Source organism: Pinus tabuliformis, chromosome 6, assembly GCF_031772625.1.
Source record: "Pinus tabuliformis cultivar Carrire ecotype Pingquan chromosome 6, CPIR1, whole genome shotgun sequence".
NCBI classification, from domain to species: domain Eukaryota; kingdom Viridiplantae; phylum Streptophyta; class Pinopsida; order Pinales; family Pinaceae; genus Pinus; species Pinus tabuliformis.
Window position 1 is genome coordinate 387,012,331 of NC_142292.1, and position 133,499 is coordinate 387,145,829.

General features: G+C 40.0%; 1 pseudogene; it reads right to left on the minus strand.

The window, feature by feature from the left end:
- Positions 1–4,322: 4,322 nt before the first annotated feature.
- LOC149258946 (uncharacterized) lies at positions 4,323–114,829 on the minus strand (annotated as a pseudogene).
- Positions 114,830–133,499: the final 18,670 nt, after the last annotated feature.

Here is a 133,499-nt window from a genome sequence, read left to right on the forward strand (position 1 = left end):
GCCTTGGTTGAACTGGCATTGTTGGTTGCCATTGAAAAACTCAAATTCCAGGTTGACTTGAATACTGGGGGATACTACCATATGATGATCCTCCAGGATAGGGAGTGTTACACGGTAATTTGTCACTAACCCCGCATTCCTTGATCCTAGATATTTCCGGTCCATATTACTGACATCTGTTATGTGTCATGTTTCCAATTATATGTCAATACCTTCCTTGTAATCTCAGGAAGAATGTCTCAGTTCATTATCCCTGAAGCCGACTCCTTTTTACCTAAGTTTCTGGGTCGTCGTGGGTCATCATTTGTCTTACCCTTGAAGTTTGCACTAGCCCTAGCGAAGTCGTCGCTTTGTCCCTGTGTTTCACCCGTGAAGATCTACTTTTGGAGATTTTTTCAACAACTCGACGAATCTTCGAGATGAAAATGCTTCATGGGTGATCCTAGGGCTGGTTGTTGGGTCAGATGAGCTCGCCTCTCTCCTTTGGGATAATTGTTCCACCTTTTGTGAAACCTCCCGAAGAGATAAACTCTTCCTCCCATATCTTATGGAACCTCTCCCTCCTATAAATGTCTCCTCCATGAATGCGATCAGCTAGCTTGGATGTAACTTGATGATAGCTAGATGTAATTTGGCAGCTTCAAGTTTCTAAGAGAGGAGTAGAGGTAGAGAGTGTTATTGGAGTGTGGAAGTAGCCTCACATGTATTTTGTCTTAAGAGATGTTTAAGTAGAGTTGGTTTGAGAACTTTCTAGCATCAATCTTTTGAACTAAAGAGAGAGTCATTTGTTCCCTTAGGAGACGGTTCACAAGTGAATGCTTACGGAGACATGCCGATGGGACTCTTCAAGGAGACTTACGACATCAAGGCTCAGTTGTAAGTTTTACTTTCATTTATATTAATACAAATCAATGGCTTGTTTCCTGTATCGTATGTTGGATTGTATGTCGATATCTTGAGGTTCCTTGACTCTTCAAGTTGATTGTTTGGTTGTTTTATATTGCATTTGTGGTGTTTCTCTACGTGTTGTTTTCAGGTATAAGTGACTAGAAGAATGATCTAGAATTTATCGAGGACAAAGAATTAAAGGTATTACAGACTCATGTGCATGGATGTGCCTATGTTACTTATGCAACGGATCGATAAGATTGCTAGAACACATAGACACTGAGGTAATCAGAGAAAACATAATAGTCAAACATGTAAACAAAACAAGTTTAATAAGGAGTTCACCCAATGCTCCTGAGCTACGTGTCCTAGTCCATCCTTTCAGTGGTGGCCTCTCTATTATGTTTTCAAGCAGATATTTTACAACAGTGAGATCGATTTGAGACTCACTAAATAGAATGAAGTCAATAGGAATGGAGCGCACCTGTTTCCCAATTAACTGGGTGTCAGATTCCTTGAATCATTTTTGAATGGCCGTTAATTATGTTTGCTTCAAGATTTCCCATGAATCATGAATCGTTTGCCAAATCATCATCCATGTCGAACTTCAAATCCCCTGTCATCTTGCTTTTTGACTTGTCAAATCTGTTCAGTCATCAGGACGCATCTCCGCCATTGATCTGGGCCCCCCAGATCCTACGGTCTTCCTTTATCTCAGGTGGACAAGTCGCATGATGTTTACTCATCTGATGCGGGCAGCTTTCTCTCTCATCCATAGGACGTGTGTTGCTCGATGTGTGGCATCGGGAAAAACTCAGTCAAAACTACTTACCACCTCGAGGCCTTCCGATATCCTGTCGATTTGTGGAATCTCGTGCTACGGAACCGAATGCATTACTTTTCCAAAATTTATAACAATTTCGGGTCCGGGTGCTTCGGGAATTTTCTTCACTGAGGGGGACGCCCTGCGATACGCCAGAAACCACCCCCGTTTCTTGATTTGGCCTCCCGTTTTTCTAGTTTGTGCCAGTGCGCGTTACCATGGGCCAACGGTCTGCGTGCTCGACCGAGGGTCCTCGTTGCTCCACTCTGGCCACAACTGCAACTATTACGAGGATTCCTTCTAATAGCTTTGATATTTTCCTAGGACTTGAATCTTTTACCATAATTTGAAACAGTCATGAAAACTTAGAGAGTGTTTTAGGATCCAATTCGGATCACGGCCTTCCCACTGAAAAAGCTTTTGGACCACCAAAAGTTGGTTTTCTTTTAAGCATCAATCAAGTGAGGGTATTTCTTCCTCACTTGCTCAATTTCTATCCAGTTCGCACTGCTTGGTTTTGAACCCTTGAGTCCAATCCTGAGGTATTCAACATCCCCTCTGCGCATAGTTCCTACCTTCCTGTCCAGAACTGTATCTTCCTGCAATTCATTAAGATATTCAGGGAACAGATCATCAATAGAAGGCAATTGACTCCGCTCTTCGAGATCTTGGATTAATGAAGGTTCAAATAATCTCAAGCTATTTGCATTAACGACTAAGTAGATGTTCATGTAAGCTGGTAGATCAAGACGAAAAGCATTCTCACCAATTTTCTCGAGTATCTTGGAAGGTCCATACCTTATTGGCTTTAGCTTCTTACCTTCACCTTGCATTCTTTCTTTGCTGATATACAGCCAGACCAACCTGGAAACTATGCTCCATCCGATGCTTGTCATGCCTTGCCTTGTACTTGGCTTGGCTCTTTTCTAGTTGTTCCTGTACTGCCTAGTGAATCTCTTGGATTTGTTCAGTGAACTTGGTTGCCTTGTCCACATCACCCTGTCCATCAACTGCTATGTCTTTACCAAAGACAAAATCCAAGGGAGACCTTGGTGTGAAACCAAAACAGGTCTCAAAAGGATATCTTTGTGTAGAAGAATGTTTAGCTTGGTTGTAAGCATGTTGCACATAACATAAATGTTCATCCCAAAGTTTGGGATGCTTGCTGTAATAGCCTCTGAGAAACTGGATCACTATCCTGTTGACCACTTCGGTTTGGCCATCTATTTCCGGGTGAAAAGCTGTGCTTTTCTTCAGCCTGGTGTCCATCAATTCCCACAAACTTGACCAAAATTTCCCAACAAATCGGGTATCTCGATCAGATATTATGGAAGTGGGTAATCAAAAATGAACCCATACATGCTGAAAGAACAACTTTGCAGTTTGTTCAGCGGTAATCTGTTTGTTACAAGGTATTAAAATACACATTTTTCTTAACCTATCCACAACAACATATAAATAGTCATGACCTTTCCTAGATTTAAGCAGTCCTCCAACAAAGTCCATGGAAACGCTTTCCCATGGATGAGAAGGAACTGGTAGTGGAGTGTACAAGCCTAGTTTTCTATTGCTGGGCTTGCTTTTAGCACACATGGTACACCCTCTGTTAGAGCCTAGATTTGCCTCAGGCTAAAAAGGCAAGCTTCTAGGTTCAACATCAAACCACGCTCAGCCTCGTAGCTAGCCCTATGAGGACAGGAGAGGGCTCTCTCCGGGTCAATCTCAGTGAAAAGTGTTTCAATGGGGCTTGAGATGACTTAAAATGGGAAACTGATTTTAGGCTAGTAAATAGATATGAAAGAGGTAATTTATTGAATGACTGAATTTTCTAGGCTGTATGGGACAAAGGACAGCATGAGCTGGGAAATTAAATCAAAGACACAGAGTATTTCATGAGGCAAGATAGGCAGGAGGTTTAGCAATCAAATTTAAATAATATGGAGTGGAAATACGGTTGAGAGGTTGAAAAGGGCATAATAAATGAACCCTTTTCAAACAGAAGAAGAGACACAAAGCATGAATGCCTTCCCAAGCCAAAGCAGTAAACTGGATTCTACCTTTCTTACTTTAAAGCATTCAACTGGAAATGATCATGAATGGACAGTAAAACATAACAAAATACATGAAACAGAAAGAAGAAACATATGCTAAACTCATACCACATGAATCTCATGAATCAGAGCTGCGTCATTTTATTAATCTCCTGGCCAAACTGTACAATGAAGTGCTGAGTTCTTCTTCCACACCTTTCCCAGAACTCAGACCATTACAAAATGATTTTCCCTATATTAAATAAGCTTAGAGGTGGGAAAACAGATCGACACAAGATAGGGAGCTGTTTAACATCATTAACAAACAGGAGCCAATCATCTTTTCTGAAGATAAGCAGCGTTACATTTTCTACTCAAATTTGTTGATGACCAATGGAGAGGCGGAAGTTGTAGCTGTAAATCCCTTTGAGTCGCAACTGAAGATAGAAATAGACCATATGTTCCTATTTCTTTGCTATGATAGATATCTATGCTTTATATTTAGGCGTTCGGTCTTTGACTGTTCGCTTTCCTTTTTTCCGTTTGAATAAAAACTAATTCTTAATAAAAATGGTTTTGAACTAAGCTTTTGCCTTTAATAAAGGGGAAAACGTGTCAATGAATGATCCCAGCTGGCAAACTAAGGTGACACCAATGTTGTAAGGCAAGAGTTTCAAGTCTTGGAGTTTTAGCGAGTCCTCTCAGAGCATATTTAGTTGTAGTGTAGAGCCCACTGCCATACAAGGGATACAGAGAAGCAAGCGAGCCCATGAATACCAGAGCCAACCGACAATGGCAGTTGCTCCTCTGCCTCATCAATGGAAGAGCCGCGCGCAATGTATAGAGCATTCCAGTTATGTTGGTTTGGACTGTGGAAGCGATTCTGTCAATGGGGAGCTGATCCAGATAAGAAATACGAGTAACCCCAGCGTTGCATACAAGAATATCAAGTGGCCTCCACTCAGAGGATTCATGTATGGCTGCAGAAATTGCTTCGTAGTCACTTATATCTGCAACCTTGACATTGATCCTATCCTAATCATAGTGTCCCTCTTTAAGGATTTCTTCAGCTGCCTTTTGAAGATTAGAGAGATTTCTTGCTACCAAAGTGACGTAGGAGCCCTGTACAACAACTTCTTTTGCAATTTCAAAGCCAATGCCGCTTGATCCTCCTGTTATAACAACGTGCTTATTTTTCAAACTACAGATAATGCAGGGGCGCCTTTATTTTAAGATGATTACAGTGGTGAAAACAATGGCCGTTGTTAATACTATTGCTTGAACCGCAGGATGTTGGATATCCATGATTATGATTGCAGTAACATGAGTTAGGCCTGTTATCCCTGGAAAATCCATGCGACTTATTAGCAATTTAGAGGAATTTTGAGCAATTTCGGGCCTCTGGCTGTATGCGCTGCGTGGCAGGCCCAATGCGCTGCACCTCCCCAGTGCGCCGCGCCGGCCTTAAACACAACTTTGGCTTGGAAATTTACAGTTTCGCCCTCTCACCACTTTGAGTCAGCTTTCAATCGACCTTTGAATGCAAATGGTTGTTTCTAAATAAAGAGAATATCTTATAGTGACGGATTTGATTTTTGTTTCTCACAAACCCACTTTGTAATGTTTTGACTTGGCAATTTTTTCACAATTAATACAACTCTGTCTTTTTGTTTCCTTTTTTATTTTTTGGCTTGAATGATGTTTTATTTTGGCAATTTTTGCAGGGATAGTGGCATGTCTTGACAAAGGAAGACCAAGGTTGTGCCTGGAGAATTCAACAACTGAAAAACTCTTGAAAATTACATGGCAATTTATTACAAAACGAAATGACGAATTTTCTTCAAAACAGAGTTTTGAAGAAAAGTCATAGTCGAGCATATGATGATGAAAATACTGGAAATGAAAACTTATTAAGGACCTCCCTCGTGGGTCTACTGGCATTGTTGGACATTGTTGAAGACAAAATTAACTAACCCTAGACCTAATGATTGAAATGACTCTTGCTAATCAAGAAACTGAAACAGGACTGTAAGTGACTTTAAAACTTGATTTTGATGAACAGACCTGAGCCAACATGGATAAGGCATGAGGGGTAATGAATGACAAGACCCTTCCGTCAGATTATGGCATGCCCGTAGCAGAATGCAGCTGAGTGAATCGAGAGAGACACCTAAAAATGAAATAAAATAAGAGAAATGATCTCTGACGGAGGGATGTAAAGACCGACTCTAACACCCTCTTACATATCTAGAAACCATCTCATTCATTTTTGACCAATAACAAAATCTTTGTAGCTGTGCAACTGTTTTACTTACACCAAAGTGACTTGATATTAGAGAAGTGTGTGCTTCTCAAATTATCTTTACTCTTTCAGTTTTTGGAATGCATAGCTTCCCAAAATGATACAAGAGTTGGTCCTTAACATGATAATCCAATTCTTCTACTCATTTGCCTTGATTTAAAGTTGCATATACATCTTTAAAATCTATATCTTGAGCATATTGTTCAATGTAGCTCTCATGCAATACTGAATTATGCTTAAGTATAGTAGATGCATTTATAATTGGTCTGGATAACATATCTGCAACTTTATTTTGTATGCCCTTTTTATATCTGATGACTAAATGAAAATGTTGTAGAAAACCCATCCATCTATAGTGTCTTGATTGCTACAAATTAGTTTGGGAGCGTAGATATTGAAGTGGTTGATGATTAGCATGTATAACTGTCTCTTTTCCCATTAAGTAATGTTTCCACTTTTTCACACTTTGTACTAATACATACAACTCTTTATCATATGTGGGATAGTTAACTACTGTAGAATTAAATGTCTCAGAATGATAACATATGGGTTTACCGTGCTGCATCAACACTGCTCCCATGGCATAGTCACTGGCATCTATTTCAATCTCAAATGGTCTTTGAGGATCGAATAGTGCTAGTACTGGTGCTGTACTAATATTTTCTTTCAAGGTGTTGAAGGCTTTCTGCTATTTGCCTCCCCACGGAAACACCTTGTTCAATCATGTTAAAGCATGTAAGGGAGCTGCAATTAAGGAAAAGTTAGAAATAAACTTTCTCCAATATTGTGCTACTCCTAAGAAGCATCTCACCTCTGTAGCAGATTTGGGTTTAGGCCAGTTTACAGTGACTGCAACCTTAGAGGGATTTATCTTCAATTAACCACCCCCTACTATATGTCCCAAATAATTCAAAGATGTTTTGCCAAATTCACATTTTGAGAGTTTAACATAAATATTTTTTCTTTTCAAACATCTAGTGTCTACTTAACATGCTTTAAATGTTCTTCCCACGTTTTGCTGAATATAAGAATGTCATCCAAATATACAATAACAAAATCATCAAGAAAAGGTCTAAGTACATCATTCATTACTCTCATGAAAGTAGCAGGAGCAATAGTTAAGCCTAAAGGCATTGTAGAAATTTTTAATAATATGACACATATTCAATTAGAGATTATCCTGATCATACAATTATAAGCGAAACATGTATAATACATAATCTCCTCTACGTTGATCATCAATTTACAGAAGCAGAAACATTCACAGGCGCACATAGAAGCATCAATCAAACTCATTAACACAGTATGTATCCCGGGGAAAGCATCTCGCTAAAAACCCCAACTATCTGTATATTATATTGATTGAATCATGTAACATTACAAAGTACAATGATTATCACAAGCAATCCAGTACCAGCTCCACCTGTTACACACAATACAGCTAAGATCTGATCTCCAAATCTATTCCACTGCTTGCCTGCCACCACTGCTCAATACCTGCTCAAGAACTGATGAGAATGGCTTGCCAAACTCGTATTTCACCTCAAAATAATCACTCACACTTTGTTGGACGTGAGAAAAGGCTACAATACTGGGAAAATACGTGAGCAAACTCATTGGCATACTCAATCCCTTGATTGTGCAAGATCTGGTGCACAACTATAGTCACAACTGATAGCAATCTGATTCTCTACCACCTGTCCCTGTTGAACTGAACATGCATTGACATGCAACTGAGTTAACTGATGTATTCATTAGTTGCATCATGAGTTAATAATTATTTTAGCAACTCATCATTAGTATATCTGCAGTTATACTAACTACAACTAGTTTAACCAAGTCAAACTGAACACAACTCCATCAACTCCACAATCAACTCCACCAAACTCAACTGATTGAGTTCTAACTAAAGTCATGCATGCAACAACTCAATTGACTCATAAGAAAAGCATATTTCCTTCTCACAGCTGCAAGTGCCACCTCTGTAGCTCAAACTGAAGTGCTCCAAGAGAATAAGATCAAGTTTATAGTCCAAATATTATTATGAGACAATAATATTTGACTTTTCTATTTTTGACAGCCAGTCTAAAAATAGACTTTGATCACTCACACTGTGATCAAAAATAGAAGTCCATCTATTTTTCCCAACTTGACCAATCATCCATAAACAGCAACCTGCAATCCATAGACATGATCCATATGTCTAAAAATAGACATAGTCTAAAAATAGACTTGCGCCAAAAATAGCCTGCGGGCCCACTTAGTGAAGGCGACTCTTTTCACTAAGCTCCATCATCTTGTTGCACTCTCAACAAGCATTTCTTGTTGCACACTTTTCAACATGCATAACTAGCCACTCATACAATCCTTGCTTTGTTTTGAAAGCATTCTTCCATGCATCTTGCTCTGCAACTCTACTTGATGATAGCCACTATGCAAGTCTAACTTGGAAAAATAAACAGCTTCTTTCAACTGATCTAACAGATCATCTATGCGAGGAAGGGGATAACGATTTTTTATTGTTATCTTATTCAGTGCTCGGTAATCAATGCACATTCTCCATGAGCCATATTTCTTTCTCACCAAAACAATTGGAGACCCACATGGTGATGTGCTAGGTCTAATGAACCCCTTCTCGAGCAGCTCATGTACTTGCTTCTTGATTTCTACATTCTCTAAAGCGGACAACCTGTACATTTCGATGTTAGGCAATGGAGCATCTTGATGCAAATTAATATCATGCACTATTTCCTTTTTGGGCGGTAGACCTTTAGGTTCTTGAAACAATATATCATATTCTGAAACAACATTTTCTAAATCAGCTTGTTGTTTAGCATCATAGCCCTCAAATACATTGGTTTTATCAGATTTCTTTTCCTTTACAACCATCATTAAAAATTGTTTGCATGAATTTACAATTTGTTTCATCTGCCCTGAGTTTATCAGAGTATAATTATTCTTGATCTTATGAGCTCTTACAATATATTCGATTCCATGTTTAACGAGTAGATACTTGTTCTCAGCTCTATAGAAAATAGCTTTTCTATCATACAAGTAAGTACTTCCTAAAACAATTCCACATATATCCAAAGGGACTATATCAAACTCAACCTCATCTACAAATGTTGACCTAAAAGAAAACTTAAGTTTACATTGTCTAGTCACTTGTAGCTTTGCTTTATCACATAACTAACCTAATGAATATGGTTTCTTGTGAGGTGTGGTTAGTAATCCCAACTTCTTTACAATTTTTTTAGAAATTAAATTTACTTGTGAGCCACTATCAAACAAATTTTCAATCCTTTGATGATTGGAAATAACTCGAATATGAAAAAGCTCATGCCTTTTTCTCTCATTTTCTTCATTATCAGTAGATTGTGCAGAATTACTAGTAGATGCTTCAGAATTTTTACCTTTTATACATGTGGTTGTGATTGTTGCTTCATCTCCTGAGTCTGACCCCAAATCCTTTTAAATAGTTGCAGCAATCTTCTTCTTCTTACCCTCGAACTTCTTAGGTTTTAGCTCTGGGTGCAGAATCTAGCAGTGTTCATCATCATGCCCATCCTTCTTACAGTGAATGCATGAATACTTACTTTTCTGTACAGTGTTTGTCTTACTCTCTTTCCATTTCTGTTTTCTTTTCTCCTTATTTTTTCTTACAGTGGGTTTGGATGATCCCCCAACTTCTGGTATCCCATTCTTACCTCTAACTTCTAGATGCGTAGCTTGAACGGATACCTCATCTATGCTAGTGGGATTAAACATGAGGATAGTGTGCCTCATGTAGCTGTGTAGACCACCTATATACTTCAACAGAGTCTTAGGTGAGTCTAAAGAAATTCCTAGAATCAAAGATATTTTCCTAAATTATTGGGTGTAACCTTGTACACTTTGCCCTTTTAGTTGTTGAAGAGTTTGCCAGCTCATCATGGCTTGCTACATGTAGGCTAGTGGATAGAATTGATTTTTAATTACAGAAACAAATTCACTCCAAACAGAAAGAATCTTACCATGTTTCTTCATGTCAGCTTGTGTCCTGCCTTCCCACCATACCAAGGCAGTGCCTCCAGGGCTTAAGCTAGCCAGCTGAATCTTACTCTTATCTAAGTCAATGCTCTGCACTCTGTAATAAATGTCAATCTGTCTGATCCAATTATCCAACTTCTATGCATGCAACTCTCCATCATATATTGGTAAATCAAATTTAACATCTAATTTAATCAAAGATGTCTTCTTTTTATTTTCAGGGCTATTAGGAGGCATGAGGAATTTTTCTTCTTTCCCTTTGCCTTTAGAGTGGTCATGGAGGAGAGATTATTCTACTCCTTTGTTTTGTTTGGAGTTTGATGAATCTTCATCTCTATTTTTCTTAAAGTCCCTATACATTTCCTCCACCATGGATCTCAGGGTCATAAAACTATCCATGAACTGGGGGTCTGATTCCAAGGGATTTTCTTCTGACATTTTCCTCTTAGAATAAACTCTTCCAATTTTCAGGTTAGTTTCAGCCAACTCTCCTTCTCCTAATTTAAGCTTTGATCTAGCTAGCATTCAACAACAAAATCCAGCACAATCTTGTCTAACCTTAGTAACCTAGAGCTCTGATACCACTTGATCTGGAATTTATCCAAGGCAAAGAATTAAAGGTATTATAGACTAATGTGCATGGATGTGCCTATGTTACTTATGCAGGGGATAGATAAGATTGTTAGAATACATAGACACTGAGGCAATCAGAGAAAACATAACAGTCAAACATGTAAACAAAACAAGTTTAATAAGGAGTTCACCCAATGCTCTTGGGCTAGGTCTCCTAGTCCAGCCTTTCAGTGGTGGCCTCCCTATTATGTTTTCAAGAAAAGTTTTTACAATAGTGAGCTCGATTTGAGACTCACTAAATACAATGAAGTTAGTAGGAATGGAGCGCACAGACTCTCCTTACTGAAACTCAACCTCTAAGGGTCACAGTAGTATGACAGGCCTATGCCGAGGAGTTTACTTGAACCTCTCAAGCCTTCATTGGAGTACACAGACTCTCTGACTCTCTTTGGCTCTGTTGGGCTCGATGTTGCCTTCAGGTTAGCTTGGCTTCTATTCTCTGTTCTCTACTATTAGCTTCCTGCGTCTAGCTAACTCTTGTCTGCCTCTTTGTGTGTTTTTTTCTGCTTTTGTCAGGTCATGGCTTGAAAGCCAATCTGTTCTTTTGACTGTTCATTTCTGCTTCCCAACTTTCTGGTTTCCTTACCTCTGTCCATTCGAATTGCTCTGCTCTGCATCCTCATCACTGGGTATCGCCTCACAGGGAGGTGGCCACTTATTTCCCAACGAACTGGGTGTCAGATTCCTTGAATCATTTTTGAATGGCCGTTAATTTCGTTTGCTTCAAGATCACCCGCGAATCATGAATCATTTGCCAACTCATCATCCATGTCAGACTTCAAATCCCCTATCATCTTGCTTTTTGACTTGTCAAATCCGGTCAGTCATCGGGATGCATCTCTATCGTTGATCTAGGCCCCCCAGATCCTACGGTCGTCCTTTATATTGGGCGAACAAGTCGCACGATGTTTACTCATCCAATGCGGTCGGTTTTCTCTCTCATCCGCCAGACGCGTGTCGCTCGATTTGTGGCATCGAGTGGAACTCAGTCAAAACTTCTTACCACCTCGAGGCCTTCTGAGATCCTACCGGTTTGTGGAATCTCGTGCTACAGAACCAAATACGTTACTTTTCTGAAATTTATAGCAATTTTGGGTCTGGGCACTTCAGGGCTTTCGTTCACTGAGGGGGACGCCCTGCGATACACGATTAGCACTAATCTCATATTAGAAACCACCCTCGTTTCTTGATTTGGCCTCCCGTTTTGCCAGTTTGCGCCAGTGCGCGTTACCATGGGCCAACGGTCTGTGCGCTCGACCGAGGGTCCTCGTTGCTCTGCTCTGGCCACAACTGCAACTGTTACGAGGGTTCCTTCTCATAACTTTGATCTTTTCCTAGGACTTGAATCTTTTAGCATAATTTGAAACAATCAAGAAAACTTGGAGAGTGTTTTAGGATCCAATTCGGATCAAAGAACAAGAGCTGGAGAAACCGGACGAGGACTTCATTGAACAACGAACTGAAGGTAGGCCTTCATAACACCAACTTTCTAAGGAAATTTGCTTTGGTATTGTCCTTGCGGTGACTAGACCCACTCTAGGGCTAGAGGGGTTGCCTCTATCCACAGAGGGAACTTGCTTGTGTCACAAGTTGGAGACCATAATGGGGAATCTTGTCTTTTGTCTTTTGTGTTGATTGGTTTTGCTTGTTTATTGTTTCCTTTATTGTTCGGGTAGCATGCTCTATTCTGGAAGTTGTTGGACTACTACTATAGTCTTCCCACTCTCATGAGTGATAGATTTGGCCTTGCCTTAGCAAAACTTCCATTTGTTTTCCTTTAATCTGACGTCATCGATGTTTATATCCTGACAGTCATGAAGTAGTCGCGTTGCGCTGTCTTCTGGGTTGCGCATTTTACTATCTGGCGTGATTAAATTGTCTAACAGTCGCAACGAGTCCTGAAATCAGCTCGGCACAGATAACTGGTGTACTTTCACGATGACGTCTCAAAGTGCTTAGTTAGAGGGGTGCGACAATTTTTTGTCGGCGCATGCTGTTAATTTTATACTCGCGACGATTCCTGTAAGTTTCAAATATTGAAGTTTGTTGGTTGATTGGGCAATGTGTTCTATCCTCTGAGCTTATTTTTTGCCTCTTTATTGTATCAAAAGTGTTGGTTGTTAGGATTTTCGTCCGGGTTTCAAGTCTTTTGAAATCCTTCCTCTTGAACCGTGTGACCTAATTACCTTAGGGTTTCTTGAATGATTGGTTTGCTTAGGTCACTCATTCATTGGGATCTTTAGGCTGTGCTTAGCATAATCTCTGACTTTGTTTGAGGCTTCTTCCTATTCACTATTTTCCATCTTCCTGATTGGTGTGTGACATTTGGTTACCAAGCTTTCATGTCTTGTTCGTGTGGTTTCCTTCGTTCACTTGGCAGAGATTACATTTCTTCCCAGTCAGTGAGACAGCTTTCCAGTTTTGCAAAAAGAATTATCTCCTTAGTTTTGAGTTTTTGATTCATTTTTCATTTAGTTGCTTATCATTTATTTGAAAAAATAAAAAATTGCATTCATCTTGTATTAAGATTTGAAAGACGATTTTTTCATTAGTAGATTCTTGAGATTAAGACATTGAAAAGCAAAAAGTGTGTTTTCCATTTTCTTGTTTAGATTGCTTGCAAGTTTGAGTAAATGGTAGAAGTATTCCTTTTTTCCTTGATTGGTTTGCTTTCTTGCCATTCAATTGTTGTGCATTGAACCTCTCACTCTTCCTTAGCTAGTTGTTCATCCAACGAGAATGGTCTTTTTGCTCATTTAGTTGCATTCTAGGAGTTTTGAAGATACATTCGATAGGGCCTTAAAACCGAGACTTAATTCAAGATTAACTGTTAAAATTTATTGAATAAACTTAAAAATGCATTGGAACCTAATGCTCACATATCTAGAGGTCTAGGCTAGAGACATGTTCCGGCATCATTAAACCTAGTTGCTATTGTTTTCACTAAGGTTGGGTGATTCCTCCTTTTTTGATTCAATAGATACTAGTATGGATTTGTGCTCCCTGTACCGTCGCATATATGTTGGGAGACCCCACTAGGTTATCATCCTATTAGCCATAGGAATCCGAGTCTACTGCCTTACGAATCATAACACACCGAACACAGCATTCAGGAAGATTGACTGTCGTACGGGAAGTCCTCGGTGATTTCTCTTTCATTTTATTACTAAGGTGTATATGCAGTTTTATGATTTGTCTGGTAAACCCTTTGCCTAGAATTCTAGAGCAGTCACTTTTGATTCTTTTTGAATCTTTAAAAGTAAAAGGATCATCTGAGCACTTGTCCTTTCAAGCTAATTAAACTTTGAAGGAGACTAGAGTCATCTTTTGTCCTTTTCCTCGACTCTTTAAACATGAAAAGGCAAAGTTTCGTTCTGATGTCATAAAATTTATTTGTCTGTGATAACATCTTACATGTTAATCTTGGCCACATCGTGAGTTATATCTTGAAAGTTTTTTTGCAACCCTATTGATTATATCTTTTTTCCCTAACCTTTGAGTTTAGGCCATCCTGGCGGACTCACCGAATCTGTCGTCCTTACCAAGTGGCAGAGAGCCCCTTTCTCCTGTCTCTTCTGAGGTATCATCTGTTACTGGTACTCTTCCTATTGTTCCGAGTGTTCAGCCTCTTGCCTCTCAAGCTCCAGGTGAGGAACCTTTTGATATCAATTGGACTCCTCCTAACATTTGGGAATTCTTAGATGATGACCTCCCATCTACTCCTCTTGGTGCTTTGATTCCAATGGCCACTTTCGATATGGATGACTCAAGTCCCATTAGCAGTCAAGAGATCCTTGTGTCAACCGGGGAACATCAGTTTCCTCCGGAAGGTTTCCCTTTCCACACCACTCGAAATGTGTCATTACCACTTCGCTATTGCGCTCTGGCTGACATACTTGGTTCTACATCTCTACATCAGAGCTCTGTATGGTCTTGTACTACAATTCCAACTTCAGGACCTTTCATGTCTACTTAGTCAGTTTTGACTTCCATTCCTCATATGCAGGTTACATCAGTTACATTTGTTCCGTCAATACCACCGTGTGTGTGGCATCTACAGCTCCTTCTATTAGTGCAGTTACCACATCGTCAGTAGTTACTACTATTACTGGGATATCCTTTGGACCCGCTGGCAGCGGTCCTTCACCTCTGGTTTCCAGAGTTGGTCAACCTACGGGTAATTTATCGATATCTTTGAATTCCGTTTCGGCAGGATTGTCATATGAGCAGTGTCTGTTTTTTCTTCAAAATCCGACTCATAACCCTCTAGGTTCTCAACCGTTGTCTGTTCCACATAACCCTCCGCACTACTATGATCAACGTGTAGCTCATATTTATTACACTAGGTCTCTTCCTCAAGGGGTCCCAGTTTAGAATTACGTTCCGCTTTTGGTTTCCTGGAATCACACTACTTATCACGGCCCCCAAGGACAACCTTCCGGCTTGCAAGGGCAGCCTTTTCAAGGACAACCTTCAGGTTTGAAAGGACAACCCTTTCAGGGACAACCTTTGGCCCCCACAAGTTCCTCCTTTATTTAGTCAGGGCAACCTTCTGGTCAACTAGGTCAGCCTCAATTCCAGCAAGGTCCACCTGTTGCCCAGTAAGGACAACCGTCTGGTCAGGTAGGACAGCCTGAGTTTCAGCAAGGCCAACCCTCTGGTCAGATAGGTCAACCTCAATTCCAACAAGGCCAACCTTCTGGTTAGTTGGATCAGCCGCAATTCCAACAAGTACATCAATCTAGTCAAGTCAATCTAGCTCTTAGTCAACCTGGAACTCATACGCAAGCTGGTTCCCAAGCTCAACCCAGTCCCCAAACTCAGGCTGGACCCCAAACTCAACCAGGTCCCCAGACTCGGGTTGGATTCCAAGCCCAACCTATTTATCAGATGCAACCTGGGCCCCAAGCACAGTTTGGACCTCAGCCGCAATACAGTCTCCAAGTACCTCAGCAACCCCAAGGGCAACCTCAGGGTACTCCGTATCAGAACTATCAACAACCTCAAGTTAATCCTTATCAGAATTTTCAGCAGCCATATGCTGCCCCTGTTGGTCAAGTTGGTAACCAATGGTTTGCTGGCGGTCAAAATTTAGGTCAACAACCAGGTTATGGTGTTAATCCGCCCAACTATAACCCTTATGGACAAAATCCATGGGGACAACAAGGCTCTGGTTGGAACCCTAACGCTAGCCCTTATCAAAGGCCCATGATGTCTTTCAACCCTCAATTACCTTTTCTTGCGACTTTGGAACTACCCGATGTGTCGAAGTTGACAAATGACCCTATACTTCATAATCCATATTGGCCACCAGTTCCGACCAAGATTCCCGGTGATTGTCCTAAATTTGATGGCAAATCTAGAGAGGATCCCCAAGTGCATGTTATGACTTATCACCTTTGGTGTTCATCTAATTCCTGGCTTGACGATTCTATCTGTCTCCGTCTTTTTTAGAGGACTCTTACTGGTTCCACTGCGAAATGGTATATTGAACTCGCTCGTGGAACTTTCCAAGAGTTTAACTCTCTTGCGATGGCATTTATTACCCATTTTCAGTTACTGATTCGCTATCAAATGGGAACACACCTCCTAACTTCTCTGAAATAGGACATGGCTACCCATATCTCTGATCATATTCATGAATGGAGAAGGCGGCGCTATTTGATTAAGTTTTGGATCCCTGATCAGCCACTGACTAACTGGTTTACTACCTCTTTTTTCGGTCTGATAGCCCGAGATATTGCTATGGGGGCATGTGTTACTGAAGAGCAAGCCATCGTGCATGCTCAGTATCTTGATTTGGTATATTCCCAATTTGGAACACTTTATGATGTCTTACCTGATGCTACGTGACCTAGCACTTCCAAAGCCCTGTCAACGCCTTCAGTCGATGTTCTTATTGGTTCCGTGTCTTAATCTTCTCGAAAGTCTTCCACGACTCCTGCGAAGCAAAAATCTACTGCTCCTGTTGAAAATGCTTCTCAGTCTTCCTCTAATTCTAGGAAAACCTTCGAAGTTAACGTCGTTCAGTCCACCACGACAGAAAAAACTTCGAAAGGTAAGAAGAAAGGGAAAGGTAAAAATAAGGCTGACGCACCAAAGCAAGAACCTCCTAAGACTCCTATCGATGATGGTTCTAAATGCAAACCTAAGTATCCTTGTCTTATCTGTGATGAGGATCACTACACTAAAGACTGTCCTAGATGGTCTGAGGTTAGTCGTTTGCTTAAGGGGACTTTGGGGACTCCTGTTGTACTTAAAGAGCCTTTTCCCTCCCAGCAAACTCAAATGGTGGTAGACCAACACCACTCCTCTTCCTCATTTCGTTCCAAGGCCTTTATGGTTGGGACTATCCCTATTCATGTGAGTGCTCGATCGAAAGATTATGCTCCATCCACCTGGAAGGAACCTAAAGTTCCTTCTAACGTTCCTTCGTCTAGTTTTGGCCCTCTTCATATTGAACAACCCAACACCGAGTTTGTCATTAGACCACCTACTAAGGGAGTTCTTCGGAAATCTTCCTATAATCCCAATGCTCGTACTGTGCAGCACTATAGTATTGTCGAAAACCTAGCCCAAGCTCCTTCAGCTATGTCCGCATTGGAGGTTCTCCAGAGTTGTCCTCCCCAATGAAAGTCTCTACTATCCACCATTGGTGGTATTGATCCGACTAATTCCAAGTTAATTACATTCGATCTTGAAAATCATGTGCTATGTTTGCCTCATCAAATCACTTTTCTCATCCAAGTCATTATTAACTCAAAGAATATTCATCGCACTGTTATTGTTGAAGGAGCCTCAACTTGCATCATGTATGTTGCTTGTTGGAAGGCCGTCGGTTCCCCAACTTTGAGTCAATCTCCCAATACCTTGGAAGCATTTGATGGAAGAGATTCTCATCCATTTGGCATTCTCCCGTGCTTGCCTATCACCTTAGAAGGGAAAACGGTCGACGTCAAAGTTGAAGTTGTTGATGCTAATCTGACTTACAACCTTCTGTTGGGTCGAAGTTGGACCTACGCAATGCATGGCGTGGCTTCATAATTATTCTGTGTGCTCCGTTTCTTCTTCCTCGGATGAAAATGTTCCATTTGTGGAGCATACCAATATTCCCTATGAGAGTGTGGGTGTTGGACTCTTTAAAGATCCTACCCTTATGGGTATTTTTCCACTCCCACCTCCTACTGTCGCCTTTGTCAATATGATCTCCATCAATCCTAATCCATGGGTGATTCCCCCCTTCGATCAGGTGGATTCATGGGGTGATGTTATGCCATTGAGCCCTGCGGATTTCGACTATGTTGAAATCATTTCGGCTTCAGTTTCATCTTCTGACTCTACTCCTTCGAGTAGATCTCTCAAGACATATGTGCAATCCCCTTGGCTTGGAGATATTGCTTCTTTGGATCCGTTACGAGAGAAATTTCCTTCTAATGATGCTATTCTTGAGACTATGTCTTTTGAGGATCCTCCTTGGGTTGATAATCATCATCGTTCCTCATTTCTCCCAGGCTATGGGGCCATGACTTCCTGTCTAGACAATTTTTCTTCCCATGTTCCTTCTCAGTCGCTTCAGACACCCATCCTCGCTCATGAGGTCTTTTTTGAAGAGAATATGGGAAATATTACGCAAACAATGCCCATCGACATCTCTGTTAAACCAGGGATTTTTGAAAATATTCACATTGGAGTGACTTGTTCTCCTGAAGACATCTAGCTTTACACCAATCTCTTCCGAGAGTTTCATGGCGTGTTCTCCTGGTCGTATGAAGAAATGCTCGGTATTGATATGAGTATTGTGTTACATGAGATACCTACGTATCCTGATGCGAAACCAGTTCGTCAACATTTACATCCTGTGCACTCGAGAAAGGTAGCTTCCATTAAGGGAGAGGTTGAAAAACTTCTCAAAGCTGGGTTCATTTACCCTATTCCACTGACAGACTGGGTATCTAACATTGTACCTATGACCAAGAAGCAAGGAACTATTAGGGTTTATGTTGATTATCGTGACATCAATCGTGCATGTCGGAAAGATAACTATCCTACTCCCTTTATTGATCAGCTTATCGACGACTGTGCTAGGAGTGAGATATTCTCTTTCATGGACGCCTTTTCTGGCTACAACCAGATCAATATTTCGCCTGTCGATCAGCACAAAACTGCTTACATCTGTCCGTGGGGTACTTTTTCTTACAAAACCCTCCCTTTTGGTCTGAAGAATGTCGGTGCAACTTTCCAACGAGCAATGTACTATGCTTTTCATGAAATCAGACACATTGTTCAGCCTTATTTGGATGACCTTCTGGCTCATTTAGCTAAACGCACAGACCATCCGAACCACCTCCGCCAGATTTTTCTTCACTGTAGACATTACTATATCCATCTTAATCTGCATAAATGTGTCTTCTGCGTCGAATCTGGAAGACTCCTTGGGTTTTTCATTTCTAAGGAGGGTATTCGTCTCGATCCACTCAAGGTCGAAGCTATTCTGAATCTCCTGCCTCCTGCTTCTTTGCATCAGTTGCAGAGTTTGCAAGGGAAGGCTAATTTCCTATGTCGTTTTATCCCTAACTACGCCGAGATTGCTAAGGGTTACATGGGTCTCCTTAAGCGTGACAGTCCATTTATTTTGGATGACATCACCCAAAGGTCATTTGAGCAGCTCAAGACACTTCTTGTTTTTGCTCCCCTATTGTGTCCACCCAACTATCATCGTGATTATTCGCTTTATCTAACTGCCGCTGATAATATCGTTGGTATGGTTCTGGTCCAAGATGACGACGATGGTTCCGAGCATTTCATATATTATCTTAGCCACAACATTCTTGACACCGAGACTCACTACGCTTATGTCGAGAAGTTGGCCTTGGCAGTTGTTCAAACTATCCATAGTTTTTGTCATTACATTTTGTTGCGCACTATGACCGTGATTTCAAATTGCAACCAGATGACATACATTCTGCGGTGTCAATTGCTGGGGGGGAAATACTCAAAATGGATTGTTATCCTTCAAGAGTTTGATTTGGATTTTACCACTTCCAAGTCTAAGAAGTCATTGGTCTTCGCTGAGTTGATTTGCTCATTACCATCTGCTTCCACTCCCTCTCGGATAGAGGATCGCATTCCGGACGACATGCTTTTCTTGATCAGTACCCTCGATCCCTGGTATGGTGATAATATTGTTTACCTTCAGACGTCTTCATTCCACCCTGATTTGTCTAAGGATGCTCGGTGACACATTTGCCACCATTCTTAGCCATATCGTATGGTTGGAGACACTTTATACCATCTCGGTGTTGATTTAGTTCTCCATCGCTGTCTGACTTTCGAGGAAGCTGAAAAAGTCTTAAATGACTGTCGCTCTGGCGCTTGTGGTAGTCATATGTCTGGTTATGCTACTGCCGAAAATATTCTTCGTGCTGGTTACTTTTGTCCATCCGTCTTCAAGGATTTCATTCTGGTTGTCCGCTCCTGTCACGCATGTCAAATTTACCAGTAGAAGAGGCGTGCACCACCTTCCCTTTTGCATCCTGTCATTACCATCGGCCCTTTTCCTAAATGGGGCATTTATTTTATGACCTGTAACCCTCACTCGACTGGGGGGCATGGGTATATCATCGTTGTCGTCGATTATTTTATGAAATGGGCCAAAGCAATGCTTACATTGTATAACGATGGTAATACAACTGTGCAATTTCTATTCAATCATGTAATTACTCGGTACGGAGTCCCTCAGGCTATAGTCACTGATCATGGTTCCCATTTCCGTGGTTATATGATGATTGAGTTGACAACCTAGTTAGGCTTGCATCATGATCATTCAACACCATATTACCCTCAATCCAATGGCCAAGTCGAAGCAATAAACAAAGTGTTGGTTACGATGCTTCAGCGTACCATTGGAATGCACAAGTCCAACTGGCATTTGATGTTGTTTTCCACTCTATGGGCCTACCGTACCTCAATTAAGGATGCGACCAGATTCACACCATTTCAACTTGTTTATGGTCTGGAAGCTACCCTTCCGATTGAATGCTAAATCCCTTCCCTCAAATTAGCTATCGAATTGCTACCGAATATTACTCCAGTGGAAGAATACCTTCTTTATCTAGAACGGTTTGATGAGACTCGTCAACTTGCTTCTTTATTCATTGAAGCACAGAAGAAGAGAGTGAAAAATCACTTCAATTAGACAGTCAACCCATGTTCTTTCACAGACGGGGATTTAGTCATGCTATATGATCAAGCTAATGACAAGCTGGGGGCAGGCAAATTTGAACCCATGTGGCATGGGCCCTATATTGTCAAATATGTTTTGCAAAAAGGGGCCTATGAGCTAATTGACTACGAAGGAAACCCTTTAGATAAGCCCCGGAATGGGCTTTATCTCAAGAAATATTATACATGAGTATTTTGTGCGTTGTTGTGTACATAAGTGTTTTTTTTTTTCATTTTGTACATGTTTGGCTTGGTGTGTAAGTGTTTGTCACTTATTATGTCCTTTTTTCTTCTTATGTAGATGTATGTCGCACCTTATGTCAGTTTCTCTGATGGTGCTTGTTGCAATACTCGGAATCTTTCCTCCATAACATGGGTTATCAACGATCCTCACAGTGAGTTGGTAGATCTTCAAGGTGTTTTTCTAGGATGTACTACGAACAATGTTGTTGAATATAGTGCAGTCATTAAATTACTGAATGAGGCTGTTGCCCTCAATATTCGCACATTGATCGTGAATCTAGATTCACAGCTTGTTGTTCTTCAACTCATCGGGCATTATTCCATTAGAAACCCTCAAATTTTAAGGTTGTATTTACGTGTTCATTTACCGGAAAGGAATTTTGATTATATTACATATCAACATATTCCTAGAAGACTAAACACATTAACTGATGCATTGGAAAATCATGTGTTAGATAGACATTTGTGACATTTGTAAAAATAATCATCAAAGACATAATAAGTCAATATAGCAAAACATAGGTATATATATGTGTATCAAGTGTTTCGCATCGCAGTGTTCAAAAAAAATATGTTTGGGTTACATCGCAAGACATCATGTCTCTCAAAATTGCAGAAATTAAACCTAGGAGTCTAATCTGTGTGGTGCTCTCTATAACACACGACTACTTGGATGACACGTCTAAGTAGTCGGTGAATCCTACCTGATACCCCTGCTGTGTGTCATTGGTACCATCGAGGGATATCCTAAAATCTCGTGTAGTCTGGGATCCCCTCTGTCAACCCCTCCAAGTCATGGGAAATCTCGTCCTCTACATCTCCACTAGGGGGAGGGATCTCGAACTCCCGCTCAGCTCTTCGAGCAATCGGAGACAAACTGGCAAGCCTTTTCGACCCAAAATCTACAAAATTGAAGCATAATGATCATAACATATATGAAAAATGATAAAAATTACAAAATCTTTAAAAAATAAACAAATGAATTTGTTACCTCTATTATCCCAGTGTTCTCCAGGGGGAGTACTAAATCTGGATCACTCTTGAAGTCTATCTCGACATATGGCCAATCCTCGACAACAACTAGTTGGAAATCAGGTTATTCGAAAAACTCGGGTCTCCATGACATATGTTGACCCCCGCCTCCTCGGGGCATTAGCATCGCCCACAAAGTCATCTGTGGCTCCCGCGGAGTTAGCCATGCCACAACTGCTTCCTGTCTCTGGAAGATAGGAATACGCTCGAAGATGAATGATACGAGAATAGACCCATACCAAAATTGTTTGATGCCCCCTCACTGGCACTTTGTTAATTTTCATTTTAAGTTATCTGCTATGGCCTCGGCCCAGTTAAAGACGGTGGGATCCATACAGTTGGCTGCCAGCCAGAGTTGGGTTTTGGTGGCCTCGTGTGCGGCCTATGAGCCAGCTGCTCTAGTGATGGTAGAGAGGAGAACTCGAAAAGACAAGTCTCTAGCTGTTGCAATCTTCAGTTTTCTGCCCTTATTTGATTTCTCTACCTCCTGACACAATCTTCCCATAAGCATATGCATGCTTTCTCCAGTGATACGAGTCCCAGTCATGCGGGGCCTTCCCCCCTCCGTGACAACCCTATCAGGAAATAAATGTTTGTTGACTCAATCTCTAGCTCTTGCCCTCAGACGTTGAATTTCCTCTCATTCAGATCCCACGCCCCTACAAGATATTGGAGTAGGTCTGGTTGCGCCCTCAGACATGGAACCATGAATAATTTCAGAAGCTCGTAATTCCGGAGCATGTCCAGGCAGTTTTGATCCCCCATGGCTAATTCATCATCACCAGCGTGCTCCCGTTCCTTCCACTCAATCACCATGGCTTTATCTTGCATACACACATAGGTGATCAGAAGTGCTCCATTTGTGCTTAAAATTCCATAAAATTGCTTAGTTTTTGAGAAAAATTGAATATTGGTGCTCGTCGCGCATGTTTTCCTAATAGGTGTGCCGAGCCAAAATCCATCATTCAGAAAATTCGAGATCTTCGCAGATTTTCAGTGTACAGTCGCAAAGACCCTGTTTTCTCCCCATGGAAGATTTTGGGTCATCGCGGTCCCGAGCTGGCGACTCGCGACGACCGCCGCAAATATGCTTGCCCTAAAACCCTCCTAAGTGGCGGCTAATACCACCAAAAATGAATCATAATCTATTTAAAAATGCAGGAAATCATGTAGTGCCTACCTAGACCGGACGAATTTTCCAACAAGGTTCTGATCCTCCTCCAGTCGACCGTTGAAGTCATGAATGTGCAAGGGTAAAATTTTCACTCCAAGGTAAAACAATGAAAAGTAAATTGATTTTTACCTAATGACTCTTTTTATAAGCCTTTTGTAAAATTAGGGTTTTTTTATCTATTTTTGAATATTTCATGTATTTTTTATCGAAAACAGATCTTACACTTGTCTTTGTGCAATGACAAGTTTCCATGAACTGTAGTGATGAATCCATGAGTTATATTTTATACTTTTTCGGACTCGGTAAAAACACAAAAAAGTCCCTTTTGGAGTCACCTTTAAGCTCTTTTCTGACTCTCGAAACATGAAAAGATCATTGAGCTCTTGTTGCTTTGAACTCGTTAAAGGCTACGAAGCGTCATCTACCCAGTATAAGTTTACCCCTTTTACAGGCTGGATAGATTACTTACGAAAAATGTATGCGTTGATCTATCATCGTCAATAGGTTCCCTTGGATATTGTTTTCTACCTTTTCGTATTCGAGGGACAAATTTACGAAAAGGGACCTTTGGAGTTTTCTTTTCCATGTCTTTTTCAAACTCTCTAAACATGAAAAGGACTCCGAGTTTTACCTATGTTGGACTCGTTAAACCCTGACACATTGGACTTGTCACCATGATGAGACCGAGCTTCTCCTTCCTAGGGCTTGTTAAAAAATTACTAGGTCGGATTCGTCCGAAGGAAAAACTTATATTACAAGCATATGCTATCCCCTTCAAGCTTGTGTTTCAAAAATAATTGGGGTACTCGCCAAAAATGGTGGGGGAAATTTGGAAACATTATGTTGGTTGTGTTAGTGATTATGGCAGCTTGTCGCTCTTGAACATCGACACTCTTTCTGCTTCATGTCGGGTTGGGATATCCTCGTTCTATCGTTGGCCTTTCGGGTTTTGGGTTATTCATTTTGCCTCATTCCATCTGATCCTTGCTCCATCATCATGACCTTTGATCCCTTGGTACCAAAATGCTGCCAAACTCCAGAGTCGTGTCGCCGATATGTTCAAGAGCTTAATCCTTTTGCAGTTTGTAGCCTTACACACCTTTCTCAGGTTCTCTGTCTCATCCACATTCATCTTGTTCCTTTTTCTTGCGTCGATGATGTGGGAAACATCATGGCCCTCCTTCGACTGATCACTTCCTGTCGACCTTAGCTCATTATCTGGGAACTTGATCTAGAGACACTTTTCTGGTACCTTAGAGCTTACATGCCTCAATGGCAAGTTCTTCGCATTCGCCAACAGGCTTGCATCATTGGTCTTCAGTCGAGTTATTTCACAATTGTTTGACTTCAGATCATTCTTCACACTTTGTGGATTGTACTAGCAGTACCTTGAAAACCATTGAAATTACTGGTGGTCTCTCTCGCACTTGTTAACGGTTTACATCATTGGCCAATAATCAAGTGATTTTCTAGTATGCTCGACTTCAGCACATTTATTCGCATATTAGAATTTGTACCATGATCAGGTTGGGATTCAAGACCCTGGGCTCAGACACAAATCTAGGTTATGCGGATTGATTCATACATGAATCTTTTGATTGGATGCTACCACCATACCTGAGTCGTTTTTGAGGTCTTTCTGATTGGATGGCCATGTCCATACCACAAACCATTTATGATTATCTTCTGGATGGTTGCGCCCATGCCTTATAAACATGTATTTCCTTTCACTATGTACTCATGTATCAGAGATATCAGTTGTACTTGCGTTTGCAAGTTCTCCACGAGGATGTTCTGTTTCAGTTATGGATTCGTAAATCATTTCACCCCTCCCACTCTCTCGGCCTTCATGCTTTAGGGGGCATCTGTTACATAGTAATTTGTCACCGACCCCGCATTCCCTGATCCCGGATATTGCTGGTCCATATTATTGACATCTCTTCTGTGACATGTTGCTAATTATGTGTCAATACCTTCCTTATAATCTCAGGAAGAATGTCTCAGTTCATTATCCCTGAAGTTGACCCCTTTTTATGTAAGTTTCTGGGTCATCGTGGGTCATTAGTTGTCTTACCCGTGAAGATGGTCAATTTTGCACTAGCCCTAGCGAAGTCGTCACTCTATCCCTGTGTTTCACCCACGAAGATCTACTTTTGGCAAGTTTTTAAACAACTCGACAAAGCTTCGAGATGAAACTGCTTCATGGGCGGTCCAAGGGCTGGTTGTTGGGTCAAAGGAGCTCGCCTCTCTCCTTTGGGATAGTTGTTCCACCTTTTGAGCAACCTCCCTAAGAGATAAGCTCTTCCTCCCATCTCTTATGGAACCTCTACCTCCTATAAATGTCTCCTCCATGAATGAGATCATCTAGCTTAGATGTAACTTGATGATATCTAGATGTAATTTGGTAGCTTCAGGTTCCTAAGAGAGGAGTAGAGGTAGAGAGTTTTATTGGAGTGTGGAAGTAGCTTCACATGTATTTTGGCTTGAGATATGTTTGAGTAGAGTTGGTTTGAGAAATTTTTAGCATCAATCTTTTGAACTAAAGAGAGAGTCATTTGTTCCCTTGGGAGATGGTTCACAAGTGAAAGCTTACGGAGACATGCCGATGGGACCCTTCAAGGAGACTTATGACATCAAAGCTTGGTTGTAAGTTTTACTTTGATTTATATTAATACAAATCAATGGCTTGTTTACTATATCGTATGTTGGATTGTATGTCGAGAGCTTGAGGTTCCTTGACCTTTCAAGTAGATTGTTTGGTCATTTTATATTGTGTTTGTGGTGTTTCTCTACGTGTTGTTTTTAGGTATAAGTGACTAGAGGAACAAGAGCTAGAGCAACCCGATGAGGACTTCATTGAATGACGAACTGAGGGTAGGCCTTCATAACACCAACTTTCTAAGGAAATTGTCTTTGGTATTGTCTTTGTGGTGAACAGACCCACTCTAGGGCTAGAGGGGTTGCCTCTGTCCGTAGAGGGAACTTGCCTGTGTCACAGGGAGGATAAGGTGAATAAACATATTTCTCTCCATATGGCAGCAATCCAGTATGTAAAGGATACATAGGTCTTTGTTGACTAGATTGCCCAGTTTGATATTGATATGTAGGGTTCAACTGTTGAGTTCCCGTTAAAGAAGAACAAGGTAGAATTCAAGTTGAGGACATGGGTGATGACCATGGTGTAGAAGCAACCCATGAGTGGGTTCCTAATAAATATTGGTAACCAACTGAGACGGATGATTCACCATATAGGTGCGACTCAGGTGTAGTAGAAAACATCGAAGAGGTTGTGACAGAAGATTCTGCCATAACTGCATCAGATGATACAGTCTGGGATGTTGACAATTGTTTAGCCATAGTTAATTGACCCAAAAGTTGTCCTAAAGAATCGACAAGTACTTGAAAAGAAGCAGGATCAAAAGGAGTAGTAAAATGAGGAGTATAAGGATAAATATTAAGCTCGGTTCCAAAATGGAATGGAGTTCCAGGTGTGGAATCTTCTTCCAATTCTTCCCCGATAGCAATTAAACCAGGTAGAAGAACTTCACCATCTAGTCCGTAATAGACATCTGTTGTTGATAAAGTGGAAGCTTCAGTAGTTACTGATGTCTGAGGGGTAACCAGTTGATCGTCTTCCGATAAAGTAACAACTTCTGAATGTTCAAATTCGAAGTCTAGATGTTCGAGTAAAAGAACAACAGTTTCAGAGAGAGGTTCCTGAACAACTTCAGGTTCAGATGTAACTTCTGTTTGAACTGTGATAGGTTCTAGATTAACTTCTGGTTGAACTGATTCAAGTTCAGAAGTAATTTCTTGTTGAGCAACTTCAAGTTGAGGATCAACTTGTTGTTGAACAACTTCAAGTTGAGGATCAACTTGTTGTTGAACAACTTCAGTTACTATTTCACTAGGATCAGTGATAATGTACTCATGTAATTATGAAACTTATTCTTCAGAAATGGATTTACCAGAAATAGTTGGAGTAACTGGAGTCTCAGTACTTATCAAAATGGATGATTCAGATAATTTAGATGAAGAACTAGGAGTTCTTGATGTATTTGACTCAGTTAAGCGAGACCTATTTGACCGAATAGGAGTAGCTTCGGGCGGAAAAGGCGATTTACTCATTTTTTTCCTTGAACGACTAGGTAATGGTTGATGTTCCTCCACGATTGCTAATTAATTTTATTATCAAAAAAGAAATAAACAAAAAGGGGTAAACTAGGAAAAAGGTTTACCAAGCAACTATGAACTGCAGAATACCTCCTGGCAAACCAAGAAGTACAGGCAAGCAATCTCCCCGAATGTTTTGTTTGGTGTATCACAATGTACAAGGCGGCCGACTCGGTTACCTAAGGATGGATAGCAACCTAGTGTTGTCCTCCCATATGTACACGAAGGTACGTGGAGGCCCAATCCGTATAAGCACTGTCTAATGCAAAATCACACAGTGAGAGCATTCCCATATACTTTACGTATTGTAACACCGCCCTATATACCCGAAGTTATGTGGACGAGCTACGATATACTCACATACATGGAATGAGGTATCACACTCGAGATGTATTGCAGACAAGTTAGCGACAACTACTTTGTTTTATGACGCCAGAACACGTCTCTAGCCTAGAACCACTAAATCTTTTCCGTTTAATGACAATGCTCCATTAGGTAAATTGATGTTAATTTTAAGTTTATCTTGCTTAGGGATTTGCCTTTCAAGTTCACCACGTAATGTATTATGAAATTCCTAGGAATGCAACTATTATGATAAGCATTCTTTCCATTCAATTTAACAATGAAAATCAGCTACTAGGGATAGAGCAATCGGATTTCTTTTGATCAAAGAGAAAAGAGCACAACCTAATGCAATTTCCCTAAACTATTTCTATGAGCACACACAAACTTTTTCAATGCAACATGCATGTATTTCTTTTCGATTTCCTTAGTGTGAATGTAAACAAAAAGGAAAGTATGCACATATAATCAATCAATCTTTAACAAGAATGAATACTTTACGACAGTTATGTTTCGAAGGAAAAGAAGAATTTTACGACACTTTCTTTCGAACAAAGATCTAACTTTGACTATGGATCGATAATGACAAAGAAAATATTTAAGAAACATTAATCAATCAAGTCAAAGTAGGGCTAGAAAAGGAGATAGAAACTTGTTCTCTGAGACATGACATTCATTGATCAATCAGCAAACAAACAAATAGAGAAAAGTTGGCAAAAACTCATTCCAAAGGTGAGAAACTGACCCTAGGAGGATAAGCGTAGCCCTGAATAGGAGACAGTGTGCTTCAGACAACTGTCCCTAAGCCAAGGGTGCTCTGCAGTGCACTGTGTCCCTCACAAGCCTATGTTGGTGACAGTGAGCCATTTCAAAAGGCAATTTGACACAGTTTTGACCAAAAATTCAATGCAAAATAGCTAAAATACAATCAATGAACACAAGTAGAATCTGCAAGAATGTCCTAGGAGGTGGATAAGCTACTACGAAGGATGATCTTCCCCAGTATGGTCGCCAATTTGTTTTGGAGAATTTGGTATCTACGGATAAATACTAATTCCCTAGATAAGTAGCCATATCTAGAACAACAGTTTAAATCACTTTAGCCTTTTCCTATAAGAAATAGATAAGACAAAGAAGATGAGAAGACCTACTTGTAGTTCTGCTTTCCTCTTGTCTCCTTTGTATCGATCCTGTCGCTCCTTCTTGTACTTAACACGCTTGAGAAGTACCTGTAAACACAAACATAAGACAAAGAACCAATCAAAGCAAAAGATCTATTAAATACAAGTAAATGGAATTAGATACATTTCACACATATAAGCATCATATGAGAATACAAACATATGGGAGAAAGGTTCAAATACTTTATTGAATAGAAGAAGGAAATACAACCATTGTGTCTGATTCAAAGTCATTCCTCCATCTTGGATCCCATCCACATCACATCAAAAGCATGACAAACTTGTAGCATTACAATACTTACTTCAAATCCAATTCTCATAGCAACATTATCTCCTTACAATTCAACATAGTCCAATCCCTAATAACTTAGATGAGTGGTCAATTTATAGGGATATGAAGGAGGTTTTGTCATAAATGGTGGTATTGAATGGCCTTAGATACTTATAATTAGTTCCATGGAGGAAGGGGTGAGAGGATATGATGCATCTTAACTCATTCCTCATCCATTTTCGAGCTCATAAGAGTTGATAAGTGACGGAACCTTCTATATGACTCCAAAAGATAAGAATATTCCCCAAACCCTATGTGAATTTTGTTCAAACTCACCCAACGTAAGTGAAAGGAGGCCTAAGTGCTCTGCAGATCACCCTGTCATGGACTTAATTGCTCTGCAGCGCACCCTTACATGGGCCTACCTTCATTGGTCCCTTTAGAGGTCATTTCAGGATATCTTCATGTCATGAAACTATCTGGGAAGGAGGCATTCAAAAGGGTGAATTTTTTTAGGGCATGTAGCAATTGAAATTAGGGTTTGATAATCCCTAAAACACTAATCTGGATGATGGGAGTGATGTGCCCAAATGGATCTGTAACACCTGGTACCCCACCGATAGTTGATTTACAATGAGATTAGCTCATGGGCCTCCTACTTGCAATTTTATTAAGTCTTTTCTCCTTGTCTTCTGGCTATCCATGGGTAACTTCAACCGTCAATATCTTATGATCCAGAAGTCCATTTTCAGACTTCCATATACCGTTTGAAATCCCTTTCTGAGCACTATGTAACGGAGAGGGTATGATTAAGCCATGAGATCTTTCATGGCCTAGGAAGGTCGCTTAAAACTTCACTGCCCTTGGTAAACCTTGACTAGCTGAAACCCACAATGCAGTGAGTGACAATAGAGAGTTCTAAGCGGAGCCTCAGTGCATACTACAGCAGAAACATCTCATGCTCAGGAACAGAGCCATAGATCAAGTTAAAGTGCAATGGAAGCACTTTCGTCTTGAAAAATCTACATGGGAGATGGCAGATCAGATGCAAGGCCTATATCCTTCATTATTTGTCGATTGAGGCAAAGCAGTTTTGGTTTTATGTGGTTTATGTTGGAATATGTTTTGTTTATTTTTTGTATATGTATATGTATATGGATGTAAATATCGTAATGACCTGTATTATAAATCTCTAGTTTGTTGTATGGTTATTATATTGTCATGATGTTTTTCTTTTGAGCAGGTCATTCATTGCAAATACTGCAACGAGATGTGTTATAAATCTCCATAGGTAGTATGTTTTCTTTTTAGTGGTTTTGTTGAGGTCATGGTGTGGTTTAACACTGATGATGGTGCTCCCCAAGGGGGAGGGTTCTATAACAGCCCTAGTGAAATTTTCATGTAATACAAGTTAATAAAGGAACAATAAGACCATGGTTAAGGGACGCTTATTCCAAGTTGAATGTTGGGCAAAGATATCCTAGTGGGCATCACTGGATGTGCATTTATAGCTAAGGAAAATTTGCAAAGGCTAAGGCTAAGGCATTAAAAGGCAAGAGGACATTTTTCACACATTTATTTATGAAAATAAAGGAAATTAGGAGAAAATGAAGGTAAAAGGTCACATGTTGCATGTGAGGAGAAAATTGAAGGAAAATAAAGGGAAATGAAGAAATTAGAGGCCTCATGCATAAAAAGGCTTATGAGGACAAGTTCATGGCTTTTTTCAATTCAATATTTTGTTAGTTCAAGTTTGGAGCTCTCTCACTCTCAGTCACTTAGAGTCTTCTTAGTGCACTCTAGTTTTTGGAGAAAAGGAAGGAAAAACAAGCAAAGGAGAGGAAAGGCAAGTAAAGATGAAGGAAAGGAAAGCATGATCAAGAAACTTCAGTAGGAATAATTGCAGGTAACCTTTTACATGTGTGATTTCCGAGTTGGTTTGGACATGCATGGCTTTGCATGTGGGTGTATGGTTGTCTTGTTGTTGGTGATATGGTTTTGTTGGGTTATGACAGTGGTTTTCAACCTAGCCTTGCCTTTTTTCCAGATGCCATGGTATGTTGGGATATTTATCTCAATTTTTGGAACTTTGGGTTGTCTGATGGATTTTGGAATCCTGGGGAGAGGTGGTCTCAAGGATCATTCCCAAAGGCCTAGGAATCCCTTGACCGATTTTGGTGGGATAAATGGTAAAACCTGAGGGATTATTCTCATTTTAGGGCTTAGTGATCCGGGTTTGGATTGTGGTAAAGCCTGATAGACAAGGAGACGGAAAATTCCTCAAGGATAGCGATGGATTCCGGATGGCATTCCAAGTTCTTTTTGGTTGTGATCAGAGCACCGGTCTTGGTGTGATCATGATTTGATGAGGGTGGAGATCGTTTAACCTATGGATTCCCTTGGTTGTTCTTGGATTGGTTATTCTATGAGATCCCACGTTCATGTTTGGAATATGGCACGAGGGTGACTAGCTGAAAGAGAGATTTCGTTTAGCCATGTCTATGGTCGAGTGGTACGTGGAAGTCCTGAACCTGGTCAAATTTGCCTATGATTAATAAAAGCTATGATCTCTTACTTTTGCATTGATTTATATGTGGATTTAATGGTTTTCATATCTCTGATATTTACATGGTTTAATGATGGTTATAAGCATGGTTGTCTGATTGGTTTATGTCATGGTTATTTCATGTATTTACTTGTAACAGTTAAATGGATGGATACAAGACCTAATTGATGATCTAGTAGTTCAATGGAGAAGGAAGTGATCCTTCTGATGATGTTTCATAAGTTGTTTTGGTCATTTATGCTTTATCTTGTATCCTAGACCTGTAAGTTGCATTGATGTCAAGTGTTTGATAGAATGTCAATCCCAATTGGCAATGCTCAAGCCTAGTCCTGGGGGTGATTTTTTATTAATCGGTATGTTTATTATGTTTTTAATGATTTCTGAAAGTCACAACAAGTTCTGGGCTAGAAAAGTGGCTCAAATCTCGGGGTCGCTGGCACAACACTAGCAATTCTGGACCAAAGTCGCTGACAGGCAGGCCTGTGAGAGCGACTTTAGGCTTTTGCTCACCCTATTGCCCATAGCATGAGAGTGATTGATGCCTAAGAGCTACAGAATAGCAGTGGAACCCAAGGACAGGCTGTCTAAGTGGCTGACTTGTCTCCTGAGGGGTCTGTTGATGATGTTGGATGATTGTATGTGATGTTTCGTCGATTCCACTTCCTTAAGGTGACATATGAGGTTGATTTGGATCATAGTAGCATATCTTCTCATGTTTACCCTAGTTGGCATTGTTACTTTGGGTAAACCTGGGAGGGGGTGTTACATTGTCTAAGATTAAATTTTTTCATTGTCATGAGCTGGGACACTATGCCACAAAGTGTCTACATAAGAAGGACAACAAGAAGCCCTTACGAGGAGCTATAGGTGAAGATTTTTCTTCACAATTCAAGTTGGATTTCACCCTCATTGCCTAGATGGAGGCATCGGTGATGGGTAGTGTGTGTTATCTGGATAGTGGAGCCTCATTCCATATGACGGGAAATAAATAATTTTTCAGTGACTTGGAGAAAGACCTCTAGATGCACATCAAGATGGGAGATGATGGAAGTCATAACGCGACCGACATCGATACTGTTAATTTTAAAAAGGAGCCTAGTTTCAATTTCTATGTTGGAGGATCGTTGCTTGATGTGATATTTAGCAAAGGAAAGGATTTCCTTCATAACATAGCCACAAGACAAGTGAAGCAGATCGGGGTTCAGGTGAAGAACCTCTAAAAATTAGATGTAGAATATTGTGCAATATTGATCACAAAATCAGAGAAGGTGTAGAGTCGAGACATCGGTGAATTGGGGCATAGAAGATTGGGCCACTTGCACCATGGAGCTTTGAAGATCATGTAATAGATTTCTACAGGACTTCCCAAGGGTGCACTAAAGCAGAGAGATACATGCAAAGGGTGTACATTGGAGAAGTACACCAAATCCACCTTTCATGATAAGGATAGTTGAGCGCAAGCGATCCTTGAAGGAGTTCACATATATGTGTGTGGATCATTCTCGATATCCTCCATGGCTAAGAACAAGTATTATGTAATATTTCTAGATGATTTCTCATGTAAGTGATGGATTTTCTTCATATAGAAGAAATATCAGACATTCTCTAAATTTTGTCAATTTAAAGCACTTGTTGAGAAAGACACTGGTAGGAAAGTGAAGGCTCGCAGGAGAGATAACGATGGAGAATATGTGTCGAATAAATTCAAGAAATTCTTTGCATTAGAAGGCATTTGATAGGATTTAATAACACCCCATAACCCACAGTAGAATGGGGTGGCTAAAAAGAAGAACAAAAATATTGTGGGAGTTGCACGAGAAATGCTACATGATCATGGCCTACTATTACACTTGTGGGTTGAAGCATGCAACACAACCATATATGTGCAGTACAAGAGTCCTCATCATATTCTAAGGATGAGCACACTAGAAGAAGTTTTTCCAGGGAGGAAGCCAAATGTGTCACACTTCAAGATATTTGGTTCATCTCTTTACTGTCATGTTACAAAGTATGCAAGGAAAAATCTAGAGCCAGCAATTGAGTTGGGCATATTTGTGGGGTACACTGATACACTTCACAACTATCGGGTGTACCTTCCATCTCACAGGATGACAATGGTTCGTACAAATGTGAAGTTCGATGAAGAGAAGGCCATGACATGTTCCCTTGAGAGCGAGCTTCAGTTACATGCAGATGAGGAGATTTTGGCTCCAAAGGAAAACCTCAAGATGATGTGGAGAAGCCACGTACATAGGAGCAGAGAGTGGAAGCACCAACTCATGTAGAGACTTCCATAGATGGAAGGAAGCACACTAGAGAAGCTAACAGATTTATGCATGATGCTAGAGAGAATGTGGGAGCACATCACAGTGTAAGCAGAGGAGGTCACCAGATTGGTACGTTGGCTACATGGCTCTGATAAGAGAGAGTGTAGAGTCTGAGCCATCCTCATTCGAGGAAGTAGTGCAACAACCACTATGGGTTGATGCCATTGTAGAGAAGTATGACTCCATTATTAGAATCAGTGTTTGGGAAGTGGTCCCAATACTAGCAGACAAGTCAGTGGTGAGTTCTAGATGTCTTTACAAGGTAAAGCAAGTAGAAAATGGGAGTGTCGAGAATCACAAGGCTAGATTTGTGGCCAGAGGGTTCTCTCAAGTGGAGGGAATTTATTATGAGGAGACCCTTGCTCCCATAGCAAGGTACTCTTAAATCAAATTTGTTCTAGCACTTTCAACATAGATGGGATGGAAGATACATTAGATAAATGCAAAGACAACCTTCCTCAACAAAGTGATTTAGGAAGAGGTACATTGAGCAGCGGAAGGATTTGAGAACTTCAACAGAGAGTCACATGTGTGCAAACTCAAGAGAGTTTTGTATGGATTGAAACAAGCACCTCATGCTTGGTACACCAATATCGACAACTATTTCACTAGGTTTGGCTTCACCAAAAGTGAAGAAGATGCAAACCTTTACCATATTTTGGTTGAAGGTAAATTATTGATATAGTATTATATGTTGATGATTTAATTCTAACAGGTGATGTGAAGCTGGTAAAATCTTGCAAAGAGGATCTTGCAAGAGAACTCGAGATGAAGGACCTAGGGCTCATGCATTATTTCCTTGGTATGGAAGTATGGCAAGGATATGAGGAACTGTTTATCTCTCAGGGAAAGTATGCTAAAGAGATACTAAATAAGTTCCACATGGAGAGAAGCAAACCCATGGAGACTACTTTAGCAGAGAATTAGAGGAAGGAAGATGCTACTTCAGGTGTAGTGGAAGCTACTATCTACAGGAAACTTGTGGGTTCACTTATATATTTGGTGAACACACAATCATGCATATTTTTTTCACTTAACCAACTTAGTCAAGCAATGGTTAAGCCAACCAAACACATGTTGAGATACCTTAGAGGCACCGCTTAGTTTGTTCTTTAGTATAGACGGACAAAGAGAGTGAAGCTGCAAGGCTTCACATATGCAGACTGGGAAGGGAGTCCATCATATAGGAAGAGAGCATCAGGGATAATCTTCAGTATTAGGTCAACAACAGTTTCTTGGTACAACAAGAAGTAGAGATTAGTTGCACTTAGCTCGCCAGAAATAGAGTACATGGCTACTAGTCAAGCAACTTATGAAGCTATCTGGATCAGGAATATCCTTGTTGGGTTATTTGGTCAACAGATAGATCCTACAGTGATTTACTGTGAAAATCATAGTTGTATCAAACTCTCTAAGAATCCAGTTTTTCATGATCGGTCCAAGCATATCGACATCCAATATCACCATCTACGAGATTGTGTGCATAGGAGAATCATATTGTTGGAGTACATTACTACAAAGGAATAGGATGCAGAAAAATTGACTAAGGCACTATCAAGAGGCAAACTCGAGTTCCATAGAGGCAGGATTAGGGTATCTGATAATCCCTTTCTTCTTGAGAGGGAGTGTTGAAAATGAAACAAGAAAATCATGATTTAATTTTGTCCTTGAATTAAATTAGGGATAAAATTGTAATTCCACAACACAAAACAATTTTTATAACTTAACTAAGTTAATTTGACTTATTGGCTTAGTTAATTCGCATTGAAGCTGTAACTTGAGTCATGTAAAGTGTCTCCTACTTTATAGTTGCCCTGCTTGAGTTTATTTTGAGTTGTAATTAATCAATTCATTTTAATTGAGTTAAAGTAAGCTAAACTAGTTCCAACTGATGGAAGAACTAGTAGGAGGTCAGACAGTGGGGTGTTGCTTCATGCGTTCAACTAGTTCACTGATGATTCACTCATAAATAACTCATGCATGTCAGATCTGAGAGTTACCCCATTTAGATTGGAGTTCAAGGGAAATGTACTATTAGTTGTAAAATCATCCAAATTGTACAGGTGGTGCATGTAATCAGAGGAAGGCCTATGAGGATTGCACAATTCCAATTGAGGAATTTCCCTAATTAATAGGGGGCTAATTCCCAATGAAACAACGCAAGGAAAGATGGACTTGGGTGAGAAAAAAATTGGTTAAGTATTGGCCTAGGATTGTTTAGGAAGTTGTGAGACAGATAGAGATAGTGCAGAAGTTGCTCGAGCTTGAGAAAATCATTGTAATTTTCTCATATTTTATGACTAACGCAATATACATATAGCAGTAGTTTTTAGTTTTGGCTTTCCCCAGGAAATCATTGTGTAATGTGTTGATTGAATTCTTTCTCTTGTATGCTTCATGATTTCTCAATCGATTAATTGTTTTAGCTGATGAATAGAGTAGATTAGAGTCTATTGTTTTAGTAAATTACATAATCATTTTGAATATAAAAGCAATTTCTACACTACATTCAATGGAGAAGTGAAGAAGGCTGAGGAAGCAAAGGCATGGCTTCTAGGTATGAAGAAGTACTTCAGGGTACATGATTACTTTGAGAACATTAAGGCTAGGGTAGTCATCTTCAGTTCTGAGGGAAAGGAAGATATCTGGTGGGAATATTTGAGGAATGTAAAATATATTAGAGAGAAGGAGCTATCCTAGAGGAGATTTGAGAGGTATCTTAGGGATAAGAATTTATCTGAGGGATACTATGACAACAAGGTCAAGGAATTTTATGAGCATAAACTTGAGAAACTACCAACTAATGAATATACAAACAAATTTTTGGAGATGTTGAGATACACACCTCACATTAAGGATAGGGAGACAAATATTTGAAGATATCTCAGTGGATTTCCTCAGGCATTCAGGGAAAAACTGGAGTTCAATGAGCCTAAAACATTGGAGGAGGCCATCAAAAAATTGAAATATTGTTATGAGCAATCAAAGTGCAAACCTGAGTTCAAGGTTGATGAGAGAACAAAGGGAAAACCAAGTTTTAAAGGTAAATGCCAGTGGTATGTGAGAGGAAGTGTGAAATTTTCTACTTTCGCCCTAGATGGGTATCCATAGAAGAATATGATAATTATTGATTCATTAAGCCTACCAGAGTTGAAGTCGAGAGGTTTAAAGAATGACTTATGTAGTGTTGGACGTGTGGAGAGAACCAATGATAGAGAGACTACCCTTAGTAGCAATGGAATGGTCCAAAAGTATACAATGTGCAAGAGGTAAAGAGCGTTAAGGATTCAACTAAGAGTGCGCCATGAATTTATGCCACGTTGGACAACAGGAAGGTCAATCACCAACCATCCATAGTTGAGACAAAAGTTATGATTCATAACCAACCAATTTCAATCCTTATAGACCTAGGTTCTAATTTAAGTGACGTTATCCCAAATATTTTAGAGAGATGCAAGTTATAGAGCACAACCCATGACAAATCATGGCTAGTCAATTTGACCATGAACTTAAGAAATGAGTTGAGCATGTGGTGAAGTCATGCCTAGTCATGATAAGAAGCATGACCATCACTACAAATCTAAACTTAGTACCATTGGATATGGATTGGTTGGCAGACCATAGAACCAAAGTTGATTTCTTTAGAAAATCAATTAAATGCTTCAATTACACAAGGGAAAAGGTGACACCACAAGGAAAAGTGAAGTTGGTGATAGTTCAGAAAATCACTGCATTGCCATTGAAGTGGTGCAACAAGAAGGGATGTGAGCTATTCACTGTCCAAGTGACTAGTGACTCTGAAGGTAGTAGTAATAGATGGGAATAACACCCAATAATAAAGAAATTTAGCATGTGTTCCTTAAAGAGATCCTAGGACTATCACCAAGAAGAGAAATTGAATTTTTTATCAAACTATTACTAGGATCAATGCCAGTATTGAAGGCCCCATACCAAAAGAGTACCCTAGAGCTGGTAGAGTTGAAATTATAGTTGAAGAATTTCTTAGATAAAATATATATCTGACCCAACGTGTCACACACAGAAGCACCTACATTATTCTTGAAGAAAAATCATGGCACATTGAGGTTGTTTATTAATTACATACAACTCAACAAATCCGCAATCAAGAACATATACCCTTTGTTAAGGATCATTGACCTGTTTCACTAGTTGAGAGGAGTTGCAGTCTTTTTAAAAATTGACTTGAGGTTTGGGTGCCATCAGGTATGCATCAAAGATGAAGACATCATAAAATGAAATTTAGAACCAAATACATACACTATGATTTTGTAGTTGTGCCATTGGGGCTCACAAACACTCTAACAACATTTATGATGTTCTCAATCCATATTTGGACTAGTTTGTACTAGTTTTTATTGATGACATATCGGTTTATTCAAAAAACAAGGATGATCATGAATAACATTTGGAAGTCATAATACATTTGCTGAGAGAGCACAATCTCTATGCAAAAATAAAAAAATGTGAATTCTTTCAGACATAGGTACAATATTTGGGATACATTGTTTCCAAGGAAGGAGTGGGAATAGACCCAGAAAAGATCAAAGCCATTATGCAGTGGCCTACTCCTCAAAATGTGGTCGTAATCAGATAATTCATGGGATTTGAAAGTTATTACCATAGGTTCACTTGCAACTTATCAAATATTGGGCATCCAATCACATAACTGTAAAGGAAAGGAGTAAAATTTCAATGGATAACGGAATGTGAAGTCAACTTTGAGAAATTAAAATATTTTCTAACACACGCACTGATATTAAGGATAATAGATCTGGAGAAGTATTGTGTGGTGTGCACAAATTCCTACAAGGAAGGTCTCGGTGGAGTCCTCATGCGAGAAGGATAGGTGGTCTATTATGATTCCATAAAGATGAATGAGCATGAGCAAAATTATGTCACTCATGACTTAGAATTGGCAATGATAGTTCATGTGTTGAATATGTAGAGGAATTATATCCTCGGAAGAAAATTTGTATTGATGTTAGATTATGGAGGGCAAGGTACTTGTTTGATCAGCGCAAGCCGAGTTTAAGGAAGGTAATATTAGTCTTGATCAGTGAGTTCATTTTGAGATCAAGTACATCAAATGCAAGGAAAATAAAGCAATTGATGCACTCAATAAAAGGCTATAGGTAGCCCACGTAGCATCTATGAGTTCTTGAGAAGTTAATATCCAAGAAAATATTAAGGAGGAAACACAACAATATGAGCACGTCTAGCAAATCAAAGAATGCTTGCAACAAGAGCCCTGAAGGGGCATTGAGAAAAAAACTAAACCCTTACGAAGGAGGAACAATTAAATTTCAAATGAAGGTGGTATATACCTTGTATGGGTGATTGGAAGAAGCTCATTTATGATTAGTTTCATAAAATATTGTGTTCTAGTCATCTAGGTTATTGAAAATCATGACAACTATGAAAAAGGTGTACTATTGGCCAAGCATGAAAAAATATGTGCCTAAATACATTTCAAGGTGCCTGGAGTGCTAGAAAGTAAAGGTAGAATGTAGACACTCAACATGATTTCTACAACCAATCCCCATTCATGAGTGGAAGTGGGAAGTCATTTCAATGTACTTAATTACCAGACTTCCAAGGACATATAGGAAGCATGATGCCATCATGATGGTGGTAGATAAGTTGATCAAGGTAGCTCATTTTGTAGTTATTAAATACATGGATAGGGCTAGTGATGTTGCTCATATTTTCATAAAAGAAATCATGATATTGCATGGTGTACCTAAGAATATCATCTTAGATAGGAATACTAAGTTACCATCAAAATTATGGAAGGTTTTGCTTGTTGTTTTTGGGATAGAGTTAGCCTTCAACACAATGTACCATCCTCAGGAAAATAGGAAGGCTGAAAGGTTCAAAAAAGTGTTGGAAGACATGCTCAAGTTCATGTCATGCATAAGCCAAAGAGGTGGGAAGGGTTTCTATTGTTGGTAGAGTTTTACAACAACAATGGGTACTAGGATTCATTGAACATGAGTCCATTTGAGGCTCTTTATGACAGAAAATGCATACACCTATCAACTAGAATGATCTAGTAAACAGAGTGCATATCGGGCCAAATGTGTTGAAGGAAATGGAACATGAAGTAATTGATATTAGAAATCAATTGAAGATAGCAGAAGACAGGAAAATGCATATCAACAGAGAATGCAAAAGAGTCCTAGGTGGGGGAACATGTTTACCCCCGTGTTAGACCAAGGAATAGTTCATTGAGAATTGGGTCTTGTGCCAAGTTGGCACTTAGGTTTTGTGGACCATTTTAGATTACTGAAAGAGTGGGACTAGTGGCCTATAATTGGGCCTTACCTCCCACAGTGAAAGCACATGATGTTTTCCATGTCTCTTTTCTTTAAAAATATATACATGGTGCTAATCATGTGATTGATTGGTTTGTGGACAGGGGAGAATTCCAGTTAGAGCCATTGTGCATTTTATATCAAAGGTAGATCAAACTCTGAAATCAAGAAATCAAGTAGGTCAAGGTGAAATGGAAGCACTTTGCATCAAATGAAGCCACTTGGGAGTTAACTAATCAAATTAGGGTATCATACCCATTTTTGTTTGTTGTGTAAGAAAATGTAAATGTAAAAAGTTGTGTATATAAATCTTGTTATGATCTTTATGTCTTTGAGAATTAAACACCATTGATGGTGTTCCTCTAAGGGGATGGGGTTTGTGAAAAGTATTTTTGGTTACCCCCTCATGTAAATATTTTCATGTCTAATTTTAATTAATTGTGATAATATATGAAATTGACTAGACTATGAGAGTGGACATAGATTCAGAGGTTGGAGGAGGAGATGCTTGGGAATGGCTTGGGGAATAATCCAAGATTTAAATGCTACAATTAAAACTTCACCCATACCCTTGTTGCGTTGTGTAAGAATTTACGAAGGCATATGGACGTCTAAGAGAAAAAAAACGAGCAAGTCCTATAGGGACGACAAACATTGGTCAACACACGAAAGGAAGGGAATGGAAAGGGAGAGGACAATCTCATGAGGAATTCAAGCGCTATGCAAGCAAGATGTGAAGAGCAAGAAAGGACCAAGGAAGAAGAATACAAGAAGGCTAAGGCATAAGGATTGTGTGGAAATGAAGGGAACTATTCAATAGTAGTGCGAGAAATATTTGGATGAGCATCAACATAAGCCCAGGTTTGGGAGCTAGATGGGGATTATTTTCAAATTTCAAGCTGTGGCGTTGGGAAGGTGGGGTGGTAGTAGACTCTGGATTCCTGCATAGTAGGTGGAGACACTGGTCACCTTGGGACTTATCTTGGTTCTCATAAGTGGATACCCTTGGGGTAGAATCTAATTCTCGTGAAATCTATCTGGTGGAGGCGTATTTTTCTCTAGACTCCTATAAGATGGTAGGAGAAGGCATTATGTGCTCTGGATTCCTATAGTGTAATTAAGTGGAGACATTGGGATATGTATTCCTATAAGTGATTATTCAGTGGAGATGTTGTGGGCTCTGGATTCTTGATAGATTGCAGGTGGTGACACTCTGTGATTTGGATTCCCATAAGTGAGTGTTTCGGTGGAAACAATGTATGCTCTGCAATCCTATTAGATTGCAGGTGGATTCACTGTGTGCTCTAGATTCCCATGTGTTTTGAATGACTAGTGTGAATATCACTTGAGTGCTTATTTCCTTAGGTTCTAAATCTGTCTCAGGGGTGGTTGACTAAAGAAAGTATTTTAGTGCAGCTATGATCCAAGGGATCAATAAAGTGCTCAAAATTCTAAGCATTCAAAAGTTCTTGAAACTTGTGCCAAAACATAGTGCTCGACGCCCTAAATCCAACGCAACTTGAATCACTCAAAATTGATATCGTGTTCTAGTTGTTTTCCCAAACAGGTAAAAAATTTATAGGTTGGATGTAGTTACGCTGACTGGGTAGTCCGTACGTTCGCTGAAAAGGGTGACTGGCTAGGTTGACTATGTTTCTTGGGGCAATGGCAGGCTTCTAAGTGGCTTCACTGCATTGGTCGAATTTTTTGTGTTTTTTATTGGTCAAATTTGTGGTTTGTTGGCCTAATGGATGGGAGCTACATGGGCCAATAGTGGGCAGCCATGAGACATCCCAATGGGTTTGCAAATTTTTTTTATGGCCAAAAAAACCTACGGGTCAATTAAATGTGAGACCTATGGAGTGGTAGTAAAGAGCCTTACCGTTTTGTTGTCGGGTGGATCTTAAACACTATAGTTCCAAACTTTGCTTTAAAGTTTCCAAGATTGGTGTTTGGGCAACAGGACCAAGGTTGAGCCCTGGTACCCAGTCACCCCACACTCATGAGACCACTGGCAGGGGAGCTGAGGGCTTGAGCTTAACCCTGACCCAAAGCCCCAATAGCATGTCACCTTACCACGGTTCATGGAGGGTTAATACACCCTCGTGGCATATAAACACAACCCCAGTCAGAGCACAGTTAAGTCCATCTCGGTGGCATGAAAACCAAACCACGGTGCAGAGCAAAGTTATAACGGTTGGTGCAGAGTTATTCCAAACCCAAATCCAATAGTAGATAGGAGGGCACGTGGCCCAATATTTCCTACTCACGGGGGTCCTTGGGCATTTAAACGAGGCAACAAATTGCACCCAATTTGGTGCGAATCTTGCCAGCGCCAAGTGAAATTGTCGCTTGGCGATTATAGAAAAGGAGGATTCATAGAATGGTTGGCAGGCCAATGCAGTTTGTAGAGTAGTTAGCAGAAAAACTTCTAGAGAGCATAACTTCTTTAGTTTTTGGCCAAATTTAGCCCAACAAGAGCCCAGATGGGGTTTTTTACTATACTCAAGCCATTGGAGACATAATTTTTACACTTTGAGCACTGTAAATCCATGTAAACAAAAACTTGAGCACTTAATAAAAGAGGCCCATCACTGGAAGCTAGACCATGAGATGTATCCCAAGAGAGGGGTAAACTCCTTTATCATTTTTGTTGTCATGTGTTTCTAATATGGTACATTTGTCTTTGATTTTATGTTGTTAACTAAATTTTTAAAACCATAATTTTAAGTGCTTTTGCAAAGTGATCCATTGCCTAAAAGACTTGAAATTTTACTTGCAAATTTTCCCATCACCTTCAAATTTGTATAACATATTAGTTTGGTATCAGAGCTCAAGGTTATTTTGAAGGTTTGATTTTGTTTTCAAGTGTTTTCTGATGCTTACAAGCTTGAAGCTAAAAAAATGGAGAAGGATGACTTGTGGAGCCAAGGTATCAAATTGATTCAAGGAGAAAACACATATCTCAAGCTTCACTAGTCATGGCACATGAAGAAGGTCCTGAAGGGATGTCTGAAGATGAGAGAACTTTCAGAAAATCCTTCTTTGAAATGTCTGAAATGGTAAAAGTTCTTTATGAGAAGAGGAACTCAAGGTTGCAAAGAGAGATCTCAAAACCTCCAAAAGGAGATAAAGGAAAAGGAGACAAGCTTCCAAAAGGAAATGTAGGGAATGGTGACAAGCCACCACCGTCACCTCCATCTTCATCCTCGTCTTCTTCTACCTCTATCCTTTCACAAACACCTCCAAAGTCTCTAAAGGGACATGGTAAAACTCCTTTGTTAAAGCTTGACATAAAGTTTGAATTTCCTATGTATAATGGAGAGGTAAATGTTGAGAAATTAGATAATTGGGTTTGTCAGATTGAAGTGTATTGCAGGATACAAAGAATCAAGGATGATGAAAAAAAAATCAGTTTGCTTCTCTTAGGTTGGAAAGTTCAACACTCATTTGGTTGGAGGCCAAAACTGAAGAGGACATGAAGAAAAGTGGTAAGGTTTTATCCTCTTGGAATGATTTTGTTGTTGTAATAAGAAGACAATTTTATCCATTAGCATACATGAAAAAAGATATAATGGATTGGCAAAACTTTAGGCAAGCTAAGGGTCAAAATGTGCAAAGCTATACTCAAGAATTTAGGAAAAGAGCTTTGATTTTGGGTATAGATTTATCCTCTCAACACACTCTACTTAAATACATTGGAGGCTTGCATAGTTATTTGAGACACACCATTCTCATGTTTAACTTTGTGTACAAGCAACTCATTTAGAAGAAAGAGGGAAGAATGTTCCCCAAGAGGGCAGAAAAATGCCATTCATGAGTGGAGACAAAGGAAAAGGGAAGTTCAAAGGAAAAGGGAAGAAAAATTCTTTAGTCAAAAAGGAGGGATAAAAACTCACATGTAAACATTGTTCAAAAGAAGACCATTGTTGGAAACTTCATTCTAAGATGAAACCCAAAATGTTTAACAACAAAGGGAAAAAAATATTGTTGCAACTACACAACATGATTTAGGATCTGATTTCGGGGATGAAACAAAGATCACAACCATGGGATTTAAAGGTAAGGACTTTATTGCAAGTACTAGTTCTTCAAGTATCCTCAATGAAACTCAACATGAAGAAGAAAGAATAGAGCTTTTCCACATTAGAGTCATTTCAAAACATACCAAGATACATACTTTGTTTGATAGTGGATCACAAGAAAACCTTATTTCAGAATATATTGTTAAGAAATTGAATTTGGAAACCACTCCTCATCCTAAACCTTATCCTTTAGGTTGGATATGTGACAATGCAAAATTGCATGTGACAAAAATATGTAAACTGAGATTTTCCATCATTGCAAAATTTATAGATGAGGTAGAGCTTGATGTAATTCCACTTGACATTTGTGGTATTGTTTTGGGAAGCCCATATCTATATGATAGGAGAGCCATATTTTACCACCATGAGAACAAATATCATTTGTTTAAAAATGGGATTGAGTACATTGTTAGAGCACATAGCAAGAAGTTTAATTTATCACTTGTGAATGTTGGACAACTGAAAAGTCTTGTTAATGCTAGTAAGAATTGTGTACTCTTGATGATCAAACCCAAAGAGAATGTTGAAAATGAAGCCTTCCAAGGTTGTGATGCAAGATTAAAATCTGATTTGATTGAGTTTTTCAACACCTATGATGAGATGATTCAAAACCCCAAAATATTGCCTCCTAAAAGAGGAATCCAACATGAGATCCAATTGCAGCAAGATTGTCCTCTTCCAAACATTGGCATGTACAAGATGTCAGTAATGGAGAATGCATAAGTCAAGAAACAAATCCAAGAGTTGCTTGATAAAGGGATCATCAAAGCAAGAACATCTCCATGCGGGTCTCCAAGTGTTTTAGTACCAAAGAAAGATGGTACATGGCACATGTGTGTGGATTTCAGAGCCTTGAAAAAGATTACGGTAAAGAATCGTTACCCTCTTCCTCAAATTGATGATTTACTTGATCAGTTGAAAGATGTTGTGTATTTCACTAAGTTGGACTTGAGAAGTGGCTATCATCAAATTAGGATTGCTAAAGGAGACATATGAAAGACAACTTTCAAAACAAAAAAAAGGTTTGTTTGAATGGTTGGTTATTCCATTTGGGATTTGTAATGCTCTTGCAACATTCATGAGAGTTATGAATGGTGTCTTAAGGCCATTTCTTGATGAATTTTTTATTGTCTACTTAGATGACATATTGATTTTCAGCAAAATTTTAGAAGAACATGTTAGGAATTTTAGGCAAGTCTTAAATTTCTTGAAGAAAGAAAAGTTGTTTTTAAAGATGTCTAAATGTGAATCTGGAAAGACCTCATTAGTATATTTGGGACATATTGTTGGAGGGGGTGAATTGAAGATAGATCCCTTAAAGGTCAAAGTCATTGTAGATTGGTCTAAACCCAATAATGTAACAAGGTTAGGATGTTTTTGGAAGCAGCTCGATACTGGAGAAAGTTCATTTCTAACTTCTCATCAATTGCAACTCCATTACATGCCTTGACAAGTGTGAAACAATTTTTTTAGTGGGGAGGCAAGCAACAGAAATCCTTTGATGCATTGAAAGAGAGAATCAATACAACTCCAGTACTTTCACTTCCTGATTTAAGACAACCATTTGAGATACAAACCGATGCAAGTGACTATGCCATGGGAGTGGTCTTGATGCAACATGGTAAGCCCATTTGTTACCATTCTGAAAATTTTAATGGTGCAATAGTAAGTATCCTACATATGACAAAGAATTGTATGCATTGGTGCAAAGTGTGAAAAAATGGAAACATTATTTGATGGGAAAGGAAACTATCATTCACACTGGTCATCAACCATTGCAATACTTGCAATCACAAACCAAGCGAGGCATTTCAGATGGATGGGTTTCTTGCAATAATTCCACTTGGTGATCAGGTATAAGAAAGGTATCTATAACAAAGTTGCCAACATGCTATCTAGACAAATTTTTAGTACTTCAACTATTCTTATGCATAATTCTATCGTGGACACGAAGCTGAAAACGAGAACAACATTCCATCCACAAACCGATGGTTAGACAAAAGTGGTGAATAGAATAGTAGTAAATCTTCTTCATGGTTATTGCAACAAACATCCAAAGCTTTGGGATGAACACCTACACTACATTCAACATGCTTACAACCGAGCAAAATATTCATTGACTCAAACATCTCCATTTGAGGCATGCTTTGGATACTTACCAATATCTCCTTTAGATTTTATCTTTAGGAAAGATGTTGCTATTGATGGACATAGTGACATTGATAAGACCACCCGATTCATTGAACAAGTTCAATTGGTGCATCAGATGGTTCAAGAACAGTTGGAAAAGAGACAAACCAAGTACAAGACAAGGCATGATAAGCATTTTGTTGACCACAATTTGCAGGTTGGAGATGAAGTTTGGCTTTACATTAGCAATGAGAGGCTTACAAGAGAAGGTAAAAAACTGAAACCGATAAGGTATGGACCTTTTAAGATTTTATAAAAGATAGGTAATAATGCCTTCTGGTTGGATTTGGCTCCATATGTGAAAATGTATGCAGTTGTTAATGTTGAGAATTTGAGATTATATGAGACTCATTTGATTGAAGATCAAGGAAATCATGTTCATATTCCTTCAATTGAAGATTTCTCTCCTGAATTTCTTGAAGAATTGCAGTAAAACATTATCCTCGACAGAAAAACAAGAACTTCAAAAAGAGGGAACATGGAGTACCTTCTTGTGGGACTCAAAGGCACAAATCCAAGCAAAGCCAAATGGATTGAGATTGGAAGGGTGAGGGAACTATACCCTCATGTTTTTTTTGACTGAAAATATTCTTTTGGAGGTCTAAAAGATTCCAGTGGGGAGGAGTGATTCAAGGGATCAGTAAAGTGCTCAAAATTAAAAGTTTTTAAAAGTGCTCGAAACCTATGCAAAATCATAGAGATTGACGACCTGAATCCAACACAACTTGAATCACTCAAAACTGATATCATATGCTCCTGATATCACATTCTGACTGTTTTCCCAAACAAGGAAAAAATTTGCAGGTAGGATGCAGGTACGCTAACTGGGAAGTCCGTACACTAAATGGCAAGGTTGATTGGGAAGGTTGACTGTGTTTCTTGGGCCAATGGTAGGCTTCCAAGTGGCCTCACCACATTGGTCGAATTTCCTATTTTTTTTATTGGTAGAATTTGTGGTTTGTTGGCCCAATGGATGGGAGCCACATGGGCCAATGGTGGGGAGCTACGTGGCCTCCCAATGAGCTTGCAATTTATTTTTATGGCCGAACAAGCCTCCGGGTGAATCGAAAGTGAGTCTTATGGAGTGGCAGCACAGAGCCTTACCGCTCATGGATCTTAACCACTGTAGTTCCAAAATTTGTTTTAAAGTTTCCAAGGTTGGCATTTGGGGGACGGGTCGGGGTTAAGCCCTAGTTCCTGGTCACCCCATGCCCACGAGACCACAGGCAGGGGATCTGAGGGCTCGGGCTTAACTCCAACCCAAAGCCCGGGTAGCATATCACCTTACCATAGTTCGAGTAGGATTAATACACCCTCGTGGAAAATAAACACAACCCGAGTTGGAGTGTGGTTAAGTCCACCCCAGTGGCATGAAATCCAAAACACGGTGTGGAGCGGAGTTATAACGGTTGGTACAAAGTTATACCAAACCTGGATCCAATGACGAACAAGAGGGCACGTGACCCAATCTTTCCTGCTCATGGAGCTCATTGGGCATTTAAACGAGGCAACAAATTGCACCTGATTCGGCATGAATCTCATCAACACCAGGAAAAATTGTCACTTGGTGGTTCCAAAAAAGATGGATTTGTAGAATGGTTAGCAGGTCAATGCAGTTGTAGAGTTTTGAACATAAAAAATTCTAGATAGAATAACTTCTTTAGTTTTTTGCCAAATTGAGCCCAACTAGGGGTTTTTGACTATTCTGGAGTGATTGAAGACATAATTTTTATATTATGAGCACTATAAATCCATGTAAACACAAATTTGAGCACTTAATGAAAGAGGCCCAACATTGGAAGCTGGACCAAGAGATGTAGCCTAGGAAATGGGTGAACTCATTTATCATTTTTTTGTCATGGGTTTCTGATATGGTATATTTGTCTCTTTTTTTATGATGTTAACTAAGTTTTTAAAACCATAATTTTAAGTTCTTTTGCAAAGTGATCCATTGCCTAAAAGACTTAAAATTTTACTTGCAAATTTTCCCATCACCTTCAAATTTGTATAACATATGAAGTTAACCTACAATTGGGAGGAGAGTTGAAATCCCTCTCCCAATTGCCAGTTATCCAGCCACTAATATAAGTTATTTACCTGTGCATATGTGTATGCTTATGTAGGATTAATGGTGAATGCTAATATTCTGTGGTAATGGATGTATCAATACTATTAATGAGGAACATGTATTCATGTGTGTTTCAATGTGATGATTTGTGAAAGATTATCATAGATGTAAGGGATTGCAAATCCCTATCATGTTGATATGTTCTTGAAATGGTAAGTCGTTTATATGTTCATATTTTATGATGATATGACCTGCATATTGTGGTTATGTGCAACCTTGATTACGTTTCATGTGCGAATGTCTTGAATACTTGTAGTGTAATGCATGTTGGAGGCCTATGGATAATGTTGAGAATAGTTGTTTAATAAATTCCATGGGATCGTTGAGGTATGTGTGAATCCATGAGTTGTGTGATATGATGGAGAAGGAAACCTCCAAGCCTTAAATATTATGAACTATGTCAATCAATAATGTATATGACCTATCAAAGACTGTGTCAGACTCTGTTATGAAATTTGGCTATAGTCCAATACTGAAGCCTTATATTATACGTGCCAGGAATGGTTGCGTAATTCCATCCGAACTCTTAAGACTTCGAATCTAGGCTCGGGTAGAGGTAGCTTGTATATGGGTTGGACAATCCTTGACAAGCTTCCAATGGAACATCCATGATCTACAAAGGCGTTAAGTTAAATGGAGCACTAACGGGAGAATTTTTGTTATTTACCATATCATATTGATGTCGTGTTGTGCTACCAAAGCTAAGAGATTTGTCATGGGAGGGGGTGCGATTGATGGAGGTCACGAGATGGGAAGTTTCCTATCTCTTGTCATTAATAATTGTTGGTGAGTTTAGGAGGTGTGACCAGTAGAATCTTTTGCATTGGGAATGTTGACCCTATGGAAAAAGGGTGCAACGAGGATCCCTCTATGCCTACAAGTGGAAAATAACACCTTTCACAAAGGTTTGGGACTTGGTGGGGCCCAAAGGGCTAAGATGAAGTGGAGCTCTCTAGGAATGCCACGTGACTGGCCGACATCATCTTGACATCACCACAGATCGTGGGACTAAAAAGGAAATTCATAGTGTCATTTCATAGCGGGTCGCAAAAATGATGGGACCCACAAACTAGAAAATAGGTGCTTAAGATAGAACCCCTTTGCTACTCTGAAGGTCAAAGTTGTGTGCGTTGGAACTCCAAATCCACATATTGATGGAAGGCTCGGGACAGAGAATGTCTCTATCACTTAACATGAACTTTTGATGCCATGCTGTGGGATTTAGATAGAGTATGCCTAAGAGGTAAAGTGCAATGATGTGAGGAAGGTTTGATGATGTAGCTAGCCTACACAAGCACTTGGTCACCATGCAACGAACCTTGCTGATGTGATAAGGGTTGTAAAGCTTAGAATTCAAATGAGCATAAATTTCAATCTAGAGATCAAATTGAGATGAAATTTGTGTCGCCAGAAAGCTCTCGATGAACTAAATGCAATGATGTAGGCGGAAGTTAATTGTACTAACTTTGGGGAAAGAGAATTTTTCTAACCCCATTTCCATGACGAGACAATGGAGGTTGGGTTAATTGAAAGTAACACCTCCCATTAGGCCAATATTAGTGCTAGGGAGTGGGAGGGAGCATTACAATGGCTTAGAGTGAGAGTGCAATAGGTTTAACACATTTCCTTTATATTAAGTTGTGATATCAAAAATGAACTGAGCTAGCAAAGTGAGAATGTGATTATTGATGCTTTATAATGCTTTTAATTAAAACTAATAAAATATGCATATTCATTTATTTATTTTTTTGTCAACATTGATTTTTAATTTAGAGAATTTTTTATTTTTATTTTAAAAGGGACACATGTCAACTTGACGTTGAGCACAAAAAGAGTTACACATCTCTCAATGCAACAATGAACTGAGCCATCCCAGTGAGAGTGAGATTATCAATGTTTTATAATGTTTATAATTAAAACTAATCAAATATGTATATTCATTTTTTTGTTGTATAATTTACTTTGTTTTTAATTTAGAGAATTTTAATTTTAATTTTAAAAGGTATATGTGTCAACTCAAGATTAAACACAAAAAGAGATTAAGAATAGAAAGAATACACATCTCCCTCGTATAAAATGTGCCTTTTAACACAATTATTTTAAATTGTTGAGTAAATGTTTAAAACAAAACTAATCCAAAACTCGACAAAAAAAATTCAAAATATTAAATATTTAAGCAATATAAAAAAATACTCATCACATAATAGTTTTTAAGTTAATTTCCATATTGAAAAGCATCCCATAAATAAATTATACCTTATTTATCTATTAATAGAGCTAAAATATTTCACTCAAAAGTGATATATTTTCCATGTTAGTAAAAATCAAATGATAACCAGATGTATACACCAAAACACAATGGTGTCATTTATTGAAGTTAAGAAAAAGATAGTTACTAGCAATTGTCCCAAAAGGTTCAAAGAGACGCCGATAGGATTGTTAAATTGTTTTTTGGTTTTCATAATCAAACAAATAATAATTGATATATTAAATTAGAATATAATTTTTGTTTTCTTGGTTTTGTATAACACTAAACATGTTTTCAAACATACGAAATGAGTCAATGACACTTCAACCCAGCATCGAAAGGGCTAAAAATTATTTTTAATCATGAAGTATACAATCTAAATTTTCGGGCAAGTGAATGAAGGTTTGAAATGTATTTAAAATCTTGAAAGAATTATCATTTCTTGTCTTTGACATGAGCGTAGAAATGCATCTAAGGCTTGGAAAAGAATTAGAGATGCATTCTTAAGGAAACAAAAGAGATAACTTTTTGGTTTCCAAACAAAACCCAAAAGAGCGTTGAAGATTACATCTCAAAGCTATGTGCTCAAAATTACATCTTAAAGATTACATTTTATAACATGTAAAAGAATTTTTTCAAGTAAGTTGGAAATCTCATGCTATCCTAAAACGCTTAGGTCTTCTAAAAAAATGTCAATTTTAGCAAGGCATTAAGTGGCCAAAAAGTGGAATAAATTAGCCTTGTAACGCACAAGTTTGTAGAAGCTTCTTAAAAGCCTATATGAAAGAAGGCCAAAGTTTAAATACTTATGCTTCATTCGGTACTCTTTGTACAAACCTTCAAACAAAGTTTCAAAATTACACAATGACTAAATTTAGCCTAACTAAATCTTCCCAAACACATTGATTTTAATCATTCACTATCCAATAGGCATGCTAATCAATGAATGGGAGATGACCTCTTTTGCCTATCACGAGTTTGTTGGCATCAACTCTTGGAAATAACACATGTTAGTCTAATAAATTTTGTCATGAAAATGTTTGTGCAAACTAATTTTGGATATTCAAAATGTTGAAAGATAACATAAAAATTCTGATTTCAATTTCACTATCCTACAAATAGTTTGCAAAAATGAGTTTTCTTTTCATCTTATTTTTCATAAAATCCAACATGCAATCACTTCACCTTTTATGTTTTGAAATCAAAGCATAGTTTGTACCTCACAATTCCTCTTTTCAAAAATAAAAAAGAAGATAGTAAATCATCCTTCAAGAAAGGATATAGAGCTAGATATTACCATCTCAAAGATGCAAATGGTGGCTAAAATTTCATTTTTTTCATACAATAAAATGAAGGATGTAATATTACAAAAAAACCATGCATTAAATAGCAATCTTAAAACTTAAATAGAGGGTTGTAAATGCAATTTGAGGCTTGAAAAAGAGGGTTGTAATTTTAAATTCAAGTGACCTCCAAACCACCTTCTCAAGTTTGGAAAAATATGGGTCATAAATTACATTCTCACATCAAGTCAAATTAGACTGGGAAATGCATTCTCAATCTTGCATGTATGGTCTGAACTTTTCGTTAATAAACAACCTAATGGAAAATAAAATTGTAGTCTTCAGCAAGTGTGAAACTACATCCATTGATTTATAAAAGAGAGTTGAAGATGCACTTTTAAGAAAAGCTAAAATCTATTTTCTTGAGCTCAGAGAATAACGCTAAAAAATGAATCTGAAAACATGAATGAAATACCGCTAATTTTTTCATTGCCGAGCATGGCCAAAAAACAAGTGAAAATCACCTTGCTGAAACTTAGATAAATAAGATAATATAAGATAAGATAATTATATTTATGTCCAACTAATGACCACAAAGTAGGTCAAAGGGACTATTGAGTACACTGATGTACATACAAAGTAGGAGAACCAAATGATCTCCTATAAAAGATACAATGCATGAAGTAAATCAACATCTAGCCCTAGCAGAGAAGATCTAGGAGCTAATAGGTCTGAGGATTAGACCCATCTCTCCTAACATCTGAGACCCATCTCTCCTAACATCCGAGTTTGAATGAATAACACTGAAGAAACTCAACAAAGTCTCTTGGCCCGATGAAGAGACGATGGCAAGTGCAGATTGTCCATTAAATTGTTTCCTGGGGGGGGTTCGCATGATGTTGAATGTTGGAGGACCTATTCCGTCTCCCAGGAACAAATCTAAGATGGAACTGCTGCTGAGATCTTGTGTGGTAGGGTGAGGTCCAACTGATCCTCACTGATCTGGAGTTTGGATACATACTCGTATCAATCGATCTCTCGGTGCCCCTTTCTGAAGGTAGTACCCTAAAAAATGTCGTGATCCTCTATGTGGGGTATGGTCTAATGGGAGGCTGAAGAATATGCACTCGGAACCTGAGAGCCTCTTGCATATAGAGGGTCAAACATCTCGAATCGGAATACCTGAAAAATTCGACGAGGGTCCAAGAATCTCTGAACAAGAAATGAAACCTTCCTCTGATCTCGTAGTAGATAGGGCATCCAAGAATGAAGTGCACCTCGGTCTCCACTTCCTATAAATGACATACTTGGCAGAGTTTGTCTGGTCTATCCACTTAGTGGTCCATCTCTACCCAAAGTCTATGAGAACCTACTCTGAACTGGCCTAGGGGAATGAGAAGAGAATGCATCCAGTGGTGAAACGTATATTGGGGTCGAACAATGAGCCTGTCTCTCAACTCAAAGAAGTGCTCAATGTAGAAGGCCATCTTTGGGCACAACCCACTCGGAGGATTGACCCAGGTGACCAGGATTAAATTCCTGTAGATGTCCTCCTTGATGATCTTGTTTAGCTCCTATGTATTAGGTAAAAAGTGACCAGGAGCATATAAGGAATATCGGAAAGGAGGAAGACGATCCAACAGAAATCCCATTGACTCTAAGAGATTTGAAACTCCTATAAACCAACATCTGGCTCGACTCAAGGGAGTCGAATAGATAATAGTCTCAAAAGAGCAATATCCCAGGTAAGGATATTGATCCCTACTCTTTATCGAGTCTGAAAAGCCCTGGACATGATGCAAGAATGAAACCAATCTAAAGACCATCTCAAGCTGAAAGGGCTGAGCTCCAAACTTTGCAAGGATTATGTGCTGTGGTACAGTCAATTTGCACCTAATGATGCAATGGAGAAGAAGAATTTGGAGTCCCTTAGCTGAATCTCAGTCTGACTCAAGTAAAGATGATCCCCAAATCTCTGAGCCATATAGAACAATGGGACGGATCAAGGTGTCCATGAGGCTCATCTTGGATGAGATGTCCTGGAAGTGATGTCGAAATCACTGTCTCTCGAGAAGGGATAAGGATCCATATCCTTTGTTGATCTGAGGCTGAAGCGTTGATTGCAAAATGAAGTGGGGACCTAAGAATTGCACCCCCAAGTAAGTATACATGCTGATGATCTCAATCTCCTCCTCTCTAAATAGAAAGTTAAGGTCTGAGGTTTTCTTCACCCCATTGAAGATCATAACCTTGGTTTTACCTAGGTTAACTGTCAACTGCTGATATTCACAAAACAGAGCTAAGGAATCCATCTACCTCTGTAATCCTTCTGGGGATGAGGAGAGGAGGACCACATGTCAGTAAAGAGTAGAATAGATATTAGAACCTGGTGAAGAAGGCAACCATCATTGTCATGGATATTCTCGTGTAGAAATGCTTCCAACTCATCAATATAGATCCAAAATAGGGTAGGGGACAGTGGAAAACCTTGTTTAACCCCAATAGTGCTTTAGATGAAATCATACATCCCATGGGCCACGTGATGACGACCAAGAACAAACTCATATCGGCGCATTTTAGCGGTCAATAGGGTTGCAGAGATGACAATATCTCTGAGTCTTTGGAACAAGGCCTCCCTTAGAACAGAGTCAAAACCTTTCCGAAAATCTATGAAACAACAGTAGACTTTCGAAGAGCAGCGTTGTCCCTCCTCAGTCACGGCGCGGAGGGTGAAGATGTGGTCAATGGTCTGATGAGCCAGTCAAAAACCTGCCTATCCCCTAGCTCTGAGTTATCTCCTCTCAAGGTCACTAGAGAGCTTCCTATGTAGAATAGTAGCAAACAACTTTGAGAATGTGTGGCCCACCATGATCGTTGTGTAGTTATTGGGATTTGAGTTGGAACCTGATTTAAGGATCGGATGGATGATGTGGTGTTACCATGTCGGTGGAAAACCTTCATGGACTACATGGTTGAAGAGATAAACCAAGTATCTAACCAAATCACAGAAACCATGCTTAAGTAACTCTGCTTGGTTGCCTTCCTCATTGGCTACTTTGATGTTGTTCATCACCCAAATGGCCTCTCTAATATCTCTGTCTGAGAATAGGTAACATGAAGAGGGTGGGGAGGTAACATGAATTTGGGCATGCTCGGGAATATCATAAAGGTTGGAAGTGTGAGAGAACATGGATGTAGGGTCGAGGTTAGGTGGAAGAGGGGAGCGTCAGGGAAGGATGGTACGCCATAATTGTTTAGGGGAGTGGGCAAGGAGAACCGAAAGTTCCCATCTTCTGAGAGACAAAGAGTCATTTCTTGTGATGAAGGAGATGACAATATGAAGCTTTGAGGTCAGAGTAGAAGGGTAGAGAGTGGGTGAAAGCATATCGAAGTTCTCAATGTAGAGTCTTGCATTCATCATCGTACCATTTATTCATGGGGCAAGATCCAAATTTAGTGGAGATGGAAGTGGAACGAGTGGAGTGGAGGAAGGATTTGAGTGTTGCTTCCCAAATGGTAGCTGCAAGACAGGTGTATTTAGTGGAAGCAAAATCAATCAAGGAGAATTGGGTCTTCGATGAGAGAATATTGCGTCGGGTAGAGGAGAATATGTCAGGGTCTCCTTCGTCAAATCGAAAGGTAGTTCGGGGTGGGCCCCGAGGGGAGCGATGGGGTGGAAGGGGAGGGTCAAACTGGAGAGAGAAGAAAAGAAGTGCATGACCAGCAAGGGGGATGGGAGAGACTGAGAAATGGCGAATAAAAGGTTGCAAGTTATAGCTAGCGAGTACATAATCAACTACACTCGCACCCCCGCCATATGGCCAACATGTGAAAAAGTGAGAGTCTGGGAAACAGGGGAGACCATTTAGAATCAACAAATCCTGGGATTGCCCCAACTACAATAGATGCTTACCATAAACTGTAGTGGGCCCTAAAGAATCATCTGACATTTGGTGAAGCCATATTGAATCTGGATCTATCCCCTGGGTACAAAATACATCCTGTGATTGGTTGTGGAGATGGATCTGGAGATCTCTACTGCAAGCATTGAAGCCACCAAGGAGAATTACTTCCCCAACAGCACAATACCGGGTGATGTCGGTGTACAAGTATAAAAAGGGGTCCCTATTTAAGCCATTATTGACGACAAATGGTGAAGAGGCTAGGGGGAAGTAACAAACTGCAATGTAGATGTCCCTCGGAGAAGAGACTCTAATGCTAATATGAATCCAAATAAACCTAGAAAACTCATCTTCGAATACCAAAGATACCATGTTCCGGAGTGAGTCACTAGCGAAACAATCAACTCCACTTGATCCTCTGACCCCTTCAGAGCTCCTCATTTCCTGCCTACAAACTGAGATCCAATGGTAACCTTCAATATTTGGGAGGGGTTGAATAGGGCTCGCATGAGTCTTGGTCACGAAGAGGATGTCCGTTGATTTGAGAGCATCATACAAGAGTCCTGACGATGACCAGAAATATCCATTGTCATTCCAACAATGGATAGAAATACATGTACCCTATCGCCTCCCCAAGTGGGCCCAGGTGACCGGGATGAAATTCCTGTAGATTTCGTCCTTGATGATCTTGTTTAGCTCCTATCAATTAGGTAAAAAGTTACCAGGAGCATATAAGGAATACTGGAAAGGAGGAAGACGATCCAACTGAAATCCCATTGACTCTAAGAGATTTGAAACTCCTATAAACCAACATCTGGCTCAACTCGAGGGAGTAGAATGGACAATAGTCTCAAAAGAGCAATATCCCAGGTAAGGATATTGATCCCTACTCTTTATCGAGTCTGCAAAGCCCTGGACATGATGCAAGAATGAAACCAATCTAAAGACCGTCTCAAGCTGAAAGGGCTGAGCTCCAAACTTTGCAAGGATTATGTGTTGTGGTACAGTCAATTTGCACCTAATGATGCAACGGAGAAGAAGAGCTGAATCCCAGTCTGACTCAAGTAAAGACGATCCCCAAATCTCTGAGCCATATAGAACAATGGGACAGATCAAGGTGTCCATGAGGCTCATCTAGGATGAGATGTCCTGGAAGTGATGTCGAAATCACTGTGTCTCGAGAAGGGATAAGGATCCATATCCTTTGTTGATCTGAGGCTGAAGCGCTAATTGCAAAATGAAGTGGGGACCTGAGAATTGCACCCCCAAGTAAGTATATGTGTTGATGATCTCAATCTCCTCCTCTCTAAATAGAAAGTTAAGGTCTGAGGTTTTCTTCACCCCATTGAAGATCATAACCTTGGTTTTACCTAGGTTAACCGTCAACTACTGATGTTCACAAAACAGAGCTAAGGAATCCATCTACCTCTGTAATCCTTCTGGGGATGAGGAGAGGAGGACCACATCGTCAGTAAAGAGGAGAATAGATATTAGAACCTGGTGAAGAAGGCAACCATCAGTGTCATGGTTATGCTCGTGTAGAAATGCTTCCAACTCATCAATATAGATCCAAAATAGGGTAGGGGACAGTGGAAAACCTTGTTTAACCCCAATAGTGCTTTAGATGAAATCATACATCCCATGGGCCACGTGATGATGACCAAGAACAAACTCATATAGATGCATAATAGCGGTCAATAGGGTTGCAGAGATGACGATATCTCCGAGTCTTTGGAGCAAGGCCTCCCTTAGAACAGAGTCAAAACCTTTCCGAAAATCTATGAAACAACAGTAGACTTTCGAAGAGCGGTTTTGTCCCTCCTCAATCAAGGCGCGAAGCGTGACGATGTGGTCAATGGTATGATGAGCCAGTAAAAAACCTGTCTATCCCCTAGCTCTGAGTTGTCTCCACTCAAGGTCACTAGAGAGCTTCCTATGTAGAACAGTAGCATACAACTTTGAGAACGTGTCACCCACCATGATCGTTGTGTAGTTATTGGGATTTGAGTTGGAACCTGATTTATGGATCGGATGGATGATGTGGTGTGACCATGTCGGTGGAAAACCTTCATGGACTACATGGTTGAAGATATAAACCAAGTATCTAACCAAAGCACAGAAACCATGCTTAAATAACTCTGCTTGGTTGCCTTCCTCATTGGCTACTTTGATGTTGTTCATCACCCAAATGGCCTCTCTAATATCTCTGTCTGAGAATAGGTAACATGAAGAGGGTGGGGAGATAACATGAATTTGGGCATGCTCGGGAATATCATAAAGGTTGGAAGTGTGAGAGAACATGGATGTAGGGTCGAGGTTAGGTGGAAGAGGGGAGCGTCAGGGAAGGATGGTACGCCATAATTGTTTAGGGGAGTGGGCAAGGAGAATAGAAAGTTCCCATCTTCTGAGAGACAAAGAGTCATTTCTTGTGATGAAGGAGACGACAATAAGAAGCTTTGAGGTCAGAGTAGAAGGGTAGAGAGTGGGTGAAAGCATATTGAAGTTCTCGATGTAGAGTATTGCATTCATCATCATACCATTTATTCATGGGGCAAGATCCAAATTTAGTGGAGATGGAAGTGGAACGAGTGGAGTGGGGGAAGGATTTGAGTGTTGATTCCCAAATGGTAGCTGCAAGATAGGTGTATTTAGTGGAAGCAAAATCAATCAAGGAGAATTGGGTCTTCGATGGGAGCATATTGCGTCGGGTAGAGGAGAATATGTCAGGGTCTCCTTCGTCAAATCGAAAGGTAGTTCGGGGTAGGCCCCGAGGGGAGCGATGGGGTGGAAGGGGAGGGTCAAACTGGAGAGAGAAGAAAAGAAGTGCATGACCAGCAAGGGGGATGGGAGAGACTGAGAAATGGCGAATAAAAGGTTGCAAGTTATGGCTAGCGAGTACATAATCAACCACACTCGCACCCCCGCCATATGGCCAACATGTGAAAAGGTGAGAGTCTGGGAAACAGGGGAGACCATTTAGAATCAACAAATCCCGGGATTGCCCCAACTACAATAGATGCTTACCATAAACTGTAGTGGGACCTAAAGAATCATCTGACATTTGGTGAATCCATATTGAATCTGGATCTATCCCCTGGGTACAAAATACATCCTGTGATTGGTTGTGGAGATGAATATGGAGATCTCTAGTGCAAGCATTGAAGTCACCTAGGAGAATTACTTCCCCAACAGCACAATACCGGGTGATGTCAGTGTACAAGTCTAAAAAGGGGTCCCTATTTAAGCCATTATGGACGAAAAATGGTGAAGAGGATAGGGGGAAGTAACAAACTACAATGTAGATGTCCCTCGGAGAAGAGACTTTGATGCTAATCCGAATCCAAATAAACCTAGCAAACTCATCTTCGACTACCAAAGATACCGTGTTCCGGAGTGAGTCACTAGCGAAACAAGCAACTCCACTTGATCCTCTGACCCCTTCGGAGCTCCTCATTTCCTGCCTGCAGATTGAGATCCAATGGTAACCTTCAATATCTGGGAGGGGTTGAACAGGGCTCGCATGAGTCTTGGTCATAAAGAGGATGTCCATTGATTTGAGAGCATCATACAAGAGTCCTGACGATGACCAGAAAGATCCATTGTCATTCCAACAACGGATAGAAATACTTGTACCCTATCGCCTCCCCAAGTGGGCCCAGGTGACCAGGATGAAATTCCTGTATATGTCCTCCTTGATGATCTTGTTTAGCTCCTATCTATTAGGTAAAAAGTTACCAGGAGCATATAAGGAATATCGGAAAGGAGGAAGACGATCCAACTGAAATGCCATTGACTCTAAGAGATTTGAAACTCCTATAAACCAACATCTGGCTCAACTCGAGGTAGTAGAATGGATGATAGTCTCAAAAGAGCAATATCCCAAGTAAGGATATTGATCCCTACTTTTCATTGAGTCTGAAAAGCCCTGGACATGATGAAAGAATGAAACCAATCTAAAGACCGTCTCAAGCTGAAAGGGCTGAGTTCCAAACTTTGCAAGGATTATGTGTTGTGGTACAGTCAATTTGCACCTAATGATGCAACGGAGTAGAATAGCTGAATCCTAGTCTGACTCAAGTAAAGACGATCCCCAAATCTCTGAGCCATATAGAACAATGGGACGGATCAAGGTGTCCATGAGGCTCATCTAGGATGAGATGTCCTGGAAGTGATGTCGAAATCACTGTGTCATGAGAAGGGATAAGCATCCATATCCTTTGTTGATCTGAGGCTGAAGCGCTAATTGCAAAATGAAGTGGATACCTGAGAATTGCACCCCCAAGTAAGTATACATGTTGATGATCCCAATCTCCTCCTCTCTAAATAGAAAGTTAAGGTCTGAGGTTTTCTTCACCCCATTGAAGATCATAACCTTGGTTTTACCTAGGTTAACCGTCAACTACTGATGTTCACAAAACAGAGCTAAGGAATCCATCTACCTCTGTAATCCTTCTGGGGATGAGGAGAGGAGGACCACATCGTCAGTAAAGAGTAGAATAGATATTAGAACCTGGTGAAGAAGGCAACCATCAGTGTCATGGATATGCTTGTGTAGAAATGCTTCCAACTCATCAATATAGATCCAAAATAGGGTAGGGGACAGTGGAAAACCTTTTTTAACGCCAATAGTGCTTCAGATGAAATCATACATCCCATGGGCCACATGATGACGACCAAGAACAAACTCATATAAACACATAATAGTGGTCAATAGGGTTGCAGAGATGATGATATCTCCGAGTCTTTGGAGCAAGGCCTCCCTTAGAACAGAGTCAAAACCTTTCCTAAAATCTATGAAACAACAGTAGACTTTCGAAGAGCGGTGTTGTCCCTCCTCAATCATGGCGCAAAGGGTGAAGATGTGGTCAATGGTCTGATGAGCCAGTCAAAAACCTGCCTATCCCCTAGCTCTGAGTTGTCTCCGCTCAAGGTCACTAGAGAGCTTCCTATGTAGAACAGTAGCATACAACTTTGAGAACGTGTGGCCCACCATGATCGTTGTGTAGTTATTGGGATTTGAGTTGGAACCTAATTTATGGATCGGATGGATGATGTGGTGTGACCATGTCGGTGGAAAACCTTCATGGACTACATGGTTGAAGAGATAAACCAAGTATCTAACCAAAGCACAGAAACCATGCTTAAATAACTCTGCTTGGTTGCCTTCCTCATTGGCTACTTTGATGTTGTTCATCACCCAAATGGCCTCTCTAATATCTCTGTCTGAGAATAGGTAACATGAAGAGGGTGGGGAGGTAACATGAATTTGGGCATGCTCGGGAATATCATAAAGGTTGGAAGTGTGAGAGAACATGGATGTAGGGTTGAGGTTAGGTGGAAGAGGGGAGCGTCAGGGAAGGATGGTATGCCATAATTGTTTAGGGGAGTGGGCAAGGAGAACAGAAAGTTCCCATCTTCTGAGAGACAAAGAGTCGTTTCTTGTGATGAAGGAGACGACAATAAGAAGCTTTGAGGTCAGAGTAGAAGGGTAGAGAGAGGGTGAAAGCATATCGAAGTTCTTGATGCAGAGTCTTGCATTCATCATCGTACCATTTATTCATGGGGCAAGATCCAAATTTAGTGGAGATGGAAGTGGAACGAGTGGAGTGGGGGAAGGATTTGAGTGTTGCTTCCCAAATGGTAGCTGCAAGACAGGTGTATTTAGTGGAAGCAAAATCAATCAAGGAGAATTGGGTCTTCGATGAGAGCATATTGCGTCGGGTAGAGGAGAATATGTCAGGGTCTCCTTCGTCAAATCGAAAGGTAGTTCGGGGTGGGCCCCGAGGGGAGCGATGGGGTGGAAGGGGAGGGTCAAACTGGAGAGAGAAGAAAAGAAGTGCATGACCAGCAAGGGGGATGGGAGAGACTGAGAAATGGTGAATAAAAGGTTGCAAGTTATGGCTAGCGAGTACATAATCAACCACACTCGCACCCCCGCCATATGGCCAACATGTGAAAAAGTGAGAGTCTGGGAAACAGGGGAGACCATTTAGAATCAACAAATCCTGGGATTGCCCCAACTACAATAGATGCTTACCATAAACTGTAGTGGGCCCTAAAGAATCATCTGACATTTGGTGAAGCCATATTGAATCTGGATCTATCCCCTGGGTACAAAATACATCCTTTGATTGGTTGTGGAGATGGATCTGGAGATCTCTAGTGCAAGCATTGAAGTCACCTAGGAGAATTACTTCCCCAACAGCACAATACCGGGTGATGTCGGTGTACAAGTATAAAAAGGGGTCCCTATTTAAGCCATTATGGGTGACAAATGGTGAAGAGGCTAGGGAGAAGTAACAAACTACAATGTATATGTCCCTCGGAGAAGAGACTCTGATGCTAATCCGAATCCAAATAAACCTAGCAAACTCATCTTCGACTACCAAAGATACCGTGTTCCGGAGTGAGTCACTGGCGAAACAAGCAACTCCACTTGATCCTCTGACCCCTTCGGAGCTCCTCATTTCCTGCCTGCAAACTGAGATCCAATGGTAACTTTCAATATCTGGGAGGGGTTGAACAGGGCTCGCATGAGTCTTGGTCACGAAGAGGATGTCCGTTGATTTGAGAGCATCATACAAGAGTCCTGACGATGACCAGAAAGATCCATTGTCATTCCAACAATGGATAGAAATACCTGTACCCTATCGCCTCCCCAAGTGGGCCAGGTGACCGGGATGAAATTCCTGTAGATGTCCTCCTTGATGATCTTGTTTAGCTCCTATCTATTAGGTAAAAAGTTACCAGGAGCATATAACGAATATCGGAAAGGAGGAAGACGATCCAACTGAAATGCCATTGACTCTAAGAGATTTGAAACTCCTATAAACCAACATCTGGCTCAACTCGAGGGAGTAGAATGGAAAATAGTCTCAAAAGAGCAATATCCCAGGTAAGGATATTGATCCCTACTCGTTATCGAGTCTGCAAAGCCCTGGACATGATGCAAGAATGAAACCAATCTAAAGACCGTCTCAAGCTGAAAGGGCTGAGCTCCAAACTTTGCAAGGATTATGTGTTGTGGTACAGTAAATTTGCACCTAATGATGCAACAGAGAAGAAGAGTTGAATCCCAGTTTGACTCAAGTAAAGACGATCCCCAAATCTCTGAGCCATATAGAACAATGGGACGGATCAAGGTGTCCATGAGGCTCATCTAGGATGAGATGTCCTGGAAGTGATGTCGAAATCACTGTGTCTCGAGAAGGGATAAGGATCCATATATTTTGTTGATCTGAGGCTGAAGCGCTAATTGCAAAATGAAATGGGGACCTGAGAATTGCACCCCCATGTAAGTATACGTGTTGATGATCTCAATCTCCTCCTCTCTAAATAGAAAGTTAAGGTCTGAGGTTTTCTTCACCCCATTGAAGATCATAACCTTGGTTTTACCTAGGTTAACCGTCAACTACTGATGTTCACAAAACAGAGCTAAGGAATCCATCTACCTCTGTAATCCTTCTGGGGATGAGGAGAGGAGGACCACATCGTCAGTAAAGAGTAGAATAGATATTAGAACCTGGTGAAGAAGGCAACCATCAGTGTCATGGATATGCTCGTGTAGAAAGGCTTCCAACTCATCAATATAGATCCAAAATAGGGTAGGGGATAGTGGAAAACCTTGTTTAACCCCAATAGTGCTTCAGATGAAATCATACATCCCATGGGCCACGTGATGACGACCAAGAACAAACTCATATAGACGCATAATAGCGGTCAATAGGGTTGCAGAGATGACGATATCTCCGAGTCTTTGGAACAAGGCCTCCCTTAGAACAGAGTCAAAACCTTTCCGAAAATCTATGAAACAGCAATAGACTTTCGAAGAGCAGTGTTGTCCCTCCTCAATCACGGCGCGAAGGGTGAAGATGTGGTCAATGGTCTGATGAGCCAGTCAAAAACCTGCCTATCCCCTAGCTCTGTGTTGTCTCCACTCAATGTCACTAGAGAGCTTCCTATGTAGAACAGTAGCATACAACTTTGAGAACGTGTGGCCCACCATGATCGTTGTGTAGTTATTTGGATTTGAGTTGGAACCTAATTTATGGATCGGATGGATGATGTGGTGTAACCATGTCGGTGGAAAACCTTCATGGACTACATGGTTGAAGAGATAAACCAAGTATCTAACCAAAGCACAGAAACCATGCTTAAATAACTCTGTTTGGTTGCCTTCCTCATTGGCTACTTTGATGTTGTTCATCATGTTAGCTACCTATACCAATAGGTGTCATTTTTCATGATTGGCAGGGAAAGTTCCAATATGATCTACTTTGGTGATGCAAAGATCTCATATTTGTGTGGAAAACACCTATTTACAGTTGGTTGATGTTGTCCTACTTTTGAATGGGTGATCCAACAGTCTAAGCTGGGTCATGCCATGTTTCAATTTTTGTTGTAGATCAGAGAAAGAAATCTGTCCAAACTGCTCAAATCTTGGCAGATAAAGTAGTTAGGTAGAGAATGAAGGTTCCCAACTGTTTAATCTGGGGCCTTGGAAGTAATAAGGCTAGCCTTAGAGAGAAAATCAAAAGAAAAAGGCACATGAGGGTTTGCAAGTCTAAATGCGCCCTCCTTGAAGTAACAAAAAATGCTAGGCAATAGAATGGGTAGGTAGATGGGGTTGCAGAAGCATGATTTATGACATTTCATTGGCCTAAGCAAAGGGAAACATGGTGTCAGTGCAGATCTTCTTATTCAGCAATTTTCTAGCAGCAAGATGAAGCATGTCTAACTTCCCAATCACCCCCCATCACATTCCTTGCTAACATCCCAATACCACCTTTGATCATGAGAGAAAACAAACTCATTGATTGGTTCTTGTTGCATAAAGAGCCACATTTCCTGTGTAAAATGCTTTTCATTTTGATCTACTCTCCTAACTAAGTTTGTTTCCTAAAAAACTTAGTATCTATCACTTCCCATTCCTATTCCCCTCCAATACTAACTACTAACTCTATCTACACTTAATTCCCTATGTTTCCCCCTCCCTATTACTATAACACCATGGTGTATAAAACCCCAAAAATATGTATATTCCCTCCCCTTTGGCATTATAGCCATATGCTCAAATATTGGAAAACCATGCAGAGATAAAGTCTGGTTGCATGTGGTGGTGTGAAGTCAGGGATTAAACTGACCCCTGGTTGGTTTAATAGCCTAAGCCCTACCCTTTTTCCCCTTACAACCACTTTGAAATGTTTTACCCACATTATTTGCGAAAAACCTTGTAAAAACCCACATTTTCTCTAACCCGTGCTATTTGCAAAAATCACCAATAAACCCACTTTCATCCCTTACCAAAAGTTTTGATTGAAGCGCATTGAACACAAAAACATTGAAAAAACCCGTATTTCTTTGATTTCCAAAGTACCGCCCGGGCGCTACTTCAGGAGGCACTAAAGCAGAAAGAGGGAGGCTAGAATTCTCAGCCCCCTCAGCAAGTTATAAATCTTGAGGAGCCCCCTCAAACTATCACTCCTCCCACAGGGCAGACAGCTGAAACAGCTCCATCAACATCAGCACCAACAACGACGTCAGAACATGCTCAAAGCCTTGACATGCAGAAGATGATCAAAGAAATTCAGGTTCTAGAGGCACAGATGACAGAGCTGAATTAAGCGAAGGAGAAATTGGCCACACTTAATGAGAAATATGACAAATCAAAGCAAAGTGTAGCTGAAAAGGAAAGAGAGGTGAAGGCTCTTAGGGAGAAAATAAAAGAGCTAGAGAAAGAGCTCACCCTTGACAAAGTGGTAGCTGAGATCAAGAAAGTTTTATGGGCCAATATTGGCCAATCAATAACAGATCAATGGCAGTACATTGAAACTATCCATGAGCACATGGAGCTCATAGGCAGGGCACACAAGGAAAGCCAAAGGGCAAGGGCATCTCTAGGCACCATGCCTGAGATAGCCAATAGAATGATCAATGTTCTCAATAACCGCACAGGTCCTCAGCTAGCAGCCATAGGAATCACCAATAGAACTGACACCATCCTGCTGATAAAGAGGGTCCTCACTTTGAGAAATCTGGTGCAGACATTGGATAGAAGGTGCCAGGAGATGCAAACAGAGGTAAACAAATTCACTGATAAATTGACAGCATTGCACAGCCAAGGCCTTCCCAGCTTACTGAACAGCGCAGGGAGGCTACTATCCCATGAGAACTATGCAAAAAGGGTAAACACATTTGCCACCAATCAGATCACTGCAGGATCAAGTATCCCAGAGGAAGCAGGGCCTGCATCTGGGCAGAGCCTCTATGAGAAAGTAGAAAATTTGTTTTTTATTATGAATGAAATCAGGCATCTGTTTGAAGTGCCTCCTAATTACTTTAAGTATACTGAAGCAGATGAAACATTAGGCACAATTTTGAGGCATCAGTTGCCTACACAGGAATGGTGGACCAGCATGATACAGTTATTACTGTGAGCCAGCAGGTCTTCATCAAGTTTTTTCATATCCTCTTCAGAAAAATTAATGCATTCAGTATGACAGGAAAAGACTGGGCTGAGCCAACTCAGCAAAGCAATTCGACCACAAAAGCAACAATGACAGGTACAGATGACAGGGCTGAGAAAGCTACAGCACGACAGAGCCATCAAGACATATCATTCAGAATTAATGAAGAGCGCTCAACCGACTCAGTGGCCTCCAAAAGTCAAAAAGCTTTCTGACAGAACTAAAGAGTATTCATTATGTATTTAGAGCAGCAATAACTTCCTTATCTGCTATTCTGAAAGTTGGTGAACGCATTTATTAATCAAATGACTCAGCGTTCAGATATTTTGTAAAATCAGATTGTATATATGTCCCCTCGCATAAGCTTGTAGGGGTTGTTGATTTTATCTCCAAAAGAGCCTATGCTGTAAATTTCAGAGTTTAATACAGCGAGCTAATGGAATTTCCAAAGTTCTGTGTTGTTTGATGTGTTGTGGTGTGTTTGCTGACTGCTACAGGATTCTTGCATATTTCATGGCACAATAAGTTTCTTTAACCTTCTTGTTATGTATTTCATTTTTTTTCATAATCCGTTCATGCTCTATGTTCACAGTTTAATAGCACAGAAAAAGAATAGTTTCAGGATTTATTCACTGAATACCCTGAACTCAATCTATGATGTTATGAATGTTTTCCTCCAGTTATAGTTATGAAAGTGTAATTCTTAATTGTTGCACCTTCAGACTAAAACTTTCACAGTGACTATTGTTCAGGAATTCAAACCTGCTCCTGGGTGATATATCTAATTCTCACACCACCAGCTTAGTGGAAAACTCTTAATTTCCTTTCACTGGTTAATCATATTTCATAATCACGATTTCAAATTTGTTTCATGATATATCTAAATGGCCCTGCAGTTTAAACAATCCCACTCAACATTTCAAACAACCTATAACCACAGGCTCCATTTCCCAATGGGCTGAAACTGTCTGAAGATCTCACCTTAGGTACTGAAAGACATCACTCAACCAAAATTTTAAACCAAACCCTCACCTCATAACTAGCCTAAGATCCTCAAGAACAAAGTTAAAAAACCAAAAGAGAGAGCCCTCTCTGATTACAGGTTGGCTAGAACCTGTAATCCAAAGCTTGGTTAGTGGTTACCCCGGCTGTATTCCCTCAGGAGTCAAAGGGAACAACCTGGGTGTTAACATAAATGGCGACTCCACTGGGGACTGAATGAACTTTATAACCCCCTGTCTGATTCTTAATACTGTAGATAAAGCCTGAGTGACAGCCAGACAGCCTTAGAAACTGCCTCTGCTTTGCATTTGCAGGAGTACATAAAAGCTACCTCAGTCAATCTTTATTCAGTCTTAAGTTCCATACAGATGTGCTATGCCTGATCAGTCCTTGTCAAATATCACTATCTCAGAGAAAATTCTCCTAAAGAAAACCACAGAAACTGGCTCCTAAGAAGAAAACCCGCTACACTAGGTCAAACCCAGACCCTAATCCATCACCTGAACTTCAAAATCCAAACTTGATTTCAAGAATCCTTAAGAGACACAAATCAGAAGGGACTCTATCATATTCAAGTTCTGAAGTAGGTCTTCAAGCTAACATTCCAACCCCTGCTAAGGTTTCTCCACATCCTCACACAACTGTCCCACAACCTCCTAATTCTTCATCCACTTCACAAGGTATCCTTTCAGCCACTCCATCAACTACACATACCCCTCTCAGCCCCTTTCCTCCACTTGTCCCATTCATTCCTATTATCCCTATTATCCCACCAAACATGGCTAATAGATATGCTCCACTGCAGTTACCTGCCAATCCAGGTCCTATGCCCCAAGAGTACCAAAGCAAGATTTCATATTTTGATGGTACTGGCTCTTACCCAGCCCTCCAACATACCAAGAAAATGCAGGACTACTTTGAAAATTATGAGATAGATGATGATGGGGTTAGAATGAAAATCTTTGTGCAAAGCCTAACAGGAGATGTAAGATCGTGTTTTAGCTCACTCCCAGTAAACTACATAGTTGACCCTGAAGCCCTGTATCAAACCTTTATCAACAGATGGGAGAAGAAAAAGGATCCACTTCACATTTTATCTGAATACAATACTATCAAAATAGGTCCCAAAGAAACCGTCTTGGACTATTGTGCTCGGTTTAACAATATCTACAATGATATTCCCCAAAATCTCAGACCCCCACCTGACCTAGCTCTATACACCTTTCCTGATGGGTTTGATTCAGATATGGCATACCAATTAAGAGAAAGAGCCCCCTGGACTTTAGCTGAAATGCAAGACATAGCAGTGAGTGTAGAAGCCAACTTGATAGCTAGGAGAAATAGAACCAGAACTGAAAGAAAGACTACCTTCAAAGAAGAGCCTTCAAGCTGGGATCAGAAATTAGATGCAATAATCACTGGCACGCATAGGTTAGGTGACAGAGTAGAATCAGTTGAGAGGAAGTCATCATGGGAAGCACCACAGAATAATCCAATCAGGAATCCCAATTTTAGAAGAAATCAAAATCCCAATGTTGGCAAGCCCAGCCCTGAACCAGAGATAAGGCCTCCTTTCCAAGAAAACTATGCTGAAACGTCTACTTCTAATGAGCAGATAGATGATACCCACATCAATTTGATGGGCCTGAATGAGGATCAGCAAGTTTTTCTGAGTCAAGAAGATCATGAAGAAGAATACATAAGCCAGTTCCAAACTAAATCAGGTGAATCATTTGATTTCAAACAAGGCTATGACACAGCTGTGTTTGAAGTTCATAAACAATACAAACTAAGAAGCAAAATTGTAAATGTGCCACAGCCTGAGAAAACAAAGGATAGCCTACAGCATAGGAAAGCTATTTTCACTGAGCCTACTAACAAAACTGATTCAATTCCAAATGAAGTAATAGTTGAAGAGGTAACAGAACCATTTCCCTCAAGTCAACAACCAGTGGTTACACCTCCTTTACAGCACAATCTAAGCAGCACTTTCCAGAAGATGAGCCAAAAGGACAAGCCTCAAGATCAAAATGAGAGTCAAGTAGAAACCGCTAAAAACTCAATTGAGAGAGAGAAGGTTGTTAACCAGAACACCAAGATCCAATCTGAAAAACCTTTTGACTTAGAAGCTGAAATTGGAAAATTGAAGATAGCCATTCCTCTTTCAGAGCTAGCCAAGCATGACATTTACAAACAACAAATCAACAAGTCCCTTCAACTTACCCACCACAAAGATGATGTCAATGTGTTGGATGATACCCCAGAATTGCTTTTCGGTCCAGAGGTTGATGGAAAGACAACAGTTATAGGAATCTTACCTTTTTATGTCAGCTTGCATGTTCATGATAAGATATTACACAATGCAATGTTTGACTCAGGTGCTTCTCATAACCTGATGCCCAAATCAGTCATGGAGAGGTTGAATCTAGATATTACAAGACCATATAAGGACCTATTCTCATTTGATTCCAGCCAAGTTAAGTGTTTAGGCTTGATAAAAGATCTATGTGTGTCTCTAGTCCAGTACCCAAACAAAACAATCTTAATGGACGTTGTAGTTGCTGATATCCCACCCAAATATGGAATGTTGTTATCAAGATCATGGGGGGCTAAACTCCAAGGTTCCCTGCAATTAGACATGTCATATGCTACCATCTCTGTCTTTGGGCAACCCAAGAGGCTATACAGAGAGTCACTCATGAAATACATGGTGAGCAGCGAAGAAAAACCTCAAAATTTCCCCATTTATGCAGTCCATTCAGATATGGATTCCTTTATTCTGTTCAATGATGAAATAAGTCCAATGAGTGGTAACATATCTATCATACTTGAACAAGATCTGCATATGAGTGAGGAATCAAGTCCCCAAGAAATCAAGGTGGTACAATCAAGTGATGAAACTGTTCTAGAAGGCAAACCAGGTGAAAGACAAGAACTCCAACTTATAATCCCAAGTCATAGAGAAAATGTTGAAAATCCCCTAAATCAAGAGATCCTATGGTTTCTTGAATTTGATGGATCAGTCAACAAATTAGGAGCAGGAGCTGGAGTGTGGATTCATAACAAACAAAGCAATCATGCAAAAGGTCGAGCCTATAGGCTTAATTTCAGGTGCACTAACAATATGGCAGAATATGAGGCTCTTCTGTTGGGCCTCAAACTGGTAAAATCCTTACAAGCCACAAAAGTTTCAATCATGGGAGATTCAGACCTTGTTATTCAACAAGTAAAAGGCAACTTTGTCACCAATGACAAAAGACTAAGATCATACAGGGCTGCTACTATTGAAATACTCAAAGCTTTCACTGAATTTCAAATACCCAAAATACCTAGGACTCACAACCTTCATGCTCACAGTTTAGCTACATTTGCCAGTACATGCAAATTGCCTTTTGAACCCAATCACTGCTTTACAGTTGAGATAAAACACAGACCTTCTGTCCCTAACAATGTCAAAGATTGGCAAGTGTTTGAGGATGACACACAAATAAACAGTTTCTTAACCTCGCAGCATGAATTTTCAGGCTTAAAAATTGATATTGATACTTTGAAAGACACACAACCATTGAGTGAAAAGGACCAAACAGCAATATCACCCAAAACAGCAAATCAAATACTTTGTCCAACAAACTTTGACAAGGAGAAAATACAAGAACTTGAACAATTGCATTTTGATGAAGTAGCTGGTACAGAGGCTGAAATTATAGAGCTAAAGGATAACTTTCTACCAACATGCCTAACTCCATTGGAAGACATTTTTGACTCAAATGATGTTCCTAGAAAACCAAAAATGCAACCCCTTAATGCTTCCATTGAAGAATGCAACATTGGAACTAGTGAAAGACCCAAGATAATAAAATTGTTTGCCTCTTTACCTCTTGACCAGAAGCCTAAATACATTGACCTCTTTAAAGAGTTCCAAGATGTGTTTGCATGGAGTTATGAGGATTTGAAATCCTATGACACCTCTGTCATTCAACACACTATCCCTCTCAAGCCAAATCAAAAGCCATTCAAGAAAAAATTGAGAAGAAACAATCTTATGCTCCTCCCTTCAATTGAGAAAGAGGTACAAAAAATGTTTAAAGCTGGTATCATAGCACCAATCAGGTTTTCAGACTGGATTTCAAACTTGGTCCCCACCAGAAAGAAAACTGGGGAGATTAGGCTTTGTGTTGACCTAAGGAATTTGAATCAAGTGTCCCTTAAAGACAATTACCCCTTACCAAAAATGGATCACATTCTCCAAAGAGTGGTGGGGGCTTCAAGAATCTCATTACTTGATGGATTTTCAGGTTTCAATCAGATCCTAGTCCACCCTTATGATCAAGATAAAACAGCTTTCACAACCCCATGGGGAACTTTCAAATATGTTAAAATTCCTTTTGGATTGAAAAATGTAGGAGCTACATTTCCGAGAGCAATGGATATTGATTTTTCTAAAGAGATTCATGAGTTCCTTGTTATTTACTTAGATGACCTTACACCTTTCTCAAAGTCTGACCAAGAACATTTAAAACATTTGAGACAAATATTCATAACATGTAGGAAGTATGGAATTTCTTTAAATCCTAAGAAGTCTCTATTTGGTTTGGAAGAAGGTAAGCTATTAGGTCATATCATCTCAAAGGATGGCATTAGAATTGACCCAGACAAAATACTGGCCATCTTGCAAATGCCCCATCCAAGAAACATTAAAGAATTACAAGCCTTCTTGGGAAAGATCAACTTTTTAAGGAGATTTATCCCAAACTTAGTAGAATTGATCAGATTACTAAACAACATGTTAAAGAAGGATTCAAAAGTAAAGTGGACAATAGAAGCAAATCAAGCTTTTGAAGGTATTAAATTGGCCCTTACCCAAACCCCAGTCTTAAAAAATCCTCAATTTGACAAAGAGTTTATCATTTTCTCTTTTGTCTCCCAGCATACCATTGCTGCTGTCTTATTGCAGAAAGATGATCAAGGGAATGAAAAACCCATTGCTTTCTTTAGTAGAGCCCTTAGAGATGCACCTTTGAAATATCAGATCATGGAAAAGCAAGCTTATGATTTGGTCAAAGCCATCAAAGACTTTAGGATCTACATCCTATACTCCCATGTTATTGCTTATGTACCAAATCCCATTGTGAAAGACATACTAACTCAAGAAAACTTAGAGGGCAGAAGAGGAAAATAGATTGCTAGTATATTGGAATTTGACATTGAGATAAGACCTACAAAACTGATAAAAGGGAAAGGTTTGTCTAAATTAATGTCTGAAACAAATTTCCAAGCCTTGGATATTAACCAACTGGACAATGAATCGGATCTGGCGACTCCAAAGATCAATGTAGCCTTTGAACAATCCCTGTGGTATTCTAATGTCTGTTATATATTGCAAAACCTGTGTGCTCCCCCAGGATTGTCCAGAACCAAATCTAGATTTCTAAAAATGGAAGCTTCAAGATTTTGTGTTATAGATGGTAATTTATTATGGAAAAATCATGAAGGTATATTATTGAATTGTCTAACTATGGATGAAACAAGCAATGTTATGAAGGAATTTCATGCAGGTGATTGTGGTGGACATTTGTACTGGAAGTCCACTGTGGATAAGATATTAAGGGCAGGTTACTCTTGGCCCACTGTCTTCTCTGATGTTAAAAAATTTACCACTTCATGTCACAATGTCAGGTGTTTGAGGGGAAAAGAAAGTTACTACCACTTCCCTTAAAGCCTATTGCAACAGAAAGGCCCTTTCAGCAATGGGGCTTGGACTTCATTGGGGAAATTCATCCTTCATCCTCAGGCCAACATAGGTGGATTCTAACAGCCACAGATTACTTTACTAAATGGATTGAGGCTGTTCCATGTAGACAAGCAAATGATTCTACTATCATTCAGTTCCTTGAGACTAATATCCTTTCTAGATTTGGTTGTCCTGACAAGATTATAACAGATAATGTTGTTGCTTTTAGATCCAAGAAAATGGTGAACTTTTGCCACAAATTCCACATTAATTTGGGACATTCCACTGCATACTATCCTCAAGGGAATGGGTTAGCTGAATCATCCAACAAAAGTCTTATCAACATTATTAAGAAGGTACTAGAAGAGAATAAGAAAAATTGGCGCAAGAAGCTTGTAAATGCCTTGTGGGCTGACAGGCTAACAACCAAAAGATCTATAGGGGTCAGCCCATATGAGTTGGTGTATGGAATGGAAGCCAAATTCCCTTCATCATTGGGGGTCCCTGTCATGAAGCTGCTTCAGGAAAGTCAAGCTGAACCAAATGACATGCAAAGAAGAATAAACCAGGTTATATGTTTGCAGCAAACCAGAGATCAAGTGTATAACAGAGTTCAAATCCTACAAGAGAAGCTGAAGAAAGCCTTTGATAGAAGAACCAAAGCTGAAGATTTCTTCATTGGGGACAAAGTGCTTAAATGGGATTCAAGAAGAGAAGACAAGGGTAAGCATGGCAAATTTGACTCCCTTTGGAGGGGGCCTTTTGTTATTCAAGCAGTACAAGGAAATAACACTTATTTCTTGGAAAATTTGGATGGCACTGAAGCTGAAGAGGGCCCTGTAAATGGCCGGATGTTAAAGCACTACTTTGATTACTTTCCATGTATATAGCATGGCTCTGCCCTGTACATAATCAGTTGTATATACTATTCTCTTTCAGCCTATAAATAGTTCAATTCAAGAAGTCTTGTAAATAAGCAGGAAAGGGCTTTCATTTCAGCAAGCTCCACAATGGGCACAGGTTCCAGTTTTGAAGTCCAAAGAGGAAGTTTTCAAGTTTTGAGAAGAAGTCAAAAGCCAAGGCATTCTGACCTGTTGTTCTTGGTCTTTCAAGTAGAAAAACCATCCCCAAGTGGAGCCACTGTTAGCTACCTATACCAATAGGTTTCATTTTTCATGATTGGCAGGGAAAGTGCCAATATGATCTACTTTGGTGATGCAAAGATCTCATATTTGTGTGGAAAACACCTATTTACAGTTGGTTGATGATGTCCTACTTCTGAATGGGTGATCCAACAGTCTAAGCTGGGTCATGCCATGTTTCAATTTTTGTTGTAGATCAGAGAAATAAATCTGTCCAAACTGTTCAAATCTTGGCAGATAAAGTAGTTAGGTAGAGAATGAAGGTTCCCAACTGTTTAATCTGGGGCCTTGGAAGTAATAAGGCTAGCCTTAGATAGAAAATCAAAAAAAAAATCCAAAGGAAAAGAAAAAGGCACATGAGGGTTTGCAAGTCTAAATGCACCCTCCTTGAAGTAACAAAAAATGCTAGGCAATAGAATGGGTAGGTAGATGGGGTTGCAGAAGCATGATTTATGACATTTCATTGGCCTAAGCAAAGGGAAACATGGTGTCAGTGCAGATCTTCTTATTTAGCAGTTTTCTAGCGGCAAGATGAAGCATGTCTAACTTCCCAATCATCCCCCATCACATTCCTTGCTAACATCCCAATACCACCTTTTATCATGAGAGAAAACAAACTCATTGATTGGTTCTTGTTGCATAAAGAGCCACATTTCCTGTGTAAAATTCTTTTCATTTTGATCTACTCTCCTAACTAAGTTTGTTTCCTAAAAAACTTAGTATCTATCACTTCCCATTCCTATTCCCCTCCAATACTAACTTCTAACTCTATCTACACTTAGTTCCCTATGTTTCCCCCTCCCTATTACTTTAACACCATGGTGTATAAAACCCCAAAAAATATGTATATTCCCTCCCCTTTGGCATTATAGCCATATGCTCAAATATTGGAAAACCATGCAGAGATAAAGTCTGGTTGCATGTGGTTGTGTGAAGTCAGGGATTAAACTGACCCCTGGTTGGTTTAATAGCCTAAGCCCTACCCTTTTTCCCCTTACAACCACTTTGAAATGTTTTACCCACTTTATTTGCGAAAAACCTTGTAAAAACCCACATTTTCTCTAACCCGCGCTATTTTCAAAAAACACCAATAAACCCACTTTCATCCCTTACCAAAAGTTTTGATTGAAGCGCATTGAACACAAAAAAATTGAAAAAACCCGTATTTCTTTGATTTCCAAAGTACCGCCCGGGCGCACATTTCAAGAAATATAATAAATTATTCCCCGCCCCGCTGCCGTATCGTCCTTTCATTTTATTGACCCGTCGACCGTCGGATCTGGGCTTTCCCATCCGACGGCCCATATCCATATCGGGCCGCCCCCGATGTCTGGACATTACCTCCCGAAAAATGTCAGAGGGTGACGTCAGGCCAGTGCCACTCATCGCTCCCAAATCGTATCGGGAGGCCGCCTGCCAATACCGCCCCCGTACCATAAGCGGTCCGATGGAACCACTTACCGCCCTCCGTATACCGCCTGCCCATGTCACCTCTACGTCACGCCCACGTCACGCCAAGTCGGCCCCGCATCGGCACCCAGCTCGCCATCGCTCCGACCTGTCCACCACCTCACCAGTCCCCGTGGACCACTCACAGGCCGCCACATCACCCTTCCGTACCCGACCCCACTCGATGACGTCATGCTGACGTCATCCAAAAAAAGTGCCAATAGCCCAAAAAGTCCATATTTTCACCAAAATTCACATTTTTTATCACTTTTGCCAAAAGAACTATTTTTGCTCTCTGCATGCAAATTACGACCATTTCGCCGCCAACCTGCAAAAATCGACTTAAAGACCGTGGGCGCCCCCAATCTGCCTGCACTTGCTGCCATTTCCAAAGTTCACCAGGTATTTATCCAAGTTTCCCTTCCGCGCTTGGTTTTTTGTAGAAATTCGCCAAAACAAGTGAGAAAAGAGAGAGAAATCATTGTAATTACCAGCAAATCCCCGGGGACCAGCATTTATCTTCAGTTATAAGGTCGAAATTCACCTACAAAAGTCCACATTGAGCCAAGTTTCCATAAATTTACAGTCAGTTCGCGCATTCGTGAACTTAAAACCTTTGCTGCACTAATTCACCAAGAAAACAGCTTTGTTAGTCCCAACATTTGCTCATTAGACTTTCTTGGGAGCATTTCAATTGTTCTCAACATAATTCACCCTGCTTCCCCTGCAAATTGCCTTACTTCTGCAAAAAATATTGCTTGGTGTTCCTCTGCACAGTGAAACAAGTTCTAGTACAATTCAGAGTACTAATTAACCATGGAAACACCTGTAGCACTGAACATTCCACCCTTGAATGCTGCACACAGAGAGTTGGAATGGCAGGCCCTAGGTGATAGAGATTACCAGATGACAGAAACACTCGCAATGCACACTAAATATAATATTCATGTACTCAATGAGCTGAAGGCCCAGCACCTCAGTGGAACTGATATTCTAGGGATTTGGGACTCCAGTTTTCCCATTTATAACCTCCCTCAAGTCAATGTCCTTCCAGATTTAATTCACAGATGCAGTGCCAACTATGACCCATGTCAAAGAGCAGTCCTCAATACCTCAGGTGCAATTTTGTTCCATGTCACCCCTGAGGCTATAAATCAGATCCTGAACTTTCACTCTACAAAGCCATTGACTCCTCTTTCCATGATGGACTTGCTAAAGTGTTGGAAATAATACTGAGAGGGGGGGTGAATCAGTATTATCAGATTAATCAAACTTTTAAATGCCCAAAAACATATACGCTACTTCAGTTAAGTGAACCAGCGTGTACACGCTACTGTGACGAAGTAAAACAGCGTATAAGCAGAAAACTCACAATTTAGTTGGTTTATTTTTCAATTAAGTGCATCAGGACATTATTCATCATATTAACAGTAAACATGTGCAGTATAACAGAACAGATAAAAAGCCACACACATGAACACCAAGATATAAGGTGGAAACCCAATGTGGGTGAAAACCACCTGCTGCAAGTTGTCTCTATCTTAATATGAAACTTCAGTTTACAATCTTTTGTACTGGTGCAGCCTTATACCAGTACGCAGGCTACAACCTGCAGAAGGCTTCAACCTTCTCTCGTTCTCCAAACTTCCTTGGAAGGGAGCTCCAACCCCCTTTGCTTTTGTACTAGCCAAGATACTAGTACGTAGGTGCTGACCTACAATCTTCCTTCTTCCAGGTATCACTTTTCATACATTTTCAGACTTGGATATTCCTGAAGCACAACATTACAATCTGAAGACCACAATTCATTCAATTTTCACAATAGATCATTGAAGCATAAAACAACCCAACTTTGAATCACTGAACCACTGAACCCTGTCAATCACCAGTTACCAGAACACAGAGCAGACTACAGAACTCTGTAATAACAGTCAGACCCCACTGTAAACCAAAATCAAGCTTCAAAAGATATACGCTACTTTAATGAGCAGAAACCGCGTATACACGCCCTTTTACCGAAGCCAACCTGCGTACAGATCTAAAAATAAACTTTCTCAACTTGCAGCTGTACCAGATATTAGTTAGACTCAGAACGTAACATTGCGACAATATGCAGATCTAGAAATACGCATAATCAACCATATCATGATAGTGCATTTCAAACCATTAGATCCCGATCTATCCTTAGATCTAGTCTTCCATTAACCGATGTGATCTCTCCTTGGCTTAGATCAACCAACTCAGAACCTGCATATCAGATCTCTTTCTCTCTTAGATATTCATGCCTTGTCGAAAGATGATCTTTGCCTAATGATCTTCTTCTCCTTATATAGCCTTAGGCCTTTCTCAATACCAAGAGCCAAAACCATAGTAACACAATACCATCAACTTTAAAACTAGGGATCGACACGCCCGTCGAGACATAATGGTCCGAAATCATAGGCACAACTTCCAAGGTCTAACCACCATGAACCAAAGGAACCTTTCCACATACACGCGCTTTTTCTGAAACGAACTTGCGTGTACACGCGACTTGGGCTTAACGAAACAGCGTGTATGAGTTTCCTTGGCATGCTGTACTGAGATCTGTCTTCTGATTAAGTTGCCATCACCTGTACCAACTTGAGCACCTGTACCATCCACTGAGTGAGTTGCCATCAAGGACAACACTTGAACCATAATGCCAACAATCTCCCCCTTTGGACTTGATGGCAACCACCACACCAAGTCACTCTCCCCCTTTGACATCAAGGGCAAAGGGTGGACCAAAATATTCTCTTCCTTGGTATTCCTTCTGCTGTCCATACTGCTGTCCATACTCCCCCTGAGTACATGCTGAAATCTCCAAGTGTGCTCCCCCTTTGTGTATGCCAAAGTGTACCAATCTATCCGTCCTGCTTACCAAGTGCTGTTCATGCTCCCCTTGACTGTAGGCAAGATCTGCAAAAGATGTTCTTCAAGAAGAACAAAGACTTATACATTAAAGAAGACCTTCCTATCATCAAAAGACTCAACATACATTCATCACCCAATCTAGTGGGGATATACCAATATTGACTCATCCACCTAACCATGTGAAGACACATGATAATACATGAACATTTCATCATTCATCCCAGGCATAGTGGGGAAACCAACAAAGGCCGTTACATGACCTTGACACCATAAAAGAGACAAGAAAGACATAGAGACAACAGATCTAGACCAAGATTTAGAAAAGACACCAGCAGCATCGGATAAACATCTTGTTAGATCAGTAACTAGAATTGCTTTCTGAGCTCCTTCTTCTTAAACCAACAACCAAAACATCTGAATGCCAACAATGCTTTATGAGACTTTTGAGCTGCTCCCCCTGAACCTGTGCCTGTTGCACTCCCTGAAACTGTGCCTGAATACTTCTGACATTCCTATTGCTGTTCAGAACTTCAGAGTTTTCCTTTGCTGTTCAGAACTTCATATACGCGTTTTATCCTGTATAAAACAGCGTATGTACGCGGATATTCTTTCTGCAACAAGCGTCCAGCATACACGCGACTTACTCACCATAAATCCGCGTGTATACGCTCATATCCCTTCCGTAACCTGCGTATACCAATTTTTCTGTAGAACAAAACAAATTTCAACAACAGGATGAAGCATCAACTACTCCCAGCTTTTGTCTGAGATATTCAAAAGTTTCCCTGGGCAGTGGTTTTGTGAGAATATCAGCAACTTGCTCCTTAGAAGGAACATACTCCAATTTGACCTTCTGCTCAAGCACTTGTTCCCGAAGAAAATGGTACTTGATTGGTATGTGCTTGGTCTTTGAGTGCATGACTGGATTCTTTGAAATGCTGATTGCACTTGTATTATCACATAAGATAGAGACAGGTGGAGTGCAAGTGATTTGAAAGTCCTGCAAGGTCTGCATCATCCAAAGAAGTTGTGTGCAACAAGATGCTGCAGCCACATATTCTGCTTCAGCTGTAGATAAGGCAATCAAACTTTGCTTCTTGCTGAACCAAGACACTAATCTGGAACCCATGAAGAAAGCACCTCCACTTGTGCTTTTCCTATCATCCACACTTCCAGCCCAATCTGCATCTGTGTAAGCATGAAGAGTGAGATCTGTATTTCTAGGATACCATAAGCCATAGTTTTGGGTCCCTTGAAGATATTTGAAGATTCTTTTGACTGCCTGAAGATGGGTTTCCTTTGGGTTGGCTTGAAATCTTCCAACCATCCCTACTGCATGAGTAATATCTGGTCGAGTACCTGTCAAATAAAGCAAACTCCCAATCATGGATCTATAAGTGGGTTGGTGAACTGCTGCTGATTCATCATTTGCACTGAGGCTGCATCCTGTAACCATGGGTGTACATACTGGTTTTGATTCTTCCATGCCATACTTCTTCAAGATCTGCTTGAGGTATTTGGTTTGAGACAAGAAGATACCTCCTTCATTTTGTTGGATTTGCAATCCAAGAAAATATGTCAATTCTCCAAGAAGTGACATTTCGAACTCTTTCTGCATAACCAAGGCAAAGTTTTGACTCATAGTTTCTTCATTGCTGCCAAAAATAATATCATCTACATAAACAACAAGAATTAGCAATTTGTTATTTTCAACTTTTATATAGAGATTGCTATCTGCTGATCCTTTTGAAAAGCCTTGTTGGTGAAGATATTTGTCCAACCGATAGTACCAAGCCCTTGGGGCTTGTTTGAGCCCATAGAGAGCCTTTTTCAATCTGCATACAAGGTTTGGATCATTCCCAAGAATGAACCCATCTGGCTGCTCAATATATACTTCTTCTTCTAAGTCTCCATTCAGGAAGGCTGATTTCACGTCCATTTGAAATACCTTGAAGTTTTGAAAGCTTGAGAGAGCAAGGAACATTCGGATGGCCTCTAGTCTTGCCACAGGAGCAAAGGTCTCTTCAAAATCTATTCCTTCTTGCTGTGCATACCCTTTACAAACAAGTCTGGCCTTGTTTCTAATTACTTCTCCATTTTCATTTAACTTATTCTTGAAGACCCATTTTGTTCCTATTACATTCTTATCTTTTGGTCTAGGAACCAATTCCCAAGTGTTGTTCCTTTCGATTTGCTCAAGTTCTTCATCCATTGCTTTGACCCAACATTCATCTTTGCATGCTTCTTTCACATTTTGTGGTTCAATGGAGGAGAGTAGAGCCAAGTAGCTTGAAGCTTCTGCAAGTGTCCTTCTTGTTTGTACTCCTGCTTCTTTCTGCCCCACAATCTGAGTTTCTGGATGATTCTTTTGGACATATCTGGATGGAGTCTTCTCTTCTATTCTTGTCTGCTCCTCTGGTTCTTCTTGAGATTCTTCTTCTTCTTGAGGTTCTTCTTCTTCATCATTTCGCCTTTGAGAGTAACCTTCATCTTCTTCATGATGAACTTGCCTAGGAATATATCCCTTCTCATCAACCACTATATCAATACTGTCAACAATTCTGCCAAGTCTTTTATTGTAGCACTTGTATGCTTTGCTATGTGGAGAATAACCAAGAAGAATGCCCTCATCTGCTCTAGGTTCAAGTTTGCCAAGTTGCTCATCAGTGTTCTTAATATAACATTTGCTCCCAAAGATTTTGAAATGCTTCACGGAAGGAGTTTTACCACTCCAAAGCTCATGAGGTGTTTGAGTGCTGTTTACTCGGACATTTGTTTTGTTAAGAATGATAACAGCAGCATGTGCGGCTTCTCCCCAGAAGGTTGCAGGAGTACCTGATTCATCGAGCATAGCACGAGCCATTTGTTGGATAGTTCTGTTCATTCTTTCCACAACCCCATTTTGCTGAGGAGTTCTAGCTGTAGAGAATTCTCTTCTTATCCCATGTTCATCGCAGAAATCAAAAAATTCATTTGATGTGAACTCCCCACCTCTGTCAGATCTGAGGCACTTGATTTTGTGTCCTGATTCATTTTCGGCCAATGCTTTGAAGGATTTGAATTTTTCGAATGCTTCATCTTTGTGCTTCATAAGCCCTAACCAAACAAACCTTGAGAAATCATCAATGAATAATATCAGATATTCTTCTCCTCGAGGTGACCTTTTCCTAAATGGACCACATACATCTGTATGGACTAGCTCAAGAGGCAAGCTAGCTGATCCTTCCTTCTCTGGAAAGTTAGTTCTGGTCTGCTTTCCAAACTGACAAGATTTGCATATGGTGTTGTCTGGAATTTTGATATCTGGAAGATCGCGAACTGCCTGATATTTGCATGCTTTCCTTATTTGTGAGAAGCTTAGATGTCCCAACCTACGATGCCATAACCAGTGCTCTTCATCCTTGCTAAGATAGCATTGTTGTTGTTCTTCTTCAAATATGTACAGATTATTTGGAGTTCTTTTGCCTTTGAGAACTGTTTTACCTGTATCAAGATCACGAACAAGACATCCATTCGATCTGAAAATAACCTCTGTTTTTTGATCACACATCTGGCTGACACTTAGAAGATTATGTTTCAATCCATCAACATACAAAACATTTCCAGCCTTGACCTTTTCTTTTAAAGGAGCAATACCTTTTCCTTTTATAGTAGCAGGAGTATCATTTCCAAAAGAGACTTTCTTTCCCTTTTCTAAAGTAGAATAAGATTCAAGTTTTTCTTTATCACCTGTCATATGTTTCGAACATCCACTGTCAATGTACCATAGATTTTCCTGTCCTTCTGCATAAAATGCTATCCCACATCTTTCTGTTTGAGGTTCCTTTATTCTCCATGTTTTGGTGCTTGTGGCTTGTTCCTTTTTCTCCTGAAACCTGCTCCTGCATTCAGAGTCTTTATGACCAAAATTATTGCAAATAGAACATTCAACTTCATTTTCAAGCACCGAAAAGTTGTTATAGGTCCTTTTTGTAATCCCTGTCATACTTCTTTGTTTTTGAGCTTCCCTAGTCATGATTGTTTTATATGCAACACATTGAGCTGCTCTGTGACCAAAGTTGTGGCAAGAAAAGCATTGTCCATTGAAGAAGCTTCTGCGGTTATTGAATCTACCAGCCAACTGATTGTAATTTCTATTTTCATCTATTCTTGAGCCAAACTGAGAAGATTTTACCTGTGGTTGGTTGTAGCTTTTGTTCATCCTTAAGGAGGATTGTCCCTGATAGTTTCTGTTTGTAACTCATCCCTGCTTTACCTGATTATCTTCATTGTTCTTCCGCTCATTTCCTCTTGCTGCATCAAGATAACTTTTTGAGGTGGATGCTTGAGAGGTTTCTCCATTATAGCCCAAACCTGTTTTGTTTAGAGGAGACCGCTGCACACTAATAATCTCATCCAAGGTTTCAGATCCTTTGACAAATTTAAGATTAATAGTTTTTGTTTTCTCAATTTCTTTTCTGAGACCAACAATTTCACCTTCTAGTTTTTCAAGATGTTTTTCCTTTTCATCAATCTGAAATTGCAAAGTATCAATAATCACATTCCTTTCTTCTATGCTTCTCTTGAGTCTAGTGATTTCATTATAGAGATTATCCACATCTATAGCATCCTCATAATCATCATCTTCAAATGCCATTAACAGCTTATATTTATTACCTTGTTCATCTTCATCACTGTTTGATAAGCCATCACTATCTTCATGGGTGTAGTAGCTTTTCCTATTTGCACTTTGTTTCTTGTTCCATCTAGCAGGTTCTTTTCCTTTATCCTTATAAGGACATTTTGCAGCATAATGACCTACTTTCCCACAAGCAAAACATTTGAAAGGTAGCTTACCTCTGAACCTTCCAGAACCCCTTTGAAGATTTCTGACAAAATTTGATTCTTCTTCCTCTTCTTCTGGAACATGGCTTGCTTCATAGTAATCTTCTTTTCCTGATGCCTTAAAAGCAGCTTCCCTTCTGTCAGATGGACCTCCCTTTCTCATTTCATAAGCGGTTAGAATTCCATGTAGCTGAGACATAGTGAGAACACGGAGATTTTCTTTTTCTTCTATTGCAGATACTTTAGATTCAAACTTGGGGGATAAAGATCTTAGAACCTTTTGAACTACTATAGTTTCTCTTATTTCTTCACCCAAGTTTTTCATACAATTAACAATCTCATCTACCCGGAGAAAATAATTAGCCACACTTTCATCATTATACATCCTGAGAGTCTCATATTGAATCCTGAGTGTTTGAAGTTTAGCTTCCTTTACCTGTTCATCTCCTTCATAGCTAGTGATCATTTTGTCCCATATTTCTTTTGCTGATTTGAAGTGCATGACCTTCATGAATTCTGTTTGAGATATACTTCCTAATAGGGTAGCGACTGCTTTTGCATTTGTTTCATATGCCTTTTTTTCATCTGGATCTGTAGGAGTAGCTGAAGGAAAAGCATAGCCTTTTTCTACAATGTCCCAAACTTCTGTACCAAGAGATTGAAGATATGCAGTAACTCTTACCTTCCAATAATTGAAATTTGTTCCATCAAAAACCGGTGGCCTGATTGATGCTTCTTTCTCGTAGTTGCTCATGGTGAATGATCTTCCTTCAAGCGATCAAGCTTCTCTGAAGGACCTGCTCCGATACCAATTGTTGGAAATAATACTGAGAGGGGGGGTGAATCAGTATTATCAGATTAATCAAACTTTTAAATGCCCAAAAACATATACGCTACTTCAGTTAAGTGAACCAGCGTGTACACGCTACTGTGACGAAGTAAAACAGCGTATAAGCAGAAAACTCACAATTTAGTTGGTTTATTTTTCAATTAAGTGCATCAGGACATTATTCATCATATTAACAGTAAACATGTGCAGTATAACAGAACAGATAAAAAGCCACACACATGAACACCAAGATATAAGGTGGAAACCCAATGTGGGTGAAAACCACCTGCTGCAAGTTGTCTCTATCTTAATATGAAACTTCAGTTTACAATCTTTTGTACTGGTGCAGCCTTATACCAGTACGCAGGCTACAACCTGCAGAAGGCTTCAACCTTCTCTCGTTCTCCAAACTTCCTTGGAAGGGAGCTCCAACCCCCTTTGCTTTTGTACTAGCCAAGATACTAGTACGTAGGTGCTGACCTACAATCTTCCTTCTTCCAGGTATCACTTTTCATACATTTTCAGACTTGGATATTCCTGAAGCACAACATTACAATCTGAAGACCACAATTCATTCAATTTTCACAATAGATCATTGAAGCATAAAACAACCCAACTTTGAATCACTGAACCACTGAACCCTGTCAATCACCAGTTACCAGAACACAGAGCAGACTACAGAACTCTGTAATAACAGTCAGACCCCACTGTAAACCAAAATCAAGCTTCAAAAGATATACGCTACTTTAATGAGCAGAAACCGCGTATACACGCCCTTTTACCGAAGCCAACCTGCGTACAGATCTAAAAATAAACTTTCTCAACTTGCAGCTGTACCAGATATTAGTTAGACTCAGAACGTAACATTGCGACAATATGCAGATCTAGAAATACGCATAATCAACCATATCATGATAGTGCATTTCAAACCATTAGATCCCGATCTATCCTTAGATCTAGTCTTCCATTAACCGATGTGATCTCTCCTTGGCTTAGATCAACCAACTCAGAACCTGCATATCAGATCTCTTTCTCTCTTAGATATTCATGCCTTGTCGAAAGATGATCTTTGCCTAATGATCTTCTTCTCCTTATATAGCCTTAGGCCTTTCTCAATACCAAGAGCCAAAACCATAGTAACACAATACCATCAACTTTAAAACTAGGGATCGACACGCCCGTCGAGACATAATGGTCCGAAATCATAGGCACAACTTCCAAGGTCTAACCACCATGAACCAAAGGAACCTTTCCACATACACGCGCTTTTTCTGAAACGAACTTGCGTGTACACGCGACTTGGGCTTAACGAAACAGCGTGTATGAGTTTCCTTGGCATGCTGTACTGAGATCTGTCTTCTGATTAAGTTGCCATCACCTGTACCAACTTCTGAGCACCTGTACCATCCACTGAGTGAGTTACCATCAAGGACAACACTTGAACCATAATGCCAACATAAAGAAAGGAGGCAAGCTGTCTAGTGCCCAAATCATAAAGATTAATCAGCTATTCATTGAATCAGGCTCTCAAACTGTGAGGACCCCTCCCATAGGAAATGTATATTTCAATGAGTTGGGCAGGTTGCTTGTGGATTTGATCAGTTATGTCCTGGGTTACAGATCAGCTGAGGATGCTGATGAAACCATTCTGGCAATGATGTCTATCTTCTCCCCTGGAATGCCTCCTTCTGTGCACTATGATTATGTTGCATACATTGCCAATAAGATTCATGAACAATTGATGAATCTAGAAAGGGAAAAGGTGTTTAGATACACTTCATACATCTATCACTTGTTCCTATTTTATCAACCTGATGGCTTCCCTATTCCTCTCAAGAAGTTTGATGCTTAGGGAAACCCAAGTTCTGTGGTATTTTGGACTTCAGTCTTTCACCACACATCTTACTCACCATACAGATATTGTGAGTTCATAGACCTCTTTATCCATCCAGCTATGTCCTTGCTATTGGGTACCCCTCCTCCAAGATTGACAGATGAGATGCAAAGGATTCTCCAGCTCTCAAAGGCCTATAGCATTGGGGATTGGTACTTTTACCAAAACCATACAGTGATCAGAATATATGGCTGTGAATTGGCCCCATATAGGCTGCCAAGATATGTCCCTATGAGACTCTTTGCCTTAGAATATTTCAGGTAGTTTGGAAATGCAGACATGGTCCATTTCCACAGCAAAAACAAGAAGGTACAGCTCAAAATCAGAAACCAGCTAGGCCCATTTCTTTATAACAAAAGAAAAGAAGGATGGAAAGAAGCAGATAGGATCCTAGAGGGCCTCCAATTGAAAACCAGTTTCCTCTGGTCACCCTATGACCCCAATCATTTCATTAGTCTTAGAAGGGTCAAGTTTAAATTAGCTAGCTATGATCATGTCAAGCTGCCCCACATTGAGAAATATGCCAATTTGTTAAGATGGAAAGAGGGCACATTAGAGGAAGCAAGTCCTAGAGAGGAAATACTACAAAGAGAAGCAAAGAAACTTGAGAAAGAAGCTGACTTGGAAACTTGTGGGCAGGTTTCCTCTTCCTATCAAAGGCAACTTGGAGCATCTGCCTCATCCTCTACAGCCCACCAGCAAGCAGCTAAAACTACTCCACAGGCAGCCAGCAAGGGTAAAGAAAAGGAGATGGAGCAGGAACAGCCACCCCCTACAGCAGAACAACATAAAGAATAGCCAAAACAGCAAGAACAAGTGGCTGAAGCTCCCATTTCTATAGAGCAGCAGGCTCAAAAAAGTGTGCCTCCAAGGCAGGAAACAATAGTGGAGACCTCAGTGCTCCAAACACAAGTAAATGAAGAAAGAGGCAAGAAGAGGGATAGAGAGCAAGAGACTCCCCTCACCACATCCACAAATCAAGGGGAGAAAAGGCAGAGATTAAATCCCCTCTCTGAAGAAGAAATTCCTATTGGGCAATCATTGGGCATGGGCCCACCAAGCATGGAGGCATCTGCCAGTTCCTTTCAACAGGAACAAGAAAGAATAATTGGAGGAGAGGTCAGCTCCTCAAGCCAGCAGAAGAGGGCAGAGTCCAGTATAAAACAGCAGTTCATTGACATCAAAAAGAGAAATGAGCCAGTCAGGCTCCAACTCTATAATCACCTGCTTAAAATGGCCCCTACCAACCAGCAGAGGCTTATGTCAGCATATGACATAACAGAGGGGAAAATGACTATGAGTCATTTCATGCCCACTATGTTGCAGCCACAGTCAGCTGCAGATTATATAAGGACCAACCTTGAGGTTCTTGCCAAAGACATCCACCCAATGGACCAGATAGAGCTTCACAAGAAAATGGGTGAGATGGTCTATTCAACACTTGCAGACAAGACCTTCCTGGCACATAAGTTGCAAAATAGTCTTCACAATACAACAACCCAACTTGAATTGGAGAAGGCATCCTCTCAGGCCAAAGACAACAGGATCAGGTCTTTGGAAGACATTATTATAGAGCTTGGGCATGACCCAAAGGATCCCAAAGCTGTACAAGCACTGCTAAAAGAAGGAGATGCAGATATAGTAGCTTTGACAAAGATGGTGAAGATCCCAGCAACCCTTCACCCTCAAACGGAAGAGGTTGCTCAACAGAGGAAAGACCAGGATGTAGCATCCATGCTACTAACACTACATAAGCAACTGGTACAAACAAAAGGGAAGCTGGTAGAGACAGAGGCTGCACTTCAGGAGGCACTAAAGCAGAAAGAGGGAGGCCAGAATTCTTAGCCCCCTCAGCAAGTTATAAATTTTGAGGAGCCCCCTCAAACTATCACTCCTCCCACAAGGCAGACAGCTGAAACAACTCCATCAACATCAGCACCAGCAACGACATCAGAACAGGCTCAAAGCCTTGACATGCAGAAGATGATGAAAGAAATTCAGGTTCTAGAGGCACAGATGGCAGAGCTGAATGAAGCCAAGGAGAAATTGGCCACACTTAATGAGAAATATGACAAATCAAAGCAAAGTGTAGCTGAAAAGGCAAGAGAGGTGAAGGCTCTTAAGGAGAAAATAAAAGAGCTAGAGAAAGAGCTCACCCTTGACAAAGTGGTAGCTGAGATCAAGAAAGTTTTATGGGCCAATATTGGCCAATCAATAACAGATCAATGGCAGTACATTGAAACTATCCATGAGCACATGGAGCTCATAGGCAGGGCACACAAGGAAAGCCAAAGGGCAAGGGCATCTCTAGGCACTATGCCTGAGATAGCTAATAGAATGATCAATGTTCTCAATAACCGCACAGGTCCTCAGCTGGCAGCAATAGGAATCACCAATAGAACTGACACCATCCTGCTGATAAAGAGGGTCCTCACTTTGAGAAATATGGTGCAGACATTGGATAGAAGGTGCCAGGAGATGCAAACAGAGGTAAACAAATTCACTGATAAATTCACAGCATTGCACAGCCGAGACCTTCCCAGCTTACTGAACAGCGCAGCGAGGCTACTATCCCATGAGAACTATGCAAAAAGGGTAAATACATTTGCCACCAATCAGATCACTGTAGGATCAAGTATCCCAGAGGAAGCAGGGCCTGCATCTGGGCAGAGCCTCTATGAGAAAGTAGAAAATATGTTTTTTATTATGAATGAAATAAGGCATCTGTTTGAAGTGCCTCCTACTTACTTTAAGTATACTGAAGCAAATGAAACATTAGGCACAATTTTGAGGCATCAGTTGCCTACACAGGAATGGTGGACCAGCATGATACAGTTATTACCGTGAGCCAGCAGGTCCTCATCAAGTTTTTCATTTCCTCTTCAGAAAAATTAATGCATTCAGTATGACAGGAAAAGACTGGGTTGAGCCAACTCAGCAAAGCAATTTGACCACAAAAGCAACAATGACAGGTACAGATGACAGGGCCGAGAAAGCTACAGCACGATAGAGCCATCAAGACATATCATTCAGAATTAATGAAGAGCGCTCAACCGACTCAGTGGCCTCCAAAAGTCAAAAGCTTTCTGGCAGAACTAAAGAGTATTCATTATGTATTTAGAGCAGCAATAACTTCCTTATCTGCTATTCTGAAAGTTGGTGAACGCATTTATTAATCAAATGACTCAGCGTTCAGATATTTTGTAAAAACAGATTGTATATATGTCCCCTCGCATAAGCTTGCAGGGGTTGTTGATTTTCTCTCCAAAAGAGCCTATGTTGTAAATTTCAGAGTTTAATACAAGGAGCTAATGGAATTTCCAAAGTTCTGTGTTGTTTGATGCGTTGTGGTGTGTTTGCTGACTGCTACAGGATTCGTGCATATTTCATGGCACAATAATTTTCTTTAACCTTCTTGTTATGTATTTCATTTTTTTCATAATCCGTTCATGCTCTATGTTCACAGTTTAATAGCACAGAAAAAGAATAGTTTCAGGATTTATTCACTGAATACCCTGAACTCAATCTATGCTGTTATGAATGTTTTCCTCTAGTTATAGTTATGAAAGTGTAATTCTTAATTGCTGCACCTTCAGACTAAAACTTTCACAGTGACTATTGTTCAGGAATTCAAACCTGCTCCTGGGTGATATATCTAATTCTCACACCACCAGCTTAGTGGAAAACTCTTAATTGCCTTTCACTGGTTAATCATATTTCATAATCACGATTTCAAATTTGTTTCATGATATATCTAAATGGCCCTGCATTTTAAACAATCCCACTCAACATTTCAAACAACCTATAACCACAGACTCCATTGCCCAATGGGATGAAACTGTTTGAAGATCTCACCTTAGGTACTGAAAGACATCACTCAACCAAAATTTTAAACCAAACCCTCACCTCATAACTAGCCTAAGATCCTCAAGAACAAAGTTAAAAAACCAAAAGAGAGAGCCCTCTCTGATTACAGGTTGGCTAGAACCTGTAATCCAAAGCTTGGTTAGTGGTTACCCCGGCTGTATTCCCTCAGGAGTCAAAGGGAACAACCTGGGTGTTAACATAACTGGCGACTCCACTGGGGACTGAATGAACTTTATAACCCCCTGTCTGATTCTTAATACTGTAGGTAAAGCCTGAGTGACAGCCAGACAACCTTAGAAACTGCCTCTGCTTTGCATTTGCAGGAGTACATAAAAGCTGCCTCAGTCAATCTTTATTCAGTCTTAAGTTCCATACAGATGTGTTATAGACATTTTTGTGCCTTACAACTATAAGCATGAAATTTCCATAATATAAGGGATCCAAAGTCCCTAAACATGTTGTTCCTACCCCTAGAGGAACAAGGCTAACAAACCACAACAATTCACAGAAGTTCTCCACCAGAAACTGCTCAAAAACAAGTCAATTCAGGATCAATTCAGAGGCTCCACTAGTTGTCTGCGCTGAAATGCAAATTCTGCACTGGCTACCTGCACTGCAACGCAGGTAGAAGCACTACCAGGGTGCGCTGAGCGGGAATTGACAAATGGCAAGTTCATTCAACAAGGTGTCAAGACCCTGGAAGCTTCTAGAATCTTCCTCAATGACACTTGCCTCAGTGAATTCGGCTAGTGATGAGTAAGAGGTTCTCAATCTCCAAGTGGAAGCAAGAACTGACAGAGGGAGAGGACACTAGTCAGATCTCAAGCTGACTCATCCTCTCTCCAAACATCTATATATGGATATCTCCTCCATGAGATCTAGAGGCTGGAATTTTGTTATTGCAAAGAATTGTTGTTGGTTTGAGACTGGAATCATTGGGTGCTTAATGCTTTGAAGGAAGGTGAAGATAGGAATTTCATTTGTTGGGAAGGAGATGCTGGATTGGAGCCCTTTGAGTTGTATCTCTTCCTGAACCTTGTTATTCATCAATAAAGCTATCTTGATTTCTCCTATATGCTGATGTGTCTTTGATGTATGATTGCATTAGTATGTTTAGTTTATTTCTAATCCTGAACTAGTTATGAATATGAATCTATGTCTTTGTATAGTGTTCTCTTCTTGTGATCTTGCAGAAACCTCTTGAAGTTGGGCGAGCGAGAAGGCAAGTAGCTGGGAACTCCCAAAGAGAAGAGAAACCGGATCGAGGGACAAACGGAAGACACCGGTTAGTCCATCTATCTCTCTTCATTCTTAATTCATAAAGGAAGAATACTAGAATAGTTGTTTATGTTTGTTGCTAAGGCACTGTCACACCTTAGGTGGATAGGATCGTCCTGCATAGGCATTTTTCCCCACAACAAATTGGCGACTCCGCTGGGGAGATCTGTTTAGTCATTTTATTTGTGTTTCTATCATTGTTTGTTTCATTGACTCAACAGCAACAATCGAACTGCATCTGTTATTCTCAGATGCAAAGTAGACAGCTGCTGCTTTGATCCAATCACTGGATTTGTCTATGATCTGAACAATGGACTCACAAATGATTTGATGATCCTTTGTGATAGATCTTAGCCCTTCTTCAAAGCATCCCTTTGATTGTACCTTGCTTGTTGCTTTTATTTGGCCTGAAACCGTAGATTAATCAGCAAACTGTGACCCAGAACCCAGTGAGAAACTCTCGTTTCTCCTTCAGCGCAGACCCTATGAAGAGGTTCTGCATTTCAACGCAGGTCCCGTGAAGGTTACCTGCGCTAAATGTCAAAACCCCTGTGTTGAGGGTGCGTTGATCCAGTTAGGCCTTGTGCAGCTGGGGTTCTCTGCTCTGTTTTGCCTTGTTTTGATCTCTGATTTTTGCAGCCTGTAACCAGCATAGGTACCTGTCTGATAACTCCTTTTCTATTCTTAAATTCTGCCTCCTTTTGTACAAAAAGATTGTGAGTGTTTTTATGTGTTTGTGGCGTCATTTACAGTTTTCCTTTGCAAGAGTGAAATAATCATCCTGTAGCCCTTGATTCAGATCTGTTGATTGTGATCTTAGGAGAGAGTTCATTGGCTGTTTGCAGTTGATTATACATTTACTTTTGATTTTGGTTTGAGTTTGTCTCTTTTAAGTGTCGAAACAAGTGTTCATTTCGAAAATCGTTAAGTGTTGTAATCTCTTCTACCCTTTCTGATTTCGAAAAAGTAAACTTGTTTGTATTTGTCATTTAAAAGCAAATTCAAAGTTGTGCAAAAAGCTTTCTTTTTAGGCATCAATATTAAGAGAGCAGAAAACAAACACCTGCATTGTGCATTTGCATCTTGATAGTTTGCATGTTTGATTTAGGAAAAGTGCATTAGAGTGTGCTGATTGCTCTTTGAGAAAAGATGGTGTCTTTCTTTTCCCTTTGTAGCTAGGATTTTCATGGTTGAAAAGATATAAAAAGCTTGCTTATCATCTTTAGACTGCATTTAGGAATTGTATCATACATCTCGTGGTGAACCTCAAAAGGCAAACTTCTAAAAAGATCAACCTAAAATAAATTGAATGAACTTAACAACGCTTTGTAACTTAACGCACAACATAGAGGTCTAGGCTAGAGACGTGTTCCGGTGTCGTAAAGCCTGGTGATTGTCAATCTCGTTGATGGTGGGTGATTCCTCCTAAGGGACGATAGCGCCAGTACAGATTGTGCTCCCACGTACCGTCGAGTATATATTGGGAGACCCCTATAGGCATAAAACCTTTATCCTTAGGAAGTCGTGTCGGCCGCCCTACTGATCGCAATGCACTGAACACAGCATTCAGGAAGATCGATCGCCCGTACCTTAAAAAGTATTCTGCGGTTTTACGAAAAGTTTGGCACACCCTCTACCTAGAACTCCAGAGCAGTTCCTTTTGGCCTTTTTCAGACTCTATAACGAAAAAAGTCCATCCGAGCATTTGTCACTTCGGGCTCGTTAAAACATCGAAGGAGACTAGAGTCATCTTTAGCTTTTTCTTGACTCTTTAAAATTGAAAAAGCAAGTTGTGTCTAAAGCGTCGTTAAAATTTATTTTAAACGTAACAATCACCCCTATTCCTACGTTGATCTTTAGGTTGAGAAAATGGAGCACACCAACCAAGCAATTCCCCTTGGTGGAAGTCCTAGTCCCTTCTCCTCTTGGGGAGATGTTGGTGCGCCCCATATGGCCACATTGTCACTTCCAGGACTGACAATTGGCCTGCCGGTCTGGCTCTTCTCAACCAATGTCGTTCAGAACACCACTATTCCTGAACAGTCGAATCAACAGTTAGACCAGACCAGAGTTGCCCACCAGCCTTCTACTTCATCTAATTCTTCCACTCCTCCTTCCTCTTCGCTTGACGGAACTGGTAAAATAAAAAACCAAGTTCCTAAGGAGAAGAAGGAAAAGAAGAAGAAAGAGAAGAAGAAGAAGGAGCCAAAAGCGACTGGGGGCAAACAAGTGTCGTCTGACAAAAATCCACACACAGCACTGACTAGGCCTAAATCGCCATGTGTCATATGCAAGGGCGACCACTTCCACAGAGATTGTCCCTGCATCCCTCGGATACTAAGGGACTGGTCTCCCCGTTTGCACAATTCGGTGGCGTCAACCTCTGATAGTCATGTTGACAGCGCACCATCAACTAGTGAAAGTGAAGCCACAGGACAGATAGGGAAAGCTAGATTTCCCTGCAAACTATGTGAAGGCGACCATGCCATCCATCGTTGTCCCTTCTTAGACGAGGCTAAAAGAGTTTTGGAAGATCGCCCGATTTTACGAACGCAACTTCCTCCTGGATATCAAAAACTCTTGCCAAGTCCTTCACCAGTTGAGAACCCGGCTGGCCCGCTCAGGTGGTCAGCCGAAGCACCTATCATTGAGGATGAACCGTCTGAATCCATACCCGACGAAATTCAAAAGGTTGAGGCGGCAGTTGACCCGGTTTTGACTTCAGAGGCTCTATCTTCGAATGATACCATCACAGAGGAGAATAAAGACAACATCGTCCAAATTCTCTTCATCAACACAGACTCCGACGAACAAGGGGACAATTTGCCCATTCATTTATATCAGGAAGGAACTTCGTCAGAGTCATACCCAGCCGTCTATTCGGTCCCACCACCAAGCAACCTAGTTGTCTCGTTCGACTGGAACCAACTAGGCAGACCCTGTTTGCCAGCAAGCATACCATTCAGGATTATCGTTCAAATATACAGAATGGTAATGGCTGGCACCATCATTGATGAGGGGGCATCTGTGAGTATCCTTTCCTCTATTTCTTGGAAAGCGCTTGGTTCGCCAGCGCTTTTGCCTGAAATGAGAAATCTGACAGGCTTTGATAAAGGAACCAGTCGACCTTTAGGGATCCTCCCCAATGTGCCTATAACATTGAAAGGGAAGACCGTTCAAATGAACGTGATGGTCGTTCAAGGACCCTTGGATTATAACCTACTCCTTGGATGAGACTATATATATTGCATGGGAGCCATCGTCTCCTCACTCTTTAGAGTAATGTGTTTTCCGCATGAAGGAAGAATGGTCAAACTCGTGGACCAACTTTCATTCCCTGGATCATGCATCGCAAATAGTCATATACCATCCCTAAATGGTCTCTTCAAGCAAGAAATGTCTCAACCCACGGTCCGTCCTCCCGATGAGTGCGAGTAATCTGGAAGGATATGACTGGAACCCAGGGGGCATGCATCCTAGTCTGCTTCGGCAGGAAAACTTTGGGTATAAGGTAGGTTTCCACGGGAGAATATGACTAGTCCGTACCCCGTCTGTGGTTGGAAGTGGGGTTGTTCTGGAATAAGATTCTCTTGTCAAAGCTACGTGTTTGGCACTGAGGTCATTCACCTTTGTCTATCTCGGTAGACACCGCCGAAGAAGTGTTTTGTTGAAAGAATAACAGAACAATCTTTGGGTAGCCTGAAAGAGGTAGGCCTCTCCCGGTAAAACAAATGTTTTATTGGACTAAGAAGGGGTAACTTTGAAATCATACTTTATGCCTGGGGGCATGCAAACCTTTTGGAGTGCAAGCAAGGGGCAACTATTTATTTTTTAAATTTTTAGGTCCTCCCTTTAAACCTATAGGTCTAACCCTTTAAAATCGTAGGATTAGTCGTTTCCAAACTTGCATAACGAAAGGATCCGGAGCAAAGCTTTGTGAGATGAAGCTCCATAAAAAATAGAATCTTAATGAGACATTCTTATCATATGACTGGATTAATCGAGCAGTTTTAGCACACAGTTCATGCTCGTTAAAAAATAAACGCAAGAATCGAGAATTTTTAGCACACAGTTCATGCTCGTTAAAAAATAAACACAAGAATCGAGCAGTTTTAGCACTCAGTTCATGCTCGTTAAAAAATAAACGCAAGATCCAAGCAGTTTTAGCGCATAGTTCATGCTCGTTAAAAAATAAACATAAGACCGAGCAAATGTTTCCACCCGCGTTTAAGCTCGTTAAAAAATGAACTATCCCGGTAAATAACCACAGTGAACGTAATATCATTAGCCATTAAAGCCTTGGTTGTGTTTTCCCATCACCTCCACTTTTCCATTGGCCGATCGTTCACCTCCATATGATTGTTTACCCATTTTGAGGAACAGCTGCGAAGAGTGATTTCACTAGCCATCCTTGTGACACTGTCGTGATTGGAAAATTCCAACCCCTACCTGGAATCAGTTGCTAACCCGTTTTATCACTTGTTCCTCAAAAGACGAGTCTTCTTTAAGCTCTTTTCATCTGACTCGTAAAATATGAAAAGATTGCCGAGTTTTGGCCTTCCAGCTCATTAAAGCAACCGGAAGAGCTATCCATCCTCTAGATTTTAATCTTTTTGGACCTGAGGGATTATTGCACAAAAAGATCGAGCGCTTGTTTTGTTCGGCTCGTTAAAACTATCGAAAACTCATCCCTTTTGTATTGTTTTATACTTTTTCGGACTTAAGGGATTAGATGACGAAAAAGGACTTTAGGAGTTGACTTTACGTACCTTTTCAGACTCTCTAAAAATGAAAAGGACCGAGTTATCTTTGTCGCTAGACTCGTTAAAATCATTAAATAGCGACAAACTTGTCTTTAGACAAGAACGAGTTTCACTATCGCTAGGCTCGTTAAAACATAGCGATGGGCTTGCCCGAAGGGCAAGTTATAGAACAAGAATATGTTATCCTCCTCAAGCTTGACAAAAATAAAGAGGTACTGGTCAGCAATGACTGGGGAAAAATTGGGAGAAACTCAAGAAAACTTTGATGGTAGCAAGTCGCTCTTGAACATGACACTTTTCCTCCATACCACAATCGGGTTGGGTTGTTTCATTCACCGGTCACATCACCATGGTCTCGCCATACCATCCATATTTGGGGTAATGCTACCGATCCATCGCATAAGTGTCACCATATGTTCAAGAGAAGTCGTTCAGAGAAGTCAACCGTGTCCCATCCACTGCCATACATTATCCTTCATCCTTTCATGACCGCCACCCTGAATCATATATCATCAGATCGTTTTCACCTCCATCAAAATCATTTGCTCCGTTCCATGTCACTGATGTGGGATACATTAAGGCCCTCCTTTGACGGATCGCTTCTTGTTGACATCAACTCATTATCCAAGAAGTGGATCTAGGAACAACCCCTTCAGTACTTTGAAGCTTGCATGCCTCAATGGCAAGTTTCTCACTTCCGGCGACAGGTATACATCAATGACCTTTGACCGAAAGATTTTGCATGGTGTTCGACGCCAAGTCCTTTATTCACACCACGTGAATTGTACTGCAGTACCTTGAGGGTCATTATCATTATCGGTGATTCCTCTCGCGCTTGTTAACGGTTTACCTCATTGACCGGTAATCAAGCGATGTCTTTCCATGTTCGACTTCAGAACATTTCTCACATGGATCGACTTGTACTTAGAGTGAAGATCGAACGTGTTTGAAGACCCCGGATCTAGTTTCATCCATCCGGGCTGTGATATATATTTAGGAAAGATAAAGACATTGACATGTACATCATTGCAGCAGATAATCATCCTACCCAAAGGATGATAATTCCATCAAAATTATCAGTCTACCATCAGACGATTGTCTGTTCTATGTACAGAAAAATGAATTTATAAAGCTGAGCATGGGAATGCCCGCCTCAGCTAGATCATGAAAGCAGTATGAAAAATAATGTATTGTATTGTATCTTATTACAGGTCTCCTCCCAGCATTTGATGAACTTCGGATCCTCCTGATAAAGCATTTCACCCGATAAACAGCCTCATACTTTAGGGGGCAACTGTTATAGACATTTTTGTGCCTTACAGCTATAAGCATGAAATGTCCATAATCTAAGGGATCCAAAGTCCCTAAACATGTTATTCCTACCCCTAGAGGAACAAGGCTAACAAACCACAGCAATTCACAGAAGTTCTCCACCAGAAACTGCTCAAAAACAAGTCAATTCAGTATCAATTCAGAGGCTCCACTAGCTGTCTGCGCTGAAATGCAAAGTCTGCACTGCAACGCAGGTAGAAGCACTACCAGGGTGTGCTGAGCGAGATTGACGAATGGCAAGTTCATTCAACAAGGTGTCAAGACCCTGGAAGCTTCCAGAATCTTCCTCAATGACACTTGCCTCAGTGAATTCGACTAGTGATGAGTAAGAGGTTCTCAATCTCCAAGTGGAAGCAAGAACCTCCAAGTGGAAGCAAGAACTAACAGAGGGAGAGGACACTAGTCAGATCTCAAGCTGACTCATCCTCTCTCCAAACATCTATATATGGATCTCTCCTCCATGAGATCTAAAGGCTGGAATTTTTTTATTGCAAAGAATTGTTGTTGGTTTGAGACTGGAATCATTGGGTGCTTAGTGCTTTGAAGGAAGGTGAAGATAGGAATTTCATTTGCTGGGAAGGAGATGCTGGATTGGAGCCCTCTGGGTTGTATCTCTTCCTGAACCTTGTTATTCATCAATAAAGCTATCTTGGTTTCTCCTATATGCTGATGTGTCTTTGATGTATGATTGCATTAGTATGTTTAGTTTATTTCTAATCCTGAACTAGTTATGAATATGAATCTATGTCTTTGTGTAGTTTTCTCTTCTTGTGATCTTGCAGAAACCTCTTGAAGTTGGGCGAGCGAGAAGGCAAGTAGCTGGGAACTCCCAAAGAGAAGAGAAACCGGATCGAGGGACAAACGGAAGACACCAGTTAGTCCTCTATCTCTATTCATTCTTAATTCATAAAGGAAGAATACTAGAATAGCTGTTTATGTTTGTTGCTAAGGCACTGTCACACCTTAGGTGGATAGGATCGTCCTGCATAGGCATTTTTCCCCACAACAAGATGTGCTATGCCTGATCAGTCCTTGTCAAATATCACTATCTCTGAGAAAATTCTTCTAAAGAAAATCACAGAAACTAGCTCCTAAGAAGAAAACCCGCTACACTAGGTCAAACCCAGACCCTGATCCATCACCTGAATTTCAAAATCCAAACTTGATTTCAAGAATCCTTAAGAGACACAAATCAGAAGGGACTCTATCAGATTCAAGTTCTGAAGCAGGTCTTCAAGCTAACATTCCAACCCCTGCTAAGGTTTCTCCACATCCTCACACAACTGTCCCACAACCTCCTAGTTCTTCATCCACTTCACAAGGTATCCTTTCAGCCACTCCATCAACTACACATACCCCTCTCATCCCCTTTCCTCCACTTGTCCCATTCATTCCTGTTATCCCTATTATCCCACCAAACATGGCTAATAGATATGCTCCACTGCAGTTACCTGCCAATCCAGGTCCTATGCCCCAAGAGTACCAAAGCAAGATTTCATATTTTGATGGTACTGGCTCTTACCCAACCCTCCAACATACCAAGAAAATGCAGGACTACTTTGAAAATTATGAGATAGATGATGATGGGGTTAGAATGAAAATCTTTGTGCAAAGCCTAACAGGAGATGTAAGATCGTGGTTTAGGTCACTCCCAGTAAACTCCATAGTTGACCCTGAAGCCCTGTATCAAACCTTTATCAACAGATGGGAGAAGAAAAAGGATCCACTTCACATTTTATCTGAATACAATACTATCAAAATAGGTCCCCAAGAAACCGTCTTGGACTATTGTGCTCGGTTTAACAATATCTACAATGTTATTCCCCAAAATCTTAGACCCCCACCTGACCTAGCTCTATACACCTTTCCTGATGGGTTTGATTCAGATATGGCATACCAATTAAGAGAAAGAGCCCCCCGGACTTTAGCTGAAATGCAAGACATAGCAGTGAGTGTAGAAGCTAACTTGATAGCTAGGAGAAATAGAACCAGAACTGAAAGAAATACTACCTTCAAAGAAGAGCCTTTAGGCTGGGATCAGAAATTAGATGCAATAATCACTGGCATGCATAGGTTAGGTGACAGAGTAGAATCAGTTGAGAGGAAGTCATCATGGGAAGCACCACATAATAATCCAATCAGGAATCCCAATTTTAGAAGAAATCAAAATCCCAATGTTGGCAAGCCCAGCCCTGAACCAGAGATAAGGCCTCCTTTCCAAGAAAACTATGCTGAAACATCTACTTCTAATGAGCAGATAGATGATACCCACATCAATTTGATGGGCCTGAATGAGGATCAGCAAGTTTTTCTGAGTCAAGAAGATCATGAAGAAGAAGACATAAGCCAGTTCCAAACTAAATCAGGTGAATCATTTGATTTCAAACAAGGCTATGACACAGTTGTGTTTGAAGTTCATAAACAATACAAACTAAGAAGCAAAATTGTAAATGTGCCACAGCCTGAGAAAACAAAGGATAGCCTACAGCCTAGGAAAGCTATTTTCACTGAGCCTACTAACAAAACTGATTCAATTCCAAATGAAGTAATAGTTGAAGAGGTAACAGAACCATTTCCCTCAAGTCAACAACCAGTGGTTACACCTCCTTTACAGCACAATCTAAGCAACACTTTCCAGAAGATGAGCCAAAAGGACAAGCCTCAAGATCAAAATGAGAGTCAAGTAGAAACCGCTAAAAACTCAATTGAGAGAGAGAAGGTTGTTAACCAGAACACCAAGATCCAATCTGAAAAACCTTTTGACTTAGAAGCTGAAATTGGAAAATTGAAGATAGCCATTCCTCTTTCAGAGCTAGCCAAGCATGACATTTACAAACAACAAATCAACAAGTCCCTTCAACTTACCCACCACAAAGATGATGTCAAGGTGTTGGATGATACCCCAGAATTTCTTTTCAGCCAGAGGTTGATGGAAAGACAGCAGTTACAGGAATCTTACCTTTTTATGTCAGCTTGCATGTTCATGATAAGATATTACACAATGCAATGTTTGACTCAGGTGCTTCTCATAACCTGATGCCCAAATCAGTCATGTAGAGGTTGAATCTAGATATTACAAGACCATATAAGGACCTATTTTCATTTGATTCCAGCCAAGTTAAGTGTTTAGGCTTGATAAAAGATCTATGTGTGTCTCTAGTCCAGTACCCAAACAAAACAATCTTAATGGACGTTGTAGTTGCTGATATCCCACCCAAATATGGAATGTTGTTATCAAGATCATGGGGGGCTAAACTCCAAGGTTCCCTGCAATTAGACATGTCATATGCTACCATCTCTGTCTTTGGGCAACCCAAGAGGCTATACAGAGAGTCACTCATGAAATACATGGTGAGCAGCGAAGAAAAACCTAAAAATTTCCCCATTTATGCAGTCCATTCATATATGGATTCCTTTATTCTGTTCAATGATGACATAAGTCCAATGAGTGGTAACAAATCTATCATACTTGAACAAGATCTGCATATGACTGAGGAATCAAGTCCCCAAGAAATCAAGGTGGTACAATCAAGTGATGAAACTGTTCTAGAAGGCAAACCAGGTGAAAGACAAGAACTCCAACTTATAATCCCAAGTCATAAAGAAAATGTTGAAACTCCCCTAAATCAAGAGATCCTATGGTTTCTTGAATTTGATGGATTATTCAACAAATTAGGGGCAGGAGTTGGAGTGTGGATTCATAACAAACAAAGCAATCATGCAAAAGGTCGAGCCTATAGGCTTAATTTCAGGTGCACTAACAATATGGCAGAATATGAGGCTCTTCTATTGGGTCTCAAACTGGTAAAATCCTTACAAGCCACAAAAGTCTCAATCATGGGAGATTCAGACCTTGTTATTCAACAAGTAAAAGGCAACTTTGTCACCAATGACAAAAGACTAAGATCATACAGGGCTGCTACTATTGAAATACTCAAAGCTTTCACTGAATTTCAAATAACCAAAATACCTAGGACTCACAACCTTCATGCTCACAGTTTAGCTACATTTGCCAGTACATGCAAATTGCCTTTTGAACCCAATCACTGCTTTACAGCTGAGATAAAACACAGACCTTCTGTCCCTAACAATGTCAAAGATTGGCAAGTGTTTGAGGATGACACACAAATAAACAGTTTCTTAACCTTGCAGCATGAATTTTCAGGCTTAAACATTGATGTTGATACTGTGAAAGACACACAGCCATTGAGTGAAAAGGACCAAACAGCAATATCACCCAAAACAGCAAATCAAATACTTTGTCCAACAAACTTTGACAAGGAGAAAATACAAGAACTTGAACAATTGCATTTTGATGAAGTAGCTGGTACAGAGGCTGAAATTATAGAGCTAAAGGATAACTTTCTACCAACAGGCCTAACTCCATTGGAAGACATTTTTGACTCAAATGATGTTCCTAGAAAACCAAAAATGCAACCCCTTAATGCTGCCATTGAAGAATGCAACATTGGAACTAGTGAAAAACCCAAGATAATAAAATTGTCTGCCTCTTTACCTCCTGACCAGAAGCCTAAATACATTGACCTCTTTAAAGAGTTCCAAGATGTGTTTGCATGGAGTTATGAGGATTTGAAATCCTATGACACCTCTATCATTCAACACACTATCCCTCTCAAGCCAAATCAAAAGCCATTCAAGCAAAAATTGAGAAGAATCAATCCTATGCTCCTCCCTTCAATTGAGAAAGAGGTACAAAAAATGTTTAAAGCTGGTATCATAGCACCAATCAGGTTTTCAGACTGGATTTCAAACTTGGTCCCCACCAGAAAGAAAACTGGGGAGATGAGGCTTTGTGTTGACCTAAGGAATTTGAATCAAGTGTCCCTTAAAGACAATTACCCCTTACCAAAAATGGATCACATTCTCCAAAGAGTGGTGGGGGCTTCAAGAATCTCATTACTTGATGGATTTTCAGGTTTCAATCAGATCCTAGTCCACCCTGATGATCAAGATAAAACAGCTTTCACAACCCCATGGGGAACTTTCAAATATGTTAAAATGCGGTTTGGATTGAAAAATGCAGGAACTACATTTCAGAGAGCAATGGATATTGCTTTTGCTAAAGAGATTCATGAGTTCCTTGTTATTTACTTAGATGACCTTACACCTTTCTCAAAGTCTGACCTCATCCAAGAAAATTCTATTGGGAAGAGAAAACAACTTCTGCTTAGCCCTAAGGGCACAAGGTCGATCAGATGAAGTCTAAAACCTGAGGAAGAGAGTGGAGTCATAGCCCATCCAGTCTCTCTCCAAAGCTATATCGGCGGGGCTAAGGGTGTCCCGAAGGAACCTAGCCCCCACTTCCATAGGATCTGGAGAGGGGTGGGGTAAGGAGGGACCTCTCACCTTGAGATTCAATTCTCTTTCCTGTCTATTGCATTCTTCCACAAGTTTTGTTTGCATCACCTCCTCAACTGTTGCAAGAGGGGTAGGAGTTTTATCCTTCCCTCGAACGACCTATACCCAAGAATTGATGTGTGTCTCTGTTTCTTGTTTGAAGGTGGCTTGTTGGGATCAGATTTCTTCTTGCTTGCTTTTAAGGTCAAGGATTTTTGCATGAAGTGCACCATTTAGAGGATGGAGGATTTCTTTCTCTTTATTTTCATGTAACATCTTCTTAAGGGATAAATTATCCCCCTCCACCTCTGAAATTATGGCAGAGAGGGTGTGTATTTATGAACGTAGCTGCTTTTTTTTTCAGTTTCAAGAAATTTCATTGTTCGCAACATTTGTTTTACTTGGGTTGTCCAGAATGAGAAATTAGACTCCAAGCTGACTACCACTTTCTCTCACTAGTTTTCAACAGCTGATAACTCAACAAGGCTAGACATGTCATCTTGGCACAACTCGTCTCGTTGCATGGATCCAATCCCTGGATTTGAAACCCATTCTTTTGTCTCTGTATGTTCTTCAACAATAAAATTCATCAACGAATTTAGAGAAAACCCATCTACCACCATCTTGGTATTAGAGTCACTGTCAAATTTGGTGGACATATTCCCTAAAACACTTGACATGCATCCTCAGACTGCTTGTTTTGTTTCAGTGATAATAATAGTAGTAATAGTAATAGTTGAGTTACCTTAGTACTAGCTGCAGATGGAAGCGTATCAGCCTTAGGTCAGGACGCAGGGGTCAAGCTTGGCCTCAAGACTACTGCAGATAGGAAGAAGTTGCCTCAGAATAGGCTACAGGTCTAAGATAGGGCCTCAGAACTGGCCGCAGGTATAAGGAATTTACCTCAGACCAGGCCGCAGAGAATTTCTTCGTAGTTGATTCTCAGGTGCCTCAAAAACTTCGATCTGCTAGATACAGGTGGTCACGACTGCCTCTGTAAATTCTGTCTATTTTCTTCAGATCACGCAGTTGGCATTGTTACTTTGGGTAAACCTGGGAGGGGGTGTTACATTGTCTAAGATTAAATGTTTTCATTGTCATGAGCTGGGACACTATGCCACGAAGTTTCTACACAAGAAGCCAACAAGAATCCCTCAAGAGGAGCTATAGGTGAAGCTTTTTCTTCAAAATTCGAGTTGGATTTCACCCTCACTGCATGGATGGTGGTATCGGTGATGGGTAGTGTGTGTTCTTTGGATAGTGGAGCTTCATACCATATGACGGGAAATAAATAATTTTTCAGTGACTTGGAGAAATACCTCTAGATGCACATTGATATGGGAGATGATGGAAGTCATAATTTGACTGACATCGATACTGCTAATTTTCAAAGGGAGTCTAGTTCTCCTCTCACATTAAAAGATGTCATTTATGTTCCAGTCTATAGAAAAATTTAGTTTCAATTTCTATGTTGGAGGATCGTTGCTATGATGTGATATTTAGCAAAGGAAAGGATTTCCTTCATCACATAGCCACAAGAAAAATGAAGCAGATTGGGGTTTAGGTGAAGAACCTCTACAAATTGGATGTAGAATATTTTGCAACATTGATCACAAAATCAGGGAAGGTGCAGAGCCGAGACATCGTTGAATTGTGGCATAGAAGATTGGGCCACTTGCACCATGGAGCTTTAAAGATCATGCAATAGATTTCTACAATACTTCCCAAGGGTGCACTAGAGAAAATAGATACATGTAAAGGGTGTACATTGGAGAAGTACACCAAATCCGCCTTTCATGATAAGGACAGTCGAGCACAAGCGATCCTTGAAGGAGTTCACATATATGTGTGTGGATCATTCTTGATATCCTCCATGGCTAAGAACAAATATTATGTAATATTTGTAGATGATTTCTCGTGTAAGTGATGGATTTTCTTCATATAGAAGAAATATCAGACATTCTCTAAATTTTGTCAATTTAAAGCACTTGTTGAGAAAGACACTAGAAGGAAAGTGAAGGCTCTCATGAGAGATAACAATGTAGAATATGTGTTGATAAAATTCAAGAACTTCTTTGCATCAAAAGGCATTTGACAAAATTTAATAACACCCCATAACCCACAGCAGAATGGGGTGGCTGAAAAGAAGAACAAAAATATTGTGGGAGTTGCACGAGCAATGCTTCATGATCATGGCGTATTGTTACACTTGTGGGTTGAAGCATGCAACACAAATATATATGTGCAGAACAAGAGTCCTCATCGGATTCTAAGGATGAGCACACTAGAAGAATATTTTTCAGGGAGGAAACCAAATGTGTCACACTTCAAGATATTTGGTTCATCTATTTACTGTCATGTTACAAAGTATGCAAGGCTAGAGCCAACAACTAAGCTGGGCATATTTGTGGGGTACACTGATACACTTCACAACTATCGGGTGTACCTTCCATCTCACAGGATGACAATGGTTCGTACAAATGTGAAGTTCGATGAAGAGAAGGCCATGAGATGTTCCCTTGAGAGCGAGCTTCAGTTACATGCAGATGAGGAGATTTTGGATCCAAAGGAAAACCTATGGATGATGTGGAGAAGCCACGTGCATAGGAGCAGAGAGTGGAAGCACCCACTCATGTAGAGACTTCCAGAGATGGAAGGAAGTGCACTAGAGAAGCTGACATATTGATGCATGATGCTAGAGAGAATGTGGGAGCACATCACAATGTACGCAGAGGAGGTCACCAGATCGGTACACTGGCTACATGGCTCTGATGAGTGAGAGTGTAGAGTTTGAGCCATCCTCATTCGAGGAAGTAGTGCAACAACCACTATGGGTTGATGCCATTGTAGAGGAGTATGACTCCATTATCAAAAACAGTGTTTGGGAAGTGGTCCCAATACTGTCAGACAAGTCAGTGGTGAGTTCTAGATGTATTTACAAGGTAAAGCAAGTAGAAAATGGGAGTGTCGAGAATCACAAGGCTAGATTTGTGGCCAGAGGGTTCTCTCAGGTGGAGGGAATTTATTATGAGGAGACTCTTGCTCCAGTAGCAAGGTACTCTTAAATCAAATTTATTCTAGCACTTTCAACATAGATGGGATGGAAGATACATTAGATAAATGTGAAGACAACCTTCCTCAATAGAGTGATTGAGGAAGAGGTACATTGAGTAGCCAGAAGGATTTGAGAACTTCAACATAGAGTCACATGTGTGCAAACTCAAGAGAGTTGTGTATGGATTGAAACAAGCACCTCATGCTTGTTACCCAGGATCGACAACTATTTCACTAGGTTTGGCTTCACCAAAAGTGAAGAAGATGCAAACCTTTACCATATTGTGGTTGAAGGTAAATTATTGATTATAGTATTATATGTCGATGATTTAATTCTAGCAGGTGATGTGAAGCTGGTAAAATCTTGTAAAGAGGATCTTGCAAGAGAATTCGAGATGAAGGACCTTGGGTTCATGCATTATTTCCTTGGTATGGAAGTATGGCAAGGATATGAGGAACTATTTATCTCTTAGGGAAAGTATGCTAACGAGACACTAAATAAGTTCCACATGGAGAGAAGCAAACCCATGGATACTACTTTAGAAGGGAATTGGAGGAAGGAAGATGCTACTTCAGGTGAAGTAGTGGAAGCTACTATTTACAGGCAACTTGTGGGTTCACTTATATATTTGGTGAACACACAATCGGACATATTTTTGCACTTAACCAACTTAGTCAAGCAATGGTTAAGCCAACCAAACATGTGTTGAGATACCTTAGAGGCACCACTTAGTTTGTTCTTTGGTATAGACAGATAGAGAGAGTGAAGCTGCAAGGCTTCACATATGCAGATTGGGAAGGGAGTCCATCATACAGGAAGAGAACATCAGGGGGAATCCTCAGTATTAGGTCAACAACAGTTTCTTGGTACAATGAGAAGTAGATATTAGTTGCACTTAGCTCGGCAGAAGCAGAGTACATGGCTATTAGTCAAGCAACTTGTGAAGCTATCTAGATGAGGAATATCCTTGTTGGGTTATTTGGTCAGCAGATGGGTCCTACAATGATTTACTATGAAAATCATAGTTGTATCAAACTCTCTAAGAATCCAGTTTTTCATGGTCAGTCCAAGCATATCAACATCTGGAATCACCATCTACGAGATTATGTGCAGAGGAGAATCATGTTGTTGGAGTACATTCCTACAGAGGAACAGGATGCATACAAATTGACTAAGGCACTGTCAAGAGGAAAATTCGAGTTCCATAGAGGTAGGATTAGGGTATCTGATAATCCCTTTCTTCTTGAGAGGGAGTGTTGAGAATGAAACAAGAAAATCATGATTTAATTTTGTCCTTGAATTAAATTAGGGAAAAAATTGTAATTCCACATCACAAAACAATTTGTATGACTTAACTAAGTTAATTTGACTTATTTGGCTTAGTTAATTCACGTTGAGGCTATAACTTGAGTCATGTAAAGTGTCTCTTACTTTATAGTTGCCCTGGTTGAGTTTATTTTGAGTTGTAATTAATTAATTCATTGTAATTGAGTTAAAGTAAGCTAAACTAGTTCCAACTGATGGAGGAACTAGTAGGAGGTCAGACAGTGGGGTGGTGCTTCACGCGTTCAACCAATTTACTGATGATTCACTCATAAATAACTCATGCATGTCAGATCTGAGAGTTACCCAGTTTAGATTGGAGTTCAAGGGCAATGTACTATCAGTTGTATAATCATCCAAATTGTACAGGTGGTTCATGTAGTCAGAGGAAGGTCTATGAGGATTGCACAATTCCAATTGAGGAATTTCCCTAATTAATAGGGGGCTAATTCCCAATGAAACAATGCAAGGAAAGAGGGACTTGGGTAAAAAAAAATTGGCTAAGTATTGGCCTAGGATTGTTTAAGAAGTTGTGAGACAGATAGAGATAGTGCAGAGGTTGCTCGAACTTGAGAAAATCATTGTAATTGTCTCATATTTTATGACTAATTCAATATACATATAGCAGTGGTTTTTAGTTGTGGCTTCCCCGGGAAATCATTATGTAATGTGTTGATTGAATTCTTTCTCTTGTATGCTTCATGATTTCTCAATCGATTAATTGTTTCTGCTGATGAATAGAGTAGATTCAAGTCTATTGTTTTAGTAAATTACATAATCATTTTGAATCTAAAAGGAATTTCTACACCACATTCAATGGAGAAGTGAAGAAGGCTGAGGAAGCAAAGGCATGGCTTCTAGGTATGAAGAAGTACTTCAGGGTACATGATTACTTTGAGAACATGAAGGCTAGGGTATTCATCTTCAATTCTAAGGGAAAGGAAGATATCTGGTGGGAATATTTGAGGAATGTAAAAGTTATTAGAGAGAAGGAGCTATCCTAGAGGAGATTTGAGAGGTATCTCAGGGATAAGCATTTATCTGAGGGATACTATGACAACAATATCAAGGAATTTTATGAGCATAAACTTGAGAAACTACCAACTGATGAACATACAAAAAAAAAATTGGAGATGTTGAGATACACACCTTACATTAAGGATAGGGAGACAAATATTTGAAGATATCTCAATGGATTTCCTCAAGTGTTCAGAGACAAAATGGAGTTCAATGAGCCTAAAACATTGGAGGAGGCCATCAAAAAATTGAAATATTTCTATGAGCAATCAAAGTGCAAACCTGAGTTCAAGGTTGATGAGAGAACAAAGGGAAAACCAAGTTTTAAAGGTAAATGCCAGTAGTATGTGAGAGGAAATGTGAAATTTTCCACTTTCACCCTAGATGGGTATCCTTAGAAGAATATGATAATGATTGATTCATTAAGCCTGCTAGAGTTGAAGTCGAGAGGTTTAAAGAATGACTTATGTAGTGTTGGACGTGTGGAGAGAACCAATGATAGAGAGATTTCCCTTAGTAGCAATGGAATGGTCCAAAAGTATACAATGTGCAAGAGGTAAAGAGCATTAAGGATTCAACTAAGAGTGTGCCATGAATTTATGCCACATTGGAAAACAGGTAGGTCAGTCACCAACCATCCATAGTTGAGACAGAAGTTATGATTCATAACCAACCAATTTCAATACTTATAGACCTAGGTTCTAATTTAAGTGACGTTATCCCAAATATTTTAGAGAGATGTGAGTTATAGAGCACAACCCATGACAAATCATGGCTAGTCCAACTGACCATGAAGATTAAGAAATGAGTTGATCATGTGGTGAAGTCATGCCTAGTCATGATGGGAAGCATGACCATCACTACAAATCTAAACTTAGTACCATTGGATATGGATTAGTTGGCAGACCATAGAACCAAAGTTGATTTCTTTAGCAAATCAATTAAATGCCTCAATTACACAAGGGAAAAGGTGACACCACAAGGAAAAGTGAAGTTGGTGATAGTTCGGAAAATCACTGCATTGCAATTGAAGTGGTGCAACAAGGAGGGATGTGAGCTATTCACTATCCAAGTGACTAGTGACTCTAAAGATAGTAGTAACAGATGGGAATAACACCCAATAATAAAGAAATTTAGAAATGTGCTCCTTGAAGAGATCCTAGGACTATCACCAAGAAGAGAAATTGAATTTTTGAGCAAACTACTACTAGGATCAATGCCAGTATTGAAGGCCCCATAACAAATGAGTACCCTAGAGCTAGTAGAGTTGAAATTACAGTTGAAGAATTTTTTAGATAAAATATATATCTGACCCAATGTGTCACACAGAGAAGCACCTATATTATTCATGAAGAAAAAGCATGGAACATTGAAGTTGTTTATTAATTACATACAACTCAACAAAGCCACAATCAAGAACATATACCCTTTGTTAAGGATCATTGATCTGTTTGACTAGTTGAGAGGAGTTGCGGCGTTTTTAGAAATTGATTTGAGGTTTGGGTGCCATTAGGTATGCATCAAAGATGAAGACATCATAAAATGAAATTTAGAAGCAAATACATACACTATGATTTTGAAGTTGTGCCATTGGGGCTCACAAACGCTCTAACAACATTTATGATGTTCTCAGTCCATATTTGGACTAGTTTGTACTAGTTTTTATTGATGACATATCGATTTATTCAAAAACCAAGGATGATCATGAATAACATTTGGAAGTCATAATACATTTGCTGAGAGAGCACAAGCTCTATGCAAAATAAAAAAATGTGAATTATTTCATACATACGTACAATATTTGGGATACATTGTTTCCAAAGAAGGAGTGGGAATAGACCCAGAAAAGATCAAATCCATTATGCAGTGGCCTACTCCTCAAAATGTGGTAGTAATCAGATAATTCATGGGATTGGAAAGTTTATTACCATAGGTTCACTTGCAACTTATCAAATATTAGGCATCCAATCACATAACTGTAAAGGAAAGGAGTAGAATTTCAATGGATAACGGAATGTGAAGTCAACTTTGAGAAATTAAAATATTTTCTAACACACGCACTGATATTAAGGATAACAGATCTGGAGAAGTATTGTGTGGTGTGCATAGATTCCTAGAAGGAAGGTCTCGGTGGAGTCCTCATGCGAGAAGGATAGGTGGTCTATTATGATTCCATAAAGATAAATGAGCATGAGCATAATTATGTTACCCATGACTTAGAATTGGCAATGATAGTTCATGCGTTGAACATGTAGAGGAGTTATATCCTCGGAAGAAAATTTGTATTAATGTTAGATTATGGAGGGCTCAGGTACCTGTTTGATCATCCCAAGCCGAGTTTAAGGAAGGTAAGATGCTTAGTCTTGATCAGTGAGTTCAACTTTGAGATCAAGTACATCAAATGCAAGGAAAATAAAGTAGTTGATGCACTCAATACAAGGCTATAGGTAGCCCACATATCATCTATGAGTTCTTGAGAAGTTAATATCCAAGAAAATATTAAGGAGGCAACACAAAAATATGAGCATGTATAGCAAATCAAAGAAAGCTTGCAACAAGAGCCCAGAAGGGGCATTGAGAAAAAACTAAACCCTTACGGAGGAGGAACAATTAAATTTCAAATGAAGGTGGTATATACCTTGTATGGGTGATTGGAAGAAGCTCATTTATGATGAGTTTCATAAAAATATTGTATTCTAGTTGTCTAGGTTATTGAAAATCATGACAACTATGAAAAAGGTGTACTATTGGCCAAGCATGTAAAAAGATGTGCCTAAATACATTTCCAGGTGCCTGGAGTGCTAGAAAGTAAAGGTAGAATGTAGACACTCAACATGATTTCTACAACCAATCCCCATTCATGAGTGAAAGTGGGAAGTCATTTCAATGTACTTCATTACCAGACTTCCAAGGACATATAGGAAGCATGATGCCATCATGATGGTGGTAGATAAGCTGAGCAAGGTAGCCCATTTTGTAGTTATTAAATCCACGGATAGGGCCAGTGATGTTGCTCATATTTTCATAAAAGAAATCATGATATTGCATGGTGTACCTAAGAATATCATCTTAGATAGGGATACTAAGTTACCATCAAAATTATGGAAGGTTCTGCTTGCTGTTTTTGGGATAGAGTTAGCCTTCAACACAATGTATCGTCCTCAGAAAAATAGGAAGGCTGAAAGGTTCAAAAAAGTGTTGGAAGACATGCTCAAGTTCATGTCATGCATAAGCCAAAGAGGTGGGAAGGGTTTCTATTTTTGATAGAGTTTTACAACAACAATGGGTACTGGGATTCATTGAACATGAGTCCATTTGAGGCTCTTTATGAAAGAAAATGCAATACACCTATCAACTAGAATGATCCAGTAAACAGAGTGCATATCGGGCAAAATGTGTTGAAGGAAATGGAAGATGAAGTAATTGATATTAGAAAACAATTGAAAATAGCAGAAGACAGGAAAATGCATATCAACAGAGAATGCAAAAAGAGTCCCAGATGGGGGAACATGTTTACCTCTGTGTCAGACCAAGGAATAGTTCATTGAGAATTGGGTCTTGTGCCAAGTTGGCACTTAGTTTTTGTGGACCATTTTAGATTACTGAAAGAGTGGGACTAGTGGCCTATAATTGGGCCTTACTTCCCACAATGAAAGCACATGATGTTTTCCATATCTCTTTTCTTAAAAAATATATACATGGTGCTAATCATGTGATTGATTGGTTTGTGGACAGGGGAGAATTCTAGTTAGAGCCATTGTGCATTTTATATCAGAGGTAGATCAAACTCTGAAATCAAGAAATCAAGTAGGTGAAGGTGAAATGGAAGCACTTTGGATCAAATGAAGCCACTTGGTAGTTAACTAATCAAAAGAGAGTATCATACCCATTTTTGTTTGTTGTGTAAGCAAATGTAGATGTACATGTAAATGTAAAAAGTTGTGTATATAAATCTCGCTATGGTTTTTATGTCTTCGGGAATTAAACACCATTGATGGTATTCTTATAAGGGGATGGGGTTTGTGACAAGTATTTTTGGTTACCCCCTCATGTAAATATTTTCATGTCTAATTTTAATTAATTGTGATAAAATATGAAATTGACTAGACTATGAGAGTGGACACAGATTTAGAGGTTGGAGGAGGAACTGCTTGGGAATGGCTTGGGGAATAATCCAAGATTTAAATGCTACAATTAAAACCTCACCCACACCCTTGTTGCATTGTACAAGAATTTACGGAGCATATGGACGTCTGAGAGAAAAAAAAAAATGAGCAAGTCCTATAGGGATGACAAACATTGGTCAACACACGAAAGGAAGGGAATGGAAAGGGAGAGGACAATCTCATGAGGAGGAATTCAAGCGCTATGCAAGAAAGATGTGAAGAGCAAGAAAGGACCAAGGAAGAAGAACACAAGAAGGCTAAGGCATAAGGATTGTGTGGAAATGAAGGGAACTATTCAATAGTAGTGCGAGAAATATTTGGATGAGCATCAACATAAGCCCAGGTTTGGGAGCTAGTTGGGGAGTATTTTCAAAGGTCAAGCTGTGGCGTTGGGAAGGTGGAGTGGTAGTGGACTCTGGATTCGTGCATAGTATGTGGAGACATTGGTCACCTTGGGACTTATCTTGGTTCTCATAGGTGGATACCCTTAGGGTAGAATCTAATTCCCATGAAAGCTATCAGGTGGAGGCGTAGTTTGCTCTAGACCCCTATAAGATGGCAGGAGAAGGAATTATGTGCTCTGGATTCCTATAGTGTAATCAGGTGGAGAGATTGGGATATGTATTCCTATAAGTGATTATTCGGTGGAGATGTTGTGGGCTTTGGATTCTTGATAGATTGCAGATGGTGACACTATGTGATTTGGATTCCCAAAAGTGAGAGTTTGGGTGGAAACAATGTATGCTCTGTAATCCTATTGGATTGCAGGTGGATTCACTGTGTGCTCTAGATTCCCATGTGTTTTGAATGACTAGTGTGAATATCCCTTGAGTGCTTATTTCCTTAGGTTCTAAATCTGTCTCAAGGGTGGTTGAATAAAAGAAAGTATTTTAGTGTAGTTATGATCCAAGGGATCAGTAAAGAGCTCAAAATTCAAAGTATTCAAAATTTCTTGAAACTTGTGCCAAAATGTAGAGCTTGACACCATAAATCCAATGCAACTTGAATCACTCAAAACTGATACCATATGCTCCCAATATCACGTTCTGGTCGTTTTCCCATGGGTCAGAAGGCTTTCCTAAAAGCTGCCAAGAATTCTCTTGTTAAAAGGGAGTAGAAGGAGCGGATTCCAGGTGTCCATCTTCTGTTTGTTCAAGGGACCACTGATAATATTGTAAGGAGTGTCAAGATGCATAGTGTCCCTGTAACCTTTAGGCCCCTTAACACCATTCGTATGTCCCTCAGATCAATAAAGGACCCTATCGACCCTAAAGATATGAAAGGGGTCTATATTATCCCTTGTTCCTATGGGACCCCCTATATTGGTGAGACAGGTCGCTCCATCAATCAAAGGATCAGTGAACACGCAGCTGACCTCAAGCATAGGAGATCAAAGTCTTCCGCTTTAGCTGAGCATGCGGAAAAAACCAATCATCATGTTTGTATTGAGGAGGCTAGTGTCATTGCTAGAGTTTCGTAGTTCCATCATCGGAAATTCAGAGAAGCTCTTGAGATTGAAAAGAGACCAAGTAATCTCAATAGAGAGGATGGCTGGAAAATTAGTAGGTGTTGGGTCCCAGCTCTCTCTTCCTAGTTGCTTTCTTCCTGATCTTTTAGATTTTTAGAATATTTTCAATTTTTTCTGATTAGTTAAATTGTTTATATAATATATATATATATAGAGAGAGAGAGAAAGAGAGAGAGAGAGAGAGAGAGAGAGAGAGGGCGGAGATGGAATCGGCGCGCTCTGCAGCTAACCGCGAGGGTTTCGGTTAGGGCTCTCTAAACCCTACCTCTATCGCCTGAAGACCGCACCGAGCAACTGTTCCGACCTGTTTACCTGGCCCGACTTTTCAGGTTCCATCTGTCGTTATCAACATGGATCCGGTTACTGTCGGTGATGTAATGGAAACGGAGGAGGAAATTGATTTTACCGAAGACCCGCTTTCCTCTCAGGTAATATTCGATCGCCCTTCTTTCGCATCGTCGTCTGCTGGCCCTGGACTCCCTCTGCAATCTGAGCCGCATCCATCCCCGGTGGTTACTATCCCGGTCCCCCCCCCCTCTTGTTTACCTGAAGGCGCTGCTCCCCCTGAATCCACTGGTCTGGATCTTCCCCCTCTATCACCGGGGACCCTCCGCTTCTTATCATCTGTTATCCCCCCGTCGCCTCCCTTTGATTCGCGTCCCCTGTCTACCTCTCTCCCGGCACCTTCCTCTTCGGGACTGCCTCTATCGTCGACGGCCGGATACTCTGCGCTCCTCCATTCTCCCTCGGGTTGTTTTGAAACCCCCGCTGTCAAAGTCAGCACTTCCAGGTCGAATCCTTTAGACTGCTCCCCGGACCCCTTGGTAAATCATCCTTCTGCGCCGCGCACGGGTAAAAAAAGAACAAAGTGTGTCAAATCCACATCCAAGGACATCACTATTCGGTTCGGAGAGACCACGGCCATAGGAGAGGCAGCTAATATGGCGAATACTATCCTTGTGGGACATGTCCGAGGGCGAGCATACTCTGCGACCCGGCTCACACAGTGGGTGAAAGAGATCTGGGGTGGGGTTCTGAAAGAACTCCCTGAAGTTCATGTACTTCCCCGCGGCTGGTTTGCTCTTCATTTTTCCAAGGAAAACTACACGGATCTTGTCTTGGCCAAATTCTGGCACATAGAGATGGCACCGGTGCTGCTCAAGCGGTGGAGTCCTCTATTTGACCCTGAGCGAGAACAGATTGGGGCTGGGCCTTTGTGGGTGCGACTACCTGGACTCCCCCTCCAATACTGGAACGAAGAAGTTTTCATCCGCATTGGAAATGCCCTGGGAACATATCTCGACCACGACCGCACCTTCGTGGAATCAAGGAATAGAACGCTTGCTCGGATCCTGGTACACCTAGACACTCGCGACGGTCTGGAGGAAAAGATCACTCTACAATGGGGCAGATTCACTCGAGTTCAGATTCTTGATTACGAAGGCGTACCGTTCAGATGCCGCCGCTGCCATAGGGTAGGGCATATCTTCAAGGATTGTCCGCTCAACCAGAGGCATGCTGATGCACCTGAGACCACCACCTTTACTCCGAGATCCATCTCTCCGGCTGCACAACACACTCCGGTCACGAGCATTCCCACAAGCGCTCCTACACAGGCTCCGGGCGCTTCTCTAGGCCGTGCATCAGCTCCGATCACCAGATCTCGGGCAGCCTCAGCATCTGCATCTACAGCCCTACCGGGTACATCTCTCTACCCTCCTTTGTCTATTTTCTCTTCGACCTCCTCATCTTTCACTCCATCTTTGTCTGCTGCATTATGCTCGATGCCCTCCTCCTCGGTCATTGCCCCTGCTGTTCCATCCCCTCAAACGCTCCTATCGCCAGCATCTTCTCCCTCATCATCCCGGGGCTCTAAACACTCATATTACCTGCGCCCTCGTACTCACTCTCAGGGATCTCACCCTAAAATCGCCGGCCTGGGTATCTCAACACCTGGGTTGACCCCTCTGCCTGCTCGAGGGAGAAAATCAGATCTCACAAAGGCCATCAGAAGAGCGGGGGCAGAGGTGGCCACTGGGCGTCAATCTACTATTGTTGGGGTACTTAGAGCAAAGAACACCCCTGGCCATCCTCCCCCATGAAGTGCCTCTCCTTTAACTGCAGAGGCTTGGCTAGTGCCTCAAAGAAACTAGCCCTCAAAAGATTGATTGAAACATCTCCTGTCGATATTATACTTCTCCAAGAAACTCTTGGCCCTGCGGACTCCATATCGGCCTCTCTATCATCTATCATCCCTGGTTGGAAATTCTCGGCTATGGACTCCTCTGGTAGATCGGGAGGCTTAGCGATCGGATATAATCCTGTATCTATAAGGGCCCAAGGTACTTGGGGGGGACCGGGCTTTTTGGGGCTTGATCTCTTCTCTGCGGATCTGGGCACCATTCTCAGGGTTATAAACATTTACGGGCCGTGCCACCAGCGTGAATCTTTTTGGAATCACCTCCTGGGCCTATCCATTCTCTCAGCAGAGAACTTAATCATAGGGGGGATCTTAATTTTTCATTGGGTTATGGTGAATCATGGGGAGCCTCGGCCCAAATTGACCCTATCACTGCATTCATGACTGACCTTTTGGATCGTCATGACCTGAGTGATGTTCCCATGAATAAACCTCTCCCCACCTGGCGGAACAGAAGAATTGGTGAAGCTGCCCTGGCTCGCAGACTTGATAGATTTATGATGAAAGGAACTCTGCTTCAACGGCTTCATCACTACAAGCAATGGGTTGGATCTGGAGGCATATCAGACCACCATCCTATCTATCTGGAAATAAATGGCCCCAATAAAAAACCAAAAGCACCTTTCAAGTTCAATCATGGCTGGCTTCAGGACCCCTCCTACATCAAACTTGTTAAGGACTTCTGGCCCCTCAATCCGATTGATAGAGCTGACTCTCTGGCTAAAGGCTTCTGCATGAATCTATCGCAGCTCAAGCATCTCACTATCGAATGGGCCAGAGAAAAATACCGGAAGGAGAACTCAGCTCTTATGCACATAGAAGCTGAGCTAACCTCACTCACAGATGAAAGAGGTTTGGGTTATTCAACGGCGGAAGACAAAGCACACCTAGTGGAGCTGGAAAATCAGAAGCAAAAAATCCTTAGGGAGAGGGAAGAATCAATTCGATTGCGCAGTAGAGCAATCTGGCTAAAGGCTGGAGATGACAACTCTCGTTTCTTTCAAAATTATGCCAAAGGCAGAAAGGTCAGCAATACCATATGGAATCTCCCTATGCCCGATGGTGGAGTGGCAGATACTTTCAACAAGCTCTCTCAGATGGGATCATCCCACTTCAGGAATCTATACAAGCAACCTCCGGGCTCCAACATTGCAGATATTATTAACATAGCTGGACACTTTCCCAGGTTTGTAAATGAGGAAGAAGCAGAGAATCTATTCGATCCTGTGACTCCTGAGGAACTAGAATCCACCATTAAATGGTTTAAGAAGGAGCGTAGCCCGGGGCCGGATGGATGGACCATCGAATTCTACATTGCATTTTATGAGACGATCAGTCAGGATCTACTGCGGGTAGTAGAGGAATGTAGAATGACGGGATCCCTGTATAATGCTATCAACTCCACCTTCATAGCTCTGATCCCTAAATCCGATTCTCCTTCCTCCTTTGATGAATATCGCCCCATCTCCCTCTGCAATGTACTCTACAAGATCATCTCTAAAATCATTGCAAACTGCATCCGCCCTATACTGTCTCGTCATATCGCCCCACAACAATTTGCCTTCCTGGAACATCGCCAGATTCATGAAGCTATTGGGGCTGCTCAAGAGGCTTTTCACACTATCTGGACCAAACACCACAAAGCCATCACCTTAAAAATTGACTTAGCAAAAGCTTTTGACCGGGTCAGTTGGCTCTATCTCAAAATGCTCCTTATTCATCTGGGTTTCCCTCACAGATTTATCACTTGGATCATGGCTTGCATTACCACTCCCTCCTTCAGTGTTCTGATTAATGGATCTGCATCCCAGTTTTTTCACTCTGAACGTGGTCTTAGACAGGGGTGTCCTCTGTCTCCCCTACTCTTCCTCATTGTCATGGATGGCCTTAGTCGCCTTATTGCCTCAGCCAAGAGAAATGGAGATATATGTGGCCTCAAGATATCGGAGGACTGTTACCTCACCCACCTTCTCTTTGTGGATGACGTTATGATCTTCCTCGATGGTAGCACCCGGGACTCCCGTTCTTTCTCAAATATCATCACTCTCTTCTCTTCCGCCACTGGGATGCTGGCCAACCATTCGAAATCATCCATTATCCTCTCCAGAACCACTGTCCATGAATCTCAACTGGCTCTTCAGCTATTTCCTTACAGCATACACCCCCTGGATCAGGGCCTTAAATATTTGGGGTACTGGATCAAGCCTATCAGCCCAAAAATAGCGGACTGGATCTGGCTAGTCGCTAAATTGGAGAAGAGGCTCAATATCTGGAGCCATCGATACCTCTCACGAGCTGGTAGACTTGTTCTGATAAAATCTGTCTTGGAAGCTACCCCGGTCTTCTGGATGGCTTTAGCCTGGATCCCGCGCAGCATCCTGACCAGACTACAGCAAACCTGCAATAGGTACTTATGGAACGGGATTAAGGAGAAACACATATTTGCATGGATTGGATGGAAGAGGATTGCCATCCCAAAGAAATGGGGTGGCTGGGGGCTCAAAGATCTCCCTTCTTTCGCACAGGCTCTGGCTGCAAAGATGGGATGGACTTTAATCACTGGAGACAACCTATGGACACATATTGTATACCACAAATATATATGGCCCCTCCAATTAATGGATTGGATTCGCCTTCCGACCTGGCCTAAAGCAGGAATATCATCAGTATGGAAAGCGCTTCTTCATGCTATACCACTTATCAGAGATAACTTGGTATGGAAAATCAATGATGGCACACAGGCCAGGATCGGACTGGATCCTTGGAATGGAAGCGGAGGAAGGCATATATTGCCTGAAGCTCTCATCCGGCACCTTCACTCACAAGGGATCAAGTTTATAGCAGATATTGCTGATCCACAGCACACCACCATTTTCGAACAGCGATGGAAAACTGTATCTCAGATCAACATTCCACCACTTTGGCATCAAGAATGGCTGACTTATATCAGTGCTTTATCTGAATCGCACATTAGGATCAAGCAGGGACCTGACGAGCTTATTTGGCATCATTCGGAGCATGGCATATACACCCCAAAATCCGGTTACCTATCTCTGATATCACACAAGGTTCCAGATTCAATATCATTCTGGTGGAACTCCATTTGGAAACTAACCGCCCCCCCCAGGCAGAAGCTATTCTTTTGGTGTATCTTAAAGGGTGTTGTTCCCACTGGGGAATATCTCATGAGACGAGCGGTCTATGGACCGTCTTGGTGCATCCTGTGTAAACAGTCATCCGAATCGAGCACACATTTATTCCTTCAATGCTCTGCTTTGACGCATATATGGCACTCAATTTCCTCTTCTATACATCATTCCGGTAAATGGGAGGGTGTCGACATTAATCTAACTTGGGAGTCTTGGTTCCATCAACACAGAAACTCCAAGCTGCAAAGCTTGCCCATCATCACCTGTTGGTACCTCTGGCTTGCCCGAAACCGATTGACTTTCGAGGACAAATCGGTACACTGGCCGCATCTAATTGCCAAAATCATTTCAGCCTTCAATGAAACTCCTGAGCCACCGCAGCCAAAGGTTCGAAGACCCCGTGACCCTCCACAAATCGATCACAACAGCCCATGGGCTTATTTCGATGGTGCAGCCCAACAGCAGGGATGTGGAGGGGGTTTTCTCCTCTTCATAAACGAACAACATTTCTATAAAGCAAAGCTGGGCTTGGGAGCTGGTTCTAACAACTTTGCTGAGATCATCACCCTCCATCATCTTCTACATTTTGCATTGAGCCACAATTGCACACACATAAACATATATGGGGATTCAAAGATTGTCATTGATTGGTTCAATAATAATACTGCTTGTCACTCACACACACTCAGCAACATATTGGATGAAATTAAATTACTGAAGGAACAATTTAATGACATCTCTTGCCATCATATCTACAGGGAACACAACAACAATGTCGACAAACTATCCAAGGAGGCTACGACACTTCCCAGAGGTGAGTGGATGATACAGGAGCAGCGAGGAACGAATGCATATCAGTACTACCATCGCCCATACATAGATGCACAGTATCATAGGGCAGCCAGCCCATGAAAAACAGATATGAACAGATATTTTTTGAACAATTTTGTACATAGCTGATAAATATTATAACTGATAGCCCTGCGTGGCAATATGTATATATGACAACATAGAACATCCTGCGAGATGATTTTTGCTTTTTGAATAGACATAATGGAATATACAGCTACCCACATGTGTGGTGGAAGAACTTACAGCATATGCAAAATGCATCTACAATATGTAATTTTTCTAAATCAATGAAAGATTACGATTTTTCCAGTGGAAAAAAAAAAATATATATATAGATAGATATAGATATAGATATTATTATTTTTATTTTTTATTTTTTTAATATCATTTTATTCTAATGTTTATTTATTTTTAATTTGTTTATTTATTTATTTTTTTTCAACTTACTTAACCTCTCATTTAAAAATTATATATATTTATACATATAATTTATATAGTTTTAATTAGTTAGTTATTCCTTTAGATATTTTTATTTATACGATCTATTCTAGTATTTATAATTTCCATTTATCTATAAAATAGTGAATTCTTTTATCTATTTATTAACTCATGCACCAATTTAATTAAAAATTAATTTATTCTTATAAATTATAGGTAAAGGTAAGGTCCCTTATTTTTACTGGTTTGTTTGACCTGGGTCCTTAGTCAAATTTAACCGTTACCCTTGTTAGCCGTTGGAGGCTCTGCTCATGCTATTTAACAGGCAAAGATGGATCTGATTTTTCAACTTGTCCTGATGATGAACCACACTTGTTGGTTCAAAACGCGTCGACAAATGATTTATCTTGTGATTTACACCGAAAAATTTCTCTTAAACTTGATATGGATCACAGAAGCCTCAATTCAAAAATTTTATGTAGGTACGCTGACTGGGCAGTCCGTACGTTGACTGAAAAGGGTGACTGGATAGGTTGACTATGTTTCTTGGGCCAATGGCAGGCTTCCAAGTGGCCTCACTTCATTGGTCGAATTTGTTGTGTTTTTTATTGGTCAAATTTGTGGTTTGTTGGCCCAATGGATGGGAGCTACGTGGGCCAATAGTGGGCAGCCATGAGACATCCCAAAGGGTTTGCAAATTTTTTTTATGACCGAAAAAACATTCAGGTGAATTAAACGTGAGACCTATGGAGTGGTAGTAAAGAGCCTTACCGTTATGTTGTCAGGTGGATCTTAAACACTATAGTTCCAAACTTTGCTTTAAAGTTTCCAAGTTGGCGTTTGGGGGACAGGACCGAGGTTAAGCCCTGGTACTTAGTCACCCCACACTCATGAGACCACAGGCAAGGGAGCCAAGGGCTCGAGCTTAACCCTGGCCCATCATTAGAAGCTAGACCAGGAGATGTAGCCCAAGAGAGGGGTAAACTCCTTTATCATTTTTGTTGTCATGTGTTTCTAATATGATACATTTGTCTCTGCTTTTATGTTCTTAAATAAACTTTTAAAACCATAATTTTAAGTGATTTTGCAAAGTGATCCATTGCCTAAAAGACTTGAAATTTTACTTGCAAATTTTCCCATCACCTTCAAATTTGTGTAACATATCAATTTGGTATCAGAGCTCAAGGTTATTTTGAAGGTTTGATTTTGTTTGCAAGTGCTTTCTGATGCTTACAAGGTTGAAGCTCAAAAGTGGACAAGCATGACTTGTGGAGCCAAGGTATCAAATTGTTCTAAGGAGAAAACACATATCTCAAGCTTCACTAGTCATGGCACATGAAGAAGGTCCTGAAGGGATGTCTGAAGATGAGAGAACTTTCAGAAAATCCTTCTTTGAAATGTCTAAAATGGTAAAATTCTTTATGAGGAGAGGAACTCAAGGTTGCAAGGGGAGAGCTCAAAACCTCCAAAAGGAGATAGAGGAAAAGGAGACAAACCTCCAGAAGGAAATGTAGGGAATGGTGACAAGCCACCACCATCACCTCCATCCTCATCCTCATCTTCATCCTCATCTCCTTCTACCTCTACCCTTTCACAAACACCTCCAAATTCTCTAAAGGGACATGGTAAAACTCCTTTGTTAAAGCTTGACATAAAGTTTGAATTGCCTATGCACAATGGAGAGGTAAATGTTGAGAAAATAGATAATTGGGTTTGTCAGATTGAAGTGTATTGTAGGATACAAAGAATCAAGGATGATGAAACGAAAATTCAGTTTTCTTCTCTCAGGTTGGAAAGTTCAACACTCATTTGGTTGGAGGCCAAAACTAAAGAGGTCATGAAGAAAAGTGGTAAGGTTTTATTTTCTTGGAATGATTTTTTTGTTGCAATAAGAAGACAATTTTATCCATTAGCATACATGAAAAGAGATATAATGTATTGGAAAAACTTTAGGCAAGTTGAGGGTCAAAACGTGCAAAGCTATACTCAAGAATTTAGGAAAAGAGCTTTGATTTTGGGTATATATTTATCCTCTCAAGACACTCTACTCAAATACATTGGAGGATTGCATAGTTATTTGAGACACACAATTCTCATGTTTAACCCTACAAAACTAGATGAAGTTTGTGTACAAGCAACTCATTTAGAAGCAAGATGGAAGAATGTTCCCCAAGAGGGCAGCAAAACACCATTCATGACTGGAGACAAAGGAAAGGGGAATTTCAAAGGAAAAGGGAAGAAAAATTCTTCAGTCAAAAAGGAGGGAGGAAAACTCACATGTAAACATTGTTCAAAAGAAGACGACTATTGGAAACTTCATTCTAAGATGAAACCCAAAATGTTTAACAACAAAGGAAAACAAAGACTATTGCAACTACACAACATGATTTAGGATCTGATTTCGGGGATGAAACAAAGATCACAACCATGGGATTTAAAGGTAAGGACTTTATTGCAAGTACTAGTTCTTCAAGTAACCTCAATGAAACTCAACATGAAAAAGAAAGAATAGAGCTTTTCCACATTAGATTCATTTCAAAACATACCAAGATAGATACTTTGTTTGATAGTGGATCACAAGAAAACCTTATTTCAGAAGACATTGTTAAGAAATTGAATTTGGAAACCACTCCTCATCCTAAACCTTATCCTTTAGGTTGGATATGTGACAATGCAAAATTGCATGTGACAAAAATATGTAAACTGAGATTTTCCATCACTACAAACTTTATAGATGAGGTAGAGCTTGATGTAATTCCACTTGACATTTGTGGTATTGTTTTGGGAAGCCCATATCTATATGATAGGAGAGCCATATTTCATCGCCATGAGAACAAATATCATTTGTTTAAAAATGGGATTGAGTACATTGTTAGAGCACATAGCAAGAAGTTGAATTTATCACTTGTGAATGTTGGACAAATGAAGAGGCTTGTTAATGCTAGTAAGAATTTTGTACTCTTGATGATCAAACCCAAAGAGAATGTTGAAAATGAAGCCTTCCAAGGATGTGATGCAAGATTAAAATCTGATTTGATTGAGGTTGTTAACACCTATGATGAGATGATTCAAAAACCCAAAAGATTGCCTCCTAAAAGAGGAATCCAACATGAGATCCAATTGCAGCAAGATTGTCCTCTTCCAAACATTAGCATGAACAGGATGTCAGTAATGGAGAATGCATAAATCAAGAAACAAATCCAAGAGTTGCTTGATAAATGGATCATCATACCAAGAACATCTCCATGCGGGTCTCCAATTTTTTTAGTACCAAAGAAAGATGGTACATGGCGCATGTGTGTGGATTTCAGAGACTTGAACAAGATTACGGTAAAGAAACGTTTCCCTCTTCCTCAAATTGATAATTTACTTGATCAGTTGAAATATGTTGTGTATTTCACTAAGTTGGACTTGAGAATTGGCTATCATCAGATTAGGATTGCTAAAGGAGACATATGGAAGACAACTTTCAAAACAAAGCAAGGTTTGTTTGAATGGTTAGTTATTCCATTTGGGCTTTGTAATGCTCTTGAAACATTCATGAGAGTTATGAATGGTGTCTTAAGGCCTTTTCTTGATGAATTTGTGATTGTCTACTTAGATGACATATTTATTTTCAGCAAAACTTTAGAAGAACATGTTAGGCATTTTAGGCGAGTCTTAAATTTCTTGAAGAAAGAAAAGTTGTTTTTAAATATGTCTAAATGTGAATCTGGAAAGACCTCGTGAGTGTATTTGGGACATATTTTTGGAGGGCTGAATTGAAGATAGATCCCTTAAAGGTCAAAGTCATTGTAGATTGGCCTAAACTCAATAATATAGCAAAGGTTAGGATCTTTTTGGGAGCAGCTCGATACTGGAGAAAGTTTATTTCTAACTTCTCATCAATTGCAACTCCATTACATGCCTTGACAAGAGTGAAACAAGTTTTTTAGTGGGGAGGCAAGCAACAGAAAGCCTTTGATGCATTGAAAGAGAGAATCAATACAACTCCAATACTTTCACTTCTTGATTTAAGACAACCACTTGAGATACAAAACGATGCAAGTGACTATGCCATAAGAGTGGTCTTGACGCAACATGGTAAGCCCATTTGTTACCATTCTGAAAATTTTAATGGTGCAGTAGTTAACTATCCTACATATGACAAAGAATTGTATGCATTGGTGCAAAGTGTGAAAAAATGGAAACATTATTTGATGGGAAAGGAAACTATCATTCACACTGGTCATCAACCATTGCAATACCTGCAATCACAAACCAAGCGAGGCATTTCAGATGGATGGGTTTCTTGCAACAATTCCACTTGGTGATAAGGTATAAGAAAGGTATCTATAACAAAGTTGCCGACATGCTATCTAAACAAAATTTTAGTACTTCAGCTATTCTTAAGCATAATTCTATCATGCATGAGAGCTATGTTGAAAAATATGATTTAGATGCAGATTTTAAAGATGTATATGCAACTCTGTGTCAAGGAAACCAAGTAGAGGAATTAGATTACCATGTTCATGATAAAATTTTGTATCGTCTTCACAAGCTATGCATTCCACAGGGTGAAAGAGTCAAAATCATAAGGGAAGCGCATACTTCTCTTATTTTTGGTCGTTTTAGTGTAGGCAAGATGGTGGCACAATTACAAAGGTATTTTTATTGACCTCGTATGAATGAAAGTGTGTCATGATATGTAAGAGGATGTCATTTATGTGCTAATAGTAATCCTAGCAATAGAAAGTTATGATTGTATACTCCCCTTCCAGTTCCTTCCCGTCTGTGGAAAAGTGTTTCTACGGACTTTGTAGGAGGGATACCTATGTTGAAAGCAAATCATGATTATATTTATGTTGTGGTGGATCATTTCAACAAGATGGGTATTTTGATGCCTTGTAAGAAGCAGGTCACAATTGAATAGACTGCACAAATGTTCTTTCAAAATGTATGGGTACATTTTGGGATGCCCAAATCTATTATTTCTTATCAAGATTCTCGATTTGTCAAGAAATTTTGGTCAAGCTTACGAGGACACGTGGACATGAAGTTGAAAAAGAAAACAACATTCCATCCACAAACCAATGGTCAGGGAAAAGTAGTGAATAGAATAGTAGTACATCTTCTTTGTGGTTATTGCAACAAACATCCAAAGCTTTGGGGTGAACACCTACACTACATTCAACATGCTTACAACCGAGAAAAACATTCATTGACTCAAACATCTCCATTTGAGGCATGCTTTGGATACTTACCAAAATCTCCTTTAGATTTTATCTTTGGGAAAGATGTTGCTATTTATGGACATAGTGACATTGATAAGGCCAAGCGATTCATTGAACAAGTTCAATTGGTGCATCATATGGTTCAAGAATAGTTGGAAAAGAGACAGGCCAAGTACAAGACAAGGCATGATAAGCATTGTTTTGCCCACAATTTGCAAGTTGGAGATGAAGTTTGGCTTTACATTAGCAAAGAGAGGCTTAAAGGAGAAGGTAAAAAACTGAAACCAATAAGGTATGGACCTTTTAATATTTTATAAAAGATAGGTAATAATGCCTTCTGGTTGGATTTGGCTCCATATGTGCAAATGTATGCAGTTGTTAATGTTGAGAATTTGAGATTATATGAGACTCATTTGATTGAAGATCAAGGAGAGCATGTTGATATTCGTTCAATTGAAGATTTCTCTCCTGAATTTCTTGAAGAATTGCAGTAAGACATTATCCTCGACAGAAAAACAAGAACTTAAAAATGAGGAAACATGGAGTACCTTCATGTGGGACTCAAAGGCACAAATCCAAGCAAAGCCAAATGGATTGAGATTGGAAGGGTGAGGGAACTGTACCCTCATCTATTTTTTGACTGAAAATATTCTTTTGGAGGTCCAAAAGATTCCAGTGGGGAGGAGTGATTCAAGGGATCAGTAAAGTGCTCAAAATTCAAAGTGTTTAAAGTGCTTGAAACCTATGCCAAAGCATAGAGATTGACGACCTAAATCCAACACAACTTGAATCGCTCAAAATTGATATCATATGCTCCTGATATCACATTCTAACCGTTTTCCCAAACAAGGAAAAAATTTGCAGGTAGGATGCAGGTAGGCTGACTGGGCAGTCCATACACTAAATGGGAAGGTTGAATGGGTAGAGTGACTGTGTTTATTGGGCCAATGGTAGGCTTCCAAGTGGCCTCACCACATTGGTTGAATTTGCTATGTTTTTTGTTGGTCGAATTTGGGACGGGGTCAGGGTTAAGCCCTAGTCCCTTGTCACACCATGCCCACGAGACCACATGGAGGGGATCTGAGGGCTCGGGCTTAACCCCAACCCAAAGCTCGGGTAGCATATCACCTTACCACAATTTGAGTAGGATTAATACACCTTGGTGGCAAATAAACACAACTCTAGTTTGAGTGCGGTTAAGTCCATCCCAATGGCATGAAATCCAAAACACGGTGTGGAGCGTAGTTATAACGATTGGTGCAGAGTTATACCAAACCTGGATCCAACAACGAACAAGAAGGCACGTGGCCCAATCTTTCCTTCTCACAGAGCTCATTGGGCATTTAAATAAGGCAACAAATTGCACCTGATTTCGCGCGAATCTCACCGACACCAGGAAAAATTGTCACTTAGTGGTTCCAGAAAAGGTGGATTTGTAGAATGGTTAGCAGATCAATGCAGTTTGTAGAGTTGTGAGCATAAAAACTTCTAGAGAGAATAACTTCTTTAGTTTTTTGCCAAATTGAGCCCAACTAGGGGTTTTTGACTATTCTGGAGTGATTCGAGACATAATTTTTACATTATGAGCACCATAAATCCATGTAAACACAAATTTGAACACTTAATGAAAGAGGCCCAACATTGGAAGTTGGACCAAGAGATGTAGCCTAGGAAATGGGTGAGCTCCTTTATCATTTTTGTTGTCATGGGTTTCTGATATGGTATATTTGTCTCTTTTTTTATAATGTTAACCAATTTTTTAAAACCATAATTTTAAGTTCTTTTGCAAAGTGATCCATTGCCTAAAAGACTTAAAATTTTACTTGCAAATTTTCCCATCACCTTCAAATTTGTATAACATATGAAGTTAACCTACAATTGGGAGGAGAGTTGAAATCCCTCTCCCAATTGCCAGTTATCCAGCCACTAATATAAGTTATTTACCTGTGCATATGTGTATGCTTATGTAGGATTAATGGTGAATGCTAATATTCTGTGGTAATGGATGTATCAATACTATTAATGAGGAACATGTATTCATGTGTGTTTCAATGTGATGATTTGTGAAAGATTATCATAGATGTAAGGGATTGCAAATCCCTGTCATGTTGATATGTTCTTGAAATGGTAAGTCGTTTATATGTTCATATTTGATGATGATATGACCTGCATATTGTGGCTATGTGCGACTTCGATTATGTGTCATGTGTGAATGTCTTGAATACTTGTAGTGTAATGGATGTTGGAGGCCTATGGATAATGTCGAGAATAGTTTTTTAATAAATTCCATGGGATCGTTGAGGTATGTGTGAATCCACGAGTTGTGTGATATGATGGAGAAGGAAACCTCCATGCCTTAAAGATTATGAACTATGTCGTTCAATAATGTATATGACCTATCAAAGACTTTGTTATGAAAATTTGGCTGTAGTCCAATACTGAAGCCTTATATTATACGTGTCAGGAATGGTTGTGTAATTCCATTTGAACTCTTAGGACTTCGAGTCTAGGCTCAGGTAGAGGTAGCTTGTATATGGGTTGGATGAGCCTTGACAAGCTTCCAATGGAATATCCATGATTTACAAAGGTGTTAAGTTAAATGGAGCACTAACGGGAGAATTTTTGTTATTTTCCATATGATATTCATGTCGTGTTGTGCTCGCAAAGCTAAGAGATTTCTCATGGGAGGGGGTGTGATTGACAAAGGTCACGAGATGGGAAGTTTCTTATTTCTTGTCATTAATAATTGTTGGCAAGTTTTGGAGGTGTGACTAGTAGAATCTTCTGCATTGGGAATGTTGACCCTATGGATAAAGGGTGCAACGAAGATCCCTCTATGCCTACAAGTGGAAAATAACACCTTTCACAAAGGTTTGGGACTTGGTGGGGCACAAAGGGCTAAGATGAAGTGGCGCTCTCTAGGAATGCCACGTGACTGGCCGACATCATCTTGACATCACCACAAACCATGGGACTACGAAGGAAATTCATAGTGTCATTTTGTAGCGGGTCGCAAAAATGATGGGACCCGCAAACTAGACAATAGGTGCTTAAGATAGATCCCCTTTGTTACTTAATGTCAATACTGATGGTGCACTATGAAGGTCAAAGTTGTGTGCGTTGGAATAGAAAATCCACATATTGATGGAAGGCTCGGGACAGAGAATGTCTCTGTTACTTAACATGAAGTTTTGATGCCATGTTGTGGGATTTGGATAGAGTATACCTAAGAGGTAAAGTGCAATTATGTGAGGAAGGTGTGATGATGTGGCTAGCCTACACAAGCACTTGGTCACCATGCGACGAACCTTGCTGATGTGATAAGGGTTGTAAAGCTTAGACTGCAAACGAGCATAAAGTTCAATCTAGAGATCAAATTGAGATGAAATTTATGTCGCCAGAAAGCTCTCGATGAACTAAATGCAATGATGTAGGCGGAAGTTAATTGTACTAACTTTGGGGAAAGAGAATTTTTCTAACCCCATTTCCATTACAAGAAAATGGAGGTTGGGTTAATTGAAAGTAACACCTCCCATTTGGCCAATATTAGTGCTAGGGAGTGGGAGGGAGAATTAGAATGGCTTAGAGTGAGAGTGCAATAGGTTTAACACATTTCCTTTATACTAAGTTGTGATATCAAAAATGAACTGAGCTAGCATAGTGAGAATGTGATTATTGATGCTTTATAATGCTTTTAATTAAAACTAATAAAATATTCATATTCATTTATTTATTTTTTTGTCAACATTGATTTTTAATTTAGAGAATGTTTTATTTTTATTTTAAAAGGGACACATGTCAACTTGACATTGAGCACAAAAAGAGTTACACATCTCTCAATGCAACAATGAACTGAGCCAGCCCAATGAGAGTGATATTATCAATGTCTTATAATGTTTATAATTAAAACTAATCAAATATGTATATTCATTTTTTTGTTGTATAATTTACTTTGTTTTTAATTTAGAGAATTTTAATTTTAATTTTAAAAGGTATATGTGTCAACTCAATATTAAACACAAAAAGAGATTAAGAATAGAAAGAATACACATCTCCCTCGTATAAAATGTGCCTTTTAACACAACAATTTCAACAATTCTTTTAAATTGTTAAGTAAATGTTTAAAACAAAACTAATCCAAAACTCAAAAAAATTTCAAATTATTAAATATTTAAACAATATAAAAAATTACTCATCACATAATATTTTTTAAGTTAATTTCCATATTGAAAAGCATCCCATAAATAAATTATACCTTATTTATCTATTAATAGAGCTAAAATATTTCACTCAAAAGTGATATATTTTCCATGTTAGTAAAAATCAAATGATAACCAGATGTATACACCAAAACACAATGGTATCATTTATTGAAGTTAAGAAAACAATAGTTACTAGCAATTGTCCCAAAAGGTTCAAAGAGACGCCGATAGGATTGTTAAATTGTTTTTTGGTTTTCATAATCAAATAAATAATAATTGATATATTAAATTAGAATATAATTTATGTTTTCTTGGTTTTGTATACCACTAAACATGTTTTCAAACATACGAAATGAGTCAATGACACTTCAACCCAACATCGAAAGGGCTAAAAATTATTTTTAATCATGAAGGATACAATCTGAATTTTCGGGCAAGTGAATGAAGGTTTGAAATGTATTTAAAATCTTGAAAGAATTAGCATTTCCTGTCTTTGACATGAGGGTAGAAATGCATCTAAGGCTTGGAAAAGAATTACAAATGCATTCTTAAGGAAACAAAAGAGATAAATTTTTGGTTTCCAAGAAAAACCCAAAAGAGCATTGAAGATTACATCTCAAAGCTATGTGCTGAAAATTACATCTTAAAGATTACATTCTATAACATGTAAAAGAAAGTTTTCAAGTAAGTTAGAAATCTCATGCTAACCTAAAATGCTTAGGTCTTCTAAAAAATGTCAATTTTAGCAAGGCATTAAGTGGCCAAAAAGTGGAATAAATTAGCCTTGTAACCCACAAGTTTGTAGAAGCTTCTTAAAATCCTATATAAAAGAAGGCCATAGTTTAAATACTTATGCTTCATTCAGTACTCCTTGTACAAACCTTCAAACAAAGTTTCAAAATTACACAATGACTAAATTTAGCCTAACTAAATCTTCCCAAACACATTGATTTTAATCATTCACTGTCTAATAGGCATGCTAATCACCGAATGGGAGATGACCTCTTTTACCTATCACGAGTTTGTTGGCATCAACTCTTGGAAATAACACATGTTAGTCTATTAAATTTTGTCATGAAAATGCTTGTGCAAACTAATTTTGGATATTCAAAATGTTGAAGGATAACATAAAAATTCTGATTTCAATTTCACTATCCTACAAATAGTTTGCAAAAATGAGTTTTCCTTTCATCTTATTTTTCATAAAATCCAACATGCAATCACTTCACATTTTATGTTTTGAAATCAAAGCATAGTTTGTACCTCACAATCCCTCTTTTCAAAAATAAAAAAGAAGATAGTAAATCATCCTTCAAGAAAGGATATAGAGCTAGATATTACCATCTCAAAGATGCAAATGGTGGCTAAAATTTCATTTTTCCATACAATCAAATGAAGGATGTAATATTACACAAAAACCATGCATTAAATAGCAATCTTAAAACTTAAATAGAGGGTTGGAAATGCAATTTGAGGCTTGAAAAGGAGAGCTGCAATTTGAGGCTTGAAAAAGAGGGTTGTAATTTTAAATTCAAGTGAGCTCCAAACCACCTTCTCAAGTTTGGAAAAATATGGGTCATAAATTAAATTCTCACATCAAGTCAAAATAGACTGGGAAATGCATTCTCAATCTTGCATGTATGGTCTGAACTTTTCGTTAATAAACAACCTAATGGAAAATAAAAATGTAGTCTTTAGCAAGTGTGAAACTACATCCATTGATTTATAAAAGAGAGTTGAAGATGCACTTTTAAGCAAAGCTAAAATCTATTTGCTTGAGCTCGGAGAATAAGGCTAAAAAATGAATCTGAAAACATGAATGAAATACCGCTAATTTTTTCATTGCCGAGCATGGCCAAAAAACAAGTGAAAATCACCTTGTTGAAGCTTAGATAAATAAGATAATATAAGATAAGATAATTATATTTATGTCCAACTAATGACCACAAAGTAGGTCAAAGGGACTATTGAGTACACTGATGTGCATATAAAGTAGGAGAACCAAATGATCTCCTATAAAAGATACAATGCATGAAGTAAATCAACATCTAGCCCTAGCAGAGAAGATCTAGGAGCTAATAGGTCTGAGGATTAGACCCATCTCTCCTAACATCCGAGGTTGAATGAATAACACTGAAGAAACTCAACAAAGTCTGTTGGCCCGATGAAGAGACGATGGCAAGTGCAGATTGTCCATTAAATTGTTTCCTAGGGGGGTTCACATGTTGTTGAATGTTGGAGGACCTAGTCCGTCTCCCAGGAACAAATCTAAGATGGAACTGCTGCTGAGATCTTGTGTGGCAGGGTGAGGTCCAACTGATCCTCACTGATCTGGAGTTTGGATACATACTGGTATCAATCGATCTCTCGGTGCCCCTTTCTTAAGGTAGTACCCTAAAAAATGTCGTGATCCTTTATGTGGGGTATGGTCTGATGGGAGGCTGAAGAATATGCACTCGGAACCTGAGAGCCTCCTGCATATAGAGGGTCAAACATCTCGAATCAGAATACCTGAAAAATTCGACGAGGGTCCAAGAATCTCTGAACAAGAAATGAAACCTTCCTCTGATCTTGTAGTAGATAGGGCATCCAAGAATGAAGTGCACCTCGGTCTCCACTTCCTATAAATGACATACTTGGCAGAGTTTGTCTGGTCTATCCACTTAGTGGTCCGTCTCTACCCGAAGTCTATGAGAACCTACTCTGAATTGGCCTAGAGGAATGAGAAGAGCATGTATCCAGCGGTGAAATGTATATTAGGGTTGAACAATGAGCTTGGCTCTCAACTCCAAGAAGTGCTCAATGTAGAAGGCCATCTTTGGGCGCAACCCTCTCGGAGGATTGACCCAGGTGACCTAGACGAAATTCATGTAGATGTCCTCCTTGATGATCTTGTTTAGCTCCTGTCTAGTAGGTAAAAGGTGACCAGGAGCATATAAGGAATATCGGAAAGGAGGGAGACAATCCAACTGAATTCCCACTGACTCTAAGAGATTTGAAACTCATGTAAACCAACATCTAGCTCGGCTCAAGGGAGTAGAACATAAAATAGTCTCAAAAGAGAAATATCCCAGGTAAGGATATCGATCCCTACTCTTTATCGAGTTTGCAAATCCCTAG